The sequence below is a fragment of the Euleptes europaea genome, chromosome 1, assembly GCF_029931775.1.
Source record: "Euleptes europaea isolate rEulEur1 chromosome 1, rEulEur1.hap1, whole genome shotgun sequence".
Lineage (NCBI taxonomy): Eukaryota > Metazoa > Chordata > Lepidosauria > Squamata > Sphaerodactylidae > Euleptes > Euleptes europaea.
The window spans coordinates 19,178,797-19,321,615 of NC_079312.1; the positions used below are offsets into that span (position 1 = coordinate 19,178,797).

General features: G+C 45.4%; 6 protein-coding genes across 6 annotated transcripts in view; 1 reads left to right on the top strand and 5 right to left on the bottom strand.

The window, feature by feature from the left end:
* Positions 1 to 740: 740 nt before the first annotated feature.
* Positions 741 to 7,744, bottom strand: LOC130472993 (E3 ubiquitin-protein ligase TRIM7-like). The gene is made up of 6 exons (XM_056844506.1): positions 7,322 to 7,744; positions 5,455 to 5,538; positions 4,535 to 4,765; positions 3,199 to 3,221; positions 2,530 to 2,711; positions 741 to 1,273 (listed from the first exon to the last, which is right to left on the bottom strand). Exons 1-6 carry the CDS (start codon positions 7,742 to 7,744, stop codon positions 741 to 743), a joined length of 1,476 nt encoding a protein of 491 aa, XP_056700484.1.
* A 5,891-nt stretch (positions 7,745 to 13,635) lies between these two features.
* Positions 13,636 to 46,581, bottom strand: LOC130473003 (zinc finger protein 883-like). Its single transcript, XM_056844518.1, has 6 exons — positions 46,534 to 46,581; positions 38,995 to 39,121; positions 38,702 to 38,791; positions 37,693 to 37,812; positions 33,623 to 34,723; positions 13,636 to 13,784 (listed from the first exon to the last, which is right to left on the bottom strand). The coding sequence occupies exons 1-6, from the start codon at positions 46,579 to 46,581 to the stop codon at positions 13,636 to 13,638; spliced, it is 1,635 nt and encodes a 544-aa protein (XP_056700496.1).
* Positions 46,582 to 48,478: 1,897 nt separating this feature from the next.
* Positions 48,479 to 77,495, bottom strand: LOC130473011 (zinc finger protein 420-like). The gene is made up of 7 exons (XM_056844530.1): positions 76,905 to 77,495; positions 75,461 to 76,117; positions 67,109 to 67,235; positions 66,816 to 66,905; positions 63,371 to 63,774; positions 62,893 to 63,283; positions 48,479 to 49,488 (listed from the first exon to the last, which is right to left on the bottom strand). Exons 1-7 carry the CDS (start codon positions 77,493 to 77,495, stop codon positions 48,479 to 48,481), a joined length of 3,270 nt encoding a protein of 1,089 aa, XP_056700508.1.
* Positions 77,496 to 86,442: 8,947 nt separating this feature from the next.
* On the bottom strand, positions 86,443 to 114,784 carry LOC130473021 (E3 ubiquitin-protein ligase TRIM7-like). The gene is given in 9 exon segments (XM_056844541.1): positions 86,443 to 86,993; positions 88,081 to 88,119; positions 89,738 to 89,847; positions 90,883 to 90,905; positions 93,120 to 93,350; positions 93,622 to 93,717; positions 95,428 to 95,511; positions 95,513 to 95,953; positions 114,359 to 114,784. Coding segments are annotated over 9 exon segments (2,001 nt in total).
* Positions 114,785 to 117,690: 2,906 nt separating this feature from the next.
* Positions 117,691 to 125,911, top strand: LOC130473031 (E3 ubiquitin-protein ligase TRIM39-like). The gene is made up of 7 exons (XM_056844552.1): positions 117,691 to 118,218; positions 119,446 to 119,541; positions 120,661 to 120,891; positions 121,907 to 121,929; positions 123,085 to 123,203; positions 124,318 to 124,350; positions 125,394 to 125,911. The coding sequence occupies exons 1-7, from the start codon at positions 117,691 to 117,693 to the stop codon at positions 125,909 to 125,911; spliced, it is 1,548 nt and encodes a 515-aa protein (XP_056700530.1).
* Positions 125,912 to 136,927: 11,016 nt separating this feature from the next.
* Positions 136,928 to 142,819, bottom strand: part of LOC130473042 (zinc finger protein 883-like) — a 16,005-nt gene continuing 10,113 nt past the window's right edge. The window contains exons 5-7 of the mRNA XM_056844564.1: positions 139,309 to 139,435; positions 138,456 to 138,566; positions 136,928 to 138,300 (exon numbers count right to left, since the gene is read on the bottom strand). Of these exons, the coding sequence (XP_056700542.1) occupies positions 136,928 to 138,300; positions 138,456 to 138,566; positions 139,309 to 139,435 (1,611 nt within the window). The remainder of the gene's footprint in view (positions 138,301 to 138,455; positions 138,567 to 139,308; positions 139,436 to 142,819) is intronic.

Sequence of the window (142,819 nt, forward strand, 5' to 3'; positions counted from 1 at the left end):
GGTTGGCAACCCTAGGTCCCCATAAGGACCCTCGCCTCCACATTCTGGGCCAGCTGAAGCTTCCAGAGCAGTCTCAATTTATGGTCTGCCTTTCTCACTGGGACTCAAGGTAGATTACAACTATGACAGAACTATTCAGTCAAACAAGAATCTGATTGCAAAATATGATAACATTTGAATGACACCAATATTTGCATCTAACAGCACAGATTCCTAGTAAAAACAAAGCTATTCAAGCAAAGCTGTCGCAGTGGAACACATCAAGAGAGGCAAGCCCTTCAAGTATGTGGGTCCTGCACCATTAAGGGCTCTATAGGTGATAGTCAGAACTTGCACTGAGCCTCGTCACTGATCAATAACCTATGGAGTGTCTGCAGAGTTGGAGGGATATGCAGACTTCACTCAGCACTAGGTGCTCCTGGCATACACAAATACACACACACTGGCAATAGGGTTGCCAGGTCCCCGCCAGCAGTGGGAGGTTTTTTGGGGAGGGCGGGGTTTGGAGACGGGATGGACTGCAATGCCATAGAGTCCAATTGCCAAAGTGGCCCTTTTCTCCAGGTGAACTGATCTCTATCGGCTGGAGATCAGTTGTAATAGCAGGAGATCTCCAGCTAGTACCTGGAGGTTGGCAACCCTACCTGGCAACCCAGGCAATCACCAAGGTCCACGTAGTGAGCAGGCTGGCCCAGAGAAAGAGCCTATGTTAATGGCTATGGAGATTTCCTCCTCATAACTCAGCAATTCAGTCTGAGTGCCCCTCCCACCCAGAAAAAAGGATAAATCTTCTCAGAGAACAAGGCTGAATGAAAAACAAAGATAGAGACTTTTGTATCAGCACTGAAAAATTCCACTTTGCCCTCAGCATAGTCCAGGCAAACCCTGATCTTCTTGAGTTCATGTGTCAAGAGCAAAGGGGTTCGCTTAGGGAAGGTAAAAGCTGAGAGCTCCAGAAGATCGAATGGATCCTCCACAGACCTTCCTATAGCCCAGATCCCCTCGTGAGGGGAAATATTGATATTCTCCTGCCTCCTCACAGATTCTCTGGCAACCCCCACAGCCCAGTCGCCCCATCCCTTTTCCCATATATTCACTTCCCACCAGCGTCTCCCTGAGAGGAACCCTTCAACGTTCAACACACAGGTCCGAATAGAAAATCTCTCTGCATTCTCAGGCACAATTTGACGTTTCCCCCCACACTTCACACTCTTCAGATCTTTAGAAAGGATGAGATAAGGATTTGCCGTGTTTGGATTCAGAATCACACTCACTGCAGGATGGACAGAGAGAAAAAGGTGTCAGGGGCAGGACCAGACACACCTGAAATTTGAAAAGTGGTTTTTTGGGAACCTCTTTCCCCCCCAGGATTTTCTTAGATCAGAAAGGGAAGTCTACATATGCTTCCAAATTTCCAAGAGCACTATGTAAATACAGTTAAGCAAGAATTTATGGCTCCGCTCAAACTCTCAGGGGCAAAGATTTTATGGGAGAGAAAAACAGTGATCTAGGATTTGGGTAAGAAGAGTTTATTTGATAGAGCTTAGATATAAAAGGAATGTCACAGATTCCCATTTCTTTTTAATTGCTTTTTCTTATACCAGTATGATCTATGTATCTATGATTCTTTTCTGCTTCATTTTCTAATGTTTGGTTAGATTACTTTTAAACAAAGATTTAATTGTGTGAATACTGGCTGGAACAAAGTTTCCACATGGGACCTGGAATGAATGAATAAATAATCTTCTGATTTCCCCTGTTAAGTGGTGCACGTCAGGGGGAAACATTCAGTCACCACACCATGTTGTGATGTATTTGTGAGTTGCTTTAATTCAAAGAAAAAGACTTTTAGTGTCCATGTAATTGCTTTAAGATAATGTCCCTACACATGATGTGCAGCTAAGCATCCCTTCCCATCCAAAGTTTCCCTTCTCCTTTAATTCTAGTATGTTACCTTTGTTCATTGCTCGATCCAGAGTCTCTGTTATATGGAGGAAAGAGAAACAATAAATGTACAGTCATACCATTCCTACATATGGCAATATGCCAGACTCAATTCATGTTTAAAAACAAACATTTAAGGGCCCATTAGTACAAGGAAGCATCCTTGACATTGAACTCTGTCCCATTTTGTTTTCTTCCTCTGCCTTTTGCCTTCTCTGCTTGAAGACGTATCTGCCTTGGAAAGTTTGTGGATAGGGCTACCAGCTCAGGGTTGAGAAATACCTGGAGATTTTGGGGGGTGGAGCATGAGGAGGGTGGGATTTGGGGAGGGGAGAGACCAATGGAATATAATGCCATAGAGTCCATCTTCCAAAGTGGCCATGTTCTCCAGGTGAACTTATCTCTGTCATCTGGAGATCAGTTGTAATAGCAGGAGATCTCCAGCTACCACCTGGAGGTTGGAACCCTATCTGTGGCCTTAGAGTCAAAGGCTTCTCCATCCCTGCTGTATAATCAGCTGCCTGGCCCAACGTGCGGCCCACGGTTCACCTTCTTCCCCACCCACAAAGCTTCATATTCATTCACCTGTCTGGGCAATACCTTTGAATTTCTTGATATACTCTATTAGATCTACTGTTTTCCAAGAGTAACTTCTGAGTCTCAATTCCATCTCAGGAGAAGAATGTTCCAACGCTGGATCCTTCCGAAACCTGGGAGGGGAGATGGTGAAATTCATTCTGTGGCTGCTGTAGAGTAAAATTAAATGCCTGGTGTTCCAGAAATGCAGGTTATTAAAGGGAGGGGGCAAGCTCATTCATGTATTTGTAAAGTGCTGCCAAGTCACAGCCGACTTATGGTGACCCCATAGGGTTTTCAAGGCAAGAGACTATCAGAGGTGGTTTTACCATTGCCTTCCTCTGCAAAGAAACCCTGGAATTCCTTGGTTGTCTCTCATCCAACTACTAACCAGAACCGTCCCTGTTTATCTTCCGAGATCTGACAAGATCGGGCTAGCCTGGACCAAACAGGTCAGGGTCAAGCTCATTTAAAGGTAAAGGTGTCCCCTGTGCAGGTAATTCCTGACCCACATGGTGACGCCACATCTTGACGTTTACTAGGCAGACTTTGTTTACGGGGTGGTTTGCCATTGCCTTCCCCAGTCATCTTCCCTTTACCCCCAGCAAGCCGGGTACTCATTTAGAGCAAGCTCATTTAGAGCAAGTAAATTAGTGGGGATATGAAAAGTTCACATACCTTCTGAAAGTGCTTTTGATTTCCTGGAAGAGAGACAGAGAGAGAAGCTGTCTTACTCGCACAGAGAGAACATAAGGTGAAGACCTGCTGGGACAGACCCAAGATCTGTCTAGTCCAGCATCCTGTCTCCCACAGCCACCTGCCTGATGCCCCGAGGAATCCCTCAAGCATGATATAAAAGCAATAGCCCTCTTTTTCTGTTACCTTTTCCTATTGCCTGTTGGAAGGGAGGGGCCATGGCTCAGTAGATGACCACCCGCTTTCCGTGCAGAAGATCACAGGTTCAATCCCCAGCATATCCATTCCAAAATATCAGGAAGTCAGTGATAGAAAAGAGCCACTGGGGAGACACTGCCCGTCAGAGTACACAGGAATGATGCAGAAGGTCCCAGGTTCAATCCCTGGCATCTCCAGTTCAAGGGACTAGGCAAGTAGGTGATGTGAAAGACCTCAGCCTGAGACCCTGGAGAGCTGCTGCCAGTCTGAGTAGACAATATTGGCTTTGATGGACCAAGAGGTCTGATTCAGTATAAGGCAGCTTCATGTGTTCATGTGGATAGACCAATGGTCTAGTTCCGTATAAGGCAGATTTCATACGTTCATGTGACATGCGGCTTGTATGAAACAGCTCCACTGAGCCATTGTTGTGAGCAGCCGGACCCCTCCTCTCGTTAGAGGGTGCCATGGAGGCATGGGAGCCAAAGATTGGCATAAAAGCAAGACATGGCTCTCCACAAAATGGATGCCCCTCAGACAGTTTTGGGGTTTATCTTGTATGTCAAGCCTGGGCCGGAAGGAAGCTGACCGCTGAACTTTTCCCCCTGGCCCTAAGGTGTGCCTGGCAGGACCATGGGGCTAACTAATCCCCATTGTGTCACCCTAAGTTAATTTAAGCAAGTGCTCCAAGCAGACCCTTACTTACCCTATCTGCACCCATCCCTGCAATTAATCAGTATTCAAGAGAATAGCCCAGGCATTCTCTTGGGTCCTGATGACCCATTAAGCCACTCCTACCCTTTTGCTGTTGGTACTGTTTGTGTCATTGAGGTCGGTATTTAGAAAAGGTGTCACATGGGGTTTTGTTTTGGGTGGGTTGCCCTTCAAAGCACTGTTCAGCCTCCCTCCCACTGGGAGCGCACTTGGGAGACAGGCCACTTTTAACATGCATTTGTCTCAGGTTTCTGAATTAATAAAGGGCCATGGAGGAAGGCTTACTTAAAATAGCATTTCAATCTCCCTGCCCTTCACAATGTATGTGTGATTTCAGTTTAAGGCAAACTCTTTAAATCATACCTCTTAAAAAGTTATTGTCCATAAAAAACACTTCCCCTCTTACTTGCAGGAATTCATTTGCTGGCTGATGGCACAACTCCTTCATTGTGGTGATAAGATCGCTTAGACGGGCAATTTCCTTTGAAAAGTTCCCATCGTCTTCTTCTTGCTTCTTTTCTATCTTTTCCTCCAGTTCCCTCAGCTGGGCTAACAGGAGTCCTTCTCTTTCGGCAATAAACTTGTGCATTTGCCCCATCACAAGCATAATCTTCTCCCTCTCAGCTTTTATTTGCATCTACAAAGAAATTGAGGAAGAGACATAGGATTTGCCATCAAGGAAAATCAGATAAAATCCAGTGAGAACAAATTAGTCTTACGGGAAGCTTTCCATGAATGCCATGAATTCAGCGCATGAGGATCGATGGTGCTGTGATGGAATGTAGCACTAATCACGTATGCTGTGCAGTTCATGTAAGGAATGTATAGATACGTTTGGCACACAAGGCTTGACTGAGTCTTGCTTATTTTTTCAGGTTTCCAGGAAAAGTTAAGGTCTCACTATCCCTTTCAAGTTCGATCTTCTGCCAAACTAGTTCTCAGCACAAAGAACAATACCACACAGTTGGTTGAAGGCCCCCCCAAAATCCCATTGTGAAAACAGTTACTATTTGAGTATGCTAAGAGTAGGATCATAACACGTCTTTAGAGAATGTAAAACAGAAAGGTGAGTGAAATAATGCGTTGGCCTATGTACTAGCATCTATATAAGCTGGCCACACGTTATAACCCCCAAATCTGTTAGATTTGGAATTCAGTGAAATCTGCTTTTCCCCAGTTTGGCAAAGCTTTGGGTAAGAAGGTTAAAAAGAAGCTTATAGGGAAAATATATTGTGTGAAGTAGGGCCTGAGCAAACCAATCAAACCCATAAAGGACTCCATAAGGAGTCTGCCCCAATCCACCCTTCCTGGAATATCAGCACCTACCAGATGTTTCTGACTCTTCACCTGTCGATCCAGTCTCAGTGCCTGAAGCTTTTCTACATATTCCTCCCAGGACTGTAACTTGTCCTGTACAAACAGAGAAGTTTTTGCTCTGAGAAAAGGATAGCTTAGCTGGCAGCCATCCAAGACTTTCATCGAGAAAACTTTCCCTTCTAGGCTAGAGTAGGGAAACCAGAGCCCAGATACACCAGGGTCTAACTTCAGTGCTTCTTGTGACTTGCTAAAAGACCTTGCAAAACTCAGGTGGATCCTTTCTTAACTCTTGTCTGCAATGATGGCTCTGCTGAAGAAGAAGAAGCCAGTTAAAAAGCCGGGGGGGGGGCAGAGCTGAGCACCACCATTTTGAAGACAGCGCTAAGATCTGCTCCTGCCCCTCCAGATTAGTGCTATTTCCACTTTAAGGCAGAGCGCAACTCCATGCAACACTTTGCTCTGCCTTAGAAGGCCCAGCCAGGAGACTTACGAGCTGTGAAGGAACTCAGTGTCATGTGGAGGTTCCCACATAAACCCAGGACATATTGTGTGCCAACTGGGGGGGAAACCCCATATAGAAACAGTCACAGTGTATTTTAAAGAAAGGCCTGGGCCCATAGTGAGTGGGAGATGAGAGGAGAAGGCCAGGCCAGAAAGCTCATGCCTTCAGCTCTGGAAGGCGCTGCCAATGGCTTGAGAGAAACCAGCTGAGGCAGCCCCTCTTCCCAGGACTTCTAAAAGATGCATGTCCTGAGAGAAAGGCAAGAGAGGTTCCCCATCCATGGAAAATTACCTGTATTTCCCATGTAAACACTTAGGCACCTGTAACTGGCACACAATTCTCTTTAGGTAGTGTCTCACAGACAAGGAAATAAACAATATTTGTTTGCATTTCAGATTCTTGCTAGTCAGGGGCCATAATAGCAAGAGGCAATAAAACTCCATAGTGATGATTCCTTCCTGTGTTCCCATCTGCTCCTTAACCAATGAGGTTTCTGTCTCTTTTTGGAAGAGAGAGTAGAAATTGCTTGAGATTCATGGTATTCTCAGGAGATATGTTGCAAGGTGTTGATAGTATATATAGGCATATATTGTTAGGTAGTCATTACCTCGTGATGCATTTGCACGTTCACATTCGCAAGAGAGTATGACATGAAATAGTGTTCTTGGCTTTTTGGATCTTACTTTTGGACCATTACGTCTGTAAAAAACTTGTATACTTGTACACCTGAATCCAGCAGATCAAGAGACGTATGCGCCCGCTGGAGACTAATGAATTCCCGAGAGAGTTTGAATATGAAAATGCAACACAAGACACTACCTAATTTGGCTTCAGTTGACTAGATATAACTAGGGTTACCAACCACCTGGAGAAAAAAATGCCTTGCCCCTTCAAAAGAAGCTTCCTGTGTTGAACCAGTTTTTTATTGCATGGAGGTAAATAACATCATCTGGTAAGTAAAACCCACAAAGCCTCTGTTAAAGGGGCAGGGTGTTTTTTCTCGAGGCAGCTGGCAACCCCAGATATACTCTGCAATTACTATACCAGTTGTTATAACACAGAACATCTGCTTTGTCCATGATTTGTGTAACTAAAATGGTTACTGTAAAAAAATGTTTGATTACTGTGTTTAATACCTTTTTTTAAAAATTGCCTGTCAGAAAACATGTATCTAAATATTTAAAATTAATAAAAGGGGTACCGAAATATAATAAATAAACAAATAATATTTAAATTGAAAATTGTGTGTGTGTGTTTAAAGGGAACTTTAAGGGAATCTTGAGCCATCTCAGTGTTATACACCCACAGATGGGCATCTACAGGGGAAACTGGACATGAACCCAAATTTATTCTCCTGGCACTGAGATTTCTTACCTTGTATTTTTGGGCCGCCTCTTCCATGGGAATCACCATGTGAGCTCTGTGAGATGCAGCTCTGTCACACACCACACAGATGAGAGTTTGGTCATCTTCACAGAAGAGTTTGAAAGGTTCCTGGTGCCTCTTGCAAAATGTCCTTCCATCCTCTGCCCCCTTCCCCACTTGAAGTCTGAATTTCTTGGCTATTTCTACAAAATTAGCCAGCTGCCAGTTTGGCTTCAGGTTCGTTTGCTGAGCTGATCCTCGGCACTGAGGGCAGGAAGCTCCAGCGACCGACTCTTTCCAGGTCTGGGTCAGGCAGGCTCGGCAGAAATTGTGGCCACACTCTGTAATGGTCACTGGATCGTTGAAATAATCCAAGCAAATAGAACAAGTGGTTTCATCACAGAGCTCTTGGATGAGAACCCCAGTTGCCATAGCTGTAGTGACAGCATTACTTTCGGTTTTCAGGATTTCAAGCAGAGACTGGGTGTTTCCCTTCCTGGCACGGACCCAGGATTCAAAGTGCATAAAGGGAAGTTTTAGAATAGATCCTAAAAATGGACTGAAGTGATTCATAGGGGATTTCTTATGTTCCCAATTTCAGATTAAGCAAGATTCTAGGGCTACTAGACTCCCCCTCCCCTTTAATCCATTGTGGCCCATTGTCTCCCATTGTTGTGTAGTGATTAAGAGTGGTGGTTTGGAGCGGTGGAGTCTGATCTGGGGAACTGGGTTTTATTCCCCACTCCTCCACATGAGTGGGGGAGGCTAACCTGGTGAACTGGATTTGTTTCCCCACTCCTACACATAAGGCCAGCTGGGTGACCTTGGGCAAGTCACACTCTCTCAGCCCCACCTACCTCACAGGGTGTCTGTTGTGGGGAAGGGAAGGTGATTGTAATCCGGTTTGAGTCGCCCTTAAGTGGTAGAGAAAGTCAGCATGTAAAAAACAACTCTTCTTCTTCTAAACTTATGTTTGACCAACTGGTGATTGGGATCTTCAGCACTGTTCTTAAAGCTAATAACTTAGCCACGCTAAATGACTGCTTTGAAGAAGTGAATAATTGTCACTGAGGGGGAGGGTGTTTAATGTCCCCCCTTGCCATTTGCACAATTCCATTTTTTCATGGCTTAGGTTTTTTAATGGCTTCTTTTTAGTGGCTTGCCTTTTAGTATTGTGGTTTCTAATTGTAATATGACTCTAGCATAGGGTTGCCAGGTCCTTCTTTGCCACTGGTGGGAGGTTTTTGGGGCAGAGCCTGAGAAGGAAAGGGTTTGGGGAGGGGAGGGGACTTCAATGCCATAGAGTCCAATGGCCAAAGCTGCCATTTTCCCCAGGTGAACTGATCTCTATCGGCTGGAGATCAGCTGTAATAGCATGAGATCTCCAGCTATTACCTGGAGGTTGGCAACCCTACATAGGTGCACTGCCAGTGTCAGCCCCAGCCAACAGCTACTTTGCAGGAGCACAGGTGCTCTAGCCAGCACCAACATCCTCACAATGGCATCAGTCCCTCACTCGTGCCCTTCTGAGGGCAGCTCCTCCATGGAGGGTGCAAGAGAAGGAATCCTGCAAGGAGCATGGCTGGGCAACTGAGAAAAGGCTGGGGATAAAAGAGACAAGCAACAGGGCTGAGGAAGCAAGAATGAGTGGGAGGAAGTGGAAGCAGAGACTGCTGCAGCAGAGAAGGACCTGGAGCAGATTCCCAAGGAGCAAAAGGGATGGAGAGAAGAGCTTGAGGTCTGAAGAAAGAGACCTGGCGCCCTCTAGCAGTCCAAGTGGAAATAGCAAAGGACTTGTGTGTGTGCATATTGTGTGAGTGTGTGTATTGTGTGTGTAAAGGGCCATCAAGTCGCAGCCGACTTATGGCGACCCCTTTTGGGGTTTTCTTGGCAAGAGACTAACAGAGGTGGTTTGCCAGTGCCTTCCTCTGCACCGAAACCCTGGACTTCCTTCATGGTCTCCCATCCAATTTCAACCAGAGCTGACCCTGCTTAGCTTCTGAGATCTGACAAGATCAGGCCGGCCTGGGCCATCCAGGTCAGGTGTAATGTACGTTATCATGTTACTTTGTCATTAAAGATGTACCTCTGGCTGCAGTTGGTCCAGGTGTTGTCCTTCGCCCAGGCCGTGAATGCTTAAAAGGTAAGACCCAGCATTTTTAACTGAGCCCATAAGTTAATTAATAAATAGCATTACAGTGGCCACAGAAATCCCTCCCTTCCCCAAACCCTGCCCTCCTCAGGCTCCGCCCCCAAAATCTCCCTCCGATGGCAAAGAGGGGCCTGGCAACCCTACTTCGAGACCAACAAGATTTTGGAAAGTATAAGCTTTTGAGAGTCAGAGCTACCTTCGTCAGATACAACTTGAATCTATTTCTTCTACTGCCAGACCAACACAGCTACCCTCCTGCAACTGACCTCCAATGGGTTACTATTCTTGAGTGAGTTTGATTATAGAATTCGAGATGTGTGGTGGTTTGGAGGTGGGGATTGTAATATTTCTTTTGCTTCCTTTCACCAGCTCTTTCTTTCACAATCCCAGCAAAAAAATGTCCTTAAAATTCACTATTATTTGGGTCAAGGTGTTGCATTTGAAAGGCAAGGAGATGAGATGAATGGGCTAGCTCTGGAGCATCCTATCCCCACACTCTGCGGAGGAACTGCTCTTAGACCACTAACCTTCTCACACACTTACCGACACATGTCTCGTAGAGAGCTTGTGAGTCGGGTTGCTGATGACCAGGTGGGTCCTGGAGTTATCCTGCAGTTATAACTGATAGACAGACTTCAGAGATTCGTTTCCCTGGAGGAAATGGCAGCTTCAGATGGGGGAACTCTATGGCATCACATCCCCACTGAGCTTCCTCCCCAGACACTGTCCGCACATTCCCGGGCATTACCCAAGCTGAAGTTAGCAACCCTACCAGTCTATGGGTGACAGAGGAAATCTTGGCGCAAATGGAACCTGAGCCTTGGAGATTTCTTTAAGTAAAGTCATTCTTCCTCTTTAATGAGTAAATGGCCTATGCTTAAGAAAGTAAATCATAGATGGTTATGATTAATACAAAAAGGAACGGAATCAAGGCAAACAAAAGATAATTCTCAGAACTGAGACAGATGTCCCTTCTCTCGTGGTCTGTGCTGTCTCTTTTCTCCTTTGGAGAGTCCCCTTTTCCATTCTCTTTATGGCTAGTATTGGTTTGGATGAGCATTCCTTCCCAGTTCTCCCCAGAACTACCCTTGAGACCTAAGGAAGGGGCATCATGGTTCAATAGGTGGAGCTCCCTGACCACGGCTGCCCTTACCTCCTCCTCTTCCTCGGCTCTCCTGGGTTCTGTGTTGCCTCCTGCCCCAAAAGAAGAAGAGTTCTTAATTTTCAAAGGGGACATCTCCCCCACTTCCTCCTTGTAGTCCTGCCTTTCCTCGGCCCTCATGTCCTCTGCTGCTGGCTTCACACCAACACAAACTTCAGAATGAGGAATGGATTGGCCGTGCCAGACTGAGTCAGAATGTTGCAGAGATTTGGTGATGTTGGGGGATTCCGGCTCCCTGTTCTCAGAGCATTTTGCAAATCTTGGTGGGTGAGTACCACAGAGTAGATCGGCACAGGGAGCTGGTGATGTGGCCTGAGGAGTCCTGCCACACCGTACAGACCTACAGGAGTGCCCTTCCACTTCAGAGGACCAGACGTCAGGAGAAGCTCGCCTGGATTGAAGATGCCCACCGGCTGTGTGGCAGCACTTCAACTGGCCTAACCATTCCAACCGGAAATAAGGATGTAACCTCTCCCCAGAAAATGAGGCTGAAGGAAAAGTGAAGATTGGGTCATCTGTATCAGCGTCAAAAAATTCCACTTGTCCCTCTTTATAGTCCAGGGAGACACGGATCTTCTTGGGCTCATGGCTCAGAATACAAATGTTATCCTCAGGAGAGGTAAAAGCCAAGAACCCATAAGGCATCACTTTACCCACAACCCATATCCCTTCCCTGGGGCAAGCATATACCAAGCCCTTCCTCCTCACAGACTCTCTGGCAACCCCCACAGCCCAGCCTAGGCCTCTCACTATCAGCTTCTCCTCTACATCCACCTCCACCTCCCACGAATGTTTCCCTGAGGTGAATCCCTCACAGCCCAGAACACAGGACACAATATCAAATCTCTCAGGATTGTCAGGTCGATACTGCATTCTGTTCCCTTTTCTCACAGTCTTCAGATCCTCAGACAAGATAAGGAGAGGGTTGGCCGTGTTGAGATCCAGGGTCACATTCACTGCAGGATGGATAAAGACAAAAGAGAGAGACAGAGGTTCAGATTGGTTCTTCAGGAAGGTGGATTGGTTCCAGGGACAAAATTAGTCTCCTTGGAGAACAGGTTGGACATCCCTGTCCACCAGGTGCTGATGTGGCCGTGTTATTTATCTGGCTTGGGTTGGGAATGTGTTGCCATTAAGGGAACCACTAAGGGAACCACTAAGTTACAGGAGAGAATCTAAAGCACTATCCGACTCTTGGATTTACTAAAACATCTCATTTTTCAACATCCATCCCCCCGTAAAATGTTCTCTCTTTTACTTTAATCCTAGAAAGCCATCTTTCTTTAGTGTTATATGGAGGAGAAAGGGGGAGGTTATTAAATTTTGATTGTATTATCTTACACATAGCAACATCTCAGGTTATTAAATTTTGATAGTATTATCCTACACGCAGCAACGTTTCATTTCTTAAAGCACATACCGTATGCAAATACCCTTCAAAAAGACTAGGATTTTAATGAGGAAGACTGAATTTAATTTTTTGTTCCCATCTCGGGTTTATTTTAGTGGTGAAGAACAACAAGCTTCTGGGAAAACCAGGTGGGAAGAGCACCCAAGGGCAAGAAAAGAAGGCTTTTCCAGTCTGGCGGGTAATTGAAACCAAAAAGACGGGGAATGGAAGCCACTTTAACTGTTGGTTTTGAAAATCTGTATTAATGCCTAATGGAATAAAGTCTATTACTGTCTTTCCTAATCCAGCAAACCCCAGAATATCAACTGCAGCAGAGCAATCAAGAGGGGGGGGGTCTGCATGCCCTGCTTGAAACTCCCCAGAAGTGGCTGGAAATGAATGCTGGGCTTGAAGGACCATTGGTGTGGTCCAGCAGAGTTCTTCTTAAAGTCTTAGGTGTAAAAGGAGGATGGGATCTTTACAACCTAAAGGAGAAGATCAAACAACAATGAAAAGCCTTGCTCTTGTTTTACTTCTGCAGTTCTTCAAAAACAGAAAGCTACGCTAATAAGGAAATTTGGACAGAATTCTACCTGTCTGCTAATTGCAGCACCTTCCTCCAGTGCAAACAGCCTCTGGCTCTGCACTTAGCTGAGTGAAGATGTAGGATCCAGACCTTTAGCTCTTACATTGGTTCTTATATTGGCCGACTTAATTTTTGCACATTTCAGCCACGTTCCTAGGGATCACCTTCGCCCAATTCATTTGACCCCCAGAGCCATTACCCTCCCTGAGCCGTCCCCCTATACCTTCTTGTTTCCTCAGAGTCTTCTCTACAGTACAAGTTTCCAAGGTTCTCCCAAATTTCCTTTCCATTACAAGACCTGCCGGTTGAGTCACTCGATCCTGCTCATACCTGGAAGAAAAGAATATTCACTGGCCCTTATTTATTCAGATGACAGCTGCGGAATAAAAAAGGTAAAGGTAACCCCCTGTGCAAGCACTGGGTCAAAACTGACCCATGGGGTGATGTCTTATCATGGTGTTTACTAGGCAGACTATGGACGAAAACGCATGGTCGCTTTAGCCTCTTTTATTCCCTGTTTCAGCCAGGATTCAGCCAGGATCGAACACATGCGTTTTCGCCGGACGTGCGTTCGATCCTGGCTGAATCCTGGCTGAAACAGGGAATAAAGGAGGTTAAAGCAACCATGCGTTTTCGCCCTATGTTTTCGGGGTGGTTTGCCATTGTCTTCCCCAGTCATCTACACTTTACCTCCAGCAAGCTGGGTACTCATTTTACCGACCTCGGAAGGATGGAAGGCTGAGTCAACCTTGAACCGGCTACCTGAAACCGACTTCCGTCGGGATCAAACTCAGATCATGAGCAGAGCTTTGACTGCAGTGTACCACTTTGAGCCATGGGGTTCAATCAACTGTGGAATAGGCAACTGTTTTTCCCAAGCCAGGCTGCAAAATTTCCCTTCAATGTTCATGTAAATATGGTTCATATTATTCCAGTCAAGGATGGGCAGAATATCACCCACAGTCAGCCAGCCAGCTGTGAGCTGGTTTTCAGTGGGCTGCCTGCAGCACTAATGGAAGGGAGGGGATTCCTGTCACTTCTGCCATTCTTTCTGGCCTCCTCCACTCATGCTCAACAGCAGCACTTGCTCGTCTTTGATCACGGGTTTGGTCAGGAATCTCTTCTCCTCAGGGAGTGGGCTGGCCCAGTCCGGTGGCCCAAGTTGTCTACTGCAATGTGCAGCTGTGGAGCAAAGGTCACAGCAGAAGCCACGGTAGAGCCAAGAACGGCGGGAGGCAAAGTAGAGCATGATCAGCCATGTGTAAGGCAGCAGCCACAACACAGAAGGGGATATTTGTGGCTCGTCAAAGTATGAGGCGACTTGTAGGTTATCCGGGCTGTGTAACCGTGGTCTTGGTATTTTCTTTCCTACCAAGACCACGGTTACACAGCCCGGACAACCTACAAGAACCAATGAACTCTGACCGTGAAAGCCTTCGACAATATTATGGGGCAACGGTCTTCCCAATTGTCCCAGTCAGCCTAAAGATTCCCATGTATGTGTGAGTGTTAAGTGAAAGCGCATTAGCACTATTGGGAGTGAAGGACAATGCAAAAATCTCTTTGGCGCAAACACACCAGTACTATTGGGGGAAGGGGGGTCAGTAAAGCTAGAAAGGTGGACAGGTCAAATGCTCCTGTCAGTTTTTGGTGTGATCCCGTTGTTTACTAGCGAGACCTCTTGCTCTCCCCGTTCATTTCCCACTGGCCTGCTGAGGGCTGATGGGAAGAGAAAAAAAATTAATGGTATCATGCTGACGTCATGAGGTTACTTCTAGCAAATAACTGAAAGTGGCATCACATCACAGGTTTGATGTCAGTGTGATGCTCTAAGATTTGGGAAGTACTGTGTGATTTTACCATAGAGGTTTGCCAAAACCCTAGAGCACTGCATCATCGTGCGGGAGATGTGACGTCAACGACCAGCATCACCCATACAGCACCATCTCCCCCCCCCACAAGCTCCCTCATTAGTTGTCAGCTATTAGCTGGCAACCCTATGTTTATCCAGAATGCTAAACAGGTACTGCATTCCTTCAAACCAGCTGTCAATCAGTCAGTCTGTCAGTCACTGATCTCTGAGACAGCAACATGTACTCTCAGCGTCTCCTAGGTTAAATAGGTAGTCGGAATGCCTATCTTGCCTGTTCACTATACAGTATGGATTCCTTTAACCACAAAAAAAAAATATTTTCCTTTCTTAGCCAACAAGCCTCATGTTTACTTTATCCTAAGGCTCTGCCTCCCCCTCTGCTTGGGCACACCCTAAGTTCTAGTATTATGAGAGAATATGTTTTCCTTTCTTAGCTTGGGGGGGCGGGCGATGGTGCTGTATGGGTGATGTTGGTCGTTAGAAGTGACGTCACATCTCCCGCACGATGATGCAGTGCTCTAGGGTTTTGGCAAACCTCTATGGTACTCTATAACTTACTATACGCTGCCCACTTTATAAGCCCCAGAGAGAGAGAGAGAGAGAGAAGAAGGGAGGGGAGGAAGACAGAATTCGGCCCCCTTGCGGTCCAACAAGGTTCACCAAAGTTAGGGGCAGCTTGACCTCCATCTTCACAGAAAGAAATGTGGGGGGAAGAAACCAGCCAAAAAAGTCCCTGAACACCAAATTTAAATGTTCACTCACAAACGCAACACAGCACTAACACCCAGGTAATTGACTAAGGGAGGTACCACACTGAGATCTTTCCCCTACGTGCATGTAGTTTTTTTTAAAAAAAAATGTGTGTTAGCCAGACACTCAAGGTTTGAAATATGTGACTTGCCCACGTTCTATCCACCATAAAACTATTACCTCAAACTGGACCCAGAGTAGGGGAAATTAGTTTCCAGAAAGGAATAACAGAAGACTTTGTAGATCTCAGTAGGGATGCCCCAAAATAAAATTATAAAGAAAGAGTGAGAAGGTGATTGTAATTGTAACTTGGTTGGATTAAAAAATAATAAAAGTACAAAGAAATAGATATGTACGGAACCTATACTAAGCACCTGAAAGCTGATTCCCTGAGCACTCACACATGCACACATATACACAACAGAGAATGGGGAAAGGAATGAGGGGAAGAGAAGAAGAAGAGTTGGTTTTATATGCCGACTTTCTCTGCTACTAAAAGAGGAAGAATCAAACCGGCTTACAACCTCCTTCTCCTCCCCTCCCCACAACAAACTCCCTGTGAGGTAGGTGGGGCTGAGAGAGTGTGACTAGCTCAAGGTCACCCAGCTGGCTTTGTGTGGAGGAGTGGGGAAACTAATCCAGTTCACCAGATTAGCCTCCACCACTCTTGTGGAGGAACGGGGAATCAAAACCAGTTCTCCAGATCAGAGTCCACTGCTCTAAACCACCGCTCTTAACCACAACACCACGCTGACTCTCGTGGCCAGGATAGGGGAGGGAAAGTGGGTAATATACTACCTGATCCAAGGTGGGTGAGAAGCTAGGGATTACAGGGTGTCCATAAGGCAGAAGTCCCATAGAGAGGAGGAGCCTGCAAAGCTATTGAGGTGTGTTCAGGTAATGGAAGAAACCTGGCACGCTTTTCACAGACCTGGGCCACTCCTTTTATGGGGAGAAATGCCATAGTTTAGCATGGGATCTGACTTTCCCAGGCTTAGGATTGGTCCAAGAAATGAAGTTTGAATTTGGTTGGGCAGTTTGAAGGGAACTGCCCCCCCCCCGCCCTCAATTCAGCAGGAAGAGTGGAAATGACACCTGACATTCCAAGGTGAGGGTATTGATGAGTCTTTTTAGCATATTGACAAAGAATGGTGGGCTTAAATGTCCTCTTGATAGCTCCTTCTGGGTGGATTGGATGTTAGGCTGCCTTTTTCAGTGGCTGGATTGGGTTAGTGATACTTAAGGGTTGCCCAACTGTTTATAGTAGGAAATGGCTCACATTGCCATGATTTATTTTTGACTTATTTATTTTTGAATTTATATACTGCTCTATCCCAGCCAAGGCTGGGCTCAAAGCGGTTCACAGCATTACCTCACATGAGATATCCTATGGAGCAAGGGATATGATTGTATTATGAACGCCTTGGAGCATCATGACTAGTATTCATTTTGACTAGTAGCCATGGATAGCCCTGTTCTCCATGAACATGTCCACTCCCCTTGTAAAGCCTTCCAAGTTGGCAGCCATCAGCTCAATCTGTGGCAGGGAGTTCCACAATTTAACTATGTGTTGTGTGAATAAATACTTCCTTTTATCTGTTTTGAATCTCTCACCCTCCAATTTCAACAGATGACCCCACGTTCTAGTATTATGAGAGAGGAAGAAAAGCTTCTCCCTGTCCACTCTTTCCATACCATGCATGATTTTATAGTCTTCTATCACATCTCCCCTTACCCTTCTTCTTTCCAAGATAAACAGCCCTAAGTGTTTTAACCGCTTCTCATAAGGCAGTTGCTCTAGCCCCCTGATCATTTTTGTTGCTCTTTTCTGCACCTTCTCAAGCTCTGCAATATCCTTTTTAGGTGTGGTGTCCAGAACCATACACAGTATTCCAGGTGTGGTCTCACCATAGATTTGTACAAGGGCAGTAGGGTAGCAGCAGTTTTATCCTCTATTCTTCGTCTGATTATGGCCAGCATGGGATTTCCCTTTTTCACAGCAGCCGCACACTGGGTTGGCATCATCATCAAGCTATCCACTATCACCCCAAGATCCCTTTCTTGGTCTGTCGCTGCCAGCACAGATCCCATCAGTGTATATGTGAAGTTGGGTTGTTGTTTTTTGCCCCAATATGTATCACTTTACCCTTGCTCACAGTGAATCACATTTGCCATTTTAATGCCCGTTCCTCCAGTTTGGAGAGATCCTTTTGGAGCTCTGCACAGTCTGGTTTTGTTTTAACCACCCTAAATAATTTGGTGTCATGGCAGCCATTTTGTGGTTGTGCCCACCAACCTGTATCACAATTCCAAAGGTGATCACAAGCTGAAAAAGATGGAGGACCCCCATCTAGAACGTTGACTTACTGGCCACAAAGAACCAGATCTCACTGCATCTCTAGGTTTGATTCCCACCCACACCTTCACAAAGGATTGCTCAAATATGAGGAGGACACAACTTTTTATGATGACAAGACCACCTCCCCTCAATTTCATCTCCAGAAACGGAAGGCTGGAGGTGGGGCTGTGCCAAAATAGAACATCTGAGTTGTATGCAGGAGGTCCCAAGTTCAATTCTACGTAGCCAACAATTCTGGGGGAAGTACCCAGAGCCTTTAACTGAAGCTTAGTGTGTGGAAGTGAGCAGCTGAAGATTTTTATCGTTTAGAGGAATATCCCATTAACCCTCTGTTGCCTTGACCAGGATAGCCCAATCTCATTAGATCTCAGAAGCTAAATTGTGTCAGCCCTGGTTAGTACTTGGATAGGAGACCACCAAGGAAGTCAAGGGTTGGTATGCAGAGGCAGGCAACGGCACACCTCTTCTGAATTGCTCTTGTCTTGAAAACCCCATGAAAGGTTGCTATAAATCAGCTGTGACATGACAGCTAAAAAAAACCTTCTCTATTAAAGGGACAAGACATTAAACTCCATGACATATCTAGCTAGAGAATCAGGCTTTTATCTGTTGAGTGAGACCTCCATTTGAAACCCTGGAAAGCCAGTTAAAGTACACTATTGCTGACTTTTACAGACCATTTTCTATTGAAGAAGACACTTGATAAGAACTGGATATACATGCACACATTATCTTTCCCAATATTGGAATCAGCCACCTAGACCTCCTAGTTAGCTTTTCAATTACAGACAAGGTCTGTTTGGGCCCATAATTTGGCACTCACAAGCACCAAGAAGAATCTGTTCCTTTGACATCAAAACAACATCTGTGGGAATGAACAGAAGAGGCAAAAGAAATTCAGGGTTCAAAAAGCAAGCTAAGTCGTTGGAAGCACCTGTTAGAAATACGTAGCCAAGACTTGATTTCAAAATTAAGTAACTGATAGACAGCTACCCTTTTTTCTCACAGGAGAGACATTCATGAACGGGAGAGGGAGGGCGGGAGAAGCAGCTCTTATTGATTTCAGAATTGACTTACATGGAGATCAGGGTTTGGCTGAGCAGGCAAATCAAAACGGTTTCCCCTCACTCTTCACCCTGGGGCAGGGACCTCAGATAGACACCCCAATGTTAAGGTCGCTACTAACTGCCAGCTCATATTTCAGCTTCTGCTTCCTTTTGCTTCTCCGGAAACAAAGGTTTGGGTTTCAGACCTCAGCTCACTGATAAGCAAACCACTAAATTCTTAACAGGTGTAGTGCTTCTTTGAATCAGATAACAAAGTGTGTTAATCCAAAGTCCAAACTATATATATACACACACACTCCTTTTGCCACTATGATCCGAGCAAAAAAATTTTATCTGAGAAAATGGACAAAGGCTGCTGCTTGCCTCCAAAGCAAAATCAGTCCCATAACTCTTTAATAAGGCCAAGCTTTTGAGTGCTCCAAAACTCTTCATTAGGCTGGACAAAGTAAAATAAAACTAAATTAAAATAAAGCAGTGAAGTACTGGGGAAACCCTATTTCTGGCTCTACTTTTATGGCCTCTTGTCTACTTTCTGTCTAGAATGCACGGCAGTTTGGAATAGATAAAGTGAGGTTGGGTGGAGCTGGTACTGGCCTATACCTTTATCCTTCTGGGAATAAGAAGGAACAATGGCTGTCTCCCACTGAAAATATAAAAAAGAGCAGCTGATCGAATGTCTAATACCACTTAGAATACACACAGGACCCTCGGGAGCTTACAGCTGAGGGGAAATCATGATAGTCTTTATAACAGCAGTGCTGAAGAGTAATGTCAGATAATGCCCTTGGTAATGAGTCAACAGCAACCACATTGGATAATACTACTTGGTGGTGATGTAATCGATTCCTCTTGAGCTCCCCACACAGGAACATAGGAGAAGAAGGAAGATCAAAAGTCCTGTACCCATCTTCCAGCCTCCCCACAGACCAGATGTCACTCTTCCTATTCACAGAATTTTTGGCAAACCCCACAGAACATTTCTCCTCACTTCCCATACTGACTTCCCAGAAACGTTTGCCTCCTCTGAATCCCTTACGTCCTAGCACTATAGGACAATTCTCAAATCTCTCAGGAATGCCGCACAAATGCTGACAATTTTCTCCTGTTCTCACTTTTTTTTATCCTCAAACACAATGAAGTAGGGATAAGCTGTGTCTGGATCTAAAGTCGTATTTGTTGATGGAGAGAAATGAGAGGAGAGGCTGAGATGGCAATTACCTTCACTTTGAGCACAGCGAATCCTGTGAACATCCTGAAGCTCGAAATGAATTTTGGGGCTTCTAGCTTTTGTTTCGGATGAGTTATGCCCGCCCCAGACAACGGTTGCTTCCAAATTAAGAAGCCCTGTGTGTGTGTTTGCATGTGTAGATATCTTGGGCTAGGATATTCCAATTTCCTTCACCTTTAGCACTGTAATTCCCTAACCCTAACTTGTCTTGTTTTAAAGTTATTTTTTAAAGTGCTAGGTGGGCCAACTCTGCCTTGGGAAATTCCTGGAAATTTGGGGGCAGTACTTGGAAGGGACTTCCTTTTCCCCTAGGCTCTATGGCGGGGTCCCCAACCTTTCTGAGCCTATGGGCACTTTGGGAATTCTGACACAGCATGATGGGCACAGCCACAAAATGCAGCTTACCTTCAGTCACACAGTAAAAATCTTGTGCTGTGGTGGCAGCTGCTGTCAAAGTAAGGTTGCCAGGTCCCCCCTCTCCTCCAACAGGAGGTTTGGGGGCAGAGATGGGGGATCACACATGAGCGGCCGTGCGTGATGCAATTACGTAACTTCTGGTTTACACCTGGAAGCCCTGGATTGTGATGGGGCCACTTATACCACTCCAAAGCAGCCGTTTTCGCCAGAGAAAATGACCTCTGTAGTCTGGCGATCAGTTGTAATTCCAGGAGAACCAGAAAGCTGGCAATTCTACTTGGCATAATTCTGTGCGGGAAACAAATAAAAGTGCCCCCAAAATGTTCTTTGGGCCACTCTTATTTACTAAAAATGTATTTGTTAAAAAGAATATCCAATTAAAGCTCCTTTAATAAATTTTCAGCCTTCCACAGCTGCTCTTCATTTTAAAACAGTTAGATTTGAGTCTAGTAGCACCTTAGAGGCCAACCAGATTTTCAGGGTAAGCTTTCAAGAGTCTAAGCTCACTTAGACAGTAGGGATGTCTGACGAAGAGCTTTGACTCTCAAACACTCATGCCCTGAACATCTTTTTGGTCTCTCAGGTGCTTTTGGACTCAAATCTAACCAATATGGCTGTGTGTTGTGTGTTAAGTGCCATCAAGTTGCTTCCGACTCATGGCGACCCTATGAATGAAAGTCCTCCAAAATGTCCTATCTTTGACAGCCTCGCTCAGATCTTGCAAACTGAAGGCTGTGGCTTCCTTTATTGAGTCAATCCATCTCTTGTTGGGTCTTCCTCTTTTCCTGCTGCCCTCAACTTTTCCTATCATGACTGTCTTTTCCAGTGACTCTTGTTGTCTCATGATGTGACCAAAATATGATAGCCTCAGTTTAGTCATTTTAGCTTCTAGGGTCAGTTCAGGCAACCAATATGGCTACCCTCTGAAATTATCTTCATTAAAAAGAATTATTGGGGGTGGTTGACTACAGTGTTTGTCTTCCTACTGGCATTCACTTACCGACAAGAACCCTTGTTACCAGAGGTCTCCGGCTTATTTGACCACATTAACAGCCAGAAGAGGTAGAGTGGAAAGCTAAAATGGCCCTGAGAGGGAAGGTCGTAGTGGCCCCTAATAGTCTTCTGATTAGATTGAAGGGCAGAGCCGAAGGGTGCATAACTGACAGGCACTGGTGCCTGATCCTAACCTTGCCAGAAACCTTGCCAAATCCCAGAGGGTGTATCAAAAAACAGTAGTAGGCTCTAAATACAAGATGACACTGTATAATTAGAATAAGCACAAACAGTGAAGGACAATATATACAAAAGCAGTCAATGAAATTGACAAAAAAAAAGCAAGTCTCAAGCAAGAAACAAGGTGTGCCCAAAACATTAAACCAAAATAATACAAAGTACTTCAAACTTGCAAACTATGCTACACAGCAGAAAACAGGTCATGCATGCTCAACAAAGTTCATTCTGAGTGGAACATCTCACTCAAAAAAGCCATGGGTGTCAGCTTGGCTGGACGCTTTTCCTGGTACAGTTTGTCAAGCAAAAAAACGTTGGAAACGCCTTTCCGGATAAATCACAGTGCTTTCACCACTAAAAAGTGGCTTCATCAGCCTTCAAGGATTCCGATAACGAACGAGACTCTGGCATGCTAACTAGTTATGCGACCCCCGAGCAATATATGAAATAGACTGTGAATGATTGTAATTCTTGTTCATCAGCCTTCAAGATTTACAATCATTCACAGTCTATTTGTCCTTCACTGTTTGTGCTTATTCTAATTATACAGTGTCATCTTGTATTTAGAGCCTACTACTGATTTTTGATACAGCTTAGCTTTACAGTTGTAGTGAGTCTTTCTCACTCCAAACCCCAGAGGGTAGCTGTGTTAATCTGCTACAGGAAAAACCTTCATGTAAGAACCTGGATGGCCCAGGCTAGTCTGATCTCGTCAGATCTCAGAAGCTAAGCAGGGTCAGCCCTGGTTAGTATTTGGACGGGAGACCACAAAGGAATACCAGGGTTGCTGTGCAAAGGAAGGCACTGGCAAACTACCTCTGTTAGTCTCTTGCCATGAAAACCCCAAAAGGGGCCGCCATAAGTCGGCTGCGACTTGACGGCACTTTACACACACACAAGAGTCTGATGGCACCTTAAAAGGTAAAGGTCCCCTGTGCAAGCACTGGGTCATTCCTGACCCATGGGGTGACGTCACATCCCAATGTTTCCTAGGCAGACTTTGTTTACGGAATGTTTTGCAAGTGCCTTCCCGTCATCTTCCCTTTACCCCCAGCAAGCTGGGTACTCATTTTACCGACCTCGGAAGGATGGAAGGCTGAGTCAACCTTGAGCCGGCTACCTGAAACTGACTCCCATTGTGAGCAGAGCTTGGACTGCAGTACTGCAGCTTACCACTCTGTGCCACAGGGCTCTTGATGGCACCATAACAAAAGTTTATTCCGGAAGCAGCTTTTGTGGATTACAGCCTGTTTCTCCAGATGCAATATGCAGAACCTCACTCTGCCATAATTTTATGCAAGCAACTGGAAAAAAACAAGCAGAAGGTGCAAAGGTGGTCATGAGATGGAAGAAAAATTGGGTGCAAAGAACTGAGCAAAATTAAAATCTAAACTCTGAAACACACTGAGACCATTCCTCAGAGATGCTAAATCACAAATCCCTGTTACAGACCCAGGATTTGCTTAAAAGTCAGATAAAAAGCCCAAACCCCTGTTGTTGTTATTGTGGGGGGTGGAAACATAGGATGAAAACTTCTAGTGTTTCCCAAGTCAGCAGCTTCATGCTATACCATCCCAGGGCAGTTTCTTTTTTGGGGGGGGGGGAGGGGGAGAGAAGATATGCCTAGTTCCCCACTCCACCCTTTGCTTTTTTATGGTGCTTGAATTCTGAGTAAAAATATAACTGCTTTGGACATACATGCCATGCATCTGAGGCTTATATTGGAATAGGTTGTTTTGGGCCTTAAGGTGCAACCGGACTGTTTAAATTGAAATGTTCCTCTTTCTAAGCAACCATTAACAATTAGAGAGAGGCTAAAAGTTTGCAGCTGACGTTTTGGAGCTCAAAACCAAGAGGTTCAGGCTGTGTATGTGAAAACTTTTTGTTAAGGTCCCCCTCTTCAATCCCATACACACTTACCCAGGAGTAAGCCCCACTGACTATAAAAGCATTTACTTCTGAGAAGACTTGCCTGGGATTACACTGCTCCTTCACCCTTTTTGCTTTACTCTGTGAAACTCTGGCAGCACTGATGACTGGCCCAGCAGCCAATTTTGGGTGCTCTTCCTCCCCCAGCTCTGCCCTGCTGGAAACTTCCATATGCCAAAACTGAACATGCAAGGGAGAGACAGTGGGGCAGAGTAGAGTTCTTTGGCTGGGAGGTGTTTGCAATGCCGTTTTATTTCTCTGGGACTGCAGCTCTGCTTTTTGCTCCATGCTGGGCTAGGTCCTGCAATCCATGAAGCCCTCACTTATTGCACATGAAGCCCAGGCTTTATCCCTTCACCAGAAACCTCATCTGTCTCTGCTCCTGGGGTGTGTGGAACTTGACCAGATAAGAACAACACCCTCGCCTTCCCCAGCACCACAATCAACACAAGCCCAAGCCTGATCCTCAAAGCCATCTACAACCACTACTGCAATGTTCTCCTCCAAATGCTTGCTTGGAAATGAGCACTACTGAGACCCAAGGGGATTTACTCACAAAGAAGGGAAGAGAGAATTGCAGCCTTCATTTTCCATGCCTAAATGGCAATTATAATTCTGTCAGCAATTTCAGGTGGCGCAGGGTGGTAAGCTGCAGTACTGCAGTCAAAAGCTCTGCTCACGACCTGAGTTCGATCCCAACGAAAGTTGGTTTCAGGTAGCCGGCTCAAGGTTGACTCAGCCTTCCATCCTTCCGAGGCCGGTCAAATGAGGACCCAGCTGGGTTTCTGCAGGAGATCTTCCTCTAATACTTTTAAAGGACATACCAAGACATTTACTCTCACAGAGGAACAATTACAAAGAATTTGTGTCTGTTTTGAAAGCTATGGTATTAAATATCGTTGGATTATGCCACAAGGCTTGGCCTTCACTTACAAAGAAATGAAAATGACAATCTTATCACCAACAGATGTGGGAAAATTTTTGAGGAAATATAAGACAGAACTTAAAGGATTAACCTTGGAACAAAAGGAAGAGGAAGAAGAAGAAGAAGAGGAATCACAGGGAGCAGAAAAAGAATTTGTTTCATTCTACACTAAGTTATACCAGAAAGAAAATATCTCAAAAAAGAAAATAGACAAGTTTTTAAATTCAATACAGATGAATGTCCTTTCAACAACCCAACAAGAATGGATAGATGCTCCAATTACAAAGGAGGAACCACAAGAAGCAATAATGAAACAAAAAACGGATAAGACACCAGGACCAGATGGAATTACTGCACTATTTTATAAAACATTCAGTGACAATTTAGTGAATTTTTTTGTATTACTTTGTAATACAATTTTGGATAAGGGAGCATCCCCAGAGACTTGGTCTCATGCATTTATATCGTTGATACCTAAGGAAGGAAGAGATCCAGAAAAAACATCAAACTATAGACCTATTTCGCTGTTAAATGTGGATTATAAGATCTATGCTTCGGTCTTATCGAATAGGATAAAGCATTTTATTAAGGACCTTATACATGAAGGCCAAGCAGGTTTTGTTCCAGGAAGGCAAATTAAAGATAATATAAGAGTTTTATTAGACTCATTGGAATATTATGACCAGAATATTCAACAAACGGCGGCCTTTGTATTTCTGGACGCAGAGAAAGCTTTTGATATGGTCTCCTGGGATTTTATGAAAAAGATATTGGAAAAATTAAATTTTGGAGACCGCTTCTTGAGAGGTATATTGGCCATATACACATCCCAACAGGCAAAAATTTTGGTGAATGAATCGATGTCTGATAATTGTTCAATTAAGAAAGGAACCAGACAAGGATGTCCCCTGTCTCCATTATTATTTTTGTTGGTGTTGGAATCACTATGTTGTAAGCTAAGGAGTATGGAGGACATTCGCGGATTAAAAATTAAAAAACATGAATTCAAATTGAGAGCATTCACGGATGACCTTCTGTTAATTTTGGAGAACCCAACACAATCAATTAAGATATTGCTGGAAACTTTGGACGACTTTGGAAATGTATCGGGGTTTAAAGTTAACCAAGAAAAAACAAAGACAATATTTAAGAATCTACCAGAAACAGAACAGCAGGAATTTATATCATATACAGGTTGGGAGAAGGCTAATAAGGTCAAATATTTGGGAATCTGGATCTCTGCAAAGAATAAAGAATTGATAACTAATAACTATCTTAAATTATGGGATAAAATGACATGATCATTTGGTCAAATAAAAAGCTGTCACTTTTGAGACGTATATCAACAGTCCAAATGAATATTTTACCAAGGATGCTTTTCTTATTCCAAAATTTGCCTATAATATCACATGTTAAATATTTTGATACTTGGAGGAAAGATGTATTAAATTTCATCTGGCAAGGGAAAAAGCCGAGGATTGCTTATAAACACTTGGTGGACTCTAAAGTTAGAGGAGGTTTAGCATTACCTAATTTTCAACTCTATGCTGAAGCGGCCACTTTAGTATGGCTAAAGGACTGGATGAACTTATCTAACTCGCGTTTGTTAGATCTTGAAGGTTTTAACAATATAAGTGGATGGCATGGCTATTTGTGGTATGGTAAAATCAAGATACAAGCATCATTTCGTAACCATATAATCAGATCCTCCTTATTTCATATTTGGGTGAGATATAAACATATTCTTGAACCAGTAACACCGATGTGGATATCACCTCAAGAAATGTTGACATTACGCCCACTTAGATTGGACAAATTTATCACCTACCAAGAGTTAATTAACTGGGAAGGAAAAAAAAGCTCACTAAAAGACTTTCAGTTACTTAAAGACGATTTACAATGGCTTCAATATCATCAAATTAAATCAGTATTTACACAAGATAAGAAGAACGGATTTTCTAAAGAAAAATCGCCTTTTCACAGGATGTTATTAGATAATAACACTCAACTGATCTCTAAAATGTATAATCTTCTTTTAACAATTTATTGTGAGCAGGAAATAATTAAACCAACAATGATTAACTGGGCTCAAATTGTGGGACATGATATTGCCTTAAACAAATGGGAAAGATTATGGGCGAAAGACCTGAAAGGAATAAATGCGCAGTCAATTCGAGAAAAAATATATAAAATGATGTATAGATGGCATTTGACACCTAAGAAGGACTTTTCTGATTTATGCTACAACAGCGGCAAGATTGTTCTTTGCAGCGAAATGGAAAGGGGCAGAAATCCCAGGGAAAAAAGACTGGATTTTGAAAATGTTTGAACTGGTGGAAATGGCAAAACTTACAGCCATTTTAAATCAAAAAGACAATGTACGATTTATGGGGGAATGGGAGGCTTGGATGAAATATTGTGAATATGAATTAGGACTGGGGAAAATGGAAGACTACCTTTTAATCTGATCTAAACAATACTATTAATATTAAGAACTAAAATTAATTATACTAATAGAATATGTTATATGAAATTTAACTGAGATATAAGAAGATCAGACCAATTACGATGGGTTAGAATACTTTATTAAGAGGCGGACGGAGGTGATGGGGAAGTCGAAAAATTTTCAGTTATTTGGTAGTTTATAACATATATAAGAAATTACAACATCTAGTTAGGATTTAGAATTACATGTTACCATTATTGTTTGTTAATATGGGAAATTTGTATTATAAAATCCAATAAAATTTAAAAATTTAAATTTAAATGAGTCAGCAGTGTGATGCTGTAACTAAACAGGCAAATGCAGTCTTGGGCTGCATCAACAGAAGTATAGTGTCCAGATCACGCAAAGTGATGGTATCGCTTTACTCTGCTCTGGTTAGACCTCAACTAGAGTACTGTGTTCAGGTTTGGGCACCACAATTTAAGAAAGATGTAGACAAGCTGGAATGTGTCCAGAGAAGGGCAACAAAGATGGTGAGGGGTCTGGAGACCAAGTCCTATGAGGAAAGGTTGAAGGAGCTGGGTATGTTAAGCCTGAAGAGGAGAAGACCGAGAGGAGATATAACCATGTTCAAGTACCGTATATACTCGAGTATAAGCCGAGTTTTTCAGCCCAAAAAAAGGGCTAAAAAAAGCCAACTCGGCTTATACGCGGGTCAATACGGTAGGGTAGGGGAGGAGGGAGGAGGGAGGAGGAAAACCTACCATTGCCGCCATCCTTCGCTGTTGGCCCACTCGCGTTCCCGCGGCCTGGGAGCGGCCAGCGGGGCCTGCCTGGGAGCAGGCAGGCCTCGCCGCCGCCCCCGCCTGCCGCCGCCCCGCTCTCCTGGGAACGGCCAGCGGGGCCTGCCTGCTCCTAGGCAGGCCTCGCCGCCGCCCCCGCCGCCCCTGCCGCCTCCCCGCTCGCCTTCCCGCGGCCAGCGGGGCCTGCCTGGAAGCAGGCAGGCCTCGCCGCCGCCCCCGCCGCCCCCGGCCCGCTCTCCTGGGAGTGGCCAGCGGGGCCTGCCTGCTCCTAGGCAGGCCTCGCCGGCGCCCCCGCCGCCCCCGCCGCCTCCCCGCTCGCCTTCCCCCGGCCAGCGGGGCCTGCCTGGAAGCAGGCAGGCCTCGCCGCCGCCCCCCCCCCGTCGCCGGCCCGCTCTCCTGGGAGCGGCCAGCGGGGCCTGCCTGCTCCCAGGCAGGCCTCGCCGCCGCCCCCACCGCCCCCCCCCCGCCGCCGGCCCTTCTCCTGGGAGCGGCCAGCGGGGCCTGCCTGCTCCCAGGCAGGCCTCGCCGCCGCTACCCGCCCCCCCCCGCCCCCCCCCCCGCCGCCGGCCCGCTCTCCTGGGAGCGGCCAGCGGGGCCTGCCTGCTCCCAGGCAGGCCTCGCCGCCGCCCCCGCCGCCTCCCCGCTCGCCTTCCCGCGGCCTGGGAGCGGCCAGCGGGGCCTGCCTGCTCCCAGGCAGGCCTCGCCGCCGCCCCCCCCCGCCCCCCCCCGCCGCCGGCCCTTCTCCTGGGAGCGGCCAGCGGGGCCTGCCTGCTCCCAGGCAGGCCTCGCCGCCGCCCCCGCCGCCTCCCCGCTCGCCTTCCCGCGGCCTGGGAGCGGCCAGCGGGGCCTGCCTGCTCCCAGGCAGGCCTCGCCGCCGCCCCCCCCCGCCCCCCCCGCCGCCGGCCCTTCTCCTGGGAGCGGCCAGCGGGGCCTGCCTGCTCCCAGGCAGGCCTCGCCGCCGCCCCCGCCGCCTCCCCGCTCGCCTTCCCGCGGCCTGGGAGCGGCCAGCGGGGCCTGCCTGCTCCCAGGCAGGCCTCGCCGCCACCCCCGCCGCCCCCCCCCCGCCCCCCCCCGCCGCCGGCCCTTCTCCTGGGAGCGGCCAGCGGGGCCTGCCTGCTCCCAGGCAGGCCTCGCCGCCGCTACCCGCCCCCCCGCCCCCCCCCCCGCCGCCGGCCCGCTCTTCTGGGAGCGGCCAGCGGGGCCTGCCTGCTCCCAGGCAGGCCTCGCCGCCGCCCCCGCCGCCTCCCCGCTCGCCTTCCCGCGGCCTGGGAGAGGCCAGCGGGGCCTGCCTGCTCCCAGGCAGGCCTCGCCGCCGCCCCCCCCCCCGCGCCCCCCCGCCGCCGGCCCTTCTCCTGGGAGCGGCCAGCGGGGCCTGCCTGCTCCCAGGCAGGCCTCGCCGCCGCTACCCGCCCCCCCCGCCCCCCCCCGCCGCCGGCCCGCTCTCCTGGGAGCGGCCAGCGGGGCCTGCCTGCTCCCAGGCAGGCCTCGCCGCCGCCCCCGCCGCCTCCCCGCTCGCCTTCCCGCGGCCTGGGAGCGGCCAGCGGGGCCTGCCTGCTCCCAGGCAGGCCTCGCCGCCGCCCCCGCCGCCCCCCCGCCCCCCCCCGCCGCTGGCCCTTCTCCTGGGAGCGGCCAGCGGGGCCTGCCTGCTCCCAGGCAGGCCTCGCCGCCGCTACCCGCCCCCCCCCGCCCCCCCCCGCCGCCGGCCCGCTCTCCTGGGAGCGGCCAGCGGGGCCTGCCTGCTCCCAGGCAGGCCTCGCCGCCGCCTCCCCACTCGCCTTCCCGCGGCCTGGGAGCGGCCAGCGGGGCCTGCCTGGGAGCAGGCAGGCCTCGCCGCCGCCCCCGCCCCCCCCGCCGCCCCCCCCGCCGCCGGCCTGGGAGCGGCCTGCGGGGCCTGCCTGCTCCCAGGCAGGCCTCGCCACCGCCCCCGCCGCCTCCCCGCTCACCTTCCTGCGGCCTGGGAGCGGCCAGTGGGGCCTGCCTGGGAGCAGGCAGGCCTCGCCGCCGCCCCCCCCCCGCCGCCCCCCCCGCCGCCGGCCTGGGAGCGGCCTGCGGGGCCTGCCTGCTCCCAGGCAGGCCTCGCCGCCGCCCCCGCCGCCTCCCCGCTCACCTTCCTGCGGCCTGGGAGCGGCCAGTGGGGCCTGCCTGGGAGCAGGCAGGCCTCGCCGCCGCCCCCCCCCCCGCCGCCGGGCCCGCGAGGGTTCCTCCGGCCGGCAGGGGCCTCCTGCAGGGCCGGCAAGGCCGCGCCGCCATCCCCGCCGGGCCCGCGAGGGTTCTTCCGGCCGGCAGCGGCCTCCTGCAGGGCCGGGAAGGCTGCGCCGCTGCTTCCTGCCGCCGCTTCTCCTGGTGAGTAGGGGGTTCAGGGGCTCTTCCCCCTCCCCCCCTTGAATGGCACTGGGGTCGGGGTGGGTTGGGGTGGGTTGGGAGGTCCCGGGAGGCCGGTGGGAGGGCGACCTGGGGCAGGGGCAAGATCTTCCCTGCGCTCTAAAATGGCGGCCGCCATTTTAGAGCGCAGCTTTACCAGAAAAGGGAATTTCTTATTGACCCTCGGCTTATATGCGGGTCAATAAGAAATTCCCTTTTCTGGCCTCAAGTTTGGGGGGGTCGGCTTATACTCGGGTCGGCTTATACCCGAGTATATACGGTACTTGAAGGGCTGTCATATAGAGGATGGTGCCGAGTTGTTTTCTGTTGCTCAAGAAGGTCGGACCGGAACCAATGGGTAGAAATTAAATCAAAGGAGTTTCCGTCTGGACATTAGGAAGAATTTTCTAACAGTGAGAGCGGTTCCTCAGTGGAACAGGCTTCCTCGGGAGGTGGTAAGCTCTCCTTCCCTGGAGGTTTTAAAGAAGAGGTTAGATGGCCATCTGTCAGCAATGCTGATTCTGTGACCTTAGGCAGATGATGAGAGGGAGGGCATCTTGGCCATCTTCTGGTCACTAGGGGTGTGGAGGGGGGAGGTAGTTGTGAATTTCCTGCATTGTGCAGGGGGTTGGACTTGATGGCCCTGGTGGTCCCTTCCAACTCTATGATTCTATGACTCCGTCCCTTTCCCTGTCAGTTCAACTTGATGGGAAAGCAAGTTCCTGTCCTTGTAATCACTCAGGAAAGAAATAATATCGGGCTGGGGTGAAGCACTGAGCCATTTGATGTGTGCATGCTTGTGCACAATTCACAAGCAATGAAAGTGTATCCCAAGAAAACAAACCCCTTGAATTTAGCTCTTCTACTGCAAACCAGCATGGCTACCCACATGAAACTATATCCTCATCTGGGCCTTTCAGGAGAGGAGGAGGTAAGATTGAGCCACAAAGTGGCCCTGCAGGACATGGGCCTTCCAGGATTCTTCCCAGTCTACCCAGCTCTCCAGAGTAAGACACACATTCTAACTCCTATCACCAGATCGGTTATCCAAACTTCAAAGGAAATAAATGATTCAGGTATGAAAGAAAGCTGATTTCAATACATTTAGGGAACTACTGGGTGTGATCTCGTGGGTGAGAATATTGAATGAGAAGGGAGTACATGAAGGATGGGAAATTCTAAAAAGGGAGATATTGAAGGCGCAATTTCAATCATTTCCCACGAGGAGAAAAAAAGGTAGAGGTTTGAAGAAACCAGGGTGGATGTCTAAATAACTTTAGGTTGAGATAGGATTTAAGAAGGGCATGTACAAGAAGTGGAAAAAGGGAGGAATCAACAAGGAGGAATTCAAGTAGCCGGCACATGTAGGGAGAAAGTCAGGAAGGCTAAAGTGCAGAATGAGCTCCAGCTAGCCAGGGAAGTTAAAGAAAACTAAAAAGGGTTTTTTGGTTATGTCCATCACAAAAAGAAGATCAAGGTAACGATCGGGTCATTGCGTGGAGAGGAGGGTGAGTTATTAACAGGGGAGGCAGAAAAGGCAGAATTACTTAACTCCTTTTTTGTATCAGTCTTCTCCCAAAAGGGGAATAGTGCTCAACAAGGCAATAATGGAGCAGAGGACGCAACAGGGGAATTGCAGCATGGTGTAGACACTGAGATAGTACAGGAATACCTGGCTACTCTCAATGAATTCAAGTCTCCGGGGCCGGATGAACTGCATCCAAGGGTGTTAAAAGAACTGGCTGAAGTGATTTCAGAACCACTGGCAATAATCTTTGAGAATTCATGGAGAAGTTCCAGCAGACTGGAGGTCCCCATCTTTAAAAAGGGGGAAAAAGAAATCCCAAACAATTATCGCCCAGTCAGCCTGACATCAATACCAGGTAAACACTAGAGCAGCTAATTAAACAGACGGTCTGTAAGCACTTAGAAAGAAATGCCGTGATCACTGACAGTCAACATGGGTTTCTCAAAAACAAGTTATGCCAAACTAATCTCATATCTTTTTTTTGAAAGAGTGACAAGTATGGTAGATGAAGGGTACCTTGATTTCAGTAAAGTCTTTGATAAAGTCCCCCATGAACTTCTTGAAACAAAGCTAGTAAAATGTGGGCTGGACACTGCTACTGTTAGGTGGATTGGTAATTGGTTGACCAACCGAACCCAAAGGGTGCTCATTAATGGCACAACTTCATCCTGGAGAGGAGTGACCAGTGGGGTGCCACAGGGGTCTGTCCTGGGACAGGTACTATCGAATATTTTTATAAATGACTTGGATGATGAGATAGAGAGCATGCTAATCAAATTTGCAGATGACACCAAGTTAGGAGAGGTAGTTAATACCCTGGAGGATAGGGTCAGAGTTCAGAATGACCTTGATAGACTGGAGAGCTGGGCCATAAGTAATAAAATGGATTTCAGTAGGGAGAAGTGTAAGGTAATTCACCTAGGCAGAAACAACATAAGGCACAGGTACAGGATGGGAGAGAGTTGGCTGGACAACAGTACATGTGAAAGAGATCTGGGAGGCTTAGTGGACCACAAACTGAACATGAGTCAACAGTGTGATATGGCGGCTAAGGCGGCCAATGCAATTCTGGGCTGCATCAATAGGAATATTGGGTCTAGATCAAGGGAAGTAATACTACCACTGTATGCTGCATTGGTCAGACCTCACTTGGAATACTGTGTCCAGTTTTGGACTCCACAATTTAAGAAGGATGCTGACAAGTTGGAGCGTGTCCAGAGGAGGACCACCAGAATGGTCAAAGGTCTGGAACCCATGCCCTATGAGGAGAGACTTAGGGAGTTGGGTTTGTTTATAGAAGAGAACGTTGAGGGGAGACATGATAGCCATGTTTAAATATTTGAAGGGATGTCATGTTGATGAGGGAACTAGCTTGTTCTCTGTTGCTTCAGAGACTAGGACACGGAGTAATGGATTTAAACTAAGAGAAAAGCGATTCCACCTAAACATTAGGAAGACCTTCCTGACGGTGAGGGCTGTTCGATGGTGGAATGCACTGCCTCGGAGGGTGGTGGAGTCCCCGTTTTTGGAGGTCTTTAAGCAGAGGCTGGATGGCCATCTGTCAGGAGTGCTTTGATTGTGGGATCCTGCATGGTGGGGGGAGGGTTGGAGTCACTGGGGATGTGGGGGGGAGGTAGTTGTTAATTTCCTGCATTGGGCAGGGGTTGGACTAGATGACCCTGGTGGTCCCTTCCAACTCTATGATTCTAGGATTCTAAAAACAGCAAAAAACCTGACCCTGTTGATACTTTCCCCATTTTCTTTACTGTGAATTTTACCATTATTACAATATTAACAGCAAGAAAACGCAGAAAACAAAGAATATCAGTTTCATTCATCACTGTCAAATCCCTTCTCAATTAGTTCTTATGGTTCCATTAACTATAACAAAAACGGTCACTGATATGTTTATAGCTAATGTGCCTGTTCACATTTCCACAGAAAACCTATTCACTCTTCTGTTTGTTTCCCCAATTGTAGAATCAGGCCTGATTCATTACACAACTCTTCCTTATTATCTTAGCCTTCATGTGGATTTTCTGACATAGGAATGTCAAAGGACAGCAGCTGTGACAGCTCTATGGTTGGTGAAAGCTTTGTTTACATGGTTTATCCCCAGCGTGAACCCTTTGATGCGAACTGAGGGTTCGGCCTGTACTGAAGCTCTTTCCACATTCCATGCACTTATATAGTTTCTCCCCTGTATGCGTTCTGTGGTGCCGACTAAGGCTTGATCGTCGACTGAAACTCTTTCCACAGTCCAAACAGTTATATGGTTTCTCTCCTGTGTGACGTCTTTGGTGATGACTAAGACTTGAACTTTGACTGAAACTCTTTCCACAGTCCAAACAGTTATATGGTTTCTCCCCTGTATGCGTTCTGTGGTGCTGACGAAGGGTTGAACTTTGACTGAAACTCTTTCCACAGTCCAAACAGTTATATGGTTTCTCCCCTGTATGCGTTCTGTGGTGCTGACTAAGGGTTGAACTTCGACTGAAACTCTTTCCACAGTCCAAACAGTTATATGGTTTCTGTCCTGTATACATTCTGTCGTATTGACTAAGGCTTGATCTGTGACTGAAACTCTTTCCACAGTCCAAACAGTTACATGGTTTCTCCCCTGTGTGACTTCTTTGGTGATAAGTAAGGCTTTTTCTGTTACGGAAACTCTTTCCACACTCCAGGCATTCATACGGTTTCTCCCCTGTATGCATTCTGTGGTGCCGACTAAGGCTTGATCTGTGACTGAAACTTTTTCCACAGTCCAAACAGTTATATGGTTTCTCCCCAGTGTGACTTCTTTGGTGAGAAGTAAGGTCACATTTATGACAGAAACTCTTCCCACACTCCAGGCATTCGTACGGTTTCTCCTCCATATGAATCATTTGGTGACTAGTAAGATTGCTTCTTGCAGTGAAGCTCTTTCCACACTCCAAGCATTTATATGGTTTCTCCCCTGTGTGTAACCGTTGATGACAAGCTAGCTTGTCATTCCTACGGAAGCTCTTTCCACACTCCAAGCATGTGTATGGTTTTTCCCTAGTGTGAATCCTTTGGTGAAAAGTAAGTTTTCCGCTCTGACTGCTTCCTTCATTCTTCCTTCTCTGCATACTCTTTGGTCTTTCTGGATTCCCAGCTTTTTTTTCTTCAGCTGCCAAATCCTCTTTGTTTCCCAGGAAGAATCCACTTGGTTTTCTTTCTTCTCCTACAAGAAATCAAAAACAAACCTAATAAGAGCCCTGAGGAACAACCATAAAAAAGAGTTCTGAATGTAGAATTCTCATAGGGCTGCAGAAGCCTCTATAACAGTGATGGCGAACCTTTTAGAGACTGAGTGCCCAAACTGCAACCCAAAACCCACTTATTTATTGCAAAGTGCCAACACGGCAATTTAACCTGAATACTGAGGGTTTAGTTTAGAAAAAACAATTCATACATTAACATCCAGACTATTGAAACAGAACAAGCTTAGCCTCCAGCTAAGCCACGCTGTGAGCTATGCTCCCCTCCAACCTAGCTCCTCTCCAACCCCACCACGGGAATCACCTTTGCCACAGACAACAGGCTGCTGTCCGCGCCGCACCCTCACGCCGCATGTGAGCCGCCCTGCCACATGTGACGGGAGGGAGGAAGCGCTCCCATTGGGCTGCTGGGCAGAGGGGTGGGTGATGTGAGAAATGCTCTCAGAAGCGCGTGGAGATGATGAGGGAGCAGCCTGGCCCTGCGTCCCTCTGGCTTTCTAGTAACGAACTCAGGCGAACTCTGTTCTGGGGCGATGGCGTGCGTGCCCACAGAGAGGGCTCTGAGTGCCCCCTCTGGCACGCGTGCCATAGGTTCGCCACCACTGCTCTATAACCACTCATTAGCAGCCAAGACATTTTAGAAGGGAAAAAGTAGGGAGCAGAGCTGCGGGGGTGGGGGGGGATAATTACTCTCCAGATCCAAGAAAAAAGCATTGTTTCCTTCCTGTACATGTTACAGAAAAAGAGAAAAAAGACTATCTACATTTGGATTTCATGTCTAACTAGAGGAAAACAATCAACGCAGACGCTGCCTCTTGCAGAACAACACTTGGCTTTCATTCTCTACTTTCCTCCTTCCTGATGCACACAAGTGTCTTCCTGATCCTGCCACTTTTCCCACAGAGAAATTGGCAAGAGCCACACTTCCCTGCCACCAGGTGAAGGCAGAGGGATGCTTCACTGGCCTTTTCCGAAGGATTTACAGATCCAGACGGTAGAACTGAAGCAGCCATTCACACTTATGTGTAGAAGATTTTTCTTGCTCTGTTAGCAGATAATTAACAGATAATACTAGTGGGAGGGCAAGGACATCACCAAAAGGGGTTTTTTTTTTGCATGTGGCCACTGCAGGATGTGCAGGAGTGCAGAAACTAAAAGATCATTTTAGAACTAATGTAATACCAAGACTTCGAACAGAAAAGTGTTCTACAACTGTAATTGAAAGGGGGTGATTTATGTTATTTAGACTCCCTGTAATTTGATATATGTTGGAATGACTCACAGATCTGTCAAAGTAAGAATCAGTGAGCACAAGAGCTGTATAAAACTAAGAAGACTGAATGTTCTGCTGGACCTTCCACATATATAAAGATGCTTACAGAAAAGAGAATTGTTTGGGATTCACCATCTGCAAATACTGACACCTCCAGGTTTAAACTAGTCAGCAAATTGGACTTGCTGTGCATTACCAGGCTTGTGGTTTCCAGATTAACATTTTAAAGTTTCCATTCCATTTTTTTTCTTTCTTCCTCCTTCTCCTCCTTGCAAACTGTATCACATTAGAGGTACTGCATCAATATTTTGTTCTATATAATCGACGACCTAATCAGTGTGTTGATGCTAATAGATTTAGTCACTGATTGATGTTACACACACCCGGAAACATTGACAATTTTATACCAGGATAGTTCTATTTGGTTATTGATTCTTATCCCTTCGGGGGGGGGGTGTTAATATTTAATCTATGGTATAATTTAGCCTAAGGACATTTTTGTCTTCTAGACAAAACTTGTGTGAGCAAGTTACCCTGCTGCAAGACCCATGGTTGATGTTATTAGTTTACATCTGGCCACACAAGATACAAGGTATATATGGTTTCTTTTTCAAAAGAATTTCAAAAATGCTGGTTATAGCAATTATATTTGTCACATTAATCAGGCTTTCGTTTTTTCCCCTCCCTCCTCTTAAGGTTTTTTTTTATTTCAGATGTAATACCCTGTAAGGTGCATTTTCAGATGTGTTTTTAATAATATTTTGTATATTTGACCACTGAGGAAGGCCCAAGAGGCCAAAACGCGTATGGCCTTGTATTGTTCATTTATAATAAGTGTATCATCAGCTGGGCTGGATTTCTTTGTAACTGTTTCCACTGGTGGTTTTTAATATATGTAGCCTGTATTCCAGGCCTAGTGTTTTTAACAAATCTATTGTGAACACTATATAATAAAAAACTATTTTATTAGATTTTATAGTTTCCAGCTCAACCCTTGAGGCCCCCAGTTACAATCCTCTCTACCGAGGCATCACTTTTTGCTAATTTTAGAAGGACCTGCTGCTAGTGTGAAATGTTTAGACAGCACTAGGACATTCCTCTTCTATCTCTTTCCCAAGGGGATCAGCAGAACAGTGAAATGAGGCCACTAAGATATGAAAAAGAGGCCTTCTGTAGCTCAGGAAGGTCGAGGAATGACGACCACACTGCATACAAAATTATCCTTTTTATCTACTCTGATGAAAAAGAGCCCGGTTGGCACTCCTTATGGACACTACAGCAGTGTCTATAATACTTCATATTTATCATTCTTTTAATTAAGCCCGTCCTCTCAGAAGCTCAGGGCCACATATACAATTCTTCCTCTCAGCATTTTATGCTCACTATAACCTTGAGGAGGTTAACTGGAGAAGGGCCCTGTGAGGTTTACGGCTGAATTCGGGGCTTGAATCTGGGTTTCTCCCATCTGTTTTGCACCCTAACCACTATTCCACACCAGCATGGTTTGCTGCCTTACAGGGTTTCCTCTTGACTATGGTAATAAAGTTTCCTCGCAGCCTGGACTGCGAGTCTTTCAAAATAACATCACTCTCACAGTGAATAAATACTAACAGGTTATGCATTGTCTATATCTCTAAATTGGCCATAAAGAATACTCACTCTCAGTCAGCTCTGTCGGGGTCTCCAGATATCGTTCTAAGGAACAGTCCAGTGTGTCTTTGGAAGCCAGCCCTTCCTGAGAAAACCTCTCCACCTTCATCATTCTCACAATTGAGTCTTCTTTGGGGGAAACAGAAAGAGACTACTCGCTCTGGCAAGAAAGAGAATCTAAGAAGAAAATATTTCTGTCAAGACTTAAGATTGAGCCTACAATCCTCGGTACTATCAAGAGGAACATAGATCCATTTTATATTTCAGACCCAGACAAGGCCTGTCACTACAGTAGGAAGCCTCCCGCCAGCAGCTTTGTTGGCAGAAGGTCCCAAGTTTGCTTGCTGCCTCACCAACCAATGGTGGCAGAAAATCTTTTATGCATAAAAAGACAGACAGTGGCTGGGTGCTGAGGAAGCGACATAGGGCAACTGTATAAATTACCTGAAACTCTACGGCCGTGTTGGCGAACCTATGGCACGCGTGCCAAGTCCGGCACGTCGAGCCCTCTCTGTGGGCACATGCGAGCCGGCAGGGGCTTTGAAGGGAGCACGGAGCCGTTCAAAGCCACCCCTTCCCTGGACTCCCCGCGGGCCCCCCCCTTGCCAAGCTGGGAGGAAACCTCAGTATTGAGGTTAAATTGCCATGTTTGCACTTTGCGATAAATAAGTGGGTTTTGGGTTGCAGTTTGGGCACTCGGTCTCTAAAAGGTTCGCCATCACTGCTCTACGGTTTTTCATAGCATTTCCAGTGATTCCTAGAGCTATCCTAAGTTACTTCCCAGTTTCCCTGGAGGTGACATAGCCACCGTCAATCCCCCTCCCCACTTCCAACACTCCCACTGGTTGCTGGCCTGGCAATCCTAGATCCAGACACGAAGGGATGTGATGAAGCTGCAGAGATGGCTGCCAGGAATTCCCAGAGGAAGACTGATTAATGTACTCTTGATGGAAAAAAATAGAGAACCATAATTCTCAGATTCTGAAGGGCTATTCCCTCAACGTATCACAGAAAGTACCTGTTGAGCTCATGTCCTCAGAATATTGGGCAAACATCTCCTTCACTTCTTCCAACCTAGAAATGAGGTCAGGTTTGCAGAACCAAGATCCTTTTTTGAAAAGATAAGGAAGAGAAAGTGATTATTTAGGGCTTTGCAACTATCTAACAATCATCCATCCTCCAAGAAACTTAATAGGATGCATTTTGGGGGGAAGAGAGATAAGGAACACAGAGGGATATCTTCCAGGGAATTCTTAGTATTTTCACAAAATGACTTGGGGCTTTTATCCCGCAAGCCAACTGCTTGCTTACCCAGAAAGGCCACAATCTCATTGTTCTCCAGCATCACTTCCCTGTAAAGAGCTCTCTGATCATGATCCAGGAGAGCCCACTCCTCCTCCGTGAAATACACAGCCACCTCCTCAAAGGATATGGGGCCCTGAAAGAAGGAAGGAGCATTCACTAACAACAGACAGGTCCAAGTAGGGATTATTTTGTTCTTGCAACACTTCAAGTGAGAAAAGAAAGGGGTTCACAGCCTACCTCAGTTGGACATCTTGTGCCAGCTGAAAAGCTAACTTGATAAAGAAAGGGCGACCCAGTCCCTTCCTTTCTCATCTCCATGACTTGATTCTTACTCCTCCGCAAACAGGATCCCCTCAGCAATCACTTTCTGCTGTGAGGGAAGACAAATGTATTGGGAAGATTTCCCCCTTACCATCACATTTCCCATTTAAACTTCCTTTTCCCATCTGGGAGCAACAGGGCAGCTGTTCATACAACCACCTTACAAATATACTAACAAAATATATCCGCTCACAAAGCCTTTGTACAACCAAGCCATATGTACAAGTCCATGGTCTTAAAAAAAAACCTCGAACCATTTTTACAGTTCTGCCCCACACCTTGAGTGCCCTACAGAGAGATGAAAGGTGGCGTGCAAATTCAAAAGATCGGTTTTGAAAAGATCAGGTTGAAATAAAATCAAAAGAGTATCCATCGAAACATTAGGAAGAATTTTCTAACAGTTAAGAGCGGTTCCTCAGTGGAACCGGCTTCTTCGGGAAGTGGTGAGCTCGCCTTCCCTGGCAGTTTTTAAAGCAGAGGCTAGATCAGCGGTTCTCAACCTGTGGGTCGCAACCCCTTTGGGGGGCCGAAGGACCCTTTTACAGGGGTCGCCTAAGACCATTGGAAAACTCCCTCAGACCCCGCTCAGGGCTCTTCCCCCTCCCACCCCCCTTCTCAGGTTCCCCAGACGAGGAAAGGGAGGAAGCCGCCTCAGTCAGCAACTCGCTCTCTCACTCTTTCCCCCTCCCGCCCCACCAGGCCCGAAACCCACTTCGCCATTGGCCACGCCGCGCCACGGGAGGCCAACCTTTCTTTCCCCCCCTTCCCTCCCTCGTCCCCTCCCGCGCAGTTGGCGGGAGCCACAGTGGCTTCTTCCTCACGCTGCGTGGGGGACGGGAGGCTGCTCTGCGCCGGGGACGCCGGGGATGGGTTTCGCCCCCTGAGGCGGCTCAGAGGGGCAAATTGGAGCCCTCCGGCGTTTCCTCCCCTTCCCCAGGGTCTTTGTCTGAGGGGGAGCCGTTGCGGGCTCCGTGAGAGTGTTAGGATCTGAAACTCACTTAATTAATCTGCTACCGTTCAGGGTGATGGATCTTGGTTTTGGCTTATTGAAAATAAAGGTTAGTCACACACAAAAATACCACAGAGTCGTTTTCTTAATCAAATCACTTCTTTACTAACTAATCTCAAGGATAGGGTGCATGGATTAAACAATAAACATCCTACATATCTAAGTTTCCTAGACTTGCTAAACTCCTTTAGCAGTTACTACGCTTACTCACGAGTAGCCATTCTCACAGGGAGAATGTGCTCCTCCATGCTTGCAGGTTGGTAACTTACAAGTAACTTGGATACAGTTTCTCTTTCAAACAAAGGATACACCAAAGCAGTAAAATGCAGATTACTTTGCCTACATGACTATAGGACATGAAAGCAATGGCGATCTGCTCTTCCTGACCATTTGGCTAATTAACCCTTTGACTGTCTGACATGTAACGAATCTCGCTATCTAAGACCCAACAGAGAGAGGCTTAGGTCGGGCTCAACTTTTGTGCTTGGTTTCTGCCTTCTCTTCCCTGCCGCGGTTTCTGCATTTGGGGGTGGGGGGCAATGGCAGCATTTACAAAAGGGGACGTTGCAACCCCTCAGGACATTCTGTTCAAAGTCTCGGTACTTCAGGAAGGAAAAGCAAAACATGGCTCAGTGGTAGAGCATCTGCTTGGCATGCAGAAGGTCCCAGGTTCAATCCCTGACATCTTCAGTTAAAGCAGTGGTTCCCAAACCTTTTGCATCATGGAGCACTTTTTAGGAGAGAAATTAGTCATTAATTTTCACCTAGCAATGACAGTAGCATATTTCTTTCCAGTCTCTTCATGGAGCACTAGGAGATGTTTCGCAGAGCACCAAGTGCTCCATGGAGCACAGTTAGGAAACAGCTGAGTTAAAGGATCAGAATTTCGGTGATGTGAAAGGCCTTGACCTAAGACCCTGGAGAGCCGCTTCCAGTCTGAGTGGACAATACTGAGGATCTGATTCAATAGAAGGCAGCTTTGTGCGTTTGCAAAACTTCCAAGGAGATAGATCGGGATGGGTCTTAGTCTGTCTGTAGCAGTAGAAAAGAGCAAGAATCTAGCACCTTAAAGACTAACAACATTTCTGGCAGGGTATATGGGCTTTCGTGAGTCACAGCTCACCTTCTTCACAGCTCACTCCTTCCAAGGGCAGGGAGATTTTGATTGTGAACAAATTGGGGTTGGGTGTTTCTTTCCTAGTGGGTATTTTGTTTTTATTTACTGTATTGGCTTCTCCAATGATCCCAGGAGGAGCATATGGTTCCCCTGAATTGCTGAATGTTCATGAGCACAATTAGCTGCCTTACGAAATCCTAACGTGACATCTAAAATGTCTCCCTATGTGATGAAAATACATCCTGCATATCAGATATTTACATTACTATTCATAACAGTAGCAAAATTACAGGTATGAAGTAGCAACGAAAATAATTTTATGGTCGGGGGTCACCACAACATGAGGAACTGTATTAAAGGGTCGCGGCATTAGGAAGGTTGAGAACCACTGGGCTAGATGGCCATCTGTCAGCAATGCTGATTCTATGACCTTAGTATCACGAGAGGGAGGGCATCTTGGCCATCTTCTGGGCATGGAGTAGAGATGAAAGGTGGCGTGCAAATTCAAAAGATCAGTTTTGAAAAGATCAGGTTGAAATAAAATCAAAAGAGTATCCATCTAAAAATTAGGAAGAATTTTCTAACAGTTACAGTGGTTCCTCAGCGGAACCGGCTTCTTCAGGAGGTGGTGAGCTCGCCTTCCCTGGCAGTTTTTAAAGCAGAGGCTAGATGACCATCTGTCAGCAATGCTGATTCTATGACCTTAGGCAGATCACGAGAGGGAGGGCATCTTGGCCACCTTCTGGGCATGGAGTAGGGGTCACTGGGGTTGTGGGGGGGGAGGTGGCTGTGAATGTCCTGCATTGTGCAGGGGCTTGGACTAGATGACCGTGATGGTCCCTTCCAACTCTGATTTTGTTCTGATTTCATAATCAACATAAAGCCTATTCAGTCAGTATTTTGAAACTCCATTAGAATGGATATTTGTGCATTTTAGAACAGCTGGTGTCTGTTTAGCATGCTCTTGAACAGCAAATGAGCTGTTGCATTCCAATGGGTTTTTTATTTTAAATGCAATAAAACTATGGCCATTTTTGCATGGTAATTAGCAGCGCGTCCCAGGCTGAAGTGCCTCGCATATTTTTTAGAATTTTGCACGCTGAACCATCATTCCAGAAGTGACTGTGAAGCAAAAGAGCCCATTTAATACAACCTCTGGTGTTTGCTGCGAAGAATCCCCCTTAAGGAACAATACAAAACAACAGAGGTGCGTTAGCTATGCATATGCTAATGGCTTTGAAAACAGGAACAAAGGAGCAGGCGAGTGGAACTTCCCCTTTTGCGTCGGGACCGTGAAAGGGCATTTTTAAAGTTGCATTAAAAAAGGAGCATTGAGGGAGCATCAAAACTGACCATGCAAAAACGGCCAGTGAGTCAGTGCTGCCCCTCTCCTTTTATGGCTAACGCTACATAGACGCACATGCCAGCTTTCAAGGTCTCCCGAAGGCTTTATCAGGCTGGTTATTGAAAAACAAAGGGAGGAAGAAAACAAGGGATCGATTTAAACGGGTACGGGGCATTGCTAAGAGTCAGATCCAGCCACGGCACGCTGGGAAGAACCAGCCAAAAACGGAGGCCGGCCATTTGAAAAAAATATATATAAGTAGTTAACAAAAAGGCTTCTCTGCGGCGAACATTCAAAGACAGAGCAGAGGGAAAACGGAGCGGTCCTATTAACACCATACACAGTAACTCCAGGCTAAAATGCATTGATTTCAACGGGCTTGTTCTGCGGTCAGTCTGCAGAGGTTTGCACGGACCCACGTGGCAACTGAAGCCCAGCTGCAAACATCGTAGCGTATTTCCCCAGATCCTTTTTCCTCCATCGGCACAGTCCCTTGAGTCTGCTATTTCCCAAAGCAGACAACCCATTCCTCGCCTATGCAACCATGCAGGAAAGGCAGATCCCAATACTGCCACCTGTTCGGGAGAGGGAGAAGGGCTTACCTGGAGCAGGTCCAACCTGGCACGTTTCCCTCCGAGGGAAAGAGGAGCCCGCCCGCCTCTCTTCGCTCAGCCACGCGGAGGGCAGACACCTGGTTAGAGGCGGGACCGGAGGCCGGAGGGGGCTCGAGCATTGGGCGAAAACTAAAAAAGGGGCGGAGCATCCCAAAGAAACTTTGGACAAAAGTTCTGCGGGAGTTGGAGCCAGGCTTGCAAGCCCCGCCCCCCAGGACCCAGGTGCCTAAAAATCCTTTTTGCCCTGTGCGCCTTCTGATCGTTTGCTGTGCCTGCAGGGTTTTTATAGAGCTCTCCAGGGAAAAATAACGCAAGGAGAGGTTCCCCTCCCATTGCCCCCCACCCTGTGAATTTGAACATGGGAAGGCACTATGTGGTTTGGATGAAGATTTAAACTGGACTCCCTTCTCTGTCACTTTTTCTTGCCTTTTGGAACTGGGCACCCGTTTTCCTTTTAAGCGGCTTTCCCTTGGAGAGCAGAGGAGCCCATTGTGCAGTTCAGCCCGTAAGGGGTTTGTAATTCCCTCTAAGCACCAAGTTTTCCCACTAATAACGAGGTAGCTTTCTCTGTTTTTGAGCAATGTTTCCCCAGCAGGTCTTGAATTTTTCTTGATATCTATACAAGTATTGTTCTATCCTTTCCCTGCTTTTCACTCTTTCCTACCTATCTTTTATCTGCCCCACATCTGCAGTTCTATTTATTATTTACTTCATACACAATCCATTTTTCTCCCCAATGGGGAACTAAAGGCAGCTTACATTATTCTCGCCCTGATCTAGATGGCCCAGGCTAGCCTGATCTCGTCATATCTCAGAAGCTAAGTGGGGTCCGCCCTGGTTAGTATTTGGATGGGAGACCACCAAGGAATACCAGGGCTGCTGTGCAGAGGAAGGCACTGGTAAACCACCTCTGTTAGTCTCTTGCCATGAAAACCCCCATAAGGGGTCGCCATAAGTCGGCTGCAACTTGAGGGCACTTTACACACACACACACATTATTCTCCTCTCCTCCATTTTATCTTCACAACCACCCTTTGAGGTAGATAAGGCTGAGTTGCTGTGACTGGCCCAAAGGGAGAAAACGCACGGTCGCTTGAGCCTCCTGAGCTTCTACGGCAGAGTGAGGATTCAAACCTCTCAGAGCCTAGCCTGAAACTCTAACTGCTGCACCACACTGCTATCTATCCTCTTAAAAAACGCGGTGTTAATCATGAATGTATCCAACACGATGCAACTGAAGGAGTAACCTCCAAAAGAGTCTGTTGTGATAGGTGATGAGAAACTGTTGGTGAGTCATTTCTAATAAATATGGCAGGGAATATTGCATGTATGTGAATAGATAATTAACCAATGACACAAATTTTGTGATATATATTTTTAAATAATTAGAATAAGAACATCGCTGGAGTATAAAACCTATATACTCACCTTATAGAAAGGAAACACTTGGAACCGCTGAAGCTATACAAGCGGCAACCAGAAAAACCGCTGGAAAAGCAGCAGCCAGAGAAAAGAAGACAGCATTTAAATAGACTTTTTGTGTTCCCTAGACGGAACACAGCCATGAGGCTTAAGAGATAGCAGCAATCAATTGCAAAAGTAAATATGGGTTGCTTCGAGTCCAGAGGTTCCAGGGTTGGGTACGCTTTCCGGGCTGACAAGAGCCTGACTTCTAATGGGTTACTACTCTTAGGAGAGTTAGAATGCAGAAGTCGAGATGCGAGGGGGTTGTAATATTTCTTCCCAGTCTACCCAGCTCTCCAGAGTTAGACACACATTCTAACTCCTATCACCAGATCGGTTATCCAAACTTCAAAGGAAATAAATTATTCCGGTATGTAGTTACCACAAGGCAGCTGTAATTTTTTTTAAAAAAGTTTATTTATGAAAATATGCTCAGAGCATGGGAAATAAGCAAGATGAACTGGAACTTTTAATCGTACAAATATGATATAATAGGCATTACAGAAACCTAGTGGGACGAGGTGATTGGAATGTATTAATTGAAGGGTATAACCTATTTCGGAGAAATAGACCAAATCGGAAGGGGGGAGGACTACCATTATACGTTAGGGATGATTACACCAGCGAGGAGATCCAGGACTTAAAACACTGTAACCCAGCTTGAAACCAACTGGGTAAAAATTAAGGGGGAGAAAAATAGTGATGTCATTGTGGGGGTATATTATAGACCCCCAAGCCAGACTGAAGAGTTAGATGATGCTTTCCTGAAACAGATGTCCAAACGTTCAAAAAAGAAAGATGTAGTAGTAATGGGAGATTTCAATTATCCTGACATCTGTTGGAAGGCTAACTCTGCCAAAACAGCTAGGTCCGACAAATTCCTCACTTCCCTTGCAGACAACTTCATAGTCCAAAAAGTGGAAGAAGCGACAAGAAGAACAGCCATTTTGGATCTGATCTTAACCAATACTGATGACTTGGTTTATGGGATAGGAGTGGGATCTTTGGGTGGGAGTGACCATGTTCTCCTGGAGTTTGTTATACAGAAGAAAGGAGAAGCAACAAATAGTCAAACATGTATTCTAGACTATAAGAAAGCTGATTTCAATACATTTAGGGAACTACTGGGTGTGATCCCGTGGGTGAGAATATTGAATGAGAAGGGAGTACATGAAGGATGGGAAATTCTAAAAAGGGAGATATTGAAGGCGCAATTTCAATCAGTTCCCACAAGGAGAAAAAAAGGTAGAGGTTTCAAGAAACCAGGGTGGATGTCTAAAGAACTTTAGGATTTAAGAAGGGCATGTACAAGAAGTGGAAAAAGGGAGGAATCAACAAAGAGGAATTCAAACAAGTAGCCGGCACATGTAGGGAGAAAGTCAGGAAGGCTAAAGTGCAGAATGAGCTCCGGCTAGCAAGGGAAGTTAAAGAAAACAAAAAAGGGTTTTTTGGTTATGTCCATAACAAAAAGAAGATCAAGGTAACCATCGGGTCATTGCGTGGAGAGGAGGGTGAGTTATTAACAGGGGAGGCAGAAAAGGCAGAATTACTTAACTCCTTTTTTGTATCAGTCTTCTTCCAAAAGGGGAATAGTGCTCAACAAGGCAATAATGGAGCAGAGGACGCAACAGGGGAATTACAGCATGGTGTAGACACTGAGATAGTACAGGAATACCTGGCTACTCTCAATGAATTCAAATTTCCGGGGCCGGATGAACTGCATCCAAGGGTGTTAAAAGAACTGGCTGAAGTGATTTCAGAACCACTGGCAATAATCTTTGAGAATTCATGGAGAACAGGAGAAGTTCCAGCAGACTAGAGGTCCCCATCTTTAAAAAGGGGGAAAAAGAAATCCCAAACAATTATCGCCCAGTCAGCCTGACATCAATACCAGGTAAACACTAGAGCAGCTAATTAAACAGACGGTCTGTAAGCACTTAGAAATGCCGTGATCACTGACAGTCAACATGGGTTTCTCAAAAATAAGTTATGCCAAACTAATCTCATAGCTTTTTTTTGAAAGAGTGACAAGTATGGTAGATGAAGGGTACCTTGATTTCAGTAAAGTCTTGGATAAAGTCCCCCATGAACTTCTTGAAACAAAGCTAGTAAAATGTGGGCTGGACACTGCTACTGTTAGGTGGATTGATAATTGGTTGACCAACCGAACCCAAAGGGTGCTCATTAATGGCACAACTTCATCCTGGAGAGGAGTGACCAGTGGGGTGCCACAGGGGTCTGTCCTGGGACAGGTACTATCGAATATTTTTATAAATGACTTGGATGATGAGATAGAGAGCATGCTAATCAAATTTGCAGATGACACCAAGTTAGGAGAGGTAGTTAATACCCTGGAGGATAGGGTCAGAGTTCAGAATGACCTTGATAGACTGGAGAACTGGGCCATAAGTAATAAAATGGATTTCAGTAGGGAGAAGTGTAAGGTACTTCACCTAGGCAGAAACAACATAAGGCACAGGTACAGGATGGGAGAGAGTTGGCTTGACAACAGTACATGTGAAAGAGATCTGGGAGTCTTAGTGGACCACAAACTGAACAGGAGTCAACAGTGTGATATGGCGGCTAAGGCGGCCAATGCAATTCTGGGCTGCATCAATAGGAATATTGTGTCTAGATCAAGGGAAGTAATACTACCACTGTATGCTGCATTGGTCAGACCTCACTTGGAATACTGTGTCGAGTTTTGGACTCCACAATTTAAGAAGGATGCTGACAAGTTGGAGCGTGTCCAGAGGAGGATGACCAGAATGGTCAAAGGTCTGGAATCTATGCCCTATGAGGAGAGACTTAGGGAGTTGGGTTTGTTTAGAGAAGAGAAGGTTGAGGGGAGACATGATAGCCATGTTTAAATATTTGAAGGGATGTCATGTTGATGAGGGAACTAGCTTGTTCTCTGTTGCTTCAGAGACTAGGACACGGAGTAATGGATTTAAACTAAGAGAAAAGCAATTCCACCTAAACATTAGCAAGACCTTCCTGACAGTGAGGGCTGTTCGATGGTGGAATGCACTGCCTCGGAGGGTGGTGGAGTTCCCGTTTTTGGAGGTCTTTAAGCAGAGGCTGGATGGCCATCTGTCAGGAGTGCTTTGATTGTGGGATCCTGCATGGTGGGGGGAGGGTTGGAGTCACTGGGGATGTGGGGGGGAGGTGGTTGTTAATTTCCTGCATTGGGCAGGGGGTTGGACTAGATGACCCTGGTGGTCCCTTCCAACTATGATTCTAGGATTCTAAAAACAGCAAAAAACCTGACCCTGTTGATACTTTCCCCATTTTCTTTACTGTGAATTTGACCATTATTACAATATTAACAGCAAGAAAATGCAGAAAACAAAGAATATCAGTTTCATTCATCACTGTCAAATCCCTTCTCAATTAGTTCTTATGGTTCCATTAACTATAACTATAACAAAAATGGTCACTAATATGTTTATAGCTAATGTGCCTGTTCACATTTCCACAGAAAACCTATTCACTCTTCTGTTTGTGTTTCCCCAATTGTAGAATCAGGCCTGATTCATTACACAACTCTTCCTTATTATCTTAGCCTTCATGTGGATTTTCTGACATAGGAATGTCAAAGGACAGCAGCTGTGACAGCTCTATGGTTGGTGAAAGCTTTGTTTACATGGTTTATCCCCAGCGTGAACCCTTTGATGTGAACTGAGGGTTCGGCCTGTACTGAAGCTCTTTCCACATTCCATGCACTTATATAGTTTCTCCCCTGTATGCATTCTGTGGTGCCGACTAAGGCTTGAACATCGACTGAAATTCTTTCCACAGTCCAAACAGTTATATGGTTTCTCCCCTGTGTGACGTCTTTGGTGATGACTAAGACTTGAACTTTGACTGAAACTCTTTCCACAGTCCAAACAGTTATAAGGTTTCTCCCCTGTATGCGTTCTGTGGTGCTGACTAAGGCTTGATCTGTGACGGAAACTCTTTCCACAGTCCAAACAGTTATATGGTTTCTCCCCTGTGTGACTTCTTTGGTGATAAGTAAGGCTTTTTCTGTTACGGAAACTCTTTCCACACTGCAGGCATTCATACGGTTTCTCCCCTGTATGCATTCTGTGGTGCTGACTAAGGCTTGAACTGTGACTGAAACTCTTTCCACAGTCCAAACAGTTATATGGTTTCTCCCCTGTATGCATTCTGCGGTGCCGACTAAAGCTTGATCTGTGACTGAAACTTTTTCCACAGTCCAAACAGTTATATGGTTTCTCCCCAGTGTGACTTCTTTGGTGAGAAGTAAGGTCACATTTATGACGGAAACTCTTCCCACACTCCAGGCATTCGTATGGTTTCTCCTCCATATGAATCATTTGGTGACTAGTAAGATTGCTTCTTGCAGTGAAGCTTTTTCCACACTCCAAGCATTTATATGGTTTCTCCCCTGTGTGTAACCGATGATGACAAGCTAGCTTGTCATTCCTACGGAAGCTCTTTCCACACTCCAAGCATGTGTATGGTTTTTCCCCAGTGTGAATCCTATGGTGCTCAATTAGCCTGTTCTTGCGCCTGAAGCTCTTCCCGCACTCCAAACATTTATGTGGTTCCTCCCTAGTGTGAATCCTTTGGTGAAAAGTAAGTTTTCCGCTCTGACTGCTTCCTTCATTCTTCCTTCTCTGCCTACTCTTTGGTCTTTCTGGATTCCCAGCTTTTTTTTCTTCAGCTGCCAAATCCTCTTTGTTTCCCAGGAAGAATCCACTTGGTTTTCTTTCTTCTCCTACAAGAAATCAAAGAAAAACCTAATAAGAGCCCTGAGGAACAACCATAAAAAAGAGTTATTAATGTAGAATTCTCATAGGGCTGCAGAAGCCTCTATAACCACTCATTAGCAGCCAAGACATTTTAGAAGGGAAAAAGTAGGGAGCAGAGCTGCAGGGGTGGGGGGATAATTACTCTTCAGATCCAAGAAAAAAGCATTGTTTCCTTCCTGTACATGTTACAGAAAAAGAGAAAAAAGACTATCTACATTTGGATTTCATGTCTGACTAGAGGGAAACCATCAATGCAGAAGCTGCCTCTTGCAGAACAACACTTGCCTTTCATTCTCTACTTTCCTCCTTCCTGATGCACACAAGCGTCTTCCTAATCCTGCCACTTTTCCCACAGGGAAATTGGCAAAAGCCACACTTCCCTGCCACCAGGTGAAGGCAGAGGGAAGCTTCACTGGCCTTTTCCTAAGGATTTACAGATCCAGACGGTAGAACTGAAGCAGCCATTCACAATTATGTGTAGAAGATTTTTCTTGCTCTGTTAGCAGATAATTAACAGATAATACTAGTGGGAGGGCGAGGACATCACCAAAAGGTTTTTTTTTTTTTTTGCATGTGGCCACTGCAGGATGTGTGGGAGTGCAGAAACTAAAAGATCATTTTAGAACTAATGTAATACCAAGACTTCGAACAGAAAAGTGTTCTACAACTGTAATTGAAAGGGGGTGATTTATTTTATTTAGACTCCCTGTAATTTGATATATATTGGAATGACTCACAGACCTGTCAAAGTAAGAATCAGTGAGCACAAGAGCTGTATAAAACTAAGACTGAATGTTCTGCTGGACCTTCCACATATATAAAGATGCTTACAGAAAAGAGAATTGTTTGGGATTCACCATCTGCAAATACTGACACCTCCAGGTTTAAACGAGTCAGCAAATTGGACTTGCTGTGCATGACCAGGCTTGTGGTTTCCAGATTAACATTTTAAAGTTTCCATTCCATTTTTTTTCTTTCTTCCTCCTTCTCCTCCTTGCAAACTGTATCACGTTAGAGGTACTGCATCAATATTTTGTTCTATATAATCGATGACCTAATCAGTGTGTGGATGCTAACGGATTTAGTCACTGATTGATGTTACACACATCCGGAAACATTGACAATTTTATACCAGGTTAGTTCCATTTGGTTATTGATTCTTATCCCTTCGGGGGGGGGGGTTAATATTTAATCTATGGTATAATTTAGCCTAAGGACATTTTTGTCTTCTAGACAAAACTTGTGTGAGCAAGTTACCCTGCTGCAAGACCCATCGTTGATGTTATTAGTTTACATCTGGCCACACAAGATATAAGGTATATATGGTTTCTTTTTCAAAAGAATTTCAAAAATGCTGGTTATAGCAATTATATTTGTCACATTAATCAGGCTTTCATTTTTTCCCCTCCCTCCTCTTAAGGTTTTTTTAATTTCAGATGTAATACCCTGCAAGGTGCATTTTCAGATGTGTTTTTAATAATATTTTGTATATTTGACCACTGAGGAAGGCCCAAGAGGCCAAAACGCGTTTGGCCTTGTATTGTTCATTTATAATAAGTGCATCATCAGCTGGGCTGGATTTCTTTGTAACCGTTTCCACTGGTGGTTTTTAATATATGTAGCCTGTATTCCAGGCCTAGTGTTTTTAACAAATCGATTGTGAACACTATATAATCAATAAGTATTTTATTAGATTTTATAATTTCCAGCTCAACCCTTGAGGCCCCCGGTTACAATCCTCTCTACCGAGGCATCACTTTTTGCTAATTTTAGAAGGACCTGCTGCTAGTGTGAAATGTTTGGACAGCACTAGGACATTCCTCTTCTATCTCTTTCCCAAGGGGATCAGCAGAACAGTGAAATGAGGCCACTAAGATATGAAAAAGAGGCCTTCTGTAGCTCAGGAAGGTCGAGGAGTGACGACCACACTGCATACAAAATAATCCTTTTTATCTACTCTGATGAAAAGAGCCAGTTTGGCACTCCTTATGGACACTACAGCAGTGTCTATAATACTTCATATTTATCATTCTTTTAATTAAGCCCGTCCTCTCAGAAGCTCAGGGCCACATATACAATTCTTCCTCTCAGCATTTTATGCTCACTATAACCTTGAGAAGGAGGTTAAATGGAGAAGGGCCCTGTGAGGTTTACGGCTGAATTCGGGGCTTGAATCTGCGTTTCTCCCATCTGTTTTGCACCCTAACCACTATTCCACACCAGCATGGTTTGCTGCCTTATAGGGTTTCCTCTTAAGTATGGTAATAAAGTTTCCTCACAGTGTGGACTGCGAGTCTTTCAAAATAACATCACTCTCACAGTGAATAAATACTAACAGGTTATGCATTGTCTATTTCTCTAAATTGGCCATAAAGAATACTCACTCTCAGTCAGCTCTGTCGGGGTCTCCAGATATCGTTCTAAGGAACAGTCCAGTGTGTCTTTGGAAGCCAGCCCTTCCTGAGAAAACCTCTCCACCTTCATCATTCTCACAGGTGAGTCTTCTTTGGGGGAAACAGAAAGAGACTCCTCGCTCTGGCAAGAAAGAGAATCTAAGAAGAAAATATTTCTGTCAAGACTTAAGATTGAGCCTACAATCCTCAGAACTATCAAGAGGAACACAGATCCATTTTATATTTCAGACCCAGACAGGCCTGTCCCTATAATAGGAAGCCTCCCGCCAGCAGCTTTGTTGGCAGAAGGTCCCAAGTTTGCTTGCTGCCTCACCAACCAACGGCGGCAGAAAATCTTTTATACATTCTTTTTTGAAAAGATAAGGAAGAGAAAGTGATTATTTAGGGCTTTGCAACTATCTAACAATCATCCATCCTCCAAGAAACTTAATAGGATGCATTTTGGGGGGAAGAGAGATAAGGAACACAGAGGGATATCTTCCAGGGAATTCTTAGTATTTTCACAAAATGACTCGGGGCTTTTCTCCCGCAAGCCAACTGCTTGCTTACCCAGAAAGGCCACAATCTCATTGTTCTCCAGCATCACTTCCCTGTAAAGAGCTCTCTGATCAGGATCCAGGAGAGCCCACTCCTCCTCCGTGAAATACACAGCCACCTCCTCAAAGGATATGGGGCCCTGAAAGAAGGGAGGAGCATTCACTAACAACAGACAGGTCCAAGTAGGGATTATTTTGTTCTTGCAACACTTCAAGTGAAAAAAGAAAGTGGAGTTCACAGCCTACCTCAGTTGGACATCTTGTGCCAGCTGAAAGGCTAACTTGATAAAGAAAGGGCGACCCAGTCCCTTCCTTTCTCATCTCCATGACTTGATTCTTACTCCTCCGCAAACAGGATCCCCTCAGCAATCTCTTTCTGCTGTGAGGGAAGACAAATGTATTGGGAAGATTTCCCCCTTACCATCACATTTCCCATTTAAACTTCCTTTTCCCATCTGGGAGCAACAGGGAACCTGTTCATACAACCACCTTACAAATATACTAACAAAATATATCCGTTCACAAAGCCTTTGTACAACCAAGCCATATGTACAAGTCCACGGTCTTAAAAAAAAACCTCGAACCATTTTTACAATTCTGCCCCACACCTTGAGTGCCCTACAGAGAGATGAAAGGTGGCGTGCAAATTCAAAAGATCGGTTTTGAAAAGATCAGGTTGAAGTAAAATCAAAAGAGTATCCATCTAAACATTAGGAAGAATTTTCTAACAGTTAAGAGCGGTTCCTCAGTGGAACCGGCTTCTTCGGGAGGTGGTGAGCTCGCCTTCCCTGGCAGTTTTTAAAGCAGAGGCTAGATGGCCATCTGTCAGCAATGCTGATTCTATGACCTTAGGCTGATTACGAGAGGGAGGGCATCTTGGCCATCTTCTGGGCATGGAGTAGGGGTCACAGGGGGTGGGGGGGGAGGTGGCTGTGAATGTCCTGCATTGTGCAGGGGCTTGGACTAGATGACCCTGGTGGTCCCTTCCAACTCTGATTTTGTTCTGATTTCATAATCAACATAAAGCCTATTCAGTCAGTATTTTGAAACTCCATTAGAATGGATATTTGTGCATTTTAGAACAGCCGATGTCTGTTTAGCATGCTGTTGAACAGCGAATGAGCTGTTGCATTCCAATGGGTTTTTGATTTTAAATGACATAAAACTATGGCCATTTTTGCATGGTAGTTAGCAGCGCATTCCAGGCTGAAGTGCCTCACATATTTTTTTGAATTTTGCACGCTGAACCATCATTCCAGAAGGGACTGTGAAGCAAAAGAGCCCATTTAATACAACCTCTGGTGTTTGCTGCGAAAAATCCCCCTTAAGGAACAATGCAAAACAACAGAGGTGCGTTAGCTATGCATATGCTAATGGCTTTGCAAACAGGAACAAAGGAGCAGGCGAGTGGGGGGAGTGGAACTTCTCCTTTTGCGTCGGGACCGTGAAAAGATATTTTTTAAGTTGCATTAAAAGAGCATTGAGGAAGCATCAAAACTAATCATGCAAAAACGGCCAGTGGGTCAGTGCTGCCCCTCTTTTATGGCTAACGCTACATAGACGCACATGCCAGCTTTCAAGGTCTCCCGAAGGCTTTATCAGGCTGGTTATTGAAAAACAAAGGGAGGGAGAAAACAAGGCATCGGTTTAAACGGGTACGGGGCATTGCTAAGATTCAGATCCAGCCACGGCACGCTGGGAAGAACCAGCCAAAAACGGAGGCCGGCCATTTGAAAAAAAATATATAAAAGTAGGCTTCTCTGCGGCGAACATTTAAAGACAGAGCAAAGGGAAAACGCAGCAGTCCTATTAACACCCTGCACAGTAACTCCAGACTAAAATGCATTGATTTCAACGGGCTGCGGTCAGTCTGCAGAGGTTTGCACGGACCCACGTGGCAACTGAAGCCCAGCTGCAAACATTGTAGCGTATTTCCCCAGATCCTTTTTCCCTTGAGTCTGCCATTTCCCAAAGCAGACAACCCATTCCTCGCCTATGCAACCACGCAGGAAAGGCAGATCCCAATACTGCCCCCTGTTCGGGAGAGGGAGAAGGGCTTTGTACAACCAAGCCATATGTACAAGTCCATGGTCTTAAAAAAAAGCCTCGAACTGTTTTTACAATTCTGCCCCACACCTTGAGTGCCCTACAGAGAGATGAAAGGTGGCGTGCAAATTCAAAAGATCGGTTTTGAAAAGATCAGGTTGAAGTAAAATCAAAAGAGTATCCATCTAAACATTAGGAAGAATTTTCTAACAGTTAAGAGCGGTTCCTCAGTGGAACCGGCTTCTTCGGGAGGTGGTGAGCTCGCCTTCCCTGGCAGTTTTTAAAGCAGAGGCTAGATGGCCATCTGTCAGCAATGCTGATTCTATGACCTTAGGCTGATTACGAGAGGGAGGGCATCTTGGCCATCTTCTGGGCATGGAGTAGGGGTCACAGGGGGTGGGGGGGGAGGTGGCTGTGAATGTCCTGCATTGTGCAGGGGCTTGGACTAGATGACCCTGGTGGTCCCTTCCAACTCTGATTTTGTTCTGATTTCATAATCAACATAAAGCCTATTCAGTCAGTATTTTGAAACTCCATTAGAATGGATATTTGTGCATTTTAGAACAGCCGATGTCTGTTTAGCATGCTGTTGAACAGCGAATGAGCTGTTGCATTCCAATGGGTTTTTGATTTTAAATGACATAAAACTATGGCCATTTTTGCATGGTAGTTAGCAGCGCATTCCAGGCTGAAGTGCCTCACATATTTTTTTGAATTTTGCACGCTGAACCATCATTCCAGAAGGGACTGTGAAGCAAAAGAGCCCATTTAATACAACCTCTGGTGTTTGCTGCGAAAAATCCCCCTTAAGGAACAATGCAAAACAACAGAGGTGCGTTAGCTATGCATATGCTAATGGCTTTGCAAACAGGAACAAAGGAGCAGGCGAGTGGGGGGAGTGGAACTTCTCCTTTTGCGTCGGGACCGTGAAAAGATATTTTTTAAGTTGCATTAAAAGAGCATTGAGGAAGCATCAAAACTAATCATGCAAAAACGGCCAGTGGGTCAGTGCTGCCCCTCTTTTATGGCTAACGCTACATAGACGCACATGCCAGCTTTCAAGGTCTCCCGAAGGCTTTATCAGGCTGGTTATTGAAAAACAAAGGGAGGGAGAAAACAAGGCATCGGTTTAAACGGGTACGGGGCATTGCTAAGATTCAGATCCAGCCACGGCACGCTGGGAAGAACCAGCCAAAAACGGAGGCCGGCCATTTGAAAAAAAATATATAAAAGTAGGCTTCTCTGCGGCGAACATTTAAAGACAGAGCAAAGGGAAAACGCAGCAGTCCTATTAACACCCTGCACAGTAACTCCAGACTAAAATGCATTGATTTCAACGGGCTGCGGTCAGTCTGCAGAGGTTTGCACGGACCCACGTGGCAACTGAAGCCCAGCTGCAAACATTGTAGCGTATTTCCCCAGATCCTTTTTCCCTTGAGTCTGCCATTTCCCAAAGCAGACAACCCATTCCTCGCCTATGCAACCACGCAGGAAAGGCAGATCCCAATACTGCCCCCTGTTCGGGAGAGGGAGAAGGGCTTACCTGGAGCAGGTCCAACCTGGCACGTTTCCCTCCGAGGAACAGAGGAGCCCGCCCGCCTCTCTTCGCTCAGCCACGCGGAGGGCACACACCTGGTTAGAGGCGGGACTGGAAGCCGGAGGGGGCTCGACGATTGGGCGAAAACTAAAAAAGGGGCGGAGCATCGCAGAAGAAACTTTGGACAAAAGTTCTGCGGGAGTTGGAGCCAGGCTTGCAAGCCCCGCCCCCCAGGACCCAGGTGCCTAAAAATCCTTTTTGCCCTGTGCGCCTTCTGGTTGTTTGCTGTGTCTGTAGGGTTTTGATAGAGCTCTACAGGAAAAAATAACGCAAGGCGAGGTTTCCCCCCCCCGTTGCCCCCCACCCTGTGAATTTGAACATGGGGAGGCACTATGTGGTTTAAATGAAGATTTAAACTGGACTCCCTTCTCTGTCACTTTTTCTTGCCTTTTGGAACTGTGCACCTGTTTTCCTTTTAAGAGGCTTTCCCTTGGAGAGGGGTTCAGTTCAGCCCGCAAGGGGATTGTAATTCCCTCTAAGCACCAAGTTTTCCCACTAATAACGAGGCAGCTTTCTCTATTTTTGAGCAATATTTCCCCAGCAGGTCTTGAATTTTGCTTGATATCTATACAAATATTGTTCTATCCTTTCCCTGCTTATTTCACTCTTTCCTACCTATTTTTTATCTGCTCCACATCTGCAGTTCTATTTATTATGTACTTCATACACAATCCATTTTTCTCCCCAATGGGGAACTAAAGGCAGCTTACATTATTCTCGCCTTGATCTGGATGGCCCAGGCTAGCCTGATCTTGATCTTGTCAGATCTCAGAAGCTAAGCAGGGTCAGCCCTGGTTAGTATTTGGATGGGAGACCACCAAGGAATACCAGGGCTGCTGTGCAGAGGAAGGCACTTGCAAACCACCTCTGTTAGTCTCTTGCCATGAAAACCCCAAAAGGGGTCGCCATAAGTCAGCTGCGACTTGACGGCACTTTACACACACACACACATATTATTCTCCTCTCCTCCATTTTATCTTCACAACCACCCTTTGAGGTAGATAAGGCTGAGTTGCTGTGACTGGCCCAAAGGGAGAAAACGCACGGTCGCTTGAGCCTCCTTTATTCCCTGATTCAGCCAGGATCAAACGCTCGTTTGGCAAAAACACGTGTTCCATCCCGGCTGAATCCTGGCTGCAACAGGGAATAAAGGAGGCTAAAGCAACCATGCTTTTTCACCCAAAGTCACTCACTGAGCTTCTACGGCAGAGTGAGGATTCAAATCTCTCAGAGCCTAGCCTGAAACTCTAACTGCTGCACCACACTGCTATCTATCCTCTTAAAAAACGCGGTGTTAATCATGAATGTATCCACCACGATGCAACTGAAGGAGTAACCTCCAAAAGAGTCTGTTGTGATAGGCGATGAGAAACTGTTTGTGAGTCATTTCTAATAAATATGGCAGGGGATATTGCATGTATGTGAATAGATAATTAACCAACGACACAAATTTTGTGATATATATTTTTTTAATAATTAGAATAAGAACATTGCTGGAGTATACAACCTATATACTCACCTTATAGAAAGGAAACAATTGGAACCGCTGAAGCTATACAAGCGGCAACCAGAAAAACCGCTGGAAAAGCAGCAGCCAGAGAAAAGACAGCATTTAAATGGACTTCTTGTGTCAAACAACTGAGGAAATATTTTGAAACAGGAGAATATACCGGAATCCTGTCTTGTTGTCGTAGTTATTTGGTGACATAACAAAGTTTTTTGTATTGTGTTGAACTGTTGAGTACTTACTGTGTTGTGATTGCACGTGAGTAAAGGTTGCACGCTGAATCTTAGGTGCAACAGATTGCAACCTCATATGTTATTTAGGCATTTGTGATGCAACAAATGACCATTATATAATGCTATGAGAACATAACAGTGTCGTTGGTTTTTGTTATTATTTTCTTAGCCATAGTGGCTGCGTATATTTGATTAGCACCTGGAGGTTGGCAACCCTATAGTAAATACAGTAGAATACAAACAGCGATATAAAACCACAAGATGCCGTCCATACAGTAGCCATCAGCTTTCTGAAAGTTTCACATCCTCTTAAATCAGACAGCTACAACACCAGAACGGGTTTGAAACCTCACTGGAAGGTTGTTCCAGAGCTATATGGTAAAGAGGCTGCTCCTCTGCCCCAGATATCCTCTCACTGAACTGGGGCCATGTTACAGGATATTGGCATTGATTGGGTTTGTATGGGTCTCTGAGGCTTGTGGGTTCTAGGCCAGGAATGCTTAAAGAGATAAGACCCAACGTCTTGAAAGGAGCCCAGAAGCGAGCCAATAACAACTACTAGAGTTGCCACATAATAGGGATTCATAATAGGGATATTATTATTCATTAATTTCTTATGAAGAAATTAAGCAAACTTGTTTGGGGGGGGGTGATTTGCCATGAGACAGCCCACCAGAGACTGAACTAGGGTTGCCAAACTCCAGGTACTAGCTGGAGATCTACTACTATTAAAACTGATCTCCAGTCGACAGATCAGTTCACCTGGAGAAAACGGCAGCTTTGGCCATTGGACTCTCTGGCATTGAAGTCCCTCCCCTCCCCAAACCCCCCTCCTCAGGCTCCGCCCCAAAAACCTCCCACCGGTGGTGAAAAGGGATCTAGCAACCCTAGACTGAACACAGCCATGAGGCTTAAGAGATAGCAGCAATCAATTGCAAAAGTAAATATGGGTTGCTTCGAGTCCAGAGGTTCCAGGGTTGGGTACGCTTTCCGGGCTGACAAGAGCCTGACCTCTAATGGGTTACTACTCTTAGGAGAGTTAGAATGCAGAAGTCGAGATGCGAGAGGGTTGTAATATTTCTTTTGCTTCTTTTTACCCACCCCTTCTTTCTCAATCCCAACTAAACTTTTTCTTAAAATTCACTATCGGTTGTCTCAAAGTATTGCACTTAAAGGAGATGACTGGGCAAGCTTTGGAGCATCCCATCCGCACACTCCACAGAGGAACTGCTGTTAGTCCACTCTGCACACACTGCGCAACATTCTGGGTTCAGGGTGGGACACCGATATGTCTTGTGGTGAGCTTGTGACTAGAGTCGGGGCCTGGAGTTCTCACTGATCTCGACTCCAATCTACAATAATTACTGTGACCTTCTCCATGTGCTTGTTTGGAACTGAGCGCCACAGAGACCAAGGGGATTTACTCTCAAGGAAGGGGAGAGAGAATCATATTCCTTTACCCCTGACCATTGCTTTTTGATACAAGCCTGCAGACCACCAAGGAATTCTGGGAACTGAAATGGATATGTTCCAATGTGTAAAGTGCCGTCAAGTCGCAGCTGACTTATGGTGACCCCTTATGGGGGTTTTCATGGCAAGAGACTAACACAGGTGGTTTGCCAGTGCCTTCCTCTGCACAGCAACCCTGGCATTCCTTGGTGGTCTCCCATCCAAATACTAACCAGGGCCGACCCTGCTTAGCTTCTGAGATCTGATGAGATCAGGCTAGCCTGGGCCATCCAGGTCAGGGCAAACTCAGAAATACACTGAGACCATTCCTCAGGGATGCTGTTACAGATGGGGACCCAGGATTTGCTTAAAAGTCAGATAAAAAGCCCAAACCCCTGTTGTTTTTATTGTTGGGGGTGGAAACAGGATGAAAACTTCTAGTGATTCCCAAGTCAGCAGCTTCATGCTATACCCTCCCCAGGCAGTTTTTTTTTGGGGGGGGGGTGGAGAGAAGATATGCCTAGTTCCCCACTCCACCCTTTGCTTTTTTATGGTGCTTGAATTCTGAGTAAAAGTATAACTGCTTTGGACATACATGCCATGCATCTGAGGCTTATATTGGAATAGGTTGTTTTGGCTCTTAAGGTGCAACTGGACTGTTTAAATTGAAATGTTCCTCTTTCTAAGCAACCATTAACAATTAGAGAGAGGCTAAAAGTTTGCAGCTGACGTTTTGGAGCTCAAAACCAAGAGGTTCAGGCTGTGTATGTGAAAGCTTTTTGTTAAGGTCCCCCTCTTCAATCCCTTACACCCTTACCCAGGAGTAAGCCCCACTGACTATAAAAGCATTTACTTCTGAGAAGACTTGCCTGGGATTACACTGCTCCTTCACCCTTTTTGCTTTACTCTGTGAAACCCTGGCAGCACTGATGACTGGCCCAGCAGCCAGTTTTGGGTGCTCTTCCTCCCCCAGCTCTGCCCTGCTGGAAACTTCCATATGCCAAAACTGAACATGCAAGGGAGAGACAGTGGGTCAGAGTAGAGTTCTTTGGCTGGAAGGTGCTTGCAATGCCGTTTTATTTCTCTGGGACTGCAGCTCTGCTTTTTGCTCCATGCTGGGCTAGGACCTGCAATCCATGAAGCCCTCACTTATTGCACATGAAGCCCAGGCTTTATCCCTTCACCAGAAACCTCATCTGTCTCTGCTCTGGGTGTGTGTGGAACTTGACCAGATAAGAACAACACCCTCGCCTTCCCCAGCACCACAATCAACACAAGCCCAAGCCTGATCCTCAAAGCCATCTACAATCACTACTGCAATGTTCTCCCCCAAATGCTTGCTTGGAAATGAGCACTACTGAGACCCAAGGGGATTTACTCACAAAGAAGGGAAGGGAGAATTGCAGCCTTTATTTTTCACGCCAAAATGGCAATTATAATTCTGTCAGCAATTTCAGGTGGCGCAGAGTGGTAAGCTGCAGTACTGCAGTCAAAAGCTCTGCTAACAACCTGAGTTCGATCCCAACAAAAGTTGGTTTCAGGTAGCCAGCTCAAGGTTGACTCATCCTTCTGAGGCAGGTCAAATGAGGACCCAGCTGGCTGGGGGTAAAGAGAAGATGACTGGGGAAGGCACTGGCAAACCACCCCGTAAACAAAGTCTGTCTAGTAAATGTCAGGATGTGACGTCACCCCATGGGTCAGGAATGACCCGGTGCTTGCACAGGGGACCTTTACCTTTTTTTAAAAAATGGGAAGTCCCTCCCTTCAGAGAAGGTTCTGTGTGAGAGTGAATTGGGGCAGGCTGCGTAACCAGTGCTAATAATGAAAAGGGGAAACAAATGGCAAGAGCAACATTAACAATTCTCCCCCTCCACAACCAATCTCTCTCAATCAACCAATCTCTCTCAATCTCTGGACTAGAACTAATAAAATGCACTTCAACAAAGACAAATGTAAAGTTCTGCATTTAGGTAGGAAAAATCAAATGCATACCGTAATTATAGGATGGGGGAGACTTGTTTGAGCAGTAGTGTGTGTGAAAAGGATCTTGGAGTCTTAGTAGACCAAACACTGAACATGAGTCAGCAGTGTGATGCTGTAACTAAAAAGGCAAATGCAGTCTTGGGCTGCATCAACAGAAGTATAGTGTCCAGATCACGCAAAGTGATGGTATCGCTTTACTCTGCTCTGGTTAGACCTCAACTAGAGTACTGTGTTCAGGTTTGGGCACCACACTTTAAGAAACATGTAGACAAGCTGGAACGTGTCCAGAGAAGGGCAACAAAGATGGTGAGGGGTCTGGAGACCAAGTCCTATGAGGAAAGGTTGAAGGAGCTGGGAATGTTAAGCCTGAAGAGAAGACTGAGAGGAGATATAACCATGTTCAAGTACTTGAAGGGCTGTCATATAGAGGAGGGTGCCGAGTTGTTTTCTGTTGCTCAAGAAGGTCGGACCAGAACCAACGGGTTGAAATTAAATCAAAAGAGTTTCCGTGTGGACATTAGGAAGAATTTTCTAACAGTGAGAGTGGTTCCTCAGTGGAACCGGCTTCCTCGGGAAGTGGTAAGCTCTCCTTCCCTGGAGGTTTTAAAGAAGAGGTTAGATGGCCATCTGTCAGCAATGCTGATTCTGTGACCTTAGGCAGATGATGAGAGGGAGGGCATCTTAGCCATCTTCTGCTCACTAGGGGTGTGGAGGGGGGAAGTAGTTGTGAATTTCCTGCATTGTGCAGGGGGTTGGACTTGATGGCCCTGGTGGTCCCTTCCAACTCTATGATTCTATGATTCCATCCCTTTCCCTGTCAGTTCAACTTGAAGGTGGAATCCCCGTTTTTGGAGGTCTTTAAGCAGAGGCTGGATGGCCATCTGTCAGGAGTGCTTTGATTGTGGGATCCTGCATGGTGGGGGGAGGGTTGGGATCACTGGGGATGTGTGGGGGAGGTGGTTGTTAATTTCCTGCATTGGGCAGGGGGTTGGACTAGATGACCCTGGTGGTCCCTTCCAACTCTATGATTCTAGGATTCTAAAAACAGCAAAAAAACTGACCCTGTTGATACTTTCCCCATTTTCTTTACTGTGAATTTTACCATTATTACAATATTAACAGCAAGAAAACGCAGAAAACAAAGAATATCAGTTTCATTCATCACTGTCAAATCCCTTCTCAATTAGTTCTTATGGTTCCATTAACTATAACTATAACAAATATGGTCACTGATATGTTTATAGCTAATGTGCCTGTTCACATTTCCACAGAAAACCTATTCACTCTTCCGTTTGTTTCCCCAATTGTAGAATCAGGCCTGATTCATTACACAACTCTTCCTTATTATCTTAGCCTTCGTGTGGATTTTCTGACATAGGAATGTCAAAGGACAGCAGCTGTGACAGCTCTATGGTTGGTGAAAGCTTTGTTTACATGGTTTATCCCCAGCGTGAACCCTTTGATGCGAACTGAGGGTTCGGCCTGTACTGAAGCTCTTTCCACATTCCATGCACTTATATAGTTTCTCCCCTGTATGCGTTCTGTGGTGCTGACTAAGGCTTGAACGTCGACTGAAACTCTTTCCACAGTCCAAACAGTTATATGGTTTCTCCCCTGTATGCGTTCTGTGGTGCTGACTAAGGGTTGAACCTTGACTGAAACTCTTTCCACAGTCCAAACAGTTATATCGTTTCTCCCCTGTATGTATTCTGTGGTGCTGACTAAGGCTTGAACTGTGACTGAAACTCTTTCCACAGTCCAAACAGTTATATGGTTTCTGCCCTGTATGCATTCTTTGGTGATAAGTAAGGCTTTTTCTGTTACAGAAACTCTTTCCACACTCCAGGCATTCATACGGTTTCTCCCCTGTATGCATTCTGTGGTGCCGACTAAGGCTTGATCTGTGACTGAAACTTTTTCCACAGTCCAAACAGCATTCGTATGGTTTCTCCTCCATATGAATCATTTGGTGACTAGTAAGATTGCTTTTTGCAGTGAAGCTCTTTCCACACTCCAAGCATTTATATGGTTTCTCCCCTGTGTGTAACCGATGATGACAAGCTAGCTTGTCATTCCTACTGAAGCTCTTTCCACACTCCAAGCATGTGTATGGTTTTTCCCCAGTGTGAATCCTATGGTGCTCAATTAGCTTGTTCTTGCGCGTGAAGCTCTTCCCGCACTCCAAACATTTATGTGGTTCCTCCCTAGTGTAAATCCTTTGGTGAAAAGTAAGTTTTCCGCTCTGACTGCTTCCTTCATTCTTCCTTCTCTGCCTACTCTTTGGACTTTCTTGATTCCCAGCTTTTTTTTCTTCAGCTGCCAAATCCTCTTTGTTTCCCAGGAAGAATCCACTTGGTTTTCTTTCTTCTCCTACAAGAAATCAAAGAAAAACCTAATAAGAGCCCTGAGGAACAACCATAAAAAAGAGTTCTGAATGTAGAATTCTCATAGGGCTGCAGAAGCCTCTATAACCACTCATTAGCAGCCAAGACATTTTAGAAGGGAAAAAGTAGGGAGCAGAGCTGCGAGGGTGGGGGGGATAATTACTCTCCAGATCCAAGAAAAAAGCATTGTTTCCTTCCTGTACATGTTACAGAAAAAGAGAAAAAAGACTATCTACATTTGGATTTCATGTCTGACTAGAGGGAAACCATCAACGCAGAAGCTGCCTCTTGCAGAACAACACTTGCCTTTCATTCTCTACTTTCCTCCTTCCTGATGCACACAAGTGTCTTCCTAATCCTGCCACTTTTCCCACAGGGAAATTGGCAAAAGCCACACTTCCCTGCCACCAGGTGAAGGCAGAGGGAAGCTTCACTGGCCTTTTCCGAAGGATTTACAGATCCAGACGGTAGAACTGAAGCAGCCATTCACACTTATGTGTAGAAGATTTTTCTTGCTCTGTTAGCAGATAATTAACAGATAATACTAGTGGGAGGGCGAGGACATCACCAAAAGGTTTTTTTTTTTTTTTTTTGCATGTGGCCACTGCAGGATGTGTGGGAGTGCAGAAACTAAAAGATCATTTTAGAACTAATGTAATACCAAGACTTCGAACAGAAAAGTGTTCTACAACTGTAATTGAAAGGGGGTGATTTATGTTATTTAGACTCCCTGTAATTTGATATATGTTGGAATGGCTCACAGACCTGTCAAAGTAAGAATCAGTGAGCACAAGAGCTGTATAAAACTAAGAAGACTGAATGTTCTGCTGGACCTTCCACATATATAAAGATGCTTACAGAAAAGAGAATTGTTTGGGATTCATCATCTGCAAATACTGACACCTCCAGGTTTAAACGAGTCAGCAAATTGGACTTGCTGTGCATGACCAGGCTTGTGGTTTCCAGATTAACATTTTAAAGTTTCCATTCCAATTTTTTTTCTTTCTTCCTCCTTCTCCTCCTTGCAAACTGTATCACGTTAGAGGTACTGCATCAATATTTTGTTCTATATAATCGATGACCTAATCAGTGTGTGGATGCTAATAGATTTAGTCACTGATTGATGTTACACACATCCGGAAACACTGACAATTTTATACCAGGTTAGGTCCATTTGGTTATTGATTCTTATCCCTTCGGGGGGGGGGTGTTAATATTTAATCTATGGTATAATTTAGCCTAAGGACATTTTTGTCTTCTAGACAAAACTTGTGTGAGCAAGTTACCCTGCTGCAAGACCCATGGTTGATGTTATTAGTTTACATCTGGCCACACAAGAGATAAGGTATATATGGTTTCTTTTTCAAAAGAATTTCAAAAATGCTGGTTATAGCAATTATATTTGTCACATTAATCAGGCTTTTTTTCGCCTCCCTCCTCTTAAGGTTTTTTAAATTTCATATGTAATACCCTGTAAGGTGCATTTTCAGATGTGTTTTTAATAATATTTTGTATATTTGACCACTGAGGAAGACCCAAGAGGCCAAAACGCGTTTGGCCTTGTATTGTTCATTTATAATAAGTGTATCATCAGCTGGGCTGGACTTTTTTGTAACTGTTTACACTGGTGGTTTTTAATATATGTAGCCTGTATTCCAGGCCTAGCATTTTTAACAAATCTATTGTGAACACTATATAATAAATATAAGTATTGTATTAGATATTATAATTTCCAGCTCAACCCTTGAGGCCCCCGGTTACAATCCTCTCTACCGAGGCATCACTTTTTGCTAATTTTAGAAGGACCTGCTGCTAGTGTGAAATGTTTAGACAGCACTAGGACATTCCTCTTCTATCTCTTTCCCAAGGAGATCAACAGAACAGTGAAATGAGGCCACTAAGATATGAAAAAGAGGCCTTCTGTAGCTCAGGAAGGTCGAGGAATGACGACCACACTGCATACTGCATACAAAATTATCCTTTTTATCTACTCTGATGAAAACAGCCAGGTTGGCACTCCTTATGGACACTACAGCAGTGTCTATAATACTTCATATTATTATTTTAATTAAGCCCGTCCTCTCAGAAGCTCAGGGCCACATATACAATTCTTCCTCTCAGCATTTTATGCTCACTATAACCTTGAGGAGGAGGTTAAATGGAGAAGGGTCCTCGGTACTATCAAGAGGAACATAGATCCATTTTATATTTCAGACCCAGACAAGGCCTGTCACTACAGTAGGAAGCCTCCCGCCAGCAGCTTTGTTGGCAGAAGGTCCCAAGTTTGCTTGCTGCCTCACCAACCAATGGTGGCAGAAAATCTTTTATGCATAAAAAGACAGACATTGGCTGGGTGCTGAGGAAGTGACATAGGGCAACTGTAGAAATTACCTGAAACTCTACGGTTTTTCATAGCATTTCCAGTGATTCCTAGAGTTACCCTAAGTTACTTCCCAGTTTCCCTGGAGGTGACATAGCCACCGTCAATCCCCCGCCCCACTTCCAACCCTCCCACTGGTTGCTGGCCTGGCAATCCTAGATCCAGACACGAAGGGATGTGATGAAGCTGCAGAGATGGCTGCCAGGAATTCCCAGAGGAAGACTGATTAATGTACTCTTGGTGGAAAAAAATTGAGAATTATTGATATTCAAACTAAAGTCAATGCATTTACCTGGGCTGCATAAAGACCTTGCATTCATGGCTCATTACCAATGCTGATTTCTCTACACCCATCTCTCCCCTGGACATCACAGACTCTTCTGCATATCACACCTAATCCCATCACGCCTGCTATTCACATTTACATACTGTTAACATTTACATACTAATGCTTGTCTGAATTCACTCTACTTCAAGACAGATGGCTTCACATTCTAGCTGTATCTGAAGAAGTGAGCTGTGGCTTACGAAAGCTCATACCCTACCAGAAAATATTTTTGTTAGTCTTTAAGGTGCTACTGGAGTCTTGCCTTTTTTACTACTGCAGACAAACACGGCTATCCACTGTGAAGTATCACAGAAAATACCTGTTGAGCTCATGTCCTCAGAATATTGGGCAAACATCTCCTTCACTTCTTCCAACCTAGAAATGAGGTCAGGTTTGCAGAACCAAGATCCTTTTTTGAAAAGATAAGGAAGAGAAAGTGATTATTTAGGGCTTTGCAACTATCTAACAATCATCCATCCTCCAAGAAACTTAATAGGATGCATTTTGGGGGGAAGAGAGATAAGGAACACAGAGGGATATCTTCCAGGGAATTCTTAGTATTTTCACAAAATGACTCGGGGCTTTTCTCCCGCAAGCCAACTGCTTGCTTACCCAGAAAGGCCACAATCTCATTGTTCTCCAGCATCACTTCCCTGTAAAGAGCTCTCTGATCAGGATCCAGGAGAGCCCACTCCTCCTCCGTGAAATACACAGCCACCTCCTCAAAGGATATGGGGCCCTGAAAGAAGGGAGGAGCATTCACTAACAACAGACAGGTCCAAGTAGGGATTATTTTGTTCTTGCAACACTTCAAGTGAAAAAAGAAAGTGGAGTTCACAGCCTACCTCAGTTGGACATCTTGTGCCAGCTGAAAGGCTAACTTGATAAAGAAAGGGCGACCCAGTCCCTTCCTTTCTCATCTCCATGACTTGATTCTTACTCCTCCGCAAACAGGATCCCCTCAGCAATCTCTTTCTGCTGTGAGGGAAGACAAATGTATTGGGAAGATTTCCCCCTTACCATCACATTTCCCATTTAAACTTCCTTTTCCCATCTGGGAGCAACAGGGAACCTGTTCATACAACCACCTTACAAATATACTAACAAAATATATCCGTTCACAAAGCCTTTGTACAACCAAGCCATATGTACAAGTCCACGGTCTTAAAAAAAAACCTCGAACCATTTTTACAATTCTGCCCCACACCTTGAGTGCCCTACAGAGAGATGAAAGGTGGCGTGCAAATTCAAAAGATCGGTTTTGAAAAGATCAGGTTGAAGTAAAATCAAAAGAGTATCCATCTAAACATTAGGAAGAATTTTCTAACAGTTAAGAGCGGTTCCTCAGTGGAACCGGCTTCTTCGGGAGGTGGTGAGCTCGCCTTCCCTGGCAGTTTTTAAAGCAGAGGCTAGATGGCCATCTGTCAGCAATGCTGATTCTATGACCTTAGGCTGATTACGAGAGGGAGGGCATCTTGGCCATCTTCTGGGCATGGAGTAGGGGTCACAGGGGGTGGGGGGGGAGGTGGCTGTGAATGTCCTGCATTGTGCAGGGGCTTGGACTAGATGACCCTGGTGGTCCCTTCCAACTCTGATTTTGTTCTGATTTCATAATCAACATAAAGCCTATTCAGTCAGTATTTTGAAACTCCATTAGAATGGATATTTGTGCATTTTAGAACAGCCGATGTCTGTTTAGCATGCTGTTGAACAGCGAATGAGCTGTTGCATTCCAATGGGTTTTTGATTTTAAATGACATAAAACTATGGCCATTTTTGCATGGTAGTTAGCAGCGCATTCCAGGCTGAAGTGCCTCACATATTTTTTTGAATTTTGCACGCTGAACCATCATTCCAGAAGGGACTGTGAAGCAAAAGAGCCCATTTAATACAACCTCTGGTGTTTGCTGCGAAAAATCCCCCTTAAGGAACAATGCAAAACAACAGAGGTGCGTTAGCTATGCATATGCTAATGGCTTTGCAAACAGGAACAAAGGAGCAGGCGAGTGGGGGGAGTGGAACTTCTCCTTTTGCGTCGGGACCGTGAAAAGATATTTTTTAAGTTGCATTAAAAGAGCATTGAGGAAGCATCAAAACTAATCATGCAAAAACGGCCAGTGGGTCAGTGCTGCCCCTCTTTTATGGCTAACGCTACATAGACGCACATGCCAGCTTTCAAGGTCTCCCGAAGGCTTTATCAGGCTGGTTATTGAAAAACAAAGGGAGGGAGAAAACAAGGCATCGGTTTAAACGGGTACGGGGCATTGCTAAGATTCAGATCCAGCCACGGCACGCTGGGAAGAACCAGCCAAAAACGGAGGCCGGCCATTTGAAAAAAAATATATAAAAGTAGGCTTCTCTGCGGCGAACATTTAAAGACAGAGCAAAGGGAAAACGCAGCAGTCCTATTAACACCCTGCACAGTAACTCCAGGCTAAAATGCATTGATTTCAACGGGCTGCGGTCAGTCTGCAGAGGTTTGCACGGACCCACGTGGCAACTGAAGCCCAGCTGCAAACATTGTAGCGTATTTCCCCAGATCCTTTTTCCCTTGAGTCTGCCATTTCCCAAAGCAGACAACCCATTCCTCGCCTATGCAACCACGCAGGAAAGGCAGATCCCAATACTGCCCCCTGTTCGGGAGAGGGAGAAGGGCTTTGTACAACCAAGCCATATGTACAAGTCCATGGTCTTAAAAAAAAGCCTCAAACTGTTTTTACAATTCTGCCCCACACCTTGAGTGCCCTACAGAGAGATGAAAGGTGGCGTGCAAATTCAAAAGATCGGTTTTGAAAAGATCAGGTTGAAGTAAAATCAAAAGAGTATCCATCTAAACATTAGGAAGAATTTTCTAACAGTTAAGAGCGGTTCCTCAGTGGAACCGGCTTCTTCGGGAGGTGGTGAGCTCGCCTTCCCTGGCAGTTTTTAAAGCAGAGGCTAGACGGCCATTTGTTTTTGATTTTAAATGACATAAAACTATGGCCATTTTTGCATAGTAATTAGCAGCGCGTTCCAGGCTGAAGTGCCTCGCATATTTTTTTGAATTTTGCATGCTGAACCATCATTCCAGAAGGGACTGTGAAGCAAAAGAGCCCATTTAACACAACCTCTGGTGTTTGCTGCGAAGAATCCCCCTTAAGGAACAATGCAAAACAACAGAGGTGATTTAGCTATGCATATGCTAATGGCTTTGCAAACAGGAAAAAAGGAGCAGGCGAGTGGGGGGGAGTGGAACTTCTCCTTTTGCGTGGGGACCGTGAAAAGTCATTTTTAAAATTGCATTGAAAAAAGAGCATTGAGGGAGCATCAAAACTGACCATGCAAAAATGGCCAGTGGGTCAGTGCTACCCCTCTCCTTTTATGGCTAACGCTACACAGACACACATGCCAGCTTTCAAGGTCTCCCGAAGACTTTATCAGGCTGGTTATTGAAAAACAAAGGGAGGGAGAAAACAAGGCATCGATTTAAACGGGTACGGGGCATTGCTAAGATTCAGATCCAGCCACGGCCCGCTGGGAAGAACCAGCCAAAAACGGAGGCCGGCCATTTGAAAAAAATAAATAAAAGTAGTTCACAAAAAGACTTCTTCGCGGCGAACATTCAAAGGGCAAAAACGCACGGTCGCCTTATCCTCCTTTAATCCCTGTTCCAGCCAGGATTCAGCCAGGATCGAACCCATGCGTTTTCGCCTAACGTGCGTTGGATTCTGGTTAAAACAGGGATTAAAGGAGGATAAAGCCACCCTGCGTTTTTGCCCAAAGACAGAGCAAAGGGAAAACGCAGCAGTCCTATTAACACCCTGCACAGTGACTCCAGGCTAAAATGCATTGATTGCAACGGGCTTGTTCTGCGGTCAGTCTGCAGAGGTTTGCACGGACCCACGTGGCAACTGAAGCCCAACTGGGAACATTGTAGCCCATTTTCCCAGATCCTTTTTCCTCCACCGGCACAGTCCCTTGAGTCTGCTATTTCCCAAAGCAGACAACCCATTCCTCGGCTACGCCCGTTGCAACCACGCAGGAAAGGCAGATCCCAGTACTGCCACCTGTTCGGGAGAGGGAGAAGGGCTTACCTGGAGCAGGTCCAACCTGGCACGTTTCCTTCCGAGGAAAAGAGGAGCCCACCCGCCTCTCTTCGCTCAGCCACGCGGAGAGGAGACACCTGGTTAGAGGCGGGACCGGAGGCCGGAGGGGGCTCGAGCATTGGGCGAAAACTAAAAAAGGGGCGGAGCATCGCAGAAGAAACTTTGGACAAAAGTTCTGCGGGAGTTGGAGCCGGGCTTGTAAGCCCCGCCCCCCCAGGACCCAGGTGCCTAAAAATCCTTTTTGTCCTGTGCGCCTTCTGGTCGTTTGCTGTGTCTGTAGGGTTTTTATAGAGCTCTCCGGGAAAAAAATAACACAAGGAGGATTCCCCCCCCCATTATCCCCCGCCCTGTGAATTTGAACATGGGAAGGCACCATGTGGTTTGAATGTAGATTTAAACTGGAATCCTTCTCTAACTTTTTCTTGCCTTCTGGAACTGTGCACCTGTTTTCCTTTTAAGAGGCTTTCCCTTGGAGAGCAGAGGAGCCTTTGGGGATATGATTTACAATGAACGAAGACTAGTTTTACAGCGAGATATCCCCAAAACACCGGAGATGATGCTGTTAAGTATGATACCAGAACATATCTTGACGCAAAGAACTTTCTTGAGATATGCCACCACTGCTGCAAGAATGGTCTACGCAGCTAAATGGAAAATGTCTGAGATACCAGACAAGAATGACTGGATTAATAAAATGTTTGAACTAGCAGAAATGGCTGAACTTACTGCTTTAGTAAATCAAAAAGACAATGAAGAATATGAGAGAATGGGAGGCATGGATAACATATTGTAAAAACAAATTAAATATGGGAAATGTTAAAGGCTATGACTTAATCTAATTCAATTGATTAATGTTGAAAGGATGACGTATTTAATAATTAAAGAATATAGGATGATATGTAGTTTATCAAAATGATACAATGAATTAGAAAACAAATGCAGAGGGGATTATATAGATACTAATAGAGGAGGGGTGAGGGGAAGTCAGAAAAAGTCAATACTGATAAGGCTGATTAGTTTGAAATTGTTTTATTTTATGTAACTTTGAAGATGACAATATTGAAATTGTATGTGACTTAATAAGAAAAAGAAAATTTAAAAAAAGAGAGAGAGCAGAGGAGCCTATTGTGCAGTTTAGCCCGTAAGGGGTTTGTAATTCCCTCTAAGCACCAAGTTTTCCCACTAACAAGGTAGCTTTCTGTTTTTGAGCAATATTTCCCCAGCTGGTCTTGAATTTTGCTTGGGATCTGAAAGTTAAAAGAGAAAGGGCCAAAGCAGGACTACAGCTGAACATCAAGAAAACAAAATGACTACAGGAGAATTACACAACTTTAAGGTTGACAATGAGGAAACGGAAATTGTTCAAGACTTTCTATTCCTTGGCTCCACCATCAACCAAAAGGGAGACTGCAGCCAAGAAATCAGAAGGAGATTGAGACTGGGAAGGGCAGCCATGAAGGAGCTAGAAAAGATTTTGAAGTGTAAGGATGTGTCACTGGCCACCAAGACTAGATTAATCCATGCCATTGTATTCCCTATTACTATGTATGGGTGTGAAAGCTGGACAGCGAAGAAAGCTGATAGGAAGAAAATAGATTCCTTTGAAATGTGGTGTTGGGGGAGAGGGTTACGGATTCCGTGGACTGCCAAAAAAACAAATCAGTGGGTTATAGATCAAATCAAGCCTGAACTGACCCTAGAAGCTAAAATGACTAAACTGAGGCTGTCGTATTTTGGTCACGTCATGAGACGACAAGAGTCACTGGAAAAGACAGTCATGCTAGGAAAAGTTGAGGGCAGCAGGAAAAGAGGAAGACCCAACAAGAGATGGATGGACTCAATAAAGGAAGCCACAGCCTTCAGTTTGCAAGATCTGAGCAAGGCTGTCAAAGATAGGACATTTTGGAGGACTTTCGTTCATAGGGTCGTCATGAGTAAAAGAATAAAGGAGGCTAAAGCAACCATGCGTTTTCACCCAGTCACTTACTGAGCTTCTACAGCAGAGTGAGGATTCAAACCTGTGTCTCTCAGAGCCTAGCCTGAAACTCTTAACTGCTGCACCACACTGCTATCTATCCTCTTAAAAAACGGGGTGTTAATCATGAATGTATCCAACACGAGTAACCTCCAAAATAGGCGATGAGAAACTATTGGTGAGTCATTTCTAATAAATATGGCAGGGGATATTGCATGTATGTGGATAGATTATTAACCAATGACACAAATTTTGTGATATATATTTTTTAATAATTAGAATAAGAACATCGCTGGAGTATACAACCTATATACTCACCTTATAAAAAGGAAACAATTGGAACCGCTGAAGCTATACAAGCGGCAACCAGAAAAACCTCTGGAAAAGCAGCAGCCAGAGAAAAGAAGACAGCATTTGAAGGGACTTTTTGTGTCAAACAACTGAGGAAATATTTTGAAACAGGAGAATATACCGGAATCCTGTCTTGTTGTCATAGTTATTTGGTGACATAACAAAGTTTTTTGTATTGTGTTGAACTGTTGAGTACTTACTGTGTTGTGATTGCACGTGAGTAAAGGTTGCACGCTGAATCTTAGGTGCAACAGATTGCAACCTCATATGTTATTTAGGCATTTGTGATGCAACAAATGACCATTATATAATGCTATGAGAACATAACGGTGTCGTTGGTTTTTGTTATTATTTTCTTAGCCATAGTGGCTGCGTATATTTGATTAGCACCTGGAGGTTGGCAACCCTATAGTAAATACAGTAGAATACAAACAGTCAGCGATATAAAACCACAACATGCCGTCCATACAGTAGCCATCAACTTTCTGAAAGTTTCACATCCTCTTAAATCAGCCACAACACCAGAACGGGTTTGAAACCTCACTGGAAGGTTGTTCCAGAGCTATATGGTAAAGAGGCTGCTCCTCTGCCCCAGATATCCTCTCACTGAACTGGGGCCATGTTACAGGATATTGGCATTGATTGGGTTTGTATGGGTCTCTGAGGCTTGTGGGTTCTAGGCCAGGAATGCTTAAAGAGATAAGACCCAACGTCTTGAAAGGAGCCCAGAAGCGAGCCAATAACAACTACTAGAGTTGCCACATAATAGGGATTCATAATAGGGATATTATTATTCATTAATTTCTTATGAAGAAATTAAGCAAACTTGTTTGGGGGGGGGGTGATTTGCCATGAGACAGCCCACCAGAGACTGAACTAGGGTTGCCAAACTCCAGGTACTAGCTGGAGATCTACTACTATTAAAACTGATCTCCAGTCGACAGATCAGTTCACCTGGAGAAAACGGCAGCTTTGGCCATTGGACTCTCTGGCATTGAAGTCCCTCCCCTCCCCAAACCCCCCTCCTCAGGCTCCGCCCCAAAAACCTCCCACCGGTGGTGAAAAGGGATCTAGCAACCCTAGACTGAACACAGCCATGAGGCTTAAGAGATAGCAGCAATCAATTACAAAAGTAAATATGGGTTGCTTCGAGTCCAGAGGTTCCAGGGTTGGGTAGGCTTTCCGGGCTGACAAGAACCTGACCTCTAATGGATTACTACTCTTAGGAGAGTTAGAATGCAGAAATCGAGATGCGAGAGAGTTGTAATATTTCTTTTGCTTCTTTTTACCCACCCCTTCTTTCTCAATCCCAATTAAACTTTTTCTTAAAATTCACTATCGGTTGTCTCAAAGTATTGCATTTAAAGGAGATGCCCGGGCAAGCTTTGGAGCATCCCATCCGCACACTCCGCGGAGGAACTGCTGTTAGTCCACTTCGCACACACTGCGCAACATTCTGGGTTCAGGGTGGGACACCGATATTTCTTGTGGTGAGCTTGTGACTAGAGTCGGGGCCTGGAGTTCTCATTGATCTCGACTCCAATCTACAATAATTACTGCAACCTTCTCCGTGTGCTTGTTTGGAACTGAGCGCAACAGAGACCAAGGGGATTTACTCTCAAGGAAGGGGAGAGAGAATCGTATTCCTTTACCCCTGACCATTACTTTTTGATATAAGCCTGCAGACCACCAAGGAATTCTGGGAACTGAAATGGATATGTTCCAACGGTTGCATCAGTTCTGAGGTGCAGCAATAGGGCACAGCTTCAATTCAAGGCCGATTTCTTCATTTACTGTCACCCAAACCACTGTTTTCTCCCCATGTCCCTTTTGCAGAACATGGGTACTGGAGTCACACAGATCACCATGCTGGAGTTACCTTTACTGTTAGGGAATCTAACCCACCCACAAACCCATCCATGACAAAGCAAGCAGCCTCGCTAGACAAAAGGGACCCCCCAACACTTGATACCAAAAATGTAAAAACCCTGGTGAAAAAAACTTTAATGTTGGAGTCACCCCACACACACACACACCTTCCCCCTCCTCCATGTCCCGTGCAACCTCTTTTTTATTTTTAAAACAGAACTAGCAGTAGTGTGTCACCTCCACCTAGTGCTGCCAACCTCCAGGTACTAGCTGGAGATCTCCTACTATTACAACTGATCTCCAGCTGATAGAGATCAGTTCACCTGGAGAAAATGGCAGCTCTGGCAATGGGACTCTATGGCATTGAAGTCCCTCCCCAAACCCCACCCTCCTCAGGCTCCGCCCCAAAAACTTCCCACAGTTGGAGAAGAGGGACCTGGCAACCCAACCTCCACCCTCTGCCTCCCCTTGGCAACCTCCCAGGTCTTGGTTTCTGTGCAGGTTGTGTTCGAATCCCCTGCCCTGCAAACCTGGACAGTTATCAAATGGCCTACAGATAAATCTCTCAAGAAAAGTAAAGTTTGTATTGATGTGACGTGTTACACACAGAAGGCTAAAGGTCATACACACATGCTTTCAGCACCAGGGGTTTGCAACCATGAAGTTGGCTATCACTTCTCTTACAGCTTTTCCCTCGTCTAAATGGCACATGTCATTTAGGTCATTCGCCACAGAAGCCTGAGTGCCCCCCACAGTGGGTGCGGAGCGCAAGAGGTCTGCCAGGGAAGGGACCTGCTCAGAGTCTTCCTGCAATAATGGATGCCCCTTTTCCTCACAGATATTGTGCAGGACGACACAGGCTCTGACCATGGATGCCACGTTCTTCACACTGAGGCGCACAGAAAGGCATCTCCAACGATCCTTCAGCCGGGCAAAGGCACACTCCGCCACATTTCGTGCCCGATACAAGGCATCGTCAAAATTCCTCTTGCGCCTGTCTCTGCTTCGGCCGAACGGCTTCATCAGCCACCGCCTCATAGGGTATGCTCCATCTGCCACTATGAGTGGAGGAACCAAGAGCCCTTCAAGATGGAGGGTAGGGTTCCCTGGGATATACTCTCCGGCATCCATGGCCGTGCAGAGTGCAGACTTGCAAAAGACAAAAGCGTCGCAGCCCCTTCCGTCCATCCCCACCTCTACGTTAATGAACCGCCCAGTGTGGTCCACAGTCCCCTGCACCAGGATGTCGATCTTCATCCCCTTGGAAATAATTGGCAGGTATATTCCATCTATGGCGCCAATGCAGTGAGGAAACCCCAGGCGACTGAATCCATCCATTATCTGAAAGGACAGTGAGCATACCGTTACACACAATAATGGCATAAAGTTTGAAGAAAAAGAGTTTGTTTTTATAGGCCAACTTTCTCTACCACTTAAGGGAGAATCAAAATGGCTTGCAATCATAGAGTTGGAAGGGACCACCAGGGTCATTTAGCCCAACCCCCTGCACAATGCAGGAAATTCACAACTACCTCCCCCCCACACCCCCAGTGACCCCCACTACATGCACAGAAGATGGCCAAGATGCTCTCCCTCTCATCATCTGCTTAAGGTTATAGAATCAGCATTGCTGACAGACGGCCATCTAACCTGTTCTTAAAAACCTCCAGGGAAGGAGAGCTTACCACCTCCCGAGGAAGTCTGTTCCACTGAGAAACCGCTCTAACTGGTGGAAACTCTTTTGATTTAATTTCAACCCGTTGTTTCTGGTCCGACCTTCTGGGGCAACAGATAACAACTTGGCACCTTCCCCTCCCCACATCAGACACCCTGTGAGGTAGGTGAGGCTGAGAGAGCGTGACTAGCCCAAGGTCACCCAGCTGGCTTCGTGTGGAGGAGTGGGGAAACAAATCCAGTTCACCAGATTAGCCTCCGCCACTTATGTGGAGGAGTGGGGAATCAAACCTGGTTCTCCATATCAGAGTCCATCACTTCAAACCACTACACCACGCTAGCTCCCCACAGCAACACTAACGATCCACTTAGCATTGAACCTCGTGGTGAAAGTCACTAGGGCAGGACTACGCTATCAATAAAAAATCATCATTTTTAAAAAGGGGGGGTTAACCTTAGCAACATCGGGACCCAGGCAAACAGTCTTGCGGTACAGCTCTATTTCCAAAGCGAAACAGACATCGAAGACTGCCTCCCCGACCGTAGACATTCCAACACCAAACTTCTCCTGGGCCTTCCTGTAGGTACTCTTGTTGGCCAGGTACCAGATGCCAATCGCTACGCGTTTCTCCACCGGAACCGGCTCACGCATGACGGTCCTCTTCCGCAGGAGCCGTCCTCTTAACGCTGATACAATTTCAGAAAATGTTTGCTCTGTCATCCGGAAATTGCGCAGCCACTGCTCGTCGCTACAGAATCCAAGCATGAACTTCTCCCACCAGTCTGTACGCCTTGGGTAAACCCAAGAATGATGGGTCACAGGCACGCCCGCTAGGGCGTACCAATACACACGTGCCCGACGCGAGTACCGAGCTGCGTTGCCATGTAGCACTCTCCATCTTGTCCTTGACCTTTGGGTCGCTAGGGATAAAGACCGGTTTCTCTCACACATTCGACGCATGTAAGCGCAAGAGAGAACGAGGGAGCTTCTCAGACACAGAACGATAACCTGCAGCGCCGCCACCAGAACTTCCTCCAGCTCCATCGTACTTCTGTCGACTGGTCCTGAAACTGGAATCCAAATGGAGATCCTATGGTCTCAAAATGGCTACCACAAAAAGTACAAATCAAAGAATCCTCTTCCCGCCCCACCAACGACTTTTTCAAACAATCATTCCACCCAATGATGAAGAGTTGGTTTTTATATGCCGACTTTCTCTACCCCTTAAGGAAGAATCAAAACAGCTTACAATCACCTTCCCTTCCCCACAACAGACACCCTGTGAGGTTGGTGAGTCTGAGAGAGCTCTAAGAGAACTGTGATTAGCCCAGTGTCAGCCAGCTGTGATTAGCCCAGTGTCAGCCAGCTGGGTTTATGTGTAGGAGTGGGGAAACCAACCTGGTTCACCAGATTAGTGTCTGCCGCTCATGTGGAAGGGTGGGGAATAAAACCCGGTTTTTCAGATTAGAATCCACCACTCCAAACCACTGCTCTTAACCACTACACCATGCTGGATCTCTCATGGTGCATACGTTTAAAACCCACAAGGAGGGAAGGAATCAGACCACTCATGTTTAGGGGTGGGGGGAAGGGAGTTCCTTTAGCGTTATGTAACAGTATTGCTACAGCGCAAAAAATAAAATTTCTAAAAAGTACAGGAATTCTGTGACAGAAGTCACACTGGAGGAAGAGGGCTAAGTCTTTTAGTGTTATGTCACAGTATCAGTACAGCCATTTGCACAAAATGAGAAAGGGGTGTTGGTGCTGTTGGTTGGTGCTCTGGTGATGCCGGCACCCCCCAACCTTGGATATTCCTGATTATTTGGCCACACACAGAAGAAACAAACCAACTCCACAAGTAGAAATAATTCAGAGAAAGGGCAGAGGTGCCGAATGACCATGCCCAAGCCAGTTCTGATGCTTACGGGTTGGCTGCCAAGAAAATCAGAAGTAAGCTGAGCATGCAGAAGTGCCCAAAGCCCGGGTTGTACATCTTTCAAGTCAACATCTCTCTCACAATGAAGAAATTCTCACAGGTTATGCCTTATCTATTTCTCTAAAATGGCCATACAGAAAACTCACTCTCAGCCAGTTCTCTCGGGGTTGCTGGAGATTGTTCTGGAGAACAGTCCAGTTTGTCTTCAGAAGCCAGGCCTTCCTGAGAAAATCTCTCCATCTTTATCACTGTCACAGTTGAGTCTTCATTGGGAGAAACAGACTCCATGCTTTGGCAACAAGGGGACTCTAAGAAAAGAGAAAATATTTCTGTCAAGACTTAAGATTGAGCCTACAATGCTTGGCACTATCAAAAGGAACACGGATCCATTTTAGTCTTTAGATCCAGACAAGACTGCCGGGCTGTCGCTATAGTGGGAAGCTATTTGTCAGCAGCCTTTATTGCCTGCCACGTCTGAGTAATGCTGACAGCAAATTTTAAAATAAAAAACAAAAAACAGCAATGCAGGCTAGGCAGCAATATCACTTCTGGGAAAACATGGAAGTTACAGAGGGCAACTCTACGAATCGCCTGAAACTCTGTGGTTTTACCACAGCAATTCCAGCAATTAATAGAGCTACCCTTAAGTCCCTGCCCTCAACCCTCCCGCTGGTTCCCAGGCTCAGCCGGGCAAACCTAGATCCAGACATGAAGGGATATGATGAAGCTGTAGAGAGAGCTGCCAGGAAGACTGATCAGCATACTCTTGATGGAAATAATGTAGAACCGTAATTCTCAGAATCTGAAAGGCTATTCCCTCATCATAGCAAAGTACCTGTTGAATTCCTCATGTCCTCAGAGTCTTGGACAAACATCTCTTCCACTTCCTCCAGCCTGGAAACGAGCTCAGGCTTGCCGGTCCAAGATCCTTTTTTTGAAAAGATAAGGAACAGAAAGCGATTACTTAGGGCTTTGCAACTATCTACTTTAACAATCTTCATCCTCCAAGGAACTTAAAGGTAAAGGTCCCCTGTGCAAGCACCGGGTCATTCCTGACCCATGGAGTCATGTCACATCCTGATGTTTCCTAGGCAGACTTTGAGGCCTAACGCACTAAGCATAAACGTTTAAACAGACATCTTATCTTTGTCTGATCGCACTCTATGGTCCTGGAAATGATTTGAAAGTGCCAAATGTCCGTGCTTTCAACATACGCTTTACAGCACGATGTTTTCACTTCCGCCATTTCAGGGTCGTTTCCCCCTGAGGAGCATATACCTTTAAAACGTTGCATATCTCTCCGCCCCTCTGCAGTCAGCTGTGTAGCCCTCCTCCCCTCCCAATCCCCCCACCCACAGGAATAAAGGGAAATAAATTCCGTTGCATTTAGCAGGGCTGCGTTTCCTAAAGTTGCACACACATGCTTCTCTACCCCAGAAACGCAGACCGGCAGAGTTAAAATACAGCGAGGGAAAAGTTAAGATGCGGAGGAGACATTTGAAAGTGCAGCCAAGCCGTGCAGTTCGAGCACGGCGATAATGTGTAGTAGGTAAAAGGTGCGTTAAGGCTCTTTGTTTACAGGGTGGTTTGCCAGTGCCTTCCCCAGTCATCTTCCCTTTATCCCCAGCAAGCTGGCTACTCATTTTACCAGATTCAGAAGGATGGAAGGCTGAGTCAACCTTGAGCCGGCTTCCTGAAACCAACATCAGTTGGGATCGAACTCAGGTCGTGAGCAGAGTTTGGACTGCAGTACTGCAGGTTATCACTCTGTGCCACGGGGGCTCTCCAAGGAACTTAATAGGCTGCATTTTGAGGGGAAGCGAGATAAGGAACAGAGAGGGACCTCTTCCAGAGAATTATCAGGATGCTCACAAAATGACTCAGGGCTTTTCTCCCACTAGCCAACTGCTTGCTTACCCAGAGAGGCTACAATCTCATAATTCTCCAGCATCACTTCGCTGTAAAGAGCTCTTTGGTCAAGATCCAGGAGAGCCCACTCCTCCTCCGTGAACTATACAGCTACCTCCTCAAAGGATATGGGGCCCTGAAAGAAGAAAACAGCATTTGCTAACAACGAGACAGGTCCAAACAAGGATTCTTTTTTTTTTCTTGCAGTGCTTCAAGTGAGAAAGGGGAGTGGAGTTCACAGCCATCAGCTGAAAGGCTCTCTTGACAAAGAAAGGGTGACCCAGTCCCTTCCTTTCTCATCTCCATGACTTGATTCCCATGCAGAATCAAGGCTGGTTCCACTCCTCCGCCAACAGGTGAGGATCAGATCCCCCTCAGTAATCACTTTCTGCTGTGAGAAACACAAATGTATTGGGGAAATTTTGCACTTACCATCACATTTCCCATTTAAACTTCCTTTCCTCATCTGTGAGCAACAGGTTGCTACCGGGCAGCTATTTATATAACTTTGCAAATACATTCACAGAAGATAACCAGGCTGCAAAGCCCTGCTGCAGCCTAGCCATGCATACCAGTTCCTAAGGATTTTTTTCTAATCACTATTTTTACTATTGAGAGTCACCTTGAGTACCCTAAATAGAGATGAAAAATGGCGTGCAAATTCATTAGATCAATGTTGTTCTGTTTTTATAATTAACATAAAGCCTATTCACTCAGTATTTGGAACCTCAGTTATGATGGATACTGGCGCATTTCAAAACAACTGATGTTGGTGTGGAATGCTCTACAATAACAAGCTGTTTCATTCCAATGGATTTTTGTTTTTAAATGAAGTAGTAAAATAGAGATGTGGAGCCCCAGCTCCTCACAGAAAGTAATTCTTAAGATGTAGGAAGATTTACTTTGTGCACTTGTTACACTGCTAACATCCATTTTATTAACAGTTTTATATATATATACACACACACACACACACACACACACACACTACAGGTACACTTGTTGACAAACACACACAAGCTTAGAATCATAGAGTTGGAAGGGACCACCAGGGTCACCTAGTCCAACCCCCTGCACAATGCAGGAAATATACAGCTACCTCCTCCCCCCACCCCCAGTGACCCCCAACTCCATGCCCAGAAGATGGCCAAGATGCCAAGCAGTGTTAGAGCGGAAGTCAGAAGTTGTGCATTGATGAATGAGACGCACACATTATTCCACACAAGCAATTTTTGGGAGGGTGGCTTGCAATTTACGATTAACAGCTGACAGAAGAGAAACGAGCATTTATTTTGGGATTCCGCCCCTCCCTTTTTATACCAAAGACTAACCCCACAACCACAACACACATACACGTGCTCTCTTTCAAGGTCTCCCCAACACTTCTCCCGGCTGGCTGCTCAAAACCAAAGGGAGGAAGACGATCGCCCAAGACACGGGGGCCTAACGCACTCAGTATATACTACATTAAAAAAAAGTATTATCCAGGTTAGATCGCACCTCAGACCTCCCATTTCGGCTTGGAAATGCTTTGGAAGCGCCAGACATCTGTTTTTTTTTCCCAAAAACGCCTATACCACGATATATTTCATTATGTCGTTTCAAAACCGGCAATCCAAGGGGTGCGGTCAGTTACATACGCTATTCAGTTCTCCTCCCCTCTTTTTTGCAACCCCCAATGAAAAGCCTTTCTCCTCCCAACCCACCTTCCCCCTCCCCTCCGCATCCACCAATCATTATTGTTACTTAATCCCCCCCACCCACAAGTGCTTGTGGTCTTACAAAGGAACACGGGACCGTCGGAGCATTAGACCAACCATTTTTATTTGTGCAGGGTCCCAATCAAACATTTCCCTCGTATGCAATGTCCTTGAAGTGGATTTTGTAAACGGCTCCTGGGCTTGGGGGGGGGGGAAGGAATGCAGAGGAGGGCGAGGGCTGAAAAAGTAGCAAAATTGCTGCGGCAGCTCCGTGATTTGCACTGTGCAAGGAACGGCTCATTTTGGGTTTTTTTTTTTTTTTAGGGGGGGGAAATGCCTGCATAGGTTGTGATTAGGGTTTCCCTGCCGTGCAAATGAGGCAGTTCTTAATGGCGTACAGCGCTCCTTCGGATCAATGATATTGCGCATGCGTGGGGGGGGAAAGGGGAGGGGAGGCGGGGACGCATCAGCCATGACGATATGCCGTCTTGGGAGCGGCCTTCACAGGCACGGTGCGATCGGAAATGAAGGGCACGCATCCAAAACGCACATACCGAGCACGATGCTAATATGCTGTAAATTGTTGGTGCGATCAGCCTCTTAAAGGCCCTTTCCTGCCCCCGTGGGAACAATGAAGTCATTTCAATGGGCAGAAGGGCATTGATAGGGTTAGGTGGGTCAGCTTAGCCTAGCGGTTCCTTCGCATCTGCATCAGTTGTTCTGATAGGGTTAGGATGCAGCCACGGCATGGTGGGAAGCAGCAACAAAAAAACGGAAGCCGGCCAGTTTTTTTTGGGGGGGGGGGATTAAAAGTGGTTAACAAAAAGGCGCCTCTGCTGCAAACACGCAAAGGCACAGCAAAGGAGAAACGTACCAGTCGCAATCACAATATTTATACTACAATCCCTCCAGTTAAATCCAGCCTGAAATGTACTGATTTCAGTGGGCTTATATTGCGGTAAAGCCTGCAGAGGCTCCGACTCGGGCCATTTATTCACGGAAGGTTTTGCATTGGATTTGCCACTCTTTAGATGCACTTTCCCCCCCCCCCCCATCCATAGTCTCAAAACTCAACAATAAGCCGCCCTGCAGAGTTTTGAGAATTCAGATGGAGAAAATGTGCATCTAGAGAGTGGCAAACCCAATGCAAAACCTTCCATGAATAAACGGCATAAAGTCCCCAAATAGCAATTGAAGCCAACTTGCAAACGTTGCAGGGTGTTTCCCCAGGTTCTTTTTTCCTCCACTGGGCAGAGTCCCTAAAATCTGATCTTCCCCAAAGGAGTCCATTCATACCTCGGCTACACCCCCGCCACGAACCCCGAGGAAGCCACGCAAACAAGGACAGGAAAAGCTCAAAATTGCAGCTAATTTTTTTTTGGGGGGGGGATTTACCCGGAGCAGGTCTTTCAAGGGAGTCCAGAAGGCAATGCACGGCCGAAAAAAGAAAATTGCAAACAAGGATCTCTCACCAGACAATGAACTTCTGCATTTTGCTCCAAGGGAAAGAGATGCAACCCGCCTTTTTCTGCTAAACCATACGGAGAGCAGACGCGGGGCTAGAGGCGGGACTTTGGGCCAGAGGGGGCTCAGTCGTTGGGTGGAAACAAAAGCTAGGGGCGGGGCTTCTTAATTTTGGGCGAAAGTTCCATGGGGGTTGCAACCAGGCGAGTTAGTGAGCGGCTGAGCAGAAGAATCAGGCAACGTTGTTCTCTCCCCCCACCCCGCCCCTTCGTAGCAGTGCCACTAAGCGCCCCCTCCCCATGACAAGCCTGCTTTAAAGAAATGCATTGCCCTGTGCACCTTTTAGTCGTGCCTTGTGTCTGCAATAATTCACACTTGTGGCCATTTATTCATGGAAGGTTTTGCATTGGATTTGTCACTCTACAGATGCACATTTCCCCCCCTCTGAATTCTCAAAACTCTGCAGGGCGGCTTATTGTTGAGTTTTGAGAATATGGCTGGGGGGGGGGGGGGAAGTGCATCTAAAGCAGTGGTTCCCAACCTTTTTTTGACCAGGGACCACTAGGGCTTTTTTGTTCGGTGCAGGGACCCCAAGGTTCAAAATAAAAATTCTGAGAATTTGAAAATAGACTTTAATCATAACTGTTAGTTAAACATTAAACTTAGAATAATATTTGAATATATATTTTTATAATAGAGAACTTTTAATTGAAAATATTAATGTATTATGGGTTTATAACTTTGTTTCGCGGACCTTAATTTAGTTCTCGCGGACCCCTGGTTGGGAACCAGTGATCTAAAGAGTGGCAAATCCAAGGCAAAACCTTCCATGAATAAATGGCCACAGTGGGTAGCCGTGATTGTCTGCAGTAGTAGAAAAGGGCAAGAGTCCAGGAGCACCTTAAGAGACTAGCAAAAATATTTTCTGCTAGGGTATGAGCTTTTGTGAGCCACAGCTCACTTCTTCAGATACTGGTACTGAAGAAGTGAGCTGTTGCTCACAAAAGCTCATACCCTACCAGAAAATATTTTTGCTAGTCTTCAAGGTGCTACTGGACTCTTGCCCTTTTCTACTTGCATCTGCAAGATTTCACAGAACACTAAAGGGAGCATGGTGCAAAGAGAGGTTTCCCTCGTTGTCCCCTCCTTCTCCATTGTTATTTTGAAGATGCATAGGCACTCCATTGTTTGAATGAGGATTTAAACTGGACTCCTGTTCCTTAGCATCAGAACTTAAGAAAGGCCCTGCTGGATCAGACCAAGGCCCATCAAGTCCAGCCGTCTGTTCTGTCAAGATTACAAGTCTGTCAGATTCGTTTGACAGGGCAGGATAGATCAGTGAGATCTGAGGATGATGTAATCAGCCTGGAAAGTACCTGGGGAGCTAGAGAAAGCTGGCCTGATCCAGTTAGAGCCAGGTGGCTGATGCAATGCAGTAGCAATGCCAGGATAATTGGGTATCTACTGTGATTGGTGGCTGCAACCACCAGGTGTATATATTGAAGTGAAACCGCAGTTCTATGCGGGATGTTATGAGCGGAGAGTGTGAAAGGAGTATCTGTATATATTTCTGCACTGTACAAATAAACTACACTTTTTCTATGTGGCCGTGGACTTTCTGATGGGTATCCTGGACAGACTGCCAATCCGCTTGGCTTCCGCGTCATGTTCACACAGTGGCCAACCAGGGGTCTCTAGGAAGCCCACAAACAAGAGGAGTGCAGCAGCACCATCCTGCCTGTGTTCCACCGCACCTCATATAATAGGCATGCTCCTCTGATACTAGAGAGAATAGGAATGCAGCATGACTAGTATGCATTCTAACTAATAGCCATGAATACCCCTTTCCTCCATGAATATGTCCGCTCTCCTCTTAAAGCCCGCCAAGCTGGCAGCCATCACCACATCCTGGGGCAGGGAGTTCCACAATTTAACTATGCGTTGTGTGAAAAAATACTTCTCTTTATCTGTTTTGAATCTCTCACCCTCCAGCTTCAGCAGGTGACCCCACGTTCTAGTATTATGGGAGAGGGAGAAAAACTTCTCCCTGTCCACTCTCGAAACCATGCATAATTTTATAGACCTCTATCATGTCTTAACTTTTTCTTGCCTCTTGGAACAGTGGACCTGCTTCCCCTTTAAGAGACTTTGGAGACAGGGCAGCCTATTATGTAATTTAGCCTTAGCCTGATGCCAACCCTGTCATCAGCAGTTTTAGATGGAAAATGTAAGATCCCAAGATCTGAAAGGCTGTGCCCTTGTAGGACAGGTGAATGAAGTTAAATGAAGTGAAGGGAGGGATCCCAGATGGTGTGGCTCAGATTGGAGGCCAAGCGAGTTGAGAAAGGGAGCAATCTGAAGCGGTTCTCCACAGAACGAAGTCCGTTTTTATTCAACAGTGCTTATTCCTAGGGAAAGTGTCTTAAGGATTGTAGCCAAAGTGGCCCTCAATTGCAAGGTTCCCTCTCAAAGTGCCACCACCTCCAAAAGCACGACAAGCCCCCTTCCCCTACCGCATTTCCCAGCCAAAAACATCTCCCTCCCACCCCCTCCTCTTGCTCTGCCCATTCCCATCCTAGGCACCCCAAAGACTCAAGAAGAGGTTCCGGTCTTCATGTATTTGATGCTGGACTGTTGCTGTATTTATTTATTCACTTTCTCCCCAATGGGGAACCAAAGAAGCTTACATCATCCTCTTCCATAACAACCCCATGAGGTAGGTAAGGCTGAGATTGACTAGTCCAAGGTCACCTAGCAAGCTTCCATGGCCAAGTGGAGATTAGAGACTGGGTCTTCCAGATTTTAGTCTTGACAGTTTAAACACTACACCATGCTGGCTGCTACATATAATTATTGTTGACAGAAATGTTGCTTTTAGTTTGAATGATTTGGGGATGGGGCACAATCATTTACACACACATTCTGATTCCAGTACAAAGGGAAATACTGTACCCATGAGGGTCCAAAGCATGCACAATTGCCCTCAGTCTATCAGAAAGTAGGCCCCAGTGCTGAGATTTCGAGAAAGTCTGAGGTAGCCCTCTCCAAAAATATAAAAGAAGGGGAAAAGTGTCTCCCCCTGGAAAGAGGCTCTCTTGAATGTGTAGAGAGGGGCCGCTGTGTCAGGGTCGGAAAAGTCTACTCGCTCCCCAGCAAAGTCCAGAGCCACTAGGATCCTTTTGAGCTTTCCATTCAGGTCAAGAACACACCTCTCAGGGTGACTGAAAGCCATGTAATAACTACTGATTTTCCCCACAGCCCAGATTCCTCCCTCAGGACTAAAGATGACCGCTCCCTTCCTCCTCACAGACTTTCTGGCCACCCCAACAGCCCACTTTCCCACACCTTCCACAGCGACTTCCCAGAAATGTCGGCCTGATGGGAACCCCTCACGTCCCAGCACCACAGTTTCTTCATCAAATCTCTCAGGATTGTTGGGCAGACGTTGATCCTTCTTTCCCAGTCTCACGCTCTTCCTATCCTCAGACAGGAAGAGTTTGGGATGGGCCGTGTCAGGATCCAGAGTCACATTCACTGATGGGAAAAAATGTGGAAAGAGAAGAAAAAGAAAATAAGCTGGGAGATTCATTTACTTCCAGCCCTCCAGCAGTCCTGGGGAAAATCCCACTGTAGAAAAGTCCTTTTCAAAAAACGTTAGCAGCTTTTTTTCCCCATTTATTTTTTCTGCTATATGTGAATATGTTACAAAAGCTGGAGTCCAGAGTCGGCAGAAGATGGAGCCAGTGTATATAAACTTCTGTATTTTGGATGCTACAGAATGTGGAGAGGCAGGATACTGTGGGGGTTGAGGGTAAATGTATGCTCTCAGAAGGATATTTTCCCCTAAATCCCAGGACTTGGCAGACCGGGGGGTGGGGGGAAGTCCCCTCGGGTGAGGTCTTGGGACACAGTAAGGTGAAGGAATTTGTGAGAAGTGGTGGGAGAAAAATATGCTTTTGCGAACTTGTGATTGGAAAACCAAGAGTGGATTGCGTGATGGATGGTGAGCTTTGCTCTACAGGCAACCGAGGGGGCTGCCGTTCCTCAATTTTCATAGAGGGAAATGTAATGGCTGACGCTTGCTCGTTTGTGTGGAGAGGAAGGGGCTGTATTGGTTAGTGGTGAGGGAAAGGACTCGGCAGGCGATCAGAGACACAGATGGAAGCAGCACCTTGGCAAGGAGGTGAAAAGGCTGCTAAAGCCACCATAGTTCTGCAAGCGGTCTGATCTCCCCTTTCCTTTTATACAAGACTGCCGGGAAGTCACTGGTGCTCGTTAAGGAGAAGACACACATTTGCACCTGGAGTTTTTTGGAGATTAGGGTGTGGCGTGGCTCCGATGCACCTTTTCCTCCTCAAAGATTCAGCTGCTACGGTTACATGCGCTCCTGTCCACGGATTACGGATCACAGCTTTCAGGTTTCCGGGCTTCCTTGCCTCTGCTGGCAGAAGTAACTCCCATCACACAATGTGCCCATTCCTTAATTCATTTGTTAATCACCCTACTTTAAGGCACTTTTATTTTCACTGTGAGAGGGAGAGGCTAGAACCTCTGACTTCTCTCATCATCACATCTCTTCTGACAACCCCCCCACCCCGCCAGTCCTCCACCCATCCCTAAAATTTATCTTCCTGCAGCTGAAGCTCAGATGACATCGCGTCTGGGGAAGCAAAAGGTACAGAGATTCAGAGTTTGGTGAGAAGGGAAAAGGAAACCAGAGACACCATTTGTGACAAACGAAGAGTTTATCTTTGAGAGAAGCTCAGAGGAACAGAAAAAAAAACTGGCAGTGAGTGGGCAGAGCTAAGGAGGTCATACTCTTTTTTCAAAAAGAAAGGGATTGAGTTTGTTTTTGGTAACCTGCATGTTGAGTAACGGAGTTTGATTCTGGGAACCTGAGGGTTCAGATTTGCTCGAGCAGTTATGAAACAGCTCCTGTGGAGTGACAGACAGAGATTGGGAGGAAAGGGACGCTTTCTCAGGTCGGGGTTTTGTTAAGGGATTGCTGCCACAAAAGTGGAGTAGATCTATAAAGAGAACTAGAAGGGAGATTTGAGGAGCAATCTCCATACTTCTTTGTTATCTGGGGGGAGAGAGATTGTATAATCTCCATAGTTCCCTGTTAGCCATGCAGCAGAGTCTGATAAGGAACATCTATAGCAGGGGTGAGGAACCTTTTTTCTGCCAAAGGCCATTTGGATATTTATAACATCATTCGCGGGCCATACAAAATTATCAACTTAAAAATTAGCCTGCTATATTTGGTCAAACGTTTAGCCAAGAGGCACGACCAGAGATGGTTCTGAGTGTCTGCCACATACAGTGACTTACTTTTGTTAGTCTTTAAGGTGCTACTGGACTCTTGCTCTTTTCTACTACTTTTGAGCTCTGCCGTCCCCAGCTGGGCCCAAGAGATTCAGGCAGGGCAGCATCCTTCTGAGCTAGAGATTTGCCAGGACCCATGAAGGGCAAGACCAAATGATTTGCCGGCCTTATACGTTCCCCGGGCCTGACGTTCCCCACCCCATATCTATAGGAAGGTCTGGGAACTGAACTGAATTTGGGAACTTAATTTAAGAATTGTAATTCTGTACTAACTAAGCAATTTAAGATCTATGCCTTCTCTGTAGTAAAGCTTCTAAAATAGCTCTGGCTCTATGCCTTCCCTACCTACCGTTTTCTCTCCAAAGTCCATCCCTTGTACAGTGTTTAATAAATCTCTTTTTACTTGGTTGTTAACATGAAAAAGCCTCTGGTGTCTCCTTTCTACTGAGGTAAATTAAGTAAAGGGATTAAGGAGAAAAATTAAAACTCCAGTCAAACATTTTGGCAAGCAATCTCTCTCTTGCTCGGTATGCACGGATCACGATATTATCTCTACTGTGAAGCTTTTGGACACCAAAATTTGGAGTTCCTCTGATAACAATGTTCTAAGAGAGAGAAAAATACTAGTTAAAAGATTGGAGCTAGTCAGAGGTGCTCAAGTTGGAAGCAACTTTATCTTATATCTGCTTTCCTGGAATGTTCTGGTGAATTACGAGGCTCCCTGGGCAAAAGAAAAGACAGGAGCTCTGCAGAGGAGTTGCTCAAGTTGGACTTGCTGTCTATGAGCTTAAGAATCCCTGTGCAGACGTTTAGGAGTTGTAACTTACACATATCTCATTATCTGAATTCTGCTGTTACTTGAGCCCCATATGGTGAAGAAGCAGTTGTTTCTAGAGTCATAAGCCTTTTATTTGCAAGTAATCACCAGCATCACTAGTCAGATTCTTCCGTACCTTTGAATTGTTTCAGATCAGCCTCCAGAAAGTTGTCAATTTTGTTGATCCTCCATATGAGATCTCGATAAAAAGTGACTAAATTCCCAAACTCTTCTTTCTCCTTATACCTGTTTGAAGGAAACACCGTTATCCTCCCAAACACCCAATCCACAGTTCCTAAGCAGAGCAAAGGAACAGGATGGAAATGGCAGAAAGCCCAGATAGGGAGGGATTGCTTTGGGAAGAAGAGTCCCCCTCCCTGCGGCTTCCAGGACTCCAAAGTGAGCCATCAAACGAGAGGTTCTTCTGAGGAACAGATGCGATTCACTAGACAGGCAACTAAGGCTTCCTATTTCATTCTGTAAACCACTACTCTGAAGAGTTACTACACATCTTAGGACATAAAAACAGCAATTAAAACATTGGTCGGGAAGGAGGGATCACTGGACCCATCCAAACTGTGCTGGTTCAATGCAGCCACTGGCCTGTTTTTTTTTTATGTGGAAGGGAGGGCCTCTTAAGTGTAGCCTGGTACACGTGACAGCCCCACGTGTTGAGTGAGAGAGGGGAAAGTACATTTTGAAGTCAGGAGGATACCATGGAGAATGCTGAAAGGCAAGGGTTTTGATTGCAATATGGTCTGAACTCTCTGTAATAACTGAGTAAGGGGATTGTGCCAACTCCAAAGAAAACTACTAGCATGGACAACAGGGGAATACCTGAATTAAAAGCAGGACTTCTGTTAATAGAACACTTCAAGGGACAGAAACAAAGGGCTTCTTTTAAGCAACAGAGAAGGTTTACTCTAGAAAAGGACTCTTTGAAGTAGTCAGATGGCATTTTTCCTCCAAAGTGCTCTTCTGTAATGCTGAGGTGCTACATTATCTCAGAAAGAACCACCAGCTTGAATGTATTAATTACCAAATAAACAAAGACAGAAAAGGCCTTACCTTGAATAGGAGTCAGGTGGGGGCAGTCCTGAGGTACTGACCCTTGAGGTAGGAAAAGGAAGGTATTAAAAAGTACAACAGAGAACCTCTATTTTCACCTTTGAAATGCTGGAGGGTCTAGAGTCCTATGGTCTCTCCAGTGGAGGCAAGTTCCTTACGTGCTCTCCGGACCCTTCCCAGCATCATGAAGGGAAATGAGTGAGATCCACTTACCTCTCCAAGGTGCTTTTGATGTCCTGCAAGGAAGAAAGAAAGAATTCAGTGCCTGCCACTGGGCCACTTTTGAGAGACGGCATGTGAATGTCTTCTAGCCCTTTGGGTCTACCTTCCCCCTTCCTCTCATCCCTTACATCAGCTTTACATCTGTTGTGGGGAGGGGAAGGGAAGGTGGTTGTAAGCCGGTTTGAGTCTCCCTTTAGTGGTAGAGAAAGTCGGCATATAAAAACCAACTCTTCTTCTTCTAGAGCTCAGAATAATGCTGCCCAGCACCCAAGGCTGTATGGTCAAAAAGTGTCTGACTCAGGTGAACTTCTTTCATCTTCAGATGCCTCAGGGTGCTCACCAAATTCACCCTACCTTACTTAAACGTGGGGCTGCCAACCTCAAGGTGGGGCCTGCAGTTATCCCGGGATGACAACTGACTAGAGAGATCAGTACGCAGGAGGAAATGGCAGCTTCAGAACCTGCTATAGAGTTAAGAGTATGGGAAGTCCTAGAGCGGCTTAGAGAGGGTGGGTGCTAGGGCTATTTCTCCTATGGAAGAAATATCCCCACTGAGCTCCCTCCCCCAAACACTGAGCTGGAAACTCTGTTTAACTTGCGCATTTGACCCTGCCACCTAATTAGGGATTAACCAGTCAAAACTAAGCCTGCTCACGACCTGAGTTCAATCCCAGCGGAAGTCTGTTTCAGGTTGCCGGCTCAAGGTAGACTCAGCCTTCCATCCTTCCAAGGCCGGTCAAATGAGTACCCAACTTGCTGGGGGTAGAGGGAAGATGACTGGGGAAGGCACTGGCAAACCACCCCGTAAACAAAGTCTGCCTTGGAAACGTTGGGATGTGACGTCACCCCATGGGTCAGGAATGACCCGGTGCTTGCACAGGGGACCTTTACCTTTTTAAAGTGAACCAGAGCCAGCAGTATGAAGCAGGTGAAAAAGGGGGACCAACTAAAGACAATTTAATGTGCCCTCCAAAATTTCCTGCTTGGTCTTTTAGTGACTAGTTCGTCCCATATTGCTATGCTGAAGGTGGGAGGGAAGGCAACACCAAATGGGCGCTGCTTGCTTCCTTCCCATTGGCCCAACCACACAAGGCTCCTAATGGCCGCAATTTCCTTGACGCCTCCCCCTTCTTCACCAGCCATTCTGCCATTTAAAAGCCTAATTTAAAATCAGGTGATTTAAAATGCCGTGAGGACACAGCGTAGCTGTATGAGGAGCTTGTCTCCCCCCCACCCCAATGCCTTTTCAAGTGCCAAAATGGCTACACACACACACGGCCATTTGAAGAGCATCTAGGCCTACTGCACTACATTTTAAAATTGCTTTTTAATGGTGGAGGTGTCTGTAGGTCCGATGGTTGGATGCTGTCATGCCTATTTGTTTGTTTGTTGGATTTGTACGCTGCCCATTTCTGACTAGGTCAGGCTCTGAGTGGCTCACAACCATTGCAACACCATTAAAATAACCATAAATTACAATCAAAACTAATTGAAATAAATTAAAAGCTATGTTTAGTTTGGTCCTAACAGTGAATACTGGTTATCACAGGTCTGTGAGTTGCCTTTCCAAAGTTTATATCACTGTATGTTTGTGTATTTAGTGTGGTGGCATATAGGGTGTCAAGGAATCATGTGGCTTTTTCGATTGATGGGAATTGTAAATGCGTCTCTCTGTCAGCTTCAGAGTAAGGGCCACTCTTCAAGTTCATGAAAGCTTACAGTGGGATAAAAACGAATTAACTTTTAGGGCGAAAACGCACAGTCGCTTTAGCCTCCTTTATTCCCTGTTTCAGCCATGATGTTCGACAAAATGTATGCGTTCGATCCTGGCTGGATCCTGGCTGAAAGAGGGAATAAAGGAGGCTAAAGCGACCATGCGTTTTTGCCTATAAGGTGCCACAAAACTCTTGCTTATTTTGGAAAAAATATAATTTCATAGAGTAAAAGCACAGCAGGGCATCAAGGAAGGTGAAACGGCCTTCTTGGAAGGGAGCTCATTCGCAGTAAGGAAAAAGTACCGCAGATTCCATCACCATTAAGCAGAACCCTTACCTCAGAGAGATCCACACCAACGTGAGCACATCGCCCACATCCTCAACATACTAGACCAAATTACAAGCTCCGTCAGCTGGGACAACAGTTCTTACACAGTGGAACGAAGCACCAACAAGGTGTACAACCAGCCTTCACCTGGAAGAGTGCCCGTGTTGTTCTTGGCACAGACTTACCTGCAGTAGTTCAGTGGCTGGCTGCTGAATCTTCTCCCGCATCTCCTGGATGAGACTTTCAAGAGAGGAGAGTTCCACAGAGAGTCTGGCCAGGTGCTGGTCCCTTTCTCTTGCAATCTCCTTCTCCACCTCCTCCACCTGGGCCAGCAGACGTTGCTCCTGTTCCTCCAGAAACTGGCGCAGTTTCCTGAACTCAGCCGCTGACTTCTCCCTCACATATTCTGTTTGCTCCTGCAGAAAGCAGATGGGAGGGAAAGGGGAGAATGGAATCAGCCTTGGTGGAACCACAGAATTGCACAGGAAATGCTTCTGACTTATCGCAGAGCTCCCTTCAACATTCAGCACGGAAAGAGTTTCCTCAAGACTCAGAATGGCCATTTAGGAACATTTCTCTGGAAAATCAGGCTGTTCCCAATTTCTGCCCCATGACTCTTAATTTTATACTCAATTTCCAGCTTTTGCTTTCATTTTCTGGTCAATTCCCAACAATAAAAACACTTACAAGCATGCCTTGGGTTTCCTTTTCCGTGTCTGCTTTACGGGCCAGAATTTTATCTCTCTCCTTCCTCAGAATCTCAACGTAGCCACGTAATTTATCCTGAAGAGAAAACAAAAGTTCAGATTTGCTTCGTTTTCAGAAGTTAACTGTTCAGAGAAACACAGGCAGACATGTTGAATGATGTGCAGCATCAAAAGTGTAAAGGTTGTTTTCCTGAGAGAAAAAAACTTTCCCCACTTCTGAGCTTGCATGGACTGAGCTTGTATCCGGCAAGATTGCCTATACTAGTTTAAAAGAAGGTAATTCCCAAAATCCTCCAATTCCAGCTTTAATTTTTTTTAAAGGCAGCAGCCTTTTTTGTTGTGCAGTTATCACGTTGGAGAGCCAGTGTGGTATCGTCGTTAAGAGTGTCGGAGTAGTGTCCATGCTTCAATCCCCAGTCATGCCATGGAAGCTCACTGGGCGACCTTGTGCCAGTAATGCTCTCTCAGCCTAACCTACCTCACAGGACTGTTGTGAGAATAAAATGGAGGAGAGGAGAGTGATGTAAGCCACTATGGGTCCCCGTTCAGGAGAAAACGGGGTGTAAATTAAATAAAATAATAATTTTCTCCTTATAAACCCATAATGTAAAGAGCTAGAGATTTACTTCCTAAAAAAAAAAAAAATCAAAGCTGGTAAACTAGTCCATTTTAACAGATCATAACACCACTAGTGATCAAGCAATTCCTGGTTTTTTTAAAGTCCTTGGATGGAGGAGGGAAATAATGGCTAGGGGGGCAAGAAAAGTGGATACTGTGTGGATGAGCAAAGAAAGCTAGACAGAAACAAGAGCTACACAAAGAATTGTCTCTGTGTGGAAGAAGATAAGAGAGAAGATACCTCTCCTGGTGAAAAATGCTTTCAGTCTGCCTCACATTTTCCTATCTGTGGGTGAAAAGGCACAGGGGCTACAGAAACCTGAGTGTGTGTGTGGTGGGGTATGTATGTGTTTGTATGCAGACAGGGTGGCAGTAATAAGAGACTGTAACTTTTTTTTGGGGGGGAAATTAACATTCTCACAAAAGAAGCCCTGAGCAAGGTTTTGATTTCTTGTTACTTGGGATATCCACGGTCACACATCTCCAAGTGGATTGCACACCTGAAAAAGTACTCCTGGCGTCTGTGTGTGGAAGGGGTGTGTGATTTGGGTTGGGGTTGTAGTAAAGGCAGGGGATCATGGGAGGGGGATTAAGCCTCCCCCTTCATACTAGAGTCCCGAGGTCCACCCTGGCCACTGGTGGAGGATGGGGGGTAGGGTTGCCAGTTCCATGGAGGGAAACTCCTGGAGATTTGGGGATGGAGCCTAGGGAGTACGGGGACCTCAGTGGGGTACGATGCCATAGAGGGTCCAGTCAGAATCTCTTACAGGAGCAACACTAGTAGAAAAGAGCAAGAGTCCAGTAGCACCTTAAAGACTAACAAAAATATTTTCTGGCAGGGTAGGAGCTTTCGTGAGCCACAGCTCACTTCTTCAGATACCATAGAAGAAGTGAGCTGTGGCTCACGAAAGCTCATACCCATGAAAGCTCATGAAAGCTCATACCCATGTGGCTCATGAAAGCTCATACCCATACTCATGGGAGAAAAGGGCAAGAGTCCAGTAGCACCTTAAAGACTAACAAAAATATTTTTCTGGCAGGGTAGGAGCTTTCGTGAGCCACAGCTCACTTCTTCAGATACAACACTGAGCAACCCTTCTTCAGAGCAACACTGCAAGGAGAATCCAGCGCCGTTCCCCATTAAGACACACGGGTCTTTATCTCTTACCTTGCTCTCTTCGGCAGCCTCTTCCACGGGAATGACCCGGTGGTCGCGGTGCTCCTTGGATCGGTCGCAGACCACGCAGATGGGGGGCTTCATCGTCCTTGCAGAAGAGCTTCAGGGGCTCCTGGTGCTTCTCGCAGACGCCCCCCTTTCCTTCCGCCCCCTTTCTTGCCACCCCACACTCCACCTGCAGACTGAGTTTCTTGGCTACTTCGACCACGTTGGCCAGCTGCCGATTAGGGTTGAGGTTCCTGGGCTGGGCGCTTTGCTTGCACACAGGACAGGTAGCCCTTGCCGCCGACGGCTCCCTCCAGCACCTGGCCAGGCAGGCTCGGCAGAAATTGTGGCCGCACTCTGCAATGATCATGGGATCCTGGAAATGCTCCAGGAGGATGGGACAAGTGACTTCCTCGCAGAGCTCCTGGACGGGACCCCCGGCCGCCGTAAGGGTGGGGTTGCAAAAGTTCAGTTTCGTTGTCGAGCAGCCCCAGGGAGCTTCCTTTCTTGCAAATGAGCCTCGAGATCTCGGCTAGCGCGAATTCAACAGGGTGCCGATTGCAGTGAAATGTAATCTTAATTCAGGGGCTGGAGCAGGGGATGGAGCAGAGTTGCCACACCCAGGTCTGTTATTTATTATTATTGTTTTGTTTTTTTTGCATGGTTTTTGCCCTGACCTGGATGGCCCAGGCTAGCCTGATCTCGTCAGATCTCAGAAGCTAAGCAGGGTCAGCCCTGGTTAGTATTTAGATGAGAGACCACCAAGGAATACCAGGGTTGCTGGGCAGAGGAATGCACTGGCAAACCACCTCTGTTCATCTCTTGCCTTGAAAACCCTACAGGGTTGCCAGAGGTCAGCTGCGATATGACAGCACTTTACACACACACACACACACACATGGTAATTAGCAGCATGTTCCAGGCTGAATCGCCTTGCATTTTTTTTTTTTAATTTTGCACATTGAACCATCATTCCGGAAGTGACTGCAAAGCTGGCTCATACCTGCTTCACATTACAAAAGAGCCCACCTTTGGTTTTTGCCGCAAAGATGCCCCCTCAAGGAACCATGCAAAACAACAGAGGCGCGTTAGCTATGCATACGCTAATGGCTATGCAAGCAGGAACAAAGGAGCAGGCGAGTGGGGGGGGGCGGAACTTCTCCTTTTGCGTCGGGACCATGAGAACGCATTTTTAAAGTCGCGCTTTTGAAAAGAGCTTTGAGCGAGCATCAAAATTGACCATGCAAAAATGGCCCCAGGAACAGCCGCTAGAGAAGGCGAATTTTTAAAAGGATGATTCACAGTGGGTAGCCGTGTTAGTCTGTCTGCAGTAGTAGAAAAGAGCAAGAGTCCAGTAGCACCTTAAAGACTAACAAAAATATTTTCTGGCAGGGTAGAGCTTTCGTGAGCCACAGCTCACTTCTTCAGAAGAAGTGAGCTGTGGCTCACGAAAGCTCCTACCCTGCCAGAAAATATTTTTGTTAGTCTTTAAGGTGCTACTGGACTCTTGCTCTTTTTTAAAAGGATGGGCACTCTTCGTGCCTCACCGAGAACAATACATTTTTATATGGCAGGCTGATGGATTTATGTTTTTTCTTGACACCGCAGAGCTCCAAACTGCTTGGAATGCCAATGGACACACATTCAACAAGAACAAGAAAAACACACAGCCCACAACGGGGGGGGGCAGTCATGCACTTTCACACAGCCCAAATAATGCACTTTCAATCCACGTTCAGTGCACTTTAACATTCGTTTGCAAGTGGTGTTTGCCAGTTCACACTGTAAAATCCACCTTCAAAGTGCATTGAAAGTGCATTATTTGGGCTGTGTGAAAGCGCCATACACACACACTTCCTGCTGTATGGGGGAAATCCCACCTCTCCTTATGTTTTTATGACAAACAGGTGAAACTCATTGAAAAGACCAAGAAATAAATCCTAAGGAGATAAAAACTGGAACTCCCTGAATGTTGGTGGATTCTGATGAATTTGTAACCCATCTAATGGAGATCTACCAAATCCCATCCTGTGTGGACTTTCAGCCGTCATCCAACCCTTCCAACACCATTACTGGAAATGTGTGTGTGTGTTAAGTCGCTTCCAACTCATGGTGACCCTATGAATCAATGCCCTCCAAAGTGTCCTATCCTTAACAGTGTGGGTGAATTTTAACTTGGCATAAGCAGAGCCATCTTTATTGTCTGCTAGGTTTCTCTGGTTGAAAATGGGCCTTTGTACCCTGACAAGTTTTTATGCTGGCTTTGTTATTCGAAAAGGGCTATTGTCAAAGAAAACAAGGCCCCCATCCTTGGGCGCTGATAAGATGGTACAGAGGAGAATTTTGAGTTACCCTCCCTGTTGCTACAAGAAACCAGATAAAATTTCTAAGTTGCATGAATGCGTCAATATGTGCTTATGTCTAATTGGATGGGATAATTCCTCTTTTGCAGTTCTTCCTCAGTAATGCTATGATGTCATTAAAACTATAAAAGTTATATGCATGATGAGCTCAAGAACTTCCTTGTCTTTAAGTAACTTAGACTACTAGGTGAACTACTCAGCTCAAGCTTTTAATAAAGGATTACTTTAACGGCTCTGTTTGTTTGGAGTGCATCACTGGGCAACCCTCCTTGGAACCTTCGATAAATTCCCCATCAACAGCTTTGCTCAGATCTTGCAAATTGAGGACTGTGGCTTCCTTTATAGAGTCCATCCATCTCTTGTTTGGTCTTCCTCTTTTCCTGCTGCCCTCAACTTTTCCTAGCATGTTGTCTTTTCCAGAAATACACACCATTTATTTATTTAGATTATGTGAAAGACCTCAATCTGAGACCCTAGAGAGCTGCTGTCCCTAGAGGACGGAATACTGACCTGGATGGACCAAGGGTTTGATTTAGTATAAGGCATAGGGTTGTCAACCTCCAGGTAATAGCTGGAGATCTCCTGCTATTACAACTGATCTCCAGCTGATAGAGATCAGTTTACCTGGAGAAAATGGTCGCTTTGGCAATTGGACTCTATGGCATTGAAGTCCCTCCCCTCCCCAAAACCTGCCCTCCTCAGGCTTCACCCCAAAAACCTCCCACCGGTAGTGAAGAGGGACCTGGCAACCCTAATAAGGCAGTTTCATGTTTCCATGTGTGTTCAGCCCCACAGTTGGTCTACTCCGTTACTCTTGTAGAACATTTGGCTCTCTTCCTAGATTCTTGGATTTTTGCCCCACATTGGATTTCCTCCCTTCCACACTGGAATTTTGGCCGCTACAGGCTGGACTCCCCTATAGCCCCTCTTCCCTCTGGAGTAGGCACCTCTTTCTCCAGGGTCAAGTGTAATATAACTTTCTTTGACTCTTTTCCATTTTCCACTAACAAACCTTCCACCAGTAGACCCTAAGGAAGTACAGAAGACCTCTGAGCATGTGGAGAGAATTTTATGTATTTATTTGTTATTTATAGTCTGACATTTTCACTGGGGCTCAAGGCACATTACAAAGAATAAAACAGTACAGTCAATTACATGGGACATCCAAAAGACAATGCAATAAGGCATTTGACTTGTCGAGATCTGAAAAAACATCCAGAGGTGAAACATGGTGTCAGTATTGAAGCAGATCAATTGCTGGGATAAGTGGCTATGTTTCTAGATCTTGTATTTCACTAAAAAATATGTTATCTTGATTAACCATCCACTTCAAGCAATGATACAACTTTGAATTGTGTTAGAATTCTTTGATTCCAGTACAAAGGGAAATACTGAGGGTCCAATGCATGCACAATTGCCCTCAGTCTATCAGAAAGTAGGCCCCAGTGCTGTGATTTTGAGAGAGGCTGAGGTAGCCCTCTCCAAACATATAAAGGAAGGGGGGAAGTGTCTCTCCACGGAAAGAGGCTCCCTTGAATGTGTAAAGAAGGGCTGCTGTGTAAGGGTCAAAAATGTCCACTCGCTCCCCAGCACAGTCCAGAGCCACTCAGATCCTTTTGAGCTTTCCGTTCAGGCCAAGGAGACACCTCTGAGGGTGACTGAGCGCCACGTAATAACTACCCATTTTCCCCACAGCCCAGATCCCTCCCTCAGGATTAAAGGTGATCTCTCCTTTCTTCCTCACAGACTTTCTGGCCACCCCAACAGCAAGGTGAATTACTCTGAGTGAGTCAATACAATCGAGTAGAGGCCCCTGGTTGGCCACTGTGTGAACAGCATGCTGGACTTGATGGACCTTGGTCTGTTCCAGCACGGCTTTTCTTATGTTCTTATGACAGGATGGGGTATTCAGGAAACAATACAATAGGATTAGGGTTGTAGAACCAATCAGAAATCTAAAAACCAAACTGAAGCAAAGCCTTACATAGTAGGATCCTAGCTTTAGTAAGCTATACACAGTAGCACAGATCACAGTACCTGATAACTTACTTCGTGATTTAGTACAGTGCAACTCTATTGCCTGCACAGAAAAGCTCTCTTGAATAGTTCAGTTTTGCATAGTTTGTGGGAAACCAGGAGAGTGGGAGCCTTCATGACCTCCTCAGGGAGACCATTCCACAAAGTGGGGGCCACAACAGAGAAGGCACCCGTATGGGCAGTTGTACTTGTAGTTGTGCCTATTTGTAATTTGGATTCCAGAGTCATATTCTGAGGGCACGCGGGGAGTTGGGGGACACTAGTCGTCCTTTTGAGTAAATATAGCATGTATCACACTGTTTAAATTGCATTGTTTGCTCATTCTGTAACTCCCCTTGAGTCTCAATGAGAAGGGAGGTCTCTACATGAAGGAAATAAATAGGAATAGCTGACTTATAGACTGGCCCCATTGCCAGAAAATCTTATCACAAGGTTGCAGAAGCTCATAGATATGTCATTCAAAGGCTGCAGCCAATCTGCCACATCAAATTCATATCCCATAAAAAAAACTATGTGCCAATCTCTCCTCCCGCTTTGCATGACATTCCTACAGCCAGAGAAGAATATTCCCCTTGTATTGGGTTGCCAGCTCTGGGTCAAGAAATACCTGGAGATTTTTGGGGGGCGGAGCCTGAAGAGGGCAGGGTTTGGGGAAGGGAGGGACTTCAATGCCGTAGGTCCAATTGCCAAAGTGGCCATTTTCTCCGGGGAAACTGATCTATATCAGCTGGAGATCAGTTGTAATAGCAGGAGATCTTCAGCTAATACACTTTGACTTGTACCCTTTCTGGGACGTTTTGATTATTTACCCTACTGGGGAAATTATAAACCTTGTGGCTTCAATCCTTACCCGGCATGGGAACGTATATACATGACTGTACAAGAGATTTTTGAAGGACTGATGAAGAGTTGCTCTTCTGAGACGCGAAACGATTGTCTCCTCATCCTTCATGTGAAGGCTCCACTTCTCTTCTTTGGATCCCTCATGTTTGGAGGGAATACATCTACCATAGATGGACTTTTTATAATTAGAACCTTGGAGTCACTCTCTGCTGTTTGTATATAGCCACAGTATTTATATTGGATATTGTATGTTGTATATTGTGTAGTATTTATGTAAACACTTGTTACTTTTTGGACTTTTTGTAGCATATTACATTTGTACCTTTGCACAGTATTACATAGTTCGCTACTAAATACCTGGAGGTTGGCAACCCTATTTTGTACTGAACAGATGGGAGTGGGAGTGGGAGGAGGGAAGGAGGGAGTGGGAGGAGGGAAGGAATGGTGGGGTTACTCTTGCAACTTTTTTATAAAGGGGGCTGCATTCCGCTCAAGCCGAATTTTGAGCCCTCCTTGAGAGAAACAAGAAATCTCATGAATAGCATTTATATATTGTCGAAGGCTTTTATAGGTTATAGGTTATAGCATTTATATAGGTTCTCGTAGGTTATCTGGGCTGTGTAACCGTGGTCTTGGTATTTTCTTTCCTGACGTTTCGCCAGCAGCTGTGGCCGGCATCTTCAGAGGAGTATCACTGAAGGCCAGTGTCTCTCAGTGTCAAGTGTGTAGGAAGAGTAATATATAGTCAAAAAAGGGGTTGGGTTTGAGCTGAATCATTGTCCTACAAAAAGTACAAAAAGAAAATACCAAGACCATGGTTACACAGCCCGGATAACCTACGAGAACCAATGAACTCTGACCGTGAAAGCCTTCGACAGCATTTATATAGGGTTGCCAGGTCCCTCTTTGCCATCGGCGGGAGGCCTTTGGGGTGGAGTCTGAAGAGGGAGGGGTTTGGGGAAGGGAGGGACTTCAATGCCATAGAGTCCAATGGCCAAAGCAGCCATTTTCTCCAGGTGGACTGATCTCTATCGGCTGGAGATCAGTTGTAATAGCAGGAGATCTTCTGCTATTGCCTGGAGGTTGGCAACCCTACATTTATAGGACTCAGCTTGTTCACAGTTCCTGTCACCTGCTTCCTTGGGTGGAGGAACACCATCCCTCTTTCAAGGCCAGGCTGTTGTGGATCTCAAGTAACATCTGTTTAAACATTCCAGTCTTTTCTATGGTTTCGAGGCAACCATTCCCTTGGCTCTCCCACCACTTTGGGTGGCCCGTCTGTCATTGACCAGAGCCAGGGCCTTTTCTATCATGCCTCCAGCTCTGTAATACGGGATCCCTGAAGAGGTAAGGGGGACTCCTTCTTCGAGATATTCAGGAGGTGCTGCAAGGCCTGCCTGTTTGCCTGGGCTTTGGAGGGAATTTAAGGTGGGGAGTGGGGGAGATTTGGGGCTTGCTATTATATTTTTGGTTTTTAATTGAAAACATTTTTAAAACTATCATTGTAATCCTCCTTGAACCACAAGGTAAGGCATGATATAGATGTTTTAATTAATAAATACTCCACCATATCATGTTCACAGTAGTCTATGTGCATAAATTTGTGTTTGACAATTTTCATTTTTTTTAACATTGTAAACACCCATGCTTTAAAAAAAAAAGATTGTCGAAGGCTTTCACGGTCAGAGTTCATCGGGTCTTGTAGGTTATCCAGGTTGTGTGACCGTGGTCTTGGTATTTTCTTTCCTGACGTTTCGCCCACAGCTGTGGCAGGCATCTTCAGAGGAGTAACACTGAAGTGTCCTTCACTTCAAGAATGTCCTTCAGTGTTACTCCTCTGAAGATGCCTGCCACAGCTTTGGGCGAAACGTCAGGAAAGAAAATACCAAGACCACGGTCACACAACCCGGATAACCTATAAGACCCGGGGGTGGGGGGAAAGAGTTATGTGTAAGGCAAGAGGTTTCTCTTGCAACTGAAGCATAAACTGATCCAGCCAAGGGACTGCCTAGTCATAGAATCATAGAGTTGGAGGGACCACCAGGGTCATCTAGTCCAACCACCTGCCCAATGCAGGAAATTCACAACTACCTCCCCCCACATCCCCAGTGACCCCAACCCTCCCCCCACCATGCAGGATCCCACAATCAAAGCACTCCTGACAGATGGCCATCCAGCCTCTGCTTAAAGACCTCCAAAGACGGGGACTCCACCACCCTCCGAGGCAGCGCATTCCACCATCAAACAGCCCTCACCATCAGGACGTTCTTCCTAATGTTTAGGTGGAATCGCTTTTCTCTTAGTTTAAACCCATTACTCCGTTTCCTAGTCTCTGGAGCAACAGAGAACAAGCTGGTTCCCTCATCAACATGACATCCCTTCGAGTATTTAAACATGGCTATCATGTCTCCCCTCAACCTTCTCTTCTCCAAACTAAACAAACCCAACTCCCTAACTGTGGAGTTAGGACCCAAAAGTGGGCTTTGGTTCTCTTGCATTTGAGTCACAAGACCAGGAGTGGGGTAGGAGGAACATGATGGGCTTTGACCCGGGTACATTTTAGCCCTGGAACCTTGGGAAGAACAAGAGACCTCTCAGGATTGGCAGAGGGTTTTATCCCAGCATGGCAGGGACTACAGACTCTCTGAAACTGGTTTAACTGTTCCTTCTGTATTCCATCTCCCCTCCCCAGTAGATCCAAGGGGGAAGCAGGGAGCCCTTTCCGCCTCACAACAACCCTGTGAGGTAGGCTGTGAGACAATGACTTTGCTACTCTGTGAGCCTCATAGCCTGGCAGAGATTGGAAGCTGCATTGCCTGCCTCTAGTATGGATGAGTGTGAGCACCAAGGAGTGCTGTTGCTTATTGGGGCTGGTGTTGCTTTAAACACTAGCAGTGCTTGCTGGGAAACTATGCCCCCCCCCACCTCATGGTTTGCTTAAATCAGGGGTCCTCAAACCTTTTAAACAGGGGGCCAGTTCACTGTCCCTCAAACACTGTTGGGGGGCGGACTATAGTTTGAAAAAATATGAACAAATTCCCCGCGTGTGCAGGGGAGGCGGCGCGAGGGGGCTCTCCTGAAAAGCATCCTCTTCCCGAGCCCGGAACGTCCCCCTTCGCTCTGCGGCTGGGGCTCACCCCTGCCCCGGCCTCCCTTGTGAGGCTAATCCGGTGAACCTGGTTGGTTTCCCCACCCCTACACACGAAGCCAGCTGGGTGACCTCGGGAAAGTCACATTCTCTCAGCCCCACCGCCCTCACAGGGTGTCTGTTGTGGGGAGGGGAAGGTGATTGTCAGCCTTAAGGGGTAAAGAAAGTCGGCACAGACAAACCAACTCTTCCTCCTCGTGACTGCCAGAAGCGGAGAGAGCACCTTTTAGCAGTGAAGTCAAAGGGCGAAAACGCAGGGGAGGTTTTGCCTTGGGTTTGCCGCTCTCTAAAGGCACATTCTCCCCAGCCAAGGTCTCAAAACTCAACAATCAGCCCCCAGGCAAAATTTTGAGAATTCAGGTGGGGAAAATGTGCATCCAGAGTGGCAAAGCCAAGGCAGCAAAACCGCCCTTGGTTTCGGCCCAAAGCCCAACACGTGGTGGTCCCAGAGAGCAGCCCCTTGGGAGCAGGCGCTGGCCTTCTGCGGCTTGTGGAACAACCCCTGCTTTGTGGAGCCCCCCACCCTCCTTACTCAGGCCCAAGCTTGCGGGTGGGCGGGGAGGGTGGCAGAAAGAGAGAGCGACCCTGCCGGCGCCCCCCTCCCCAGTTCTGTGCGGAGGGAGTCCAGAGTCAGACTTTCCAAGGGAGGGGCGGCAAAGAGTTGACTCAGCCGCTTGGATCGCTCTCCCCTCGCCCGGCAAGGAAAACGGTGGCGGGGCCGGGGAGGCCTGGCTTTCCAGCGCAGGTGCACAGGATCGTGCGCAAAGCCTGTTTGTCCCCCCCCCCCCCGCTCCTCCTCTTGCCCAAACGCCGGGACTTTCCTCCCCTGCAGTCCCGCGGGGCCCGGACCGGCAGCGCGGAGCGGAGTCGGGCCCAGCCGGGGCTCCGGGCCAGGCGCGCCCAGCCCGGAAGGGGCGAGCAGGAGCCACCCTGGCTTTTTTTTTAATATATATATAAGATTTTTATTTATATAGTTGGAGGGGTACAGGGGGGGAAAAAGGGAGGGGTAAAACGTTATGTTTATAAAAACAATTCAACATTATAAAATAAACTCAGTTGTAAACAACAACAAAAAAATTGGTCATTTGCGATATATTCTAAAACATTTTCTGCGTTAAAAATAATTGCAAAATATCGTTCGGTTATTCTACTTGTGTCATATTAATGTTCTATTATGTGAAAATCCAGAATTTAATTAACAGTTAGTTAAAACATATAAAATAAAACTTAGCCTATTATAAAAGGTTAAGCCAGCGTACTTCGTTCAATTAGTTGCAATTCATATAAGTATAGAATGACGCCCACTTATCATCAAATTGCTCTGTGGATTCACTAAACTTTAAATTTAACTCGAAAGTCATCTTAGCCATACTGGCATATTCCAACAGTTTTTCTTTCCAGTCTTCTGTTTCGGGGGAGCCACCCTGGCTTTCTCGGTCCCCGGGCCAGACAAAAGCCCTCCGAGGGCAGGATCCGTTCGTTTGAGGACCCCTGGTCTAGAGTCCTGTGGTCTCTGCCCTGGAGGCAAGTTCCTTACATGCTCTCCCGACCCTTCCCAGCATCATGAAGGGAAATCAGTGGGATCTACTTAACCTCTTCAAGATGCTGTCGACATCCTGCAGGGAAGAGAGAAAGAAGAGGGGATTCAGTGCCTGTCATTGGGCCCCTCTAGAGCACTGGTTCCCAACCAGGGGTCCGTGGACCCCCAGGGGTCCGCGAGAATTAAATTAAGGTCCACGAAACAAAGTTATAAACCCATAATACATTAATATTTTCAATTAAAAGTTCTCTATTATAAAAATATATATTCAAATATTATTCTAAGTTTAATGTTTAACTAACAGTTATGATTAAAGTTTATTTTCAAATTCTTGGAATTTTTATTTTGAACCTTGGGGTCCCTGCACCGAACTAAAAAGTCCTAGTGGTCCCTGGTCAAAAAAAGGTTGGGAACCACTGCTCTAGAGAGACCACATGCGGCTGTCTTCCTGCCCCTTGTCTCTGCCCTACCCCCTTCCCATCATGCTTTACCACTGCTAGATCTCAGAATAAAGCTGCCCGTCACCAAGGCTGCATGGTCAAAAAGTGTTTGGTTTGGGTCAACTCATTTCGTCTTCAGATGCCTCAGGGTGCTCACCAAATTTACCCTACCTATCTTACTTCAACACGGGGTTGCCAACCTCAAGGTGGGACCTGCAGTTCTCCGGGAATGACCACTGACTAGACAGATCTGTGTGCAGGAGGAAATGGTAGCTTCAGACTCTACTATAGAGTAATGGGAAGTCCTAGAGCAGCTTAAAGACGGTGGGTGCTAGAGCTTCAGTTTCTCCTGTAAAAGAAACATCCCCACTGAGCTCGCCCCCACAAACATTGAGGAATTTACCTGGATGGAGCTGAAAACTATTTAATTCGTGCATTTAACCCTGCCACCTAATTAGGGGCTCACCAGTCAAAACTAAGCCTGATGGTTACTGGCCCTCCTTCCTGCTTCTGGTGTTGCTTGTTTGTGTGTTTTATTGAATCGTTTTATAATTGTAAATGTATTTTTGATTGTTTTAATGTTTTTTTTTACGTTTGCCGCCTCGGGAACCCTGATCGGGTGGAAAGGCGGAATAAAAATGTTTTAAATAAATAAATATTTCCCTAACATACAGTGACCCCCAGAGCCAGCAGCATGAAGCAGGTGGAAAAGGGCAATTTGATGTGCCCTCCAAAAACTCCCGCTTGGTTCTTTAGGGACTGATTGGTTCTAGACTCCCATGCTGAAGGTGGGAGGGAAGGAAACACCAGATGGGCACTGCCCTGCTTCTCTCCGATTGGCCCAACCAGGCAAGGCACCCAATGGCCACAATTTCCTTGATGCCTCTCCCCTCTTTTAAAAAGCTTGATGAGGCGATTTAAAATGCCGTGAGGCCGCAGTGTAGCTGGATGAGGAGCTCGTTCCCCCAAAAAATGCCTTTTCAAGTGGCCAAAATGGCCACACACACCTCCACGGCCATTTGAAGAGCATCTCAGCCTCCCACACTACACTTTTAAATTGCTTTTAAATGGTGAAGGGGTCAGTAGGTCAGATGCTTGGATGTCATCATGTCATTGGTTCTTGTAGGTTATCCGGGCTGTGTAACCGTGGTCTTGGTATTTTCTTTCCTGACGTTTCGCCAGCAGCTGTGGCAGGCATCTTCAGAGGAGTAACACTGAAGGACAGTGTCTCTCAGTGTCAAGTGTGTAGGAAGAGTAATATATAGTCAGAAAGGGGTTGGGTTTGAGCTGAATCATTGTCCAGCTCAAACCCAACCCCTTTCTGACTATATATTACTCTTCCTACACACTTGACACTGAGAGACACTGTCCTTCAGTGTTACTCCTCTGAAGATGAGCAACATTTAGAAACACATCCTACAGCTGCCTTCACTCCCACTTTCCACATCCGAATTTTCTATACAGCTCTTCCCATACACATGCCTACACCACACAATACTTACAAGCAAGTCTTGGCTTTGGTTTTCTGTGTCTGCTTTAAGGGCCATAATTTTTTCTCTCTCCTTCCTCTGAATCTCAACGTAGCCATGTAATTTATCCTGAAGAGAGACCCGAAGTTCAGATTTACTTCATTTTATAAGGTAACTAGACAGAGAGACCCAGACTTGTTGAATGATATGCAGCATCAAATGGGTGGTGGTTGTATTCCTGATAGGAAAAAAAACCTTTATCTCCCGACTTCTGATCTTGTATGGACTGCAGACACCAGGAATATTTGTTATGCTAGTTTAAGAGAATGTCCTCCCCAAATTCCTCCAATCCCTTTATTTATTTATTTTTATTTTTTATTTTTTTTGTGGTTCAGTTATCACATTGGAGAACCAGTGTGCTGTAGTGGTTAAGAGTGTCGGAGTATTATCTAGAAGTCCCAGGTTCGCATCCCCACTTATGCCATTGGAAGCTCACTGAGTGACCTAAGCCAGTCATCCTATCTTGGTCTAAACTACCTCACAGGATTGTTGAAAGGATAAAATGAAGGAGAGGAGAGTGATGTAAGCCTCTTTGGGTCTCCTTTGTAGAGAAAGGTTACGTATAAATGAATTAAATTCCTGATTTTTTTGAAGTGTTCAGAAGTCGGGGAAAGAAAAGGGGGGGACTGCTATGTGGATGCTCAACTAGAGGTACACAGAAACAAGAGCTACACAAAGAACTGACTCTATGCGGAGGTAGAGAGAAGACCCTTTCCTGGTGAAATATGCTTTCAATCACCCTCATGTTTTCTTACCTGTGGGTGAAAAGGTACAGGGGCTACAGAAACTTGAGAGTGTGTGTGTGTGAGAGAGAGAGAGAGCATATGTGTGTTTGTATATGTGTGGGGGGTATTTTAATTGCAAAAGCAACTTACCAGGGAATTGCTGTGCAGATTCACGTTGCTTTGGCAGCAGCTCCCACCACAGCACAAGGATTTTTACTGCATGGCTCAAGATAAGCAGTGTTTATGCAGGAAAATGTTTTTAAACAATATGTTCATTCAGGCAACATTTCCGCCTGAAATGTTAAAGAATTACTAATTAGAGTCCTGCACGACCTCGGACGCTGATGTTCTGTTGTTGGCTCCGCTTCCTGTGGAAGCCATTTTTGCGGTCGCACCCACCAGCCAGTGTCAGAATTCCTGCAGGACCAAAAAGGCTGGCAACCCCGGGTCTAGGGTGCCAATGGAGTTGGGGGTGCTGGGAGTGCCAAGCTGAAACCCTAAGTGACACCTCCAGCCCCAGGGCTGCCACCTGCTTGCCTGGCCTGCCTCCTCCTTCCCTTCCTCCTTCATGGGGGCAGGGGAACAGGTGGCCACCAGCTCTGCTGCCTCTGATGGGCTCCCCACTGACCCAGCTCACAGGGCAGCAGTCGCTCCTTTTCTTCCACACCTGGGTATGTGCACCAAGCTTGGGAACAATTGCTTGGGATGCACCTGGATCCAAGCATGCCTGGCTCAGTTGCAGCAGCTCAATGCATGCCTAGCTCAGGGTGCGAGGGCTCGGCTGGCATGGCTCTGCACACGACTGCTGGAGGAAGGCCTGGCTAGCAGGTGGGCGCTCAGCTACTAGATGGCTCACAGTGCCAAAAAACCTTAGACCGGCCCTGGTAGGCTTGCTTGCTTTGGGGCTTTTTTAGCATCCCAATCCACGCCTCCCTGCCATGTGCCATTAGCTTTCATTTCAGAAGAGAGAAAAACCGAGAGAGTGTTAATCAAAAGGGAGGTGAAGGTGAGGAGGGTCACATTTTTTGGGAATGCTTGGGCATTATTGAAATCCACAGTAACGGAAGCTCAAACAGAGTGCGCATCAAATCTAGGAGGATGCCAGCGTGGCTGAGGAGCAGAGTAAAGGAAGAAACCAAAGGCAAGGTGGCTTGCTTTAAAAAGATGAATCCCTTTCCAAGTGAGGTGAATGAAAAGGAGGGAAAACATTATAAGTGCATGATAAGATGAGACAACGAGGAACATATTGCTAGAAACCTGAAGACGGCCAACAGGAATTATTTGAAAGACACTGGTGGCCGAAAACCAGCCAAGCAGGAAGTGGGGGCCTTTCATGGTCCAACGGGAGAAAGGATTCCTAAAGGAAGGCGGAGAGATTTGTGTTCTCGTGCTTTGATGGCTCTGCAAAGTGCTGGGTGAGATTCTTTATTATGGAATCTCTCACCATGGCTTTAACCTGATTTGGCATTTCATTGTGGAATAGTCCATGCAGAAAGCACATGGATCCATGGGTTTTTCCACAATAATTTGTGGCATAGAAATGCCACAATATGCTGGGTATGTGTTCTTTATGATACAATCTGTGGACACAGAATCATAGAGCTGGAAGGGACCACCAGGGTCATCTAGTCCAACCCCTTGCACAATGCATGACATTCACAACTACCTCCCCCACACACCCCCAGTGACCCATACTCCATGCCCAGAAGATGGCCAAGATGCCCTCCCTCTCATGATCTGCCTAAGGGCACAGAATCAGCATTGCTAACAGATGGCCATCTAGCCTCTGCTTAAAAACCTCCAGGGAAGGAGCGCTTACCATCTCCCGAGGAAGCCTGTTCCACTGAGGAACCACTCTGTTAGAAAATTCCTCCTAATGTCTATATGGAAACTCTTTTGATTTAGTTTCAACCCGTTGGTTCTGGTCCAACCTTCTTGAGCCACAGAAAACAACTCGGCACCATCCTCTTTGTGACAGTCCTTCAAGTACTTGAAGATGGTTATCATATCCCCTCTCAGTCTTCTCCTCTTCAGGCTAAACATACCCAGCTTCTTCAACCTTTCCTCATAGGACTTGGTCCCCAGACCCCTCACCATCTTTGTTGCCCTCCTCTGGACATGTTCCAGCTTGTCTACATCCTTCTTAAATTGTGGTGCCCAAAACTGAACACAGTACTCTAGGTGAGGTCTAACCAGAGCAGAGTAAAGTGATATCATCACTTCGTGTGATCTAGACACTAAACATCTGTAGATGCAGCCCAAGATTGCATTTGCCTTTTTAGCTACCGCATCACACTGCTCATTCATGTTCAGTGTTCGGTCTACTAAGTGTTGGAGGTTATTTCGATAAATCGTTGATTGTGGTTAGGTAAGAGTCTGATCTCGTCAGATATCAGAAGCTAAGCAGGGTCAGCCCTGGTTAGTATTTGGATGGGAGACCACCAAGGAATATCAGGGTGGCGGTGCAGAGGAAGGCACTGGCAAACCACCTCTGTTAGTCTCTTACCATGAAAACCCAAAAAACAGTTCGCCATAAGTCGGCTGCAACTTGACGGCACTTCACACACACACACACACACACACACACACACAAAGTCAAATATAGCACACAATAAACAGACAGAGTCTTTCCTTGTCTTAAGAAAATCAAAATCTTTACTTGCTGAAGGGTAGGGTGAACTGGGATACAAAATAACAATTCCTTTCTACATAACTAGTTCCCTATAAAACTTGCTAGTAATACTAGCAGGAATCTAAGGCTTAATTCATGCTCTCCATCTCTGCCCCTGCGAGCAGAGATGATGCATCTTGTTGCTGTAAAATCCAAAGAGAGGCTGACTGCAATTTCTCTTCCTGTCTTTAACAAAAGAAGAGCAATAAAGTACAATTGTTTCTACGTGACCCAGGACATGTCCTCCATGGCGTTTTGCTTGACCAATTGGCTATTGACACATTGAATTGCATCATCATCCGGAGTCTGATCAAACAATCAATACAAACAAATCAACCCCTGACTATCTGACAGAAACGAAACTCGCTTCCTATACCCAACAAACCCCTTTTTGAGTTTCAGTTGTCATCAGGCATATAAACACAAAGTATTACGCAAGTATTCAAACTGTTGTCTATGAAGTGGCTTCGTGAGTATATCAGCCACCACCTCATTAGTAGGTGCTAACCCTTGAGAATCTCACTTTGTTGTGGCCCCCTCTTGTGGCCTGCTTTGCACGTTGCTGGCTTTCTGGCCGTTGATTAAAATGCGCACCTTTTCTTCCTTCTTCTCTCCCTGGCTGGCCACTTTGAATCTGCGAGCTAGCAGGGTGATTTACAACACTTTGTCTGCATTCAAAGGATCTGTGTCCTATAATTCCACAGTTAAAACATTTCACAGGCTTTGACTGATTCAATCTCATTTTATTAGACATTTTATTAGACATTTCCACTTCCTGCAGTTCGTCTTCAAATTGCTTCAAGGAATGCATCACTTCACTCAGCGTTAGATCGTTTCTTCCTAATAGACACCATTTTTCAGGTGTGTACCTGGGATGCAGGCTTGCCAGGATTATAATTATAAATTCCTTCTCAAGAATCTCTTCACCAGCAATCTTTAGCTGCGTTGCGATATCCTGCATATATTTTAAATGCTCAGCAAGACTCTCTTTAGGATCCATTTTCTTAGAATACAAATTGGCCTTTAAGCTTATAATCTGGCCTCTAGTTAGCTTTTCATGCTTTTCAATGAGAGCTTCCCATATTTCTTTTGCAGAATTATGACTTAAGAGAATAGTGAACTCAGCTTCACCAATGGAATTTATGAATAAGAGCATTGCCTGAGAGTCATCTTTTAAGAACTGCTTGTATTTAGTGTCAGTTTCAGCTGGTTTGTCCTCTTTAAGAACATATTCTATTTCCAGCATGCTGAATGCACTTTCAACAGCTGCTTTCCACAATGCAAAAGGCACTTGATTCAGCTCAGGTAGGGCAACCGATTGATTCCACTTTATATTAAGACTCACGTGACCCATGGGTGCTGTGGTGCTTGAGCTGGAAGCAGTTTCTTCAGTCATCTCTGCAGGTTTTCCTTTTGTTTCTTGCCTTGCAAAGTGCGGCCTTTTCGTCCTCTCCAGTCTTTCACAGATTCTACTGGAAGGCGCTGGGAGAGAGAGGGGCTGCTTTGTAATCCTTTGTTCCTGATGGAACCAAAAATCAAAAGGTGTGTGTTTGACTTTGCATCTAACCATTAACCTTCAACCATGCAACTATTCTCTGCTACCATTTGTTGGAGGTTATTTCAATAAATCGTTGATTGTGGTTAGGTAAGAGTAAAATACAGCACACAATAAGCAGACAGAGCCTTTCCTTGTCTTAAGAAAATCAAAATCTTTACTTGCTGAAGGGTAGGGTGAACTGGGATACAAAATAACAATTCCTTTCTACATAACTAGTTCCCTATAAAACTTGCTAGTAATACTAGCAGGAATCTAAGGCTTAATTCGTGCTTTCCATCTCTGCCCCTGTGAGCAGAGATGATGCATCTTGTTGCTGTAAAATCCAAAGAGAGACTGATTTCAATTTCTTTTCCTGTTTTTAACAAAAGAAGAGCAATAAAGTACAATGGTTTCTACGTGACCCAGGACATGTCCTCAATGGCGTTTTGCCTGACCAATTGGCTATTGACACATTGAATTACACCATCATCCTGAGTCTGACTAAACAATCAATACAAACAAATTAACCCCTGACTGTCTGACAGAAATGAAACTCACTTCCTATACCCAACACTAAGACCCCAAGATCCTTTTCGCACACACTACTGCTAAGACAAGTCTCCCCCATCCTATAATTATGCATTTGATTTTTCCTACCTAAATGCAGAACTTTACATTTATCTCTGTTGAAATGCATTTTATTGGTTTTAGCTCAATTCTCCAGCCTGTCAAGATAATCCTGTATCCTGGCTTTGTCTTCTACCATATTTGCTACCCCTCCCAATTTAGTATCATCTGCAAATTTAATAAGCATCCCCTCTATTCCTTCATCCAAATCATTTATAAAGATATTGAACAACACAGGGCCCAGGACAGATCCCTGAGGCACTCCACTAGTCACTCCTCTCCAAGTGGATGAGGAACCATTAACAAGCACTCTTTGGGTGTGATCTGTCAACCAGTTTACCATGGATACATAAGAACATAAGAAAGAACATAAGAAAGGCCCTACTGGATCAGACCAAGGCCCATCAAGTCCAGCAGTCTGTTCATGATGTGCAGCTTGATAGTGAATTATGGGATCATCCATGTAAAAATAATAAGTATCCATGAGGATCCAAGTTTTTAATAGTGTCAGATCGGCACCACAAAATGCTGGAAGTGGAACCATGATTTTTTAATGGGGAATCTGCAGACATGGATGTGATAAGTAGTCTTGGTTTTTACTTTTTCCCTACAGAGATTTCCTCTTTTTTCCTACTCTTTTTCTTTCGATAGGGCTGATGGGAGATCACAGGATGCCTCCTTCTTACACCGCTGTAAAGCTCCAACACTTCTTAGCTGGACCGTAGGATCTCTTATAGGAGCAAATCTACAGACAACTCTGGAAGGAGAATCCAGTGCTATTCCCCATTAAGACACACACTTATTATCCCTTAGAACATTCTAATTGCTAGCAAATATATAAAAATGAGATTGAGTTACTGTTAACATACAAGGCATATTCAATTCACAAGTCAAGGCACATGTCAAACATATACTGGCCTAGACTATCTAATAATTTTAAGAGTTTACTCTAAACTCAGTGCAGCAGGCAAGAAAGCTCTGAACTGGTATAGTTATAAATATAGACCTAAATTGGTTCTTGTAGGTTATCCGGGCTGTGTGACCATGGTCTTGGTATTTAGTTATAAATATAGTTATAAATATAGACCTAAATTGGTTCTTGTAGGTTATCCGGGCTGTGTGACCGTGGTCTCGGTATTTTCTTTCCTGATGTTTCGCCAGCAGCTGTGGCAGGCATCTTCAGAGGAGTAACACTGAAGGACAGTGTCTCTCAGTGTCAAGTGTGTAGGAAGAGTAATATATAGTCAGAAGGGGGGGGTGGTTTGAGCTGAATCATTGTCCTAAATATCATTGACCTAAATGTTAAGACTAGTTGTGTGACAGGTTGGATTTTTCCCATTCCCCAGCCCTGTCTCTTTTTGATGTTATTATTCTATGCATGGAATGCATATATGCAGATATATATTTAGCAATTCTGGTTCATTTCTTTTGAAAACGAATAAAAAGATTATTTAAAAAAAAACTATTTATCCCTTACCTTATACTCTTCGGCAGCCTCTTCCACGGGGATGACCCGGTGGTCGCGGTGCTCCTTGGACCGGTCGCAGACCACGCAGATGGGGGCTCCGTCGTCCTTGCAGAAGAGCTTCAGGGGCTCCCGGTGCTTCTCGCAGACGCCCCCCTTGCTTTCCGCCCCACGCTCCCCCTGCAGACTGAGTTTCTTGGCAATTTCGACCACGTTGGCCAGCTGCCGATTCGGGCGGAGGTGCCCCGGCTGGGCGCTTTGTTGGCACACAGGGCAGGATGCTGCTGCTGCCGACGCCTCCCTCCAGTACCTGGCCAGGCAGGCTCGGCAGAAATTGTGGCCGCACTCTGCAATGATCATGGGATCCTGGAAATGCTCCAGGCAGATGGGACAAGTGACTTCCTCGCAGAGCTCCTGGACGGGACCCCCGGCCGCCATGGCTGCTGCCTCGGCCGCGGGAAGGAAGAGTGGCAGAGGGTTCCGTTCCTTGTCCTTCGTTTGCGATCAGAGAGGGAGAGTTTCCTTTCTTGGAAACTTTCTTGGAAACTTGGAAAATACCAACACCACGGTTACCCAGCCCGGATAACCTACCAGAACCAAGGGGGAGTTTCCTTTCTTGGAAACGATCGGGGCGATCTCCGCTGGCGCGAAACGCCCCGTGCGTCCGAGTTGTTGCCCGCCTCCGAGGGGTGGTTGGAGATCTCCTGGCTTTCCGCGCGACAGAGATCACTTCCCCTGGAGGAAATGGCTGCGTTGGTGGGTGGGCGGGCTCTAAAGGACCGGGACTGCTGATGTGTGTGTGTGAAGTGCCCTCAAGTCGCTTCCGACTCATGGCGACCCTATGAATGAAAGCCCTCCAGAATGTCCTATCTTTGACAGCCTTGCTCAGATCTTGCAAATTGAAGGCTGTGGCTTCCTTTATTGGGTCAGAAAAGAGCAAGAGTCCAGTAGCACCTTAAAGAGTAACAAAGATATTTTCTGGCAGGGTAGGAGCTTTCGTGAGCCACAGCTCACTTCTTCAGAACTTCTTCAGAAGTTCTGAAGAACTTCTGAAGAAGTTCTGAAGAAGTGAGCTGTGGCTTACGAAAGCTCCTACCCTGCCAGAAAATATTTTTGTTACTCTTTAAGGTGCTACTGGTCTTTAAGGTGCTCTTTTCTACTACTGCAGACAGACCTTTCTACTACTGCAGACAGACTAACACGGCTACCCACTGTGAATCATCTTTATTGGGTCAATCCATCTCTTGTTGGGTCTGATGTGTGTGTTAAGTGCCGTCAAGTCGCTTCCGGTCTGATAGAGAAGGATAATTCTCTATTGATCTTAGATAGGGATAATTCTCTATTATCTTAGATAATTCTCAGTTGAACTGCTGATAGAGAAGGATAATTTTTAAAAGAATGGGCTCTCTTCGTACCTCTCCGGGGAAAAATACATTTGTATACTGCAGGCTGATGGATTTATTTATTTTTTTAATCGACACCGCAGAGCCTCAAACTACAGTACTTTGAATGCCATTGGGCATTCAACATGAGCTCCTTGCACAGAGACCGCACATGGGCACACGCGCACTCATACGCACACACACACACACTCCCTGCTGAAGGGGGAGACTTCCGGTGGCTGAGCTGATCCCTGCTTAGCAACCAAGATCTGAGGAGACCAGGCTAGCCTGGGCCATCCAGGTTAGGGCTGGAGTAAATACAGGTACTAAAAACAATGCCAAAAAAAAAAGGATCACAAAATTAGAAAACTATACAATACAAGCAGCATAATACATAAGGAAAGAAAATAACAAGACCACGGTCACACAACCCGGATAACCTACAAGAACCGATGTATCAAAAGTTTGGAAATGTTATAAAAAATTCTGTTTGCACTGTCAATGTATTCCCACCGATGTATTAAGAGTTTGAAACTGTTATAAAAAATACTGTTCGCACTTTGTTTGGCCCTTTTAGCTGTGAAGACATCTTCGAACCATTTTTTAGCCGTGGCCTCAAAAACCCTTTTAAAGCAATGCTTTTCAAAGCCAATTTGTGGGGGGTTACCGCACTTTGTATTCCCAGCGATGTATTAAGTTTGAAAACGTTATAAAAAATATTGCTTTAAAAGGGTTTTTGGATACCACGGCTTATAAATGGTTGGAAGACGTCTTCACAGCTAAAGGGGCCACAAAAGTGCCCACAGTATTTTTCATAACGTTTTCAAACTCTTAATACATCGGTGGGAATACATAGAAAGTGGGAACAGTATTTTTTCATAACGTTTTCAAACTCTTAATACATCGGTGGTAATACATAGAAAGTGTGAACGGTATTTTTCATAACGTTTTGAAACTCTTAATACATCGGTGGGAATACATAGAAAGTGGGAACAGTATTTTTTCATAACGTTTTCAAACTCTTAATACATCGGTGGGAATACATAGAAAGTGTGCACTGTATTTTTCATAACGTTTTCAAACTCTTAATACATCGGTGGGAATACACAGAAAGTGCGCACAGTATTTTTCATAACGTTTTCAATCTCTTAATACATCAGTGGGAATACATAGAAAGTGCGCACAGTATTTTTCATAATGTTTTCAATCTCTTAATACATCGGTGGGAATACATAGAAAGTGCGCACAATATTTTTCATAACGTTTTCAAACTCTTAATACATCGGTGGGAATACACAGAAAGTGCGCACAGTATTTTTCATAACGTTTTCAAACTCTTAATACATCGGTGGGAATACATAGAAAGTGCGCACAGTATTTTTCATAACGTTTTCAAACTCTTAATGCATCGGTGGGAATACATAGAAAGTGCGAACAGTATTTTTTTATAACAGTTTCAATCTCTTAATACATCGGTGGGAATACATAGAAAGTGCGCACAGTATTTTTCATAACGTTTTCAAACTCTTAATGCATCGGTGGGAATACATAGAAAGTGCGAACAGTATTTTTTTATAACAGTTTCAATCTCTTAATACATCGGTGGGAATACATAGAAAGTGCGCACAGTATTTTTCATAACGTTTTCAAACTCTTAACACATCGGTGGGAATACACAGAAAGTGCGCGCAGTATTTTTTCATAACGTTTTCAAACTCTTAACACTTCGGTGGGAATACACAGAAAGTGCGCACAGTATTTTTCATAACGTTTTCAAACTCTTCATGCCTCGGTGGGAATACCCAGAAAGTGCGCACAGTATTTTTGTATAACCTTTTCAAACTCTTAATACATTGTCGAAGGCTTTCGCGGTCAGAGTTCATTGGTTCTTGTAGGTTATCCGGGCTGTGTGACCGTGGTCTTGGTATTTTTTAATCCATCGCTGGGAAGACAAGTGCGGTCATGGTCAAGGGGACCTCCCTCCGTCCCCTTCCCTCTCGGCCCGTTTTCTCGCCTAGCACTTCCCGGTCCGCCCTGCCTTCCCATTCCGCAGGCGAGAAAGCGCAACTGGCCGGGCTGGGCGCTGGTGCGGGAGCCATGGCTGCCCAGGGCTCCAGGAAGAGGCTCCGGGAAGAAGTCACCTGCGCCATCTGCTTGGACTTCTTCACCGAGCCGGTGATCCTGGAGTGCGGCCACAATTTCTGCCAGGCTTGCATAGCGGGGAGCTGGGGGGCGGGGGTCCCTCTCTGCCCCCACTGCCGGGTGGCCATCCAGCCGAGGAGCTGGAAGCTCAACAGGCAGCTGGCCAAGGTGACGGACATCGCCAAAGACCTGGCGGGGGAAGCCGGGCGCAGCTGCCGGACCCACCGGGAGCCCCTGAAGCTCTTCTGCAAGGACGACGGAGCCCCCATCTGCGTGGTCTGCGACAGATCCAAGGAGCACCGCGACCACAGCGTCCTTCCCTTGGAAGAAGCCGCCCAGGAGTACCAGGTGGGTTTCAGGGGGTTGCGTTGAGGCTTTTGGCAAGGGGGATAAAACTTTTCTGCGGAGGAAGGAGCTGGCCCTAGTTTCAGCCCTAGAAGAGAGCAGATGGAAGGCTGTGCATGGGAGGTTTTGCCTTGGATTTGCCACTCCCTAGATCAGGGGTTCCCAAACCTTTCGGGCCACCGCCCCCTTGGTTCCACAAGCTCAACCCCAGCGCCCCCTATCCTGTCCAACAACACAGTTGAATGGCACCCTCCTGCTGCCCCCTTGCCTCTTAGTCCCCCCTCTTAATCCCCCCCCAAGGAAATCCCACCGCCCCCCAGGGGGTGGTACTGCCCACTTTGGGAACCGCTGCTCTAGATGCACATTTTTCCCCATCTGAATTCTCAGAACTCAAAAATGAACTCTCATGCAGAGTTTTGAGAATCTGGATGGGGGAAATGTGCACCTCTCTGTGTAATGTGTATCTAGAGAGCGGCAGATCCAAGGCAAAACCTCCCGTGCATAAATGGTGGAGGAACTTAAATGCGGAGAGGCTCCACCATACGAACCCCACAGCAGGGGAAAGAAAAATTTTTTTTAGCTCAGACTCATGTCTATGAAGAAAAGCAACAGGTTCCAGGAGCTCTTTTGCCCTTCTCATCTGCAGTTCTTTCCCTTCCTTCCCTTAGTGTCTCTTCTGCTTCTTATATATCCTAATAAATGGCAGGTTTCTATTGCAGGGCCCTGGTTCTAGTAATCTGTGACATTTTTATCCTTCCCAGATTTCTCAGGGTGCCATAGAAACATAGGGCTGGAAGTGACCTCAAGGGTCATCTAGTCCAGCCCCCTGCACAATGCAGGGAAAAAACTTGGTTCATTGGATCAAAAACATATTTGGAACATTCCTCCCCCTTTTTATCCCTATGACCATCTTGCAAAGCAAGTTAGGCTAAGAGAAAGTGGCTGTTCTGAAGATCCCCCAGTAAACATCATTTGTTTCCTGCTTCCTCCTAGCCTGACATCATTTGTTTCCTGCTTCCTCCTAGCCTGAGACTCTGCTATCTGCTGCACTGTATTGGCAAATTGAACATCAATTCCAGTTTAATTTATTTAATTAATTTCCAATGGGTTTGGGTGTGGTTGGGTGTGAACATGTCCATCAGTTCAGCATCCTAGTTTTATGGTGGTTTTGACGAATAAAGCAAGAAACCTTTTACAAGTCAGTACAATTGAACACTTTTTCCTTTTCAGGTTCAGATTTGTAGTTGTCTGGAAAATCTGAGAACAGAGAGAGAGAAAATCCTGGCATACAAAACAGAGACAGAAAAAGAAAGTGAAGACCTGCTTGTGAGTTGTCACTTTGTTGTCCTTTGAGGTTTTTTAAAAAATGTTATCAATTAAAAATATGCTAAACATAAAAACATTCACAAGATTTATAGTTTACAAAGGTTGAAACCATACGTTAGAATATAATATAAATTAGCTTTTTCTTTAGTAGTACAACTTTTGATCAAAAATGACAATTTCCCCACTAACCTAAAGATAAGTGTTTTTTTTTGGGGGGGGGGGTGTTTCTATAAGCATAAGTTGATTTGGTCATAACAACCACCTTCCAAAGTCCACCCATTCAGAGACAGCTGGGGGATTTGTGGGTTTAAAAAAAGCTATTTTAGCAGCCATCTGTAAACACTATATTAAGTTGAGATGAATAGATTTGTTATAGGAGCTGAAACAAATAGTTTAAAAATTCATATTCTCAGTCCAAAATTAGATTGGTTTTGTCACCTGTTTAAGGGCAGGTTTTTCAAATACCAAAGTCTGTTGGAAGTAAATTTTCAAGCAGTGCATGTCATCAGTGACACAGTCAAATATAAAATACCGTTGCTTGTCAGTTGTCAAATAATGTCGATACCAAATGTGAAACATATGGCTAGCCAGTAAAATTGTCAGATCTTTCTCTGACAATGTAATAAATTTGCTGAGTATCTGGAGAAGTCTTAGTATCAAAATCCAGTGGAAGAGAGCATTCCCTGTCACACTCACTTCGGATACTGAGGCAAATGGATTTGAAGAGGGGGGTCTATGTGAGGAAGTTTGACTTGGACTGTAATAAGGTAAAGATAGCACGATGTGCTAGTGTTGGGGATCTCTTAGGTTGTTGACTATATTATTGATATAATAGTTAAACAGCTTGAATGCCAAGATGCAACCCTGTTTTACTCCTTTGTAGGTGTTAACTACTCCTGAAAGGTGCCCTTGTTTGCTGTATCTCACCCGAAGGGTTGTATTTTCGTGCAAAGTACGAATCAAGAACAGGAGCCTACGGTCTATGGAGGAGCATTCCAACTTCTTCCAAAGTCTGGTTCTTGATATAGAGTCATGTACAGTCCACAAAGTATACCAGCTCAACCTAGACCAGCTATTTCTGACCTTCTTTTCTTCTCTCTTTTAATCTGCTTGCCTCAGAAACAAACTGAAGCAGAGAAACAAAAGATGGTGGCTGGGTTCAGTGCACTGTGGCAGTTTCTCAAAAAACAAGAAAACTCGCTGCTGGCCCAAATGAAAGGAGTGGAGGAGGAGATTGTAAAGAACAGGGATAAGCACCTGGCCAGCATCTCTGAGGAACTATCTTCCCTTGATGATATCATCCAGGAGTTGGAGGAGAAGTGCCAGCAGACAGCAAGCGAACTCTTGCAGGTAAGACTGTAGCTAGGGACAGAGCCGTTCCCCTTCATGTTGCTGCTTTCTCTCTGGGAGAGTTTCTATTCTTGAAATAGCATTTTACCTCTGCTTGATGAAGGGACATCCTCACCCCAGTTTTTGTGACGTACAGTATGTCTTAGGCATACTGGCATCACCTGGGCACATTGGAGCTAGAAGGCCCCACTTTCCAAGCCCCAAGAGATTTCCACAGAAGGAATGTGAGAAGAAGAAGTTGGTTTTTATGTGCCAACTTCCTTTACCTTTTTTAAGGAGAATCAAACCGGCTTATAGTCTCCTTCCCTTCCTCTCCCCACAACAGATGCTTTGTGAGGTAGGTGGGGCTGAGACAGTTCTGAGAGAACTGTGACTGGCCCAAGGTCGCCCAGCTGGCTTCATGTGGAGGAGCGGGGAAACAAACCCAGTTCACCAGATTAGAGTCCACCGCTCCAAACCACCACAATCCCCACACCATGCTGGCTCTGATGGATCAGACCCAGGGCTTGTCTAGCCCAGAGGCCAGCGACATCTTCTGGGGAGCCCCCAAGGAGGCCACAGAGGCATCCGCCCTCCCCTGTACGCTGCCTCTGAAGTTGCAGTTTCCACTGAGTTCTCATGGCCAAGAGTGACTGGAAGGCTGCTCCCCTGTCATTGATTCATCAAATTGTTTGAAAACCTGTGGCCACCCCCCCGCCCAATCCAGCAATAGTTAATTGTGTGTGTGTTAAGTGCTGTCAAATCGCTTCTGACTCATGTCAACCCTATGAATTAATGACTTCCAAAAAGTCCAATCATTAACAGCCTTGCTCAGGTCTTGCAAACTGAGGGCCGGCCCGTGGCTTCCTTTATAGAGTCAAACCATCTCATGGTGGGTCTTCCTCTTTGCTTATTGCCTTCAACTTTTCCTAGCAATGGTTAATTGTACATTAGGTTAATTATGTGAAGAAGTTCTCTGTTCTCTCTGTCCTGAATCAGCTGATTCTGAGTTCCTTCTTCTTTCTTTCTCCACTAGGATGTTACAAGTACCATGCGGAGGTAAGTGGATTCCATTGATCTTCATGCTCTGTGATGCTGGGAGGGAAAAGTTCAGCTAACACTGAACAACAAACCATTTGTTCAAGGATGGGCAATGTGTGTGCTTAGCTAACCTAGGTCTTCCAGGTCAGGTTAACGAACAGCCTATATTTACATATTTATTTTCTTCTTTCATTTATATCCTGCATTTCTTCTCAACAGGGTCCCAGAGGGGCTTACGTTGTTCTCCTCTCCTCCATTTTAACCTCACAGCAATCCTGTGGGGGGTAGGTTAGGCTGAGAGAGAGTGACTGGCTCATGGTCACCCAGGGAGTTTCCATGACACAGGGCTACTTGAAACTGGTTCTCCCAGATACTAGTCCAGCTGCTGCAATATCCTGGACTTAAGAACTGATCCCTAAAGCAACTTTATTAGGCCTCCCCGTGGCCCTACCACACTTAAATCAAGGTGTGCTAAGCAATTCTACCAACATGTTCATTTATTTTTTTAATATAATGATGATAAGGAATATTTATGTAACAAATCTTTACTATAAGACTTTTTGTCTTATAGGGGGCCAACACAGGTACCCCTCTGGCAGCTGTGTGTTTCAGATAAGTCTTAATGTTGAAATGCTGTATCATTTGCCTTCTGTAAAGGCCCACTGCCAATATGCCTTTCACAGCACCTTTGGAAACAGTCATTTTCCCCACCTTCCATCAAAATTTTGACCACATATGTGCCTGTATCTTTTGCTCCCTATGTATGGTCAAGATTTACAATAATTCTGAGACCTTTACTGAACCAATCAGAAGCCCTGCTGGGCAAATGCCCCCATTTGGCCCCAGCTACTTTCTAAAAAACTTGTCAGGCACCAGGAGCCATGATGCCCATAGGCTTCATGTCGGGGACCTCTGCCCTAGTATGATCCTACCCAAGGGCCAAAAGAAAGGCAGAGTTTCTGGTTTGGTAGACGGTGGGCTATACGTAGACTGTGCTTAAAATTCCAAGTGCAATGGAAAAAGGGAGGTGCATCTACGTTGGTTCCACTCACCTACACATAAACTGTGAGGAGGTAAAGCAGCTTGTATTCCTGATTCAGGAAAATATCTTCCTTGCCTTTCTTTGAAAGTTTTTGATGGCTTTTTCTTTAAAAAATAACTTTTTCTCTTCAGGTGTGAGCAGAAGGAGAAGTATGAGAATCTGATCGCTTTCCCTCCTGCACTGAAATGGAAAGTCTGGGAATTCTGTGGCATCGTTCCTGCTCTGAAAAATATCATGAAGAAATTGAAAGGTAGAGAAGTGTTGTTACAGGCTGGCTCCTAAGTAGGAGCTGGTGGAATCTCTCTGTGGGAATACTACTCCGTGTTCCAGGTCAGGTGGGAATGCATGAATTTTGCTTCCATCACCTGTGTTCCTGTTCCCTTTCTCAGTGGTCTTCAACCTCATGTGAATCTTCTGCTTTCACTAAATCTATAACAACGCGACCGCTAGCAATTAATATGTAAGATTCCACAGTCAAGCATGCATTTTAGCTTTTATGCACAAATTATCCCATCACATACAGTATATAAATATAGTATGTGATTGGATAATTTGTGCATAAAAGCTAAAATGCATGCTTGACTGTGGAGTCTTACATATTAATTGCTAGTGGTCGCGTTGCTGCATATTTTCCCCCTTGGGGATAGTTTTATACAATTTCCTATCAGTACGCTCCTTATTCTGTTGTATTTCACTAAATCTAGGGCTAAACGACATATTACTTGAAATCCAGTCTTAGATTTTCTGTACCTCAAGCAAATGAGATGGGAGATGGGGTGCCCAAGGGGAGAAATGCCAGAGCTTTATCAGTATTTCCCCTGGAATGCTGGGGAGAGTTAAGAGCCCTTTGCCAAGGTCACAGAAGGAGGTGAAATGCATAATACCAAAGCTTTTCTTACATTTTTCACTGGGGAGAAAAGAGTGAAAGAGCCCTTTGCCTGCACCTTGACAGACAAGGGATACAGTGGGTGCAGCCAAAGTTGCTGGCCCTGTGTGAACTTCTGTAGAAAGAGAGATACTCAGCCAGAAGGAGAACTGGTAGTTTGCAGGTTTTTAAAAAAGAGGTAGGGGGAATAGCAGCTGTGGGGAGCTGAAGCAAAAAAACTTCTGTTTGGATGTTCCGCTATCATGGCCAATGCCACACAGAATCCTCACTGTGTGGAAGAGCAGCCCAAGTTCATTGCTTGTGGGCAGTTTCTTTCAGAGCTCGGTCAGCCATCCAGAAGTTTTGGGCAGCATTAGAGGGGTCTGCTCTCTGTCTTGTGTGGCTGTATCAGTGCCCCTCAGAACCCGCATTAACAGGGTTACATATATGCCGTAAGCATAATAGTTGGCACTGAATCCCTTCTCCTTTTTCTTCCCAGATACTGTGCCACAGGAGTACCAGCTACGTAAAGGTAAATCTAAGGAACCCAAGGAGGAGACTGTGAAAAGTTGTTTTGTGGGTGTTTTTCTTTTTGTTGTATGAAAGTGTGTTACTCTGGAGCAACCACTGAACTTGACAAGGGGAATGAAGCACTTCCTATTTCTGATCACTTATTTTTGCATTCTGGCAGTGATCAAACCTCACCGCCATTGCAGCTCCTGACCACTGGAAATTGGCACGAAGTGTTCAGAACTTGCCTTGACTATTGTGAAGAGACAGGGTTTTAAATGTCCCATTCTTCATCTTGGACTGTTTGTGTTCAAATTCAGGGGGATGAAAGCTTTTGATAGAGCTGCTTCCAGTAGACGTGTTAGTTTGGGTTTTATTATCCTTTTAGTAGGAGACTTGTCTGATTGTACGATTGTCTTTGCTCCATGGCAATCTTTGTTCCAGGTCTTCTCTACTGGGTCTGGGGTCCTTAGGCCTTATATTGAATAGCCAAGAACTAACCCTGGCTCATTTTTTTTTAAAATATCTGCCAAACAGGTCCCCAGCCCAGGATACAATTTGCAGTTCTGCAACGCTGGGGGAAATAGTTGGTCCCCCTCCCCCCCTGCATACAAATGGTCACAGTAATTACAAACAAAAAATGGAGTTGGCTGACATTATGGGTTGGCATAGCCACGAAATGTGAAGCCTGGGGAAGGAAAAGGTGTTTGGATGGGACCTCCATGGCCACCCCAGCAGCAGTTGCTGGTGGCTTGGCTAGCAGGACCCGCAAGTTGGGATTTGCATCCCCATGTTTCATGAGCACATTCTGAGGTGGGATTTTTCACCCTCTTTAGAATGAACCTTGGAAGGAGGAGGCAACCCACTGCAGGGTTAATTCTCCTACTGCCAGAGAAAGGTCCATACTTGGCAGAGAGAAGTGATGGAATCCCCCTTGTTAGGTGGAGGGAAGTCCTCATTTTGGTAGGAAGTAGTAAGCGTGCGTTACTGGGGTAAGCTGTTAAATCTTCATTCCAGCTTAATCAATGCTTGGAAACGTCTTATTTTATTTCTTCTCCTCCCTAGCAAATGTGACTCTGGATCCAGACACAGCCAATCCTCAGCTCCTCATATCGAATGACCGGAAACGCTTGACACTGAGAAACAAACGGCTGGCTCAGCCCATTAGCTGTAGGACATTCAATTACCAGCAACATGTACGGGGCAAAGGGTGTCTTACATCAAAGATGTACTACTGGGATGTGGAGGTGGGGAGCAAAGAAGGGTGGGCAGTGGGCATCTTTAGTGCATGCATAGACATTAAAAGAAATGAATCCCCAGGGCCTGAGACAGGTGTCTGGGCGATTGGGAAGTGGAATAGGCGGTACCGGGTTGTCACCTACCCCAACTATCCTCCTCTGCATCTAAAAGGGGAACCCAAAAGGATCCGGGTGTTTCTGAACTTCATGGGGAAACAGGTGTCTTTTTTTGATGCTGATACAACAGCCTTGCTCCATGAAGCCTCAATAGTAGACTCATCCTGGCTGGGATTCTACCCTTTGTTTTGTCTTTGGAAGAAATCTCATCTCAGGATCTGTCCATGAGACAGGGAGAAGCAAATCCTAGCCAAGCCATCAGCACCTGCTGCTTCTGTGACCCTAAAGGTCCCATCCTGACACTGGTGTTTTTTTTAATAAACTTTATTACATACAGAAAAATTACACTTTTACATAAAATTGTGGGGGGGGGGAAACAAAAATTAAATAAAATTACATACCGTTACAGTTAAAAGTAATGATAATAAAAGATAACGATCTCAGCTATACAAATTAAAGACAGCAAAAACATTACTTGTCTTCCTCTCCACATTCTAGATTTTTGAAAGTTTTTTCCATTCTGGAGATTATTGGGATCCAGACAGCATCTAAATCTTTCATATCTTTATCATTTTTATAATAGGTCAGCTTAATTAATACATAAGTTTGTTTTACCTTATCTATCCAATTGTTTAGATCAGGGAATTTGTTTCCAATATCTTGCAAATTTAATTCTAGCTGTTGTTAACATATGAAGGGATATGTGTTGTAGATCTTTTTGTATATCTGGTGTATAATTTAGTAAAACGGTCTCAGGATTTGCGGGAATATTTATTTAGAGACTGCTATTTATAATTTGGATCAACTTCTTCCAATATGCCTTAGCTCTTCTGCAACCCCACCACATGTGTAGGAAATCGGCTTCAGCAAGATTGCAGTACCAACAATTACTAGCATCTTTGTCAAGGTTCAGCATTTTTTGTATTCTGTTGGGAGAAAGTTGCCACATATGTATCATTTTAAATATGTTTTCCCTAAATGTGAGGCTTATAGTAAAATTAAAACCCTTCATGAGTATAAATGCCCATTTCTTTTCATCTAGTTCATATCCCAATTTATTGCTCCATTTCTGTTGTACAGAGGCTTATTTGGCCTATTTTTTTGTAATAAAATAGCATAAATTGTACTCACGGAAAATTTGCTTGAAATCAATAATTGTTCAAATTCATTTAGGGCTCTAGGAATTAATTTATTATTTTTAACCAGAGATACTAAATAATTTCTTATTTGAAGGTATCAGAAAGGGGATAATACTTTTCTGCTTTCCTTATGGAGTTCTATATAAGAGATAATTTGTTGGTCTTTAAACCAATATTTATATTTACCATAATCGTTTAATTTATAGGTAAGCCAAGATTGTTTAGCTATCTTCGCCATCGTCATATCTGCCATAATAGATGCTAATAAGGATTTTCCTGGTATTTATTTGTGCCTTATCTGATCCTATACGTTTGTTAAGGTATGAACAACCCTATTATCATTGTTGTAATACTTTTTTCTGTGATTATTTTCCATCCATAACAATTTCTCCAATGGAAACTGTATAAAATCTTGTTCAGTATTTACTAACGATAAATTATCTTCAGGGGCGATTTAGGCTTTTAAACCTTCTATTTCAGGAGCTAAATAATATCCATTAAAATTCGGATGCCCCGTTCCACCTTTCGCTCTTGAATCGAATAAAATATTGTATTTAACTCTTGGTTTTTTATTCTGCCAAATAAATTTATTGCCGATCTGTTGCCATTCTAAAATAATTTTTTTTGGAATCTCAATAAACAAATTTTTGAATAAAAAAATTAATTTAGGAAGGATCTTCATCTTAATTAAGTTGATCCTACCAAAAAAAGAAATCTTAAGTTTCTGCCAAGAGTGAATTTGGAGTATCATTCCGCGGGTAATTGGCTCATGTTTTCCTTTTGATCTTTACTTATCCAGATACCTAAATATTTAACTTGGTCAATGATCTTCATCCCCTCTAAAATTTTTATGTGACACTCCTCTCCTTGTATATCAAGCTGTAGTTTTCAGTCTTGAGTCCCTTGTTGTCTTCTTCAAATGCTCTCAAAGAATATCTTTCTCTTAGTGCACCTTTTAAAAAGAAAAACAGTGATGGGAAGATCCAGTGAGAGATGGAAGGGTTCACCACTGGGTGAAGAGAAGAAGCACAAATATAATTACTGGCCTCCCTAGTCCTCCCCCCACCCTTTCCCCGCTGCTGAGCACCACCCCTTCAAGACCACCTTAGGGTGTGGTTAGATTAATTTATACAAATATCTGTCTCTGGAGTTTTGACGCCATTGAGGGGCATTACTGGGCTATTTTAAATTATCTTAAAATTATTTTAATGAGTTATTGCTTTATTGTGTTTTTAGACTGTGTAAGCCGCTCTGAGCCCGACCTTCGGGTTGGGGAGAGCGGGGTAGAAATGTTGTTGTTGTTGTTGATAATAATAATAATAATAATATCCCGGGGTGGGGTGGGTCTTACCAAACATCTCTGTTTATGCAGTTGTTGTTTTTTTGTAAGATGTTCACAGTTGTTAATTTCACAGGGCCTGGAAGACTGAGTTGTTCCACTGAGTTGTTCCACTGAGGACAGTGACAGTTTCTATTCTGCTGCCCTCCCTCCGTTTTCCTTTCCGCCTCTTTTTCTTCTATTTTTGGAAATGTTTATGAACTGTTTATTCTCTATGTGGGTGGATTAGTGTTGCTGTTCATGAGTTTAAGGGCACTGGTGATGGTTAACTGATGGTGTAGTTTTAAAGGATATACTATACTGATTCAGTAAGCAGCTCTGAACCCGACCTGGTCGGGAAAGGGCGGCCTAATAATTGAATAAATTTGATGAGGAGGAGAATGGAGTAGGAGGAGGATTGATGATGGAGGATGATTGATGATAATGATTTAGGTTCAACCCTAAATTTCTTTTTGAGCAAAACGAATTCCTATATGCTAGAATGTGTGTGTGTTAAGTGCCATCAGGTCGCTTCCAAATTACGGCGACCCTATGAATCAATGTCCTCCAAAGTGTCCTATCCTTAACAGCCTTGCTCAGATCTTGCAAATTGAGGGCTGTGGCTTCCTTTATAGAGTCAATCCATCTCTTGTTGGGTCTTCCTCTTTTCCTGCTGCCTTCAAATTTTCCTAGCATGATTGTCTTTTCCAGTGACTCTTCTCACAATGTGATCAAAGTACGACAGCCTCAGTTTAGCCATCTTAGTTTCTCGGGTCAGTTCAGGCCTGATTTGTTCTATAACCCACTGATTTGGTTTTTTTTTTTGGCAGTCCACAGTATCCATAGCACTCTCCTCCAACACCACATTTCAAAGGAATCTACTTTCTTCATATCGGTTTTCTTCATTGTCCAGCTTTCACATCCATACATAGTAATAGGGAATACAATGGCGTGAATTAACTTAATCTTAGTGGCCAGTGACACATCCTTACATTTAAGAATCTTTTCTAGCTCCTTCATGGCTGCCCTTCCCAGTCTCAATCGCCTTCTGATTTCTTGGCTTCAGTCTCCCTTTTGGTTGATGATGGAGCCAAGGAATAGAAAATCTTCAACAATTTCAATTTCCTCATTGTCAACCTTAAAGTTGAGTAACTCTCCTGTAGTCATTACTTTTGTCATCTTGATGTTCAGCTATAGGTCTGCTTTGGCACTTTCTCCTTTAACTTTCAGCAGTTAGTTGTATCAAGTCTTCACTATGTTCTGCCAGTAATGTAGTATCATTGGCATATCTCAAAATGTTAATGTTCCTCCCCGCAATTTTCACTCCACCTTCATCTAAATTGAATCCAGTTTTCCTAATGACATGTTCTGCATATGGATTGAAGAGATAGGGAGGTAAAATGCATCCTTGTCTAACACCTTTGCCAATTAGAAACCATTCTGTTTCTCCATATTCTGTCCTAACCGTGGCCTTTTGTCCAGAGTACAGGTTGTGCATCAAAACTATCAGATATAGTGGCACACCCATTTCCTTTAAAACCAGCCATAGCTTTTCATGATCCACACAGTCAAAAGCTTTGCTGTAATCTATGAAACACAAGCTGATTTTCTTCTGAAATTCTCTCATATGCTCCAGTAACCAACGTTAATTTGCAATATGATCTCTAGTGCCTCTTCCTTTTCTGAATCCAGCTTGAACATATTCTGCGTTTCTGTTGGAGAGGGGCTGTGGCTCAGTGGCAGAGCACCTTTTTTCATGCTGAAGGGCTCATGGTCAACCCCCAGCATCTTTAGTTGAAAGGCAATAGGTGATGTTCAAGATCTCTACCTGATACACTGAATCAAACCATTGGTGTACTGTGGTCAGTACTGTCTGCTCTGACTGGAGAATATTTTTGGAGCAGTTGCAATAAAGTTACTCCCTGTTGCTTTTTGACCTTCGAAACTTGCAAAGATTCTACCTATTAGCTGTGCGCCACCCATAAAGATTATAAAAATGTGTCACACGAAGGTAGAAAACTAGTTTTGCACTGCTTATTGCTGGGGGGAAACTTCTGATTTAGCCAGTGTGCAGGTATTTGTGCAGAATTTCCAGGGTTTTAAAAAAGAGAGATTGTAGTAATAAAACCAGGGTGCAGTCATGGTTGGAGTGTTGAACTAGAAATTGGGAGACCCAGTTTCAGATTGCCCCTCTGACTTGAAGCTTGCTGGATGACCAGTCATTCTCTCTCAACCTAACCTACCTCACAGCGTTGTTGTGAGGATAAAATGAAGGAAAGAGAATCTTGCTTGCTGCCAAGATTGCTCATTCCCCATAGGAGCTGAGTAGAATCATAGAGTTGGAAGGGACCACCAGGGTCATCTAGTCCAACCCCCTGTACAATGCAGGAAATCCACAACCACCTCCCCACCACACACACCAAGCGACCCCTTTTCCATGCCCAGAAGATGGCCAAGATGCCCTCCCTCTCATGATCTGCCCAAGGTCACAGAATCAGCATTGCTGACAGATGGCCATCTAGCTTCTGCTTGAAAAACCTCCAGGGAAGGAGAGCTTACCACCTCCCAAGGAAGCCTGTTCCACTGAGGAAGTAACATGGATTAGGCAGAAGGCAAGGGAGTTGGTCATCTTCTGATGATCATTTCCTACAGGGTTGGGAGCCAGCATGGTGTAATGGTTAAGAGTGGTGGTCTGGAGCGGTAAACTCAGATCTGGAGAACCGGGTTTGATTCTCCACTCCTCCACATGAGCGGCAGACATTAATCTGGTAAACTGGATTTGTTTCCCCACTCCTCCATATGAGGCTAGCTGGGTGACCTTGGGCTAATCACAGTTCTATTGGAGCTCTCTCAGCCCCACCTACCTCACAGGGTTTCTGTTGTAGGGAGGGGAAGGGAAGGTGATTGTAAGCCGGTTTGATTCTCCCTTAAGTGGTAGAGAAAGTCAGCATATAAAAACCAACTCCTACTCCTCCTCTTAACAGTTGGTTGGGGGATGTGGTCTGTTGCAATTAGCAGGAAGATGAAGCAGTTTTTTTAGTTGATTAAATTTTGTAGAACTGGGAGAGCAGCAGCATCTGGATGTTTCTGCTTGAAGATGTCAAAGATGGTTGGAAAACATCTTTTGCTACCAGTGCCTCCCTCATTATGAGCATCTGATTCCACTTTCCCCTTTAATAGCCTTTTTTCTCTTTCACAGCTGACCTGGGGGGGCACCTTTATGCTGCGGTTCAGCTGGGGAAGTGGAAGGGCGGGGGGGGGGGCTTGCAGTTATGTCAACACAGAAGTGGTGATACTATGCACAGAAAGGGCCAGCAGGAAACACCAATACTACTGAATATAAATTTCTCTGCCATAGTAACCTTAAAACATACAAATAAAGAATTGCAGTACTGTTACTGGGACTGAAGGAGAGTGAATTGTTAGTAATTGTTGAGAAAACCCTGGAACCCACCTAGAGACTACTGCATACTACTGGTTGAGAACCACTGCTCTAGGACATATACTCCTATGGTATACAATAGAGATATCCTCACCGAGTTCTCTCACCTTCCAAAACTCTTTTGTCCTCATGTGCCACCCTGAAACTTCTAGAAATCTCCCAAACCAAAGTCGGCAAACCTTTCTGTGGCAGCTGTTGGGGGTGGGTAGACACCGAGGCAACTGCCTTCTGGACCAAAACATGTCCCATTCCCCACTCTGGCTTCTCCTATAGATCCTTTAAACTCCCAACTGCCCACAATCAAATCAAATGGGGGGCACACGGTTTGAATAAAGGATTGGTAGAGTGTAAAGCTATGCGCTCCCTAAAGGTCTCCTATTGGGAAACCTACTAGACCAAGACTGTACTTACTTGCGAGGTAAATAGAAATGTTTTCCTGGGCATTTGACTGGACAGACCGGACACGGATGGAGATGAAAAACACAGGTTTGTGTAACAAAATAATATATTTAATAGTGTAACTGTTATGTGTGCGTGACTTCAATATATAAAGTAAAACTGGCTCTCAAGTAAATTAAATAAACCCTGAGGGGAGGTTTGATTCCCCTTTTTCCACTCTGGTTACCTCAGCCAGTTCAAAGCTGTTCTTTTCCCACACAGAGCACCTTTCCACAGAACCTACACACACCAGTTAGGACTGATTGGCCTTTAACACAATGCTTATTGGTCCCACTAGAACAGGGGTGGGGAACGTCAGGCCCGGGGGCCGTTTAAGGCCCGCAAAATCATTTGGTCTGGCCCTTCGTGGGTCCTGGCAGATCTCTAGCGCAGAAGGATCTAAGACTGGCGATCCGCCCCCTCCCGCGGACAGGAACAGCCTCTATTCAAGGCAGATGTGAGTTTGTTTTGCCGAGAAAAGGAACCTTTTCCCCCCTTGCAGAAGAGTCCTTAGCTATGGAACTGCTAGGACTGCCCAAGAAACTGGGTTAACCCTTTCCCACCCAGGCCGTGGAGAAACATATTCCCTCTGTACTACAAGAGGGCTGGGGGCGGAAGTGGCGACAATGGAGGGGTTAAAGGGGGCAGGGCCAGAATGCACGTGGGGGGGGGAGTTCTTAGCCAGTGTGTCCTCATTTCATCCCTGCAGGCGGAGGTAGCAGGAGCCGGCTGTAGAATCCGGCCCCGACCATGCAGAGCAGGAGCAACTCCGGCGTGCGGCTGGACGGCTATGCCCGGCTGGTGCAACAGACCATCCTGTGCCACCAGGTGGGCAAGTGCGCCACCGGTTGGATGCCTGCCTGCTTGCCCACACTGGGGGGGGGGGGTCCATCTGGGGCAGCTGCCTGCCTGGGGTTTGGTCGGCTAATTTTTAAGTTGATAATTTTGTATGTATACATATCCAAATGGCCCTTGGCAGAAAAAAGGTTCCCCACCCCTGCACTAAAATAACCGTTCTTCCCTAATAAGGTAAAGGTAAAGGTCCCCTGTGCAAGCACTGGGTCATTCCTGACCCATGGGGCGACGTCACATCCCGACGTTTCCAAGGCAGACTTTGTTTACGGGGTGGTTTGCCAGTGCCTCCCCCAGTCATCTTCCCTTTACCCCCAGCAAGCTGGGTACTCATTTCACCGACCTCGGCAGGATGGAAGGCTGAGTCAACCTTGAGCCGGCTACCTGAAACCGACTTCCATCGGGATCGAACTCAGGTGGTGAGCAGAGCTTCTTCCCTAAACTGACCCCTAAATCCCCAAAAGCCAAATAAAAGCCTCGCTAAACTGACATTCCTTTCCAGACCCACGAAATCCCTATCCAAAAGTTAGTTTAAAAGTTTCTTCAGCCTTCTTAAGCTGATGCCGTCTCACCCTCTTTGGAGTTCCATGGACTCTGATTGGCTGACAATTGCTTGTGCCTGCATTTGCATGAAGCCAAAATCGCAGGGCCTGGATCAGAGCCCTGGAGGAGAGGCGGGGCTTTTGAGCATGAGTGCTACAGTGCGTAAACACCTAAGAGGTAGGACACAAAACCACTTGTGAGCATCAGCTTTAACAAGGGGTACGTTTTCAGCAAGCAGAACTTGGTGGTTGCTTGGTGTTTTGTCAAGGAGTTCTTTGGAAGAGCCCTGAGGGAAGCAGTGGTCAGGGTGGGAATAGCGCTGGCCGGGAGGAAGGCTCTTGTTGGGCCAAGAATTCCCTCTCGGCAAAACTTGCAGGGTGACTACCTGCTTAAAATGGGTGTGTGCATGCCATTGTCTTGAAAGATTGGTGAGATGAAAATTCCATCCATAGAGAGCCCTGCAGGGTGACATTGCCCAGTGGCTCCAGGCCCGATGTGAAATGCCAATGTTGTCACACAGACTGGGAGCAGTAACCATAAGGCTATTCAGTTCAGCATTTGTGTCAATGACAGGTTGCCCCCAAAGTCCAAAATAATGTCTGAAAAATAATACATTTTCAGGTCTTGATGGCATACACCCTGAAGGTTCTTATGTAAAATTGCTGATCAACTAACCAGTATATGTAACTTGTTGCTAGAATCAGCCTCCCTGCCAGATGATAGAAAAGTAGAACTATCACCCCCATTTTTAGAAAGAAAAAAACCCACAGTTGTCCCAGTATCATTCCATCTCGCCACTGCATCCTGTTTGGATTTGTTTCCTTTTGATGTATTGCACATGTTTGTTCAATGGAAGGCGCAAGGAAGAAAGGGACAGGAAGATGCTAACTAAAGCAACTCTTGATCAACCTGCCAACAACCTCTTCCCAGAAGCAGCTGATGAAGTTGGCCCTTTTAAAATGTTCATTCTCCAACAAATTGAGTTAGACAAGTGGATACAAGATTTATTTTTCACAGATGCACAGGTATTTCTATCACAAGTAAAAAGTTATAGGGCTAAAAGTTAAAATGCCTGTTAACAAGCTGAAATATTTATTGTGTTTGCTAGTAGCAACATCAATGGATAATGGGACAACTCAAAAGATCCTTTCTACCAATTCATTATCCAACCCAATATCCTTAATCTCTCGCTTGAAGTCTGAATACCACCCGGAACATAGTCTGATGAAACAGTCTATTCCAATAATTAATAAAACAGTTACAATTTCTGTGCCAATAAAGGTTTGAATTGAATAACTAGTTCCAATTCTTGTAATAATTCTCTGTTTCATTCATCCCCTCACAAAATGTCACCAGCTGCTCGTTTGACCATATTTAAAGCTTCTAAATCTGTTTCAATGAGTCTAAAAAATTGGGACCTTACTTGATGTTTCTTTTGCATGAAATACATCCTAATTTTAAAAAATGGGTGAGATCCTGTGATCCTCAATTGGAATTATCCTACTGTAACCTCCTGCAGTGCCACACAGAGGATTTGAAATCAAATGCCTAAATATCTAACTGGTTCTTATTTCTATGGTACTACACATCAACTAGCCAATTAATCATTTCAGCCAGGGTTTCCCAGACATTTTTGGTCTGAAAATCTGATGGAGCCCTAAAATAATTTGATTTTTAAATCAACGGGTAACCAAACAAGTAGACATATTTTTTTTAAAATTCTATTTTTAATATATATTTCTTTACAATTTTTGCAAGTAAACTATCAAAAAATAGTCACAAAAAGCACTACTATTGTTATTGAAGGTACATTTTACATATTTTACTGAAAAGAGTGTGTCAGTTTCAATTTCAATACCTTTATTGGCATACCATCGAGCGATGAAAAGAGTGTGTCTTTGTTCTTAACTGATCCATTTAATATCAGGAATAATGCTGGAAATAAAGATTCTTATATTAGGTTCCTCACTGAGTTTCTTCCTATCTTCCATTTTTGTTGCAGTGTAATATAAAAATTCAGTTTTACACACATATGTTGTAGGTGAGAAGCTCACAAACTGCACATTCCACAACATCAGGGCACTCTTGAATCATGTTGTTCCAAAAACTCATTAGCAAGAATTTGTTGAAATTTTGTTTGCACTGGCACTCATGTCAAGCTTTCATGAATCTTGACCTGATAAGCCAACTAGCTTGGCTGCTGTTATTAAAAATGGATTCTTCATCCAAGAACTGATGTTTTTTGCAGGAGGAAACCACTATACAAGACAGCAACGCAAGAGCTGTACACAGTGGCGGCAAATATCTTTGTCAAGAATAGAATCAGTTTCAGATCATATTTCTACAGAAAACCCAAACATTTCAGTTTCCGCAATAGTGACATTTTATCTTTCACAATTAAAATGGCATGGGTGCCTTCCTGACAACCGAGGGTGCAAAACAAGACACGTGTCAGGAAAGGAAGGCATCAGCCAGGCCAGAAAAAAATGAGAAAGGGAGGTAAAGGCAGGCAGACCCCTCCTCCTTTCTAAGACGCTCATCCCTCCCACTTGGCTTCATGCCTCCTTGCTGGTTGGCTCGATGCAGTGGTAGCAGGTGATGTGACAGACCTCTGCCTGAGACCCCAGATAGCTGCTGTCAGTCTGAGTAGACCTTGATGATCTGATTCAGTAGAAGGCAACTTCATGTGTTCTATACCTACCTACCGTAATTTATTCAGTTGGTCTCCTACTGTCACTTTTAATCATATTATTGGACCTTACTTTAATTGCTTAGATTTCAATAGTCAATATACAAAATACTGATGATACAAGGCTTTGTTTCTTTTTTTCACCAAACTTACTTTTCTGAAAATGTATTTTTAATTAATATTCTTGACGTTGCTTTGTCATGAAGCATAGTGCTCCACTGAACTAATTTTCCTTCCAGCCAAAATGTCATAATAAACTTCTTCAAAATATGCTATTTTGTCCTATCACTGCCATAGTATTTTCCTTGTTTTTATGGCTTTCAGATCCACTTCCCTATATAGTATTGCTGGGTGTAATTCTCATGATAGTCTCATACAGCAGTAAAAAAAGCAAGGTGGGAGTGGATGAGAAAAGCAAGTATTGAAGTGCAGAGCACTATAGTGACTTCTAGTGACAGACACAAGTATTACAACAGAGCATCAAAACAAAACAAAGGGAGGGGAGAGATGTACATTAAAATTAGCGATTACAAACATCTATACAAAAACCTACAGAAAGACAAACACATATATTCATTATGTCAATGAACCTTGACACTTTACTTCTGAGTAAGTCTTCTACTACTCTCAGGACATTCATACAATTTGCCTGGTGAGCAAAGTTTCACTATGAAACAGAGCCACCAAGAGGCAGTTCCCACCACATCTGATTCTACTCACAACAAACTTTTTTCTCCTGTCAAAGGTTGACCAGGGTTGGGTTACTTGTATGCCTGGGAACTGCTTTGGGATCCTAAATCCGTATCTTACTTCTGTGTCTTTTTTATAACTGCACAGTGTCTCCGACTGAGTGAATTCCTTGATGACTTACGAAGGTTGACTGTTGAGAGAAACACTGTCCACATTCTAAGCAAGTATAAGCATTCTCTCCTGTGTGGACTCTTTTGTGCTTCACAAAGGCAGAATTATCAGCAAAACATCTCCCGCAATGCAAGCACCGATAGGGTTTCTCTCCTGTATGGACCCTCCTATGTTTGATGAGGCCCGAGTTTTCAGCAAAACATTTCCCACAATCCAGGCATTCGTACGGCTTCTCTCCAGTATGGATTCTCTTATGCTGGGCCAAAGTTGAGTTCTGAGTAAAACACTTCCCACACTCTAGGCATTTGTAAGGCCTCTCCCCCGTGTGGACTCGCTTATGTTTCACCAGGCCTGAGATGTCCGCAAAATGTCTTCCGCACTCCAGGCACTGATAGGGCTTCTCTCCCGTGTGGACCCTCCTGTGTTTCACAAGGCTCGAGTTCTCGGCAAAACACTTTTCACATTCCAGGCATTTGAAAGGCTTCTCTCCTGTGTGGACTCTCATATGTTGCACTAGAGTTGAGTTCTGAGCAAAACCTTTGCCACACTCCAGGCATTTGTAAAGCTTCTCTCCTGTGTGGACGCTCTGGTGGATCATCAGGTACGAGCGGCGTGTAAAACATTTCCCACACTCCGGGCATTTAAAAGGCTTCTCTCCTGTATGGATTCTCTGGTGTTTCACAATGTTGGAATGTTGAGCGAAACACTTCCCACACTCTAGACACTGATAGGGCTTCTCCCCTGTGTGGACTCTCTGGTGTTTCACAAAGGTGGATCTTTCAGCAAAGCTCTTCCTGCACACCAAACATTTATAAGGTTTCTCTCCTGTGTGGATTCTGTGGTGACTCACAAGATGTGAATGGCAGGTGAAACACTTCCCGCATTCCAGGCACTTATAGGGCTTCTCTCCAGTGTGAACTCTCTGGTGGTTCGCAAGATTTGAATGGCGAGCGAAACATTTGCCACATTCTGAGCATTTGTAGGGTCTCTCTCCCGTGTGGAGTCGCTGATGTCTCACAAGATCTCCCTGAAGTGCCAAACACTTCCCGCACTCCAGGCATTTGTAGGGCTTCTCTCCTGTGTGAACCCTCTGGTGGGCCACAAACACAGAACGATGTGCAAAACATTTCCCACACTCCTCACAGGTATAGGGTTTCTCTTGGCTGTGGCCTTGCTGGTGTTTCAGAAACTGTGGCTGTTGAGCAAAACCTTTCCCACACTCCAGGCATTCATATGGCTTCTTTGCTGCATGGACTTGCTTGTGTCTGGCAAGATTACATTGCTTAGTAAAACATTTCCCACACTCGGGGCATGTGATCTTTTTCTTCGTATCTCCTGCAGGGTAAGAAGCAAATGTGGGTAAGATTTCCCCCCCAATCAGCATGAAAGAGAAGGCTCTTGAGGAAGGAGGTTGATAGCAAAGAAAAAGGAAGAAAATTGCAAGAGAATGCCAGTGAAATTTCAGCCACTTTCTTATGGTGACAACTCACCTGAGGTTATGCTGCAGATCTCTGTCACATCCAAGTTTCGAGAATCCAGCACCCACAGCTCTTCCCCATCTTCCAGCCTGCAAATTATGTCAGGCTTGGGGACTGGATACCCTTGGAAGAAAAGAATAGGGAGTGTGAAGTGTACCTCAGTAGAGATGTGACAGCCTGGAAAAAATAGGGGGGGATCCCCCCCATGGCTTATTCAGTTTTTCTAGTGGAAAAACCTGGAACTTTGAGGGAGCTTTGAAAATAATGCCTATGAAGTATTTTCTCTTTTGTAATGAGTGTTGTTATTGACTCAAGGTGTTGTTATTGACTCAAGACAACTGAAATGTCAGGTGTTGTTACTGACTCAAGATAACTAAAATGAAGATTCTTATATGACAATCTTATATAAGACAGTATTAGGTAATGATAATTTCTGTAGATGTATACAACATATTTTTGAAGGTGTGTCCATTGTTTAAATATGACGAACTTTACACACAATTAAAAGGTAAACTGTGCCATCAAGTCACAGTCGACTCATGATGACCCCATGAAGTTCCACCTCATGGTGTTTTCAAAGCAAGAGATGAGCTGAGGGGATCTGCCATTGCCTTCCTCTGCATAGCAACCCTTGTCTTCCTGGGTGGCCTCTCATCCAAATACTAACCATGGCAAGCATTGGGTGGCCTTAGATAAGCCATTATCAATCATCTACCACACTGAGATGCTGTAAGACTTGAATGAAAAATTAATTTCTTGCTGCCCACTATGTTCCCTTCAGATAAAATGCAAGGAAACTCATTTTCCTGAGAGATTCTGGTTCTTTCCCTAAATCCTTCTCTTCCCTCACCAAAAGAAGCCTTACCCAGTGAGGCCAAAGTCCCATAATTTTCCCACGTGACTTCTCTGTACAAAGCTCTCTGGTCTGGGTCCAGCAGAGCCCATTCCTCCTTTGAGAAGTAAATCACCACATCTTCAAAGGTGACCAGCATCTGCAAAACCAAGAAAATGCTATTATTCTTTAGCAGTCACGGGCACAAACTAAAGACACAATTAGCATATGCTGGTCACAACAGGCCACTATATAGGCCCAGCTTGATGTTTCTCCTCAGTTTCCAGAAAAGTGCTCCCCATCCATTTTGAAACTGCCGATCCATTTCTTCTTTGAGGCCTTCTCTGGCAGCCATGCCCCTTCCAGTCTCTCACAGCCAATGCTCAGCTACTTTCCCCACACGAAGAAGATTCTTTGTTCCCCTTTTTTAAAATAAAAAAAACACCTCTCCTTGGCAGTCCTTGATCTCTGCCTTTTTCCAGATCACAGTAAGGTTTCTTGGCCTTGGAAAAGTGACCATCCTTAAAAAATTGAGGAAGGCTTGTCTTTTTTGTTAGCCATATTAAAGTATCAGTGCAGGCGTTCTGCCAGAGAACTGTATTCCCAGCTGAAATCAGACTTATCAAAAACTAGTTTCATAGTTTTGTTCTAACCTGGAGACACAGTTTCTGAATGTCATAGGGACCCCCACCCTAGCTGTGAATTTTACCCTTTGAGGTCAGGGCTCCTTTCACCCCATGATCCCATAAAAAGTCACATCAAGTATGAACCAGGCATAAGAAAAAAGACTGTGCATGACTGGGAGTAGGAGATATTTCCCCCAAACCCCTTCATTTGCCAGAAAGGCTAGGGAATGGCTAGATGAGAATGGAGCAGGTGAAGGTTGATAGGGAGAAGGATGAATGCTGGGGTATGAGTGACAGGTGAAGAAGAGCAGCTGGGAAAGGGTCAATCAAGGATCAGGTGGAAAGGATGTCGCAGGTGAGAGGCATGGCCAAGTACTGAAGATGGTATTGAGTACATTACTACACCCTGGGCAGGACAGAACTATGTCCTTATGAGCCCAGTGGCAGGCAGTGGGTGGAAGGGAGGAAAAGAAGTTAGAAGACCGTGCCACAAGGCAGACCACTTGTACAAGGCTGATCAGTTGGGTACTGAGCAGGAAAAACAGGGCAGACTTAAAAACCAGAAGTGTCAGAAGGACACACTTGAAGTGAAGATGCATTCAGACTGATCGACTCCATGATAGGTGGTCTGACACAAGGAGTGTGTGTGTGCTTGTATGAATGGGTCATTGTTCACATTTCAAGAGGAACACTGTTTGAGCACGTGTATAGTTATAGAAGTAAAAACAATGTTACAAATACTGAACTGACATTGCAAACAGGATTTGTGTATCCCATTTTTTACGTAATTTATTTCCCTAAAATGTATCTGTTATTGTTAATAGATATTGGGGCTCCTAAAGTCCTGCAATCCATAGTGACAGGGCTTGAACACTCACCTGCAAGAGCAGAAAAACAACAAGATTTCAGAAAAAGATCACACCCTCCCTGTTTCCCTCGAGATAATAGATGTATCGTGTTCTGCTTGGACTCTAATCCCTCCGAGCATCCCACTCTAATGCACAGGAACCAGCAGTTCCCTCAGAATCTCCTACCTGAGATCTTTCTGTTTCTCCAGAAGGTGGAAACAACCCAGACTGAGAAAAGGACATTATCTTCTACCCTGGAGAAGAATAAAAAAATTAAACCCAAGACCATTCCGAAAGACATCTTTAAGGGAGTTGCCACAATTGACCATTTAACATGGCTGAACTTCTCTCCATAACCAAGCATGGTTTGAAGATTTTTACTATGACCCTTTTCCAAGACAGTTACCTAAAGGAGAAATATTCAGAACTGGCCCTCACTAGATAAACAAACCCCATGGACTACTCTGACAGTGGTACAAATAGTGAGGACAGTGAATCATTTACAATTAACGTACCATGGGGAGCTAGAAAAGATCCTTAAGTGTAAAGATGTGTGTCACTGGAGACCAAGATTAAGGTAATCCATACCCTAGTGTTCCTCATTAATATGTATTAGTGTGAAAGTTGGACAATGAAGAAAGCTGGCAGAAAGAAAGTAGATTCCTTTGGAATGTGGTGTTGGAGGAGAGTGTTACAGATACCGTGGACCGCCAAAAAAGACGAATTGGTGGGTTCTAGAGCAAATCAAGCCTGAACTTTCCCTAGAAGCTAAAATGACTAAACTGAGGCTATCGTACTTTGGTCACATTGTGAGACGAGAGTAACTGGAAAAGACAATAATGCTAGGAAAAGTTGAAGGCAGCAGGAAAAGGAGGAAGACCCAAAATCAGATGCATTGACTCTATAAAGGATGCCACGGCCCTCAGTTTGCAAGGCCCAAGCAAGGATGTTAACAACAGGATGCTTTGGAGGTCCTTAATTCATAGGATCTCCATAAGTCGGAAGCAACCTGACAGCACTTAACATGCACACACAGGGGGTACATTTGCCTAAAGCTGCCTGGGAAGCTGATCTCCTGCAGATTTCCTCACCACTTGGCCAGACATCACAAACAACCACAAGGCTGCATCCAATAGCAATAATTTGCAAATGTACTTTCCTGTTTGGAGGAGTCAAACCACTTGCAACCGAATGCCACAGAGCGGTGATAGAGCCCTTCAATGTGCAGAATCCGCCAGCATGGCTGCAGGGGAGCAAAAGTGTGCTGAACTGACGGGTCTTTGATTCCCCTTTCATTCCTGGGCTGTGTTATTCTAAAGGGCCCTGGACACTTAAGGGTCATTGCAATGGGAGCAATGGTCAGCAATATCAGAGATCACTCATACTTCATGGTCTCAGACTGGAGGAGTGTCCGCATAGGATTGCGCTCGCAGCCAGCTACTTGACTGCTTGCACATTAGCAAAAGGAAGCCGGCCCCGATCCTCCCCATCTCCACCCCCCTGCTGCCCTTCCGAAGCTTTTCTTCCTTCTCCTACCCCGTCCCCAGAGCTCAAACGCAGCTAGTTCCTTCTTCCCGGGAGTTCCGTCCCCAAAAATGATGCAGCAATTCATGGAAGGTTTTGCCTTGCATTTGGCCGCTCTTTAGATGCACTTTCCCCCCATCCATATTCTCAAAATTCAACAATAAGCCGCCCTGCAGAGTTTTGAGAATTCAGATGGGGAAAATGTGCATCTAGAGAGTGACAAATCCAATGCAAAACCTTCCATGAATAAACGGCCAAAAGAAAGACCCTCTCTCCCCGCCTGGCCGCCCCCTCCTCCAATTTCGGTGCTGATAAAATACTCCCTCCTTTTCGCCTCCCCGCAATTGAGCACCAACCTGCATGCAAACGAACGGCACGACTCGGCTCTGTGATCCCTCCGCAGGCGCTTCTGCCTGCTCTTCCCCATCCAAATGGAAAAGCCTTCCCTGGAAGCACAACCTCCCCTTTCGCCTCGCCTGTGGACCTAGGAAGGGCTTCGCCTGCTGGGAACTGTAGTGCTCTCCTGGCACGGCCACTGGTAGGCTG

Excerpts from the sequence above, each read along its gene's own strand:
- LOC130473031 (XM_056844552.1), top strand. The coding sequence starts at position 117,691 with ATGGTCAAGGGGACCTCCCTCCGTCCCCTTCCCTCTCGGCCCGTTTTC. Across the intron at positions 119,542-120,660 it reads AAGAAAGTGAAGACCTGCTT|AAACAAACTGAAGCAGAGAA; the intron begins GTGAGTTGTCAC and ends TGCTTGCCTCAG. Across the intron at positions 123,204-124,317 it reads TATCATGAAGAAATTGAAAG|ATACTGTGCCACAGGAGTAC; the intron begins GTAGAGAAGTGT and ends TTTTCTTCCCAG.
- LOC130472993 (XM_056844506.1), bottom strand. The coding sequence starts at position 7,744 with ATGGCAACTGGGGTTCTCATCCAAGAGCTCTGTGATGAAACCACTTGT. Across the intron at positions 5,539-7,321 it reads AGGCGGCCCAAAAATACAAG|GACAAGTTACAGTCCTGGGA; the intron begins GTAAGAAATCTC and ends CTGTTTGTACAG. Across the intron at positions 1,274-2,529 it reads CAAAGGTATTGCCCAGACAG|TGAGTGTGATTCTGAATCCA; the intron begins GTGAATGAATAT and ends TCCATCCTGCAG.
- LOC130473003 (XM_056844518.1), bottom strand. The coding sequence starts at position 46,581 with ATGCAGTTCATCCGGCCCCGGAAATTTGAATTCATTGAGAGTAGCCAG. Across the intron at positions 37,813-38,701 it reads TGAGGACATGAGCTCAACAG|AAGACTCAATTGTGAGAATG; the intron begins GTACTTTCTGTG and ends TTTCCCCCAAAG. Across the intron at positions 13,785-33,622 it reads TCACGCTGGGGATAAACCAT|CTGCACATTGCAGTAGACAA; the intron begins GTAAACAAAGCT and ends TTTGCTCCACAG.
- LOC130473011 (XM_056844530.1), bottom strand. The coding sequence starts at position 77,495 with ATGGAGCTGGAGGAAGTTCTGGTGGCGGCGCTGCAGGTTATCGTTCTG. Across the intron at positions 76,118-76,904 it reads TGGGTCCCGATGTTGCTAAG|ATAATGGATGGATTCAGTCG; the intron begins GTTAACCCCCCC and ends CTGTCCTTTCAG. Across the intron at positions 49,489-62,892 it reads GGAATGTGGAAAGAGCTTCA|GAAGCAGTCAGAGCGGAAAA; the intron begins GTACAGGCCGAA and ends GGAAGAATGAAG.